At 37.0% G+C, this 114436-nt stretch overlaps 1 protein-coding gene across 1 annotated transcript; it reads left to right on the top strand.

Moving 5' to 3' along the window:
• The first annotated feature begins 1379 nt into the window (after positions 1-1379).
• On the top strand, positions 1380-59039 carry otog (otogelin). Its single transcript, XM_069181869.1, has 53 exons — positions 1380-1491; positions 1705-1862; positions 3857-3978; positions 4273-4481; positions 4848-4978; positions 5215-5321; positions 5913-6028; positions 6431-6556; positions 6657-6765; positions 7114-7160; positions 7575-7720; positions 9538-9670; positions 10188-10365; positions 11077-11201; positions 11784-11996; positions 13071-13236; positions 15148-15222; positions 15348-15391; positions 15527-15692; positions 25250-25357; positions 26718-26856; positions 27263-27397; positions 27824-27970; positions 28783-28902; positions 29395-29511; positions 30704-30860; positions 31338-31364; positions 32030-32197; positions 33309-33593; positions 37503-37605; positions 37839-37918; positions 38520-41659; positions 43052-43229; positions 44064-44209; positions 44895-44984; positions 45442-45628; positions 46019-46239; positions 46426-46564; positions 46675-46863; positions 48038-48247; positions 48805-48909; positions 49139-49243; positions 49722-49823; positions 50281-50379; positions 50467-50507; positions 50592-50667; positions 51006-51184; positions 52462-52566; positions 52998-53117; positions 53453-53498; positions 55257-55328; positions 58033-58112; positions 58756-59039. The coding sequence occupies exons 1-53, from the start codon at positions 1380-1382 to the stop codon at positions 58954-58956; spliced, it is 9900 nt and encodes a 3299-aa protein (XP_069037970.1). The 3' UTR covers positions 58957-59039.
• The last annotated feature ends 55397 nt before the right edge of the window (positions 59040-114436 follow it).

Here is a 114436-nt window from a genome sequence, read left to right as displayed (position 1 = left end):
TTCATTCTGTATACAGTATGTTCAATTCTAAGTGTCAGTAAATAATACATGTTGATTATCTTTTTGGGTTAGATATTCAATGTTGTTTTTTTTCTCAAATGCAGAAGAATATATATCTTTGAACAAAGTCATATAAAATGGTAATAGTTTGATAAAATCAGACTAGACCAAAAATTGTAAAAGTTATAATTCCTTAAAATAGAAAATTCACATCTACATTAAATCTGTGAGAACTGATAAAAGAAAGGAAGGTAGGAAAGAGGTTCAATTTCTCATTTTTAATCAGCTGCTTTATTAATCTGTTACTTGAGATCTCAGGTTGGTTTTCTAGTTGGTGAAGGCATTCTACAGTTTGATTAAAGGGCAGAAGCTTTAACATAATTAATTAAATGTTACAGGTACAGTTACAAGAGCTTAGTTTTGGTTGGATAAAATGACAATTCTTCCTTTTCCCAGACATTATCCTGGCATTTACCATAATTCTGATGACCTCAATTAAAACATACATAAACATTTTTGAGTCTGAATAAAATTAGAAAGTAATTTGGTTTTGAATGTGTGAGTGGGGTTATTTTGTGGTGGGGTTGGTGGGGTGGGGATTTGGGATTTTTGAGTTTTGAATTGGAGAGGTGCCAGAAGTAAATACAAATGCTCTCTCGGTCTTTGCTTCAGGGATCACCAGTAACTGCTACCACATTATCTACTACAGCAGTACATTTAATTGAAGGGCTGAAGCCACTACGGACCAGAGCTTCAGGTGAGTCTGTGGTGATTTTCTGCTTTTGCCTGTTTACCATATGTTGAGGCCATTAGATAAGAGCTGACCAGCTGTCTGTGGGAAGGCTGTAACTACTCAAGCTTTACTTTACCCTTGGGAATCTATCAGTACCTACTCAGGGCTGAGAGGCAAGAAAGGAGGGATAATTAAGAGGGACCACATTCACTAACAGCAACTAATACTCTACATCATGGCTCCCACTCACTTCTGTGCTGACCTTCAAAGGTGAGGCCTAAAGAAGCACGCCGTGCCAAAACAGCTTTATTTAAAGATAGTTCAGGTAGGTAGCTGCGTCAGCATGCGTAGGCTGCAAAGGAACAAGTAATAGGTTTATTCCATGCTGAAAAAAAGTAGAAGGCTCCCTTGCCGAAACGTTGTGTTATCTCTCTTCTTTTTTTCAGCATGGAATAAACCTATTACTTGTTCCTTTATTTAAAGATGCAGCTTTATTCAAAAATCCTTCAGTTCCATCTTGTGACATGCGAATTAAGATAGTGCTTATAAAGTGAAACCCATGGGATGTGTACAGTAAATTTTATGAGGTTCTATAAAACATTCAGGAGTTATTATTAAAACAGTACCATGCATGGTTAAATTCCTAATGTCTTTTCCAGAACCCTGTACATTTCCCTGTCTCAATGGAGGAGAATGTGTACATCCAGCATCATGCAATTGCAGCCAATATGAAGCAACAGGAGTACGGTGTCAAACAGGTTACACACCTTAAATCCTCATGGACGTAAACATATTCAGTGTTTCCTTTCACTGTGTCAGTCAAGTATTCTTTGTTTTTTAAAATAGAAGCATTTCCATCATATTAAATGAGGAAAGCCCGCATCAGGAGGAGGAGTCGCAGCAGAACAGACTTTTGGAATGAATTCTGATTTTATCCCCTTGATTTTAAGACTCTTATTCTCTTCCCTTAGTTCCAAACAAAGGGTTTGAAAGAGAATTGATCTGCCGGACGTGGGGACAATATAATTATGAGACATTTGATGGGCTTTATTATTACTTCCCTGGAAAGTGCACTTATACTCTAGTGCGAGAATGTGACGATGCAGTGCAGCCAAGCTTTATGATACAGGTAACAGCATCTTCATTTATTATACTTTTAAACCAAAGCTGTTCTGTCAAGAGCTGTCTTTAAAAAAAAGTTCTGATCTGCTCACACACTGAGTATGCAGACTTGTTGGCAAGATCTTTTAACTCTGCTGTTCAAAAACAGCACTCATTTTAATAATAATACTAAATATTTTTAATAATATCATTCATAGATTTGAGTACAAATCTGTGTTTTTCCATTTTAAAATTCACAAAAGGCTTACTACAGTACATTTTCTAGAAAATAAAACATGCGGAATGAAAATACCGAGTCCAAAAAAATATTGCTAGCTGAGGAGGTTTTTTTAAACTACAGTATACGATAATTTATATCATTTTATTAGTTAATTTATGTAGTAAGTACAGTAGGTGCAAAAACATTTTTTAATTATCACTATTTCATACTTTATGTGTATGAAATAGTAGATTTCATCTATGAAATAGTAGATAAAATATAGTAGATTTTATCTACTATATGTCAGAAGGTGGCACTACATAAATAAAATGACAGAAAACCTGCAGGAAACTTTAAAGGTTACATTAGACCGGCCATAACCATTGTGCCAAAGTGCCTTGCAAAATCTGGTCACATCACAAATTTACCAGTTGGGGGACAAAGGTTTCTGTAACAAAATAGTACTATTTACATCAAGCTGTTCAAAAATAGAAATGCTTGTTCGTATAGTATGTTTCCCCACGTTTTCTGCAAATATGTAGTCTTAAAGCGAATCACCTGATTTGAAGATTAGTTCATAATCACTACCAAGCAACATCTGCAAACAATAATGCTAAAAAGAATCTGCTTTGATTTTAATGCAAAATCCTGCAAATGACCATATTTTAGAAACAAATGGTAGAATGATTTGTTTGTGCTTTTAAATAGAAACACAAAAGTAATAATTTTAGATTATATTTTTTCTGGAAATGTATGTACAGAATGCAATTTGACCTCAACATATATGGTTGTGTGAGAAACACTTCTTACTTAATTTAGTAGCCACTAAAAGAAACAACAAGAAATAAACTAGAGAGATTTATTTAAAAATTGTCTAAACTTAATATATGCTTTTTTGGACTGTTCACCTTGCTTGTTACAGCTTATCCCAATGAGCAAGGTAGAATCTTGTATTCAGCATTGTATATACTCTTGGATTGTTTTTAAATTGCTAACAAAGTAACATGCCTTAAAGGGAAATTAAAAACAATATTATTGCAGTTTTGTTTTTCGCAAGCAAGGATGAACAAATTGCTCCACCCTGAATGAGAAAATCCCAGGAAGATTAATTTTGTATGGGAAAACTTTCTGTTACTTCCTTCCGTAGTTTAGATGGTATTTGATATCTCACCATTATGGCCTTTTTATTCTCTAGTTTAAATGTTTTATACATAAGATCTCTTTTTATCCTGGCTGTTTTCTCAGGCAACCTATCTAATGGGAATTATATTGCCTGAGCCCAAGGAAAATATTTCCTCTGCAGATTAGTGAAAGTGATCTCATTATTAGAGTCATTTATGTCAATTACAGTTTAATTCCATAATTATCTGCTTAGTCTGGTACAAATCTAAAACAAAATTTACTTTGTTCAGGGAACCATTAAAAGCACTTGGTTCTAAAGAGCAACAAAGAAGAATCGGTTGTATTAACAATTTATTGTTTTTTATGGAAATGGCAATTGAATTTGTCTCCATAAAGACACTGCTCCTATAGAGTGTTTATCATTCTGGGTCAGGCACGCTTTTTTTTCTGACATGCAGAGTCTTTAAGTTTGTTAACTGAGTTGCGAGCTTCAGTGAAAGAATTTCATAAAAATAGCAACATATTGTGCATAACTGAAATGAAAGGATACAGTAAACCTATTCTGAAAATAACTGATACAATATTACAAAGTACATGTTCTGTGCTGAGTTTACCACATGGTCTTCAAAACTCCTGATCCCATAACATGCAGATCTTTTGTGATATGGTTGATCATACAGGTCCACAATGATCCAACATGCCATTCATCTACATACCAATGTGCTCGATCGGTCAGCCTGTTTCTTCCAGGGGACGGAGAGCTCAGATTACAGAAATACAATATTACTTTCAGAGGACAAAGGTAACTTCCAAAATCCATTTGTTTCCAGCTAATGAACCATGTTTGTTTTGTAAACTCCCTCACACCATTGTATCACATTAAAGGCAACTATTCTATTTAGAAGATAAACTACTATCAAAAATAATAATTTTAAAGAGCTATTGTATATGAAATAAAAGACAATACAAATAAAAAAAGCAGCCAGAATTCACTGTACTGTATGGAAAATATGTGTCAAACTATCTATAACTAAACTATCACTATGTTTGGTGATTTGCATAAGGTCTGTTAACCAGCAGTGTTTTATTTTTTCAGCATTCAGCCTCCACACAGTGTGCATGATGTAGAGATAGAGAGGATATCTCAGTACATCTTGGTAACCCAACAGCATGGATTTACACTGGCCTGGGATGGCATCAAGGCATCAGTGTACCTCAAAATGAGCCCAGAATATGTGGGCAGAACATGTGGATTGTGTGGAAATTTCAATGCAGATGTGCAAGATGATCTGAAAACCAGCTTTGGTGGGTGGATTGAGATCCTGCATTGCTGACAGATAAAAATAGACCACAGAGATCTTTTCTTAGTACAGAAACGTGTAGCTGTTGAGACATATTGGACCAACTTTATCTCTTATATACTGTAGTATTTCCAACAGCAAAATGGTAAACGCTAATAGTTAAAATCTTTAGAAGGTTAAGTGCAAAATAGTCTTTTTTTTCCTAAAATATCAAGAAAAATACATTATCCTTCATTGGTGGTCTCTAGTAGTTTTGGCATGCCTTAGTGTAGTACAGAGTCTATGAACATACCCAGTTATCTGACAAAGAGCAGTGAAGGAGTTTTGGCACTATGCTTCTAATTTACAGCTGAAACCTCCCTTTCCACAGGTTTGCTCACACATGATGTTGCTCTGTTCGGAAACAGCTGGATGGAGACGGAGCCCCTTCAGCAGATGTGCTCCACTGTGCCTGCAGACTATACCTCTCCGTGTTCATCACATGACCCCAGAGCACAACAGGTACTGTATGAATGCAGTCAAGTCTGTCAGGTGAAGCACGAATACAGCACTCATGTCTCTAAATGATGCTGTCACCAAGTCTTCTAAAACACAGTCTTAAAGAAACAAAATATAGTTTAGCATTTTGTTTTTAAGATTGTTTTACAGTACATGACTGTCCATTGTCCACTTATTTTGATGTTAAAGGCTACGGTGTTAAAATAGGATCTGATACTATGTTTTCCCTTAAATTTAAGAACATGCATGAGTGGTGTGGCTTGCTCCTCAAACCTCCGTTTAAATACTGCCATGAGTTTGTCAGCCCATTCCCTTTCATGGCCAGCTGTTTCAATGATCTGTGCATGTAAGTACTTTGTTTCTGTTTTTAACCTTGTTGTGAGTCATGAAAATGTATAACTGGCAAAAGACATGATGTGTTCAATGCCTCACAATGTCAGAAAATGAGAAATAAGTATACTGTACATACCATAATAATTTTCAGTTGTTATGTGTCTCTCTCACACACACCCACATCTGCACCCTGGCAGCAGCTCCCTGACTCAGTCCTTGCAATAGTGAGGAGGGGCGAACAGCCTGTCCGGCCTCAGACAGGCTGCCATCCTCTCAGCTAGGCAAGGCAAACTAAATATAGTATGCGTAATCGTCTCTCTCTCCCATTTGTTAGGACCTAACCAAACTACTGAAGGTGTTATACTGTTGTTTAAAAACTTGACTTTTTTTTAATCCTTTCCTGAGTATAGTCTATAGTACATGCTTCTCTACAGCTCCACGTAAAACCCTGGCAGGTTTCTTCACAGTTATGTAGTTTACAGAAGTACGTCTGCTGCAGTAAGAGAAGAACAGTACGGTATTTTGTTTATCGGATTACCTCAGCAGATGATAATTGATCTCCTTTCTCATTACTGTAATTTCCCTTCCTTGTTTCTCTTGTCAGTACTGGACCTAATGCTAACGATGAGGTACTGTGCCAAACGCTGGCAGAATATGCCCGGGCCTGTGCTCACTCTGACCACCCCCTGCATGACTGGAGAGCACAGATTCCACAGTGTGGTACAGTTCAAACCTTTTTACTTTAGTTACTACAGTATATCCTGAAGTGAAATGAGGTCATTGAATCCAACTCCCTCACTGGGTCAATTTCTTGAAGTACCAGGAGTTTGTCTGCTTAATGCAGAAGACCCCAAATCAATTTTCCATTCCATTTGGTATGGGATAACAACAGATATTATCAATGCTGCAATGGCCTGAAGGAAAGTTATAATAACTCTGTTGTTCTGAACTTCACAACTGATCAGAACTGCCATCAAGACTTCCTTTGAACAGTATGTAAAGTGAAATAATGGGCAAAGCAGAAATGTAATGCAGATACAATGAGCAACTTTCCAGGTACTTTAATAAGGCTGCATCCAGTTAAAGAACCACCATCTAAGATGTTGTTTCTCTTTGTTGCAGCAGTGGAATGTGATGACAAATTCGTATACAGAGAATGTATCACCTGCTGTCCTGTCTCCTGTAGTATTGACAAGATGTGTATTGATAGCAAACTTCAGTGTCTGGATGGATGCTACTGCCCTGAAGGTTAGAAATTACTTCACTAAGTAACACTTTCATATGAAAGCACTAAAGGATGTCTAACGTGGAAGGCTGTGTTCTTTGCATTGCTGCTGTGCTCTTACAGATCTGATCTACGACAACGGGAGCTGTGTGCAGCCGTCGGAGTGCCCATGTGACTATCATGGGATGGTTTTCTCCCCTGGACATATAGTCCAAGAAGAATGCAATAACTGGTCAGCCTCTTTCACTCTCAGCTGGGGTTGGGGCAGTATATGTTGTAGAAATGACTGTAGCATTGTTCTATTAAGGTTATTGGGTAGGTGACAAGGTTACAAAAAAGTAATCTGGAAGCTGTCATGTCTCACAAGATATATTATTTGTGTAAATTTATGATTTACTTACAGCAACCAAGTTTATATCATCTTTGGCAAATCATAGGTGTATTTGTGGTAATCTGGTTCATACCAGATAAACCAAAAGAAATGCAGCATTTATGTTTTACAAATATTTACATGTTTGTATTATGTTAAGAATATGCATTCTTCAATCTCTGACATGAGTGTTATGTGTCATGGTTTCAGCACCTGCGTGGGTGGATACTGGAACTGCACAGACCACCGCTGTCCAGGTAAACCTTAGGAAACAATCTGTCAGTATTTCAGTGCACAGTGGGCTTCAAGTGAAACACATCTTTTTCTCCCCACTTCTTCTTGATTACATTGGCATGAGGATGCAAGTTAAAAAGAAACAGTTGTGACACTAGAATTTTAGGACATAGTGTCCCTAGATGATTGAATATTGAAAATGTTTATTTCAGCTATACTGTATTCTAAAATATTCTAAAAGATATTAAATGCATTATGACTTTAATTATGAACATGTTTTACATAGATATATGTTAAAACAATAGCATATTGTAACTTATTTGCTCCCTAAATTCCTTAATCTTAAATTGGAAAAGTTGGACAGTTACAATTGCCCAGTTTGAAAGCAATGTCAGGCTTAATAATATATGTTGTTTAATGTTCCTATTTTCTATCAGGAGAGTGTTCTGTTACCGGAGATATTCACTTTCAGACCTTGGATGGACAGGTGTACACATTTCAAGCCACATGTCAGTATGTTCTGGCAAAAAGCCGCACTTCTGGAAAGTTCACGGTCACAATACAAAACGCCCCATGTGGAGTGGTAGGTGTCTCTTTATTGTGTGACAACATAGAATGGACAGAACTCTGGGGCCCAATTGATCAGACACTGCAGAATGTCTCTTAATGATAAGTGATTAGGAATGATCAGGGAGGTCTGGGCTGACCACGACCCTAACGAGGAAAAGCGGAGTGAAAATGGGTGGGTGGGTGGGTGGATTAATGATTAGTACATAACAAATCATGTTGCAAAATTGGCTGTGTAACTTTTGAAAACTGGAATCTGAGTGTGTTTATGCGCCTAATTTCTCTTATATACAAAGTCTTTTTTCCTCTGCACCTCCATTTATGCTTCATTCAAATGTCACACAATGGGCTCTAGAATATGGTGCATTGACAATTGCAGTACAGTATAACACAGAATTGATGACTGAGTAATAGTATACTGTATATGAAAACATTTTGTATCAGTAATTAATGCAATTACATCAAATAGCTAGCATTTAGTGATTCAGACCTATAACATGATTGACTTTTGAAGATAAAAGACTTTCTGAACTGCATTTATGTAGTGATCAAACTGGCTAGTACTGTGACAGATAAACCATGAAAAGCTACAAAGCCTGAGATCTCTTCTACCACAAAGCCAGCAATCTCCCTGCGCCACAGAGTCGATGATACGAAAACTCATCATACAGCATGTGGATCTGGTATAAAATGTCAGACATATTCCAGACAAGGAATCAAACAGGCAATTGCCTTGGATTACCTTATCTCAGTCCTGAGTGACAGGCTGAATGTCTTTGTAGTTGCAGATGAAGAGAGTAGTGGCAGATAAAAAAGAGTTCTGTAAAACGGCTGGTGAAAGAAACAGCAACTTGTATGAGAGCACCTGCTGAATGTTGGGCAAAGCAGTAATGAAAGGAGCAATTCACCAGAGCAGAGAGTTACTGTTCAGTTAGATTTGTCCTGCTTAAGATACGTCTTGTGGAGGGGACAAGTCTCCTTTAACAATCTCTTCATATGATATGCAGTTTCAGAGGAAATTATAACTTAGAGGGATGGGCTGTAAGATACAGTACTGTTGAGAGGAACTTCAGTAATGTAAAACTCCACACTAAACATCTGATTCCACTGCACGCATACACAAATGCAGTACAACACTTTATTACTCTTATAAGTACACTCTAATATAAAATAAAAACTTAAAACAATAAATCTAAATGTGAAAAAAACTTAAGGGAGGCAGATCCTTACTTAGTGGGAAAAGTAAATAAAACTTACGCAGATCTATTCAATTTTGTAAGATTTGGATTATTATTGTTCCATTAAATATTAAATGTGTTTGGTCATCTGCAATGACTACCCATTTCAATGTGCTGTAGCACATGCTTTAACATCATCTAAAAAAGTTGTACTTAAATACACTTAAAGATTTAATTAAAATTCCTTTGACTTTTTTCTAACTTATGTAATTTAACAGAACACATGTATGAAAACTTCCCTAAAATGTTTACAGTATTTACTAACAGAATTACAGCAATGATATGCATAATGTAGCTTTAGACCAATTTCTATCTTCACCCTTAGTTATTTTTGCTATGCTGACAGATTAACATGTTTGGGTATGGTATTATGAAAAGGTACGACATGCCTGTAAAACATTTTACAACTTAAACTTTTTATTACCTCATAAAAATGTGGGCAAATGTTTGACAGTAAGGAATGTGTGTCTGTGTATATGGACTTGAAAAGGTATCAGATATCTTAACACATTATTATTGTTTTTATTAGTTTTAGTTCTTTGTGGTCTACTGGTAATGTCTTTGTATTTACACAAAATGCTCTTTGTGTCCACAGAACCTAGATGGAGCCTGTATCCAATCAGTTAGCCTGGTTGTTGATGAAGATCCAAGGAAGGAGATTACAGTGACTCACAATGGGGAGGTGTATGTGTTCAGCCAGTACAGAATCGCACTGCCATTTACAGATGGTAATGACAGCAGAAAAACATTGCATTGTTCTGACATATTCATTACCATCCAGTAACCACTTGTGTGTGACAAAAGTCAAATGTACTGTATATATTTTATGGTACTAGGAGTGGAAGACTGCATGTACCATGGTACACTTTAAACTTTAAAGTGTAGAATCTAGAAATATTGTGTCATGCAGCAAGGAACTGCAATTCTTGATTGCATTTGGATGTGTCTTTCAACCAATCATGTCTGCATGTGCTTTTCTTTCAGAAAATTGGTATCTGAAGTCTATCTCAAACCTGAGATCCCAAATCTGGGATCTCAGTCACAAACTTTATATTGTGAAATTCACAGGGAATAGGTGAGGACATATGGAATAGTCCATGAATACATTGTAATTTAAAGTATATTTCATATTAACTTCCTAGGAAGTTATTTATTACTTCATATAAACTACAGAAATAAGGGTTATAAATCTGCATGTTTACAATCCAGTGAAGCAGATCATAACACTAAATATTTTTTTTCTAGATACATTTCTCATCCAAGAGCTCTCTTCAATGTTTATACAAATTAAAACAATGGATGGCTTGCGTCTGCAGTATAATTGGAAAGAGGCCAGACTGTACCTGCAGCTGGATGAAGTTTGGAAAGAAGATACTATTGGTCTCTGTGGAACATTTAATGGAAACATTCTAGACGACTTCCTGTGAGATTTTCTCTCAGACCTGTTTCTTACCATTTTATGATACATTAACTATGTAACCTAACATTTCATTTGCCTTTTTATTGCCTGTTTCTCACAGTTCTTACACATATAGTTTTTAATACCTGTACATAATACTCTGCATTTGTCTTCATCATCTGCCAGGTGTCTAACCAGTCTAAGTGTTCTTGAATTTCCTTTGCAGCTTGTACAATGTTTAGTAATCCTCCTATATTTTAATCATCTACAAAAGTGACAAACTTATTAACCATACTAACATCCAGATAATTTATTTAGATTAGGAAGCACAATTTAAAAAAAACAATCTTTTAACAAATGAATTCTTAAAATCTAAATAAACACACTATGTTTTATTTGTATCTATTAGTGCTGTTGCTAGTTCATCCTTTACTGCTGTTTGCTCTTATAATACTGAACAGACCTGTGTTTGTAAGCACATTACAAAGTTGCTTTATTTCTCATTATATTGTCTTAATTGATTTTTTTTAAACATTTGCACCTCTGCTTTCTTACTCTTGATTTACTTACTGCAGAACCGTATCTTACTTGTTAGTCTTATTGCTATTTCCATGTACAACTGTTACTCTCTTATACTGTATGTAAGCTTGGTGTGAATGACTACATCTGCCAGCCTTTCCCCAGCAATGCTTATAATAACCACTAACTGTTGCCTGCCTGGCTTGTCTCCTTCAGGTCTCCAGCAGGGATGATTGAAAGCACTCCTCAGCTCTTTGGTAATTCCTGGAAGCTTTCCTCTGCCTGTGTTCCAGGACATAGCATCCCCCAGCTTGACCCATGTGACATTCACCAGCAGGCAGGTGAGCCTCCGCAACCTGCACCCTGCTAGAGTTACCCCAGGCTCTTCAAGCGAATGTAGAAGCACAATTAGCATCCCTTAGGTTGGCCAAACAGTTTGTAGAGAACAAGAAGCCATCTGTTGTTCAGCGGCTCTGATGAAGTCTCCAGTGCTCGTTTGGTTAGGGTTGCGTGTACTTCAGTAATAAGGTACGTTCAACATCAGGTACATAAATAAACATTTGGCCAAGCTACCATGTCATTTTGTACATTATTAAACACCACACCAGTTAAATCATTTCCTTTGCAACGACGCACTGTATTCAGCTGAGATGTGTTTTTGGAAGTCACTCATTTACTTTATTAAATACACTTGTTTTATTTACATGTGGAGGAATGTACACTCCAGTTGAAGACTTCTATTAAAATGGACATAAATTATATAAATGTACTTAATGTAAATAAGAGTTTTGAACTGTTGACATCTAAGCCTACAGTGGTATTCTAATAACTCTGTGACGTGTGAATTTGAGACAGACTACAGTATGTTAACCTACTATACTGGTGACAATCTACTATTCTTCTCTCTTGGCATATCATGTCAGCCTCCTATGCAGTGGAGAAGTGTGAGATCCTGAACCAGGAGCTGTTTTCCCGCTGTCATGAGTACCTGAGTCCTGTGCCCTTTCACCAGCAGTGCAAGTCAGACACCTGCAAATGTGGGAAGATGTGTCTGTGTGGTGTTCTGGCTCATTACGCTCGGCAGTGCAGAAAATATGGAGTCATTATAGACTTCAGAGCCCACATCTCTGAGTGCAGTGAGTCATTTGAGTTCATGCAGTTATCTGTGATGGTATGGCTGCAAACCAAGAAATGTGTTTTTTTTTTCTTTTTAAAGTGTGATTGAAAGTTGCATCTGTATTTCATAGCCTTTACATTCTTTAAATATGAAATAATTAGAAAGCTGGATTAAGGCCTTAAAATTCTTCCCTTCAAAAATACCATTTGCTGCCATTTGCATGTTGCAGTATGTCCAAAAAGTCAACCTTTTACTTTTTAATTTACTGTATATAAAAGTAGTACAATGATTAAGCAATAGAAGCTGGCCATATTGGCAATATCTTAGCTTCGTATAAGTAGAGTATGTTTTATTCTTCTGTAGAAAAAAAATGTTTTCTGTTCCAAACCGTAAGCAGTATTGCCAAATCCTGTAAAGATATATCATGGAAATTATTGTATAATATTTGGAAACTTCAGATATTTCCTTGTCATAATTTGGAATCACCGGTGGCTAATCAGTTTGGATAACTGCTACAAACTGCTTTCTCATAAAAGAATGAGAAAGACAAAGAATGTGCATAGCTTCCTCGACATATCAGTTATTGCGGGTGTTTATAGCAAGTGCACAGGAGAGTTTGCTTCATTTGCGGGAATGATGAAGCTCTCACTGACTTCACAAGGTGACAAGTCTGAGCCGTTGCTGTTGTGTGCAATTCACATAGCCTCAGTGACTCTGGCCCTGTAGTGCACACCTGCTTGGAGAATCCTAGAAACAGCTGACCAATTATATAGCCGACACCGAAACAGGTGTTTTCTGGGCTTTAGAGCAAAATCTGAGCACTGAACAAGCAATTCCAGTAAAAGAACAAATAAACAGCAGTTCCTTAAAAAACACCATCTGGGTTGTTTAGCTGTGTCTGTTCAAATTACATTTCGATATTAGCTTTTATCTGAAAAATATTTGACACGTCAAATGTTGTGCTATTCAGGAGGGAATACTGATAGTGATCAAGCACACCGAAGAAAAAACTATTTTTTTACAACCCATGATCTTCTTTTGATCCTTTATTTAAATGCAGAAATGACTCATTTTGTTTTTGTGTCCTTTGTAGCTGTTCAGTGCCCAGAGACAATGGTATATGGGTCATGTGTGTCCTCCTGCCCTCAGCGCTGCCCATCCTTGGTTACACCAGAGCATTGTGGGGAGGAGTGTGAGGAGGGCTGTGCCTGCCCACCAGGGACATATTACAGCAGCAAAGCCCTGCGGTGTGTGCAGAAGTAAGTGATGTCTGGTCTGGAAGGTTCGATAATACGAATGGCTATTTAATTTTACCACACCGCCTTTCCTCGGCTTTTTAACAGACTTGTGTTGTTGGCGCTATTTAATCTGAGTATTTGTGCTTGACTTGCTTTTCCAACTTAGCCTCCACTGCTGCACTTTTTATATTTCATATATAAATGAACTAAAACACAAATTAAGGCACACAGTAAACAGGGAATGACTTTTGAAACTCACAATACAGCAACAATAACCTTACACATTCAGTCAGAATGACCTTTCATTCATAGGCCTCACTGTTGTAACATCAAGGGAACTGACAGTACTGTATGTGTGAGGATTATTTAGACCTTTACATGTCTACATGTTATCTATAAATATTGGGCATTCATAATGTTTACTAGTGTTTTCACTAGAGAAAGCAGAAATTTAACTGACCTCGTAGATAGTTTCTTAATGAGGAACTAGAACTCCCCGAAGACATTCTGAATTTCTCCAGTATTTCACTGCTGCTTCAGTCACATACAGTTCCTTTTGACCAAACATTTTACCTCGGTGTAGTGTTACATAACGACTGTCAACTCTCCACTTTCTTAAGAAGTAGTAACAAAAAAGGACTTGCTTAAGTATGATAAAAAATGTTTCAGTGTGCTGGATTTGAAATTGAAAATACAGTAGATACTGTTGCATTCCATGTAAATATGGATGTGGAGAAATATTAATAGTTCAATATACAGTATATAGTAAACTATTTTAGGGTACTTTAAGACGGAAACTGAATTATTTATTTAGTGTGCTTTATGAAATATTGTAATGTTCTTTCATTTGTTAATTTCCTTTTTTATAGAATGAGAACACACTCAAGTGAACAAAACTATTTGTTATATTTAAAGAAAAGTGTCCTATGCATTTGAAGACTCAATGGGAACCTCTGAACATGTGAAATTTAAACTTTCTAAAAGAATTCTGAAACATCTGCACATTACGATTTTTTTTTTCACATTCTTACATCTTGGAGGAGTTTTGTGTTCCTTTGCGCTAGAGTTTCTAGAAGGAATTTGTGATGAAACCATCCATTCATTCTCTAGGAACCCCTGAATACAGATACAGATATCCGATAACCAGTACGAAAGAATTTGTAATACAGAGACTGATGTGTTGCAGTAGGCTATACGTTACAAAGCCTTTCTACCTTCAGAGAAATGGGTTTAGCACTGGAACTTCATTTTTACACAGCCAATTTCAAATAGGCATGAAAGAGGATTTAAAATGCACTGATGACAAATGTAAAAGGGAAAACCTATGACATAGCTTAATGAAATGGAAAAAAAACAAGTGTTGTTTCCTGGCAATCATAAATCAGACCTCAGTAGCTCAAAGTCACTGAGTTTCCTTAGCTTTTTTAAGTTCTCCAATGAACAAGAGAAGCCAGATATTTCAGTGTACAGTGTATGTTCCCATATGGGGCTTACTACTGTTTTTACTGCTACAGTATATGGCTTTTGCCTATTTAAAAAGATTGTCACTTCTGTCATGTGATTATTGTTGTGTTAGTGTTAAACTAAAGTTATAATAAGTTGTGGTGAGTACTGAGATATGTTTGGGAACAGAAGTATTGATACAGTATATGGGCATTTTAGTATTTTGAACAAGAGTGACAATCGCTCAGATTGGGTCAGAAATCAAGTCCTCATCCAGTCAATTCATTCTAAATTGGCTACATTCTGTGCACTGCCACTACTATACTGTAGATTCACCTACTGTAGCAAGTGGCATTATGCAATACATTATTGTAAGGTATATATTTAATAAATAAAAGTCCAATTCTCAAATATACAATTTACTGATGTATTGTTTCTAAAGACTTATAGCTTCCTGGATGCTGAATTATTTTTTACTGTTCTTTGTAGAAATGAATGCTCCTGCAGTTTCCTTGGTGTTGAATATGCGCCTGGAGATATTATAATGACTTCTTCAGGAATGCAGTGAGTTGCTTTTGATTCTACTGTATTGCACAACCTTGCAGTGTGTCAAAGTCATGTCAATGGAAGATTAGCCACTGTATACAGTATGTTTGTAATGCACTCACATATTTTCTTAACCATTCTAGGGTTTGTAAAGATGGGAGAATGATCTCCCAAAGTTCCAGTACCGGTGAGTATTCTCTGTTAAATATTTTGAAAGATCAACCTGATTATTTTTTGCAGCCTTTACGATCGTACAGTCATAGTGTATTTGTTATTTCAATGCTCGACAGCTCACTCAAGGTAATTTTATCTCATTCGTCAGAAAAAAGTTGCCCATCTGGCCAGCTCTATGTTGGGTGTAGAGATTCTCTGGATGGCACAGCCCTGAGTGAAGGAACAGCCTGCGAGCAGACCTGTGAGAGCTACCTGCTGAACCTCACCTGCTCAGGACATGAACCCTGTGTTTCAGGCTGCGTTTGCCCTCCAGGGTAAGCAATTGAATGTCTACTTTTGATTATACTGTACAGTCACTAACAGCTCCATTTTGAAATATGATTTTGGCTGACTGTCATTAAATATGTACATTGCACAGATCTTTTTTCTAATTAGCTAAGACTTTTTGCAGTTTTACATTGGTCATTGTTGCTATCAGTAGGCAAAACAAACAGCTTTGAAAACGGGCTTAGCTGGGCTACAGGGCTGTAGGGTCCAGCACAAGTGTGAAAACCCCGAGACTTGAATTACTACAGTATGTGTTCGGATTGATGAAATAAGTATCTGTAATTGAAAGTTGCACTTATAAAAAACAGTATCAGAAAGGAGGGCTGATTTTGGTTTGCCTTTTAACTTTACTGCCCTGGCTTCCAAAGCCACTTGACTTGTTGGGCTTCGGTATATATTTCTATCCCCATGTACGTGCAGCCTCTCCTGATACACTTCAAGGGGCTACTGAGACAAAAACTATTCTCTCAGGTTCAGAAGAGCTTCTAGAGGCAGTGTAGGCATTTCTCTCCTGAGTGTGGGGGAAGATCAAAGCTGGTTTGAGACAGGGATGCTGAGTATAGAGGGACCATTGATGTGAGCTCATTGAAAAAATGGGGCTGTCAGTTCAAGTACCAGCGATCCATGAACAACGCTTGTCTGGGAAGGTCAGTAGCTACGTTGGCTGATCTTGTGTGGAAATGCCTGAATACTGTCAAACCAACCATGGTTAATCCTTTCTTCTCAATTTTTTCAAACTCTATGAAACACATTACGTGCTATACTTGGACATCGGTTTGCTCCCTTAACTACACAAGATCTGACCTTATACAGTATGTGTACAGAGTGCTCTTTTATTAATGGTAGCATGGTTAACTGGATTTTTGCTTTATTTTACTTTAGAAAGTCTTGTATTTCGTTGTCATGACTTTTTACATTTCTACACATATACTTACAGTAATCATTTTACTATACAGTACTTTCTACAGATCGTGATCCTGATTTGGAAATGTCCTTGTTTCTTTACATGGACAGTTTAAAATTAAAAGATTTTCAGCTGATCTAATTTTCAACTGTACAGTAAGTAATATGAATACTTTACTGTGTTATCTGTTACTGTGGTATCTTTTTCATTGAATGAAGGATTCTTTCACTAAAGTAAAGGCTTAATAAAGAAATGAATCTGAGGGCAGATCATAACTCATTGCGTTTTTATGCACGGTTTTCCCCTTTCTTCAGTTCTTCCAGACAGAATGTCTCTTGTTCGGGAAAGCAAACAGGGAACGTGACCTATTTTAGTGAGTTATTTTTGCATTCCCAATGAGCAACAGTGTAGTAAACCAAGGGGGATGGGCAATATGGCTTTAGTTTCTCTACTGACCAAGGTACTGTTGCTCTTGAGGGCTTTCAATGCTTTCTGGATGAAAATGGACAATAACACACAATTATTGTATCTCGGGTTAATATAATCTTTTTGAAGACCCATCAAGTGCTCATACATAGTTGATTGCGGTCACTTCTACACCAAATTGAATCTTTTAAAATAAAATAAAACACACAGGCTCAGAAGCTGTATTTACTTGGCAAATCTTAAAATAGTTTTATGTTATATGTTACAGATTTTTATACTGGTGATAATTTATCATTTACACAGATGTAGCTTCTTACAGTCGATGATTTTATGAATAGTACTGAACACAAAGTTAGAAAATGTTAAATAAGAAGTATACTATCATTGTATATCATTGTATATCAGACCAGATGCAATTATTTCCCTTTATTGTAATATTCTATTTCCTATTTTTCTGTCATTTCTTAACCCATATGCATACATTACTTTGGAAACTTGCAATTTTAAACTTAAGACATTTGATTTAGAAAATACTTTTCGGATATATACATTTGCTTTGTTGTAAGCTTTGCTTGAATGTTTTGCTACTGTTACTTTATTAATCCATGCTCTTATAGTTATATGTTATATGTTATATATATTTAAAAAAATGGTTAGTTTTAGCTCCCAACACAATTATAAACATTGTACAGTATCGCCTTTCCAATGTTCATCCATAAAAGTGATGTGTCTTTTTTCTTGGTGAATTTGTTCCAAGTATTTAAAGAGCTGGACTTAGACACTTACTGTATTTGATTGATGATGCACAGTGCTACAGCTTCCAAATATAGGATGCACTCCACTTATATAAACATATAACAATTTTTGTTTTTACTAAAATAAAAAGCCATAAAAAGAGGCAAGAGATTTTATTTAGAAACTTGAAGCATTTAACTCTATCCTACAAAGTATCAAAGGAATACTTTCCAAAGTGAGATAGTACTTCCAAAACTAATACTGAAATAAAAATTTGAGGATTTTGGTGGCCTCCTTGAATTAACCTTCGGTTTTATGACTCCGTGGTCTCTTAAATAGAAAGGTATCATCCATAGAAAAAGCATTATACTCTTGACAATCAGGAAAGAGAAGTCACATTTCAAATATGCTGTCATGAACAGTTAATAAATTCTGCAACTTGATAGTTTGGCATCTAGCGTGGTGTAAATATGGGTACAAAGACCTCTTATGCTACAGGCAGAGACAAAGAGATGAGAATATTGATAAATCGGGTGCCATGGCATTCTGCTGATATGATAAATAATGTCATTGAGAGCGGGTTTCTGGGCCTCAGCACCATTCAGGCTTCTTGACCATCCATTCATCCACTTTCAGTAAGTACCTTATCGTTAGAGAGCAGGGTAAACAGATCCTAAGCCTGCAACCACTTCATAGTGGATGAGACGTAAAACCGAGGTCCTGACTCTCTGTGGTCATTACAAATCCCAGGGTGTTTCTCGTAAAGAGTAGGGGTGTAACCCCGGCGTCCTGGCCAAAATTTCACATTGGCCCTTATCAATCATGGCCTCCTAATAATCCCTGTCTATGAATTGGCTTCATTACTCTGCTCTCCTCCCCACTAATAGCTGATGTGTGGTGAGTGTTCTGGCTCACCACCTGGATGATGTAGCATCATCCAGGTGGGGCTGCACAATGGTGGTGGTGGAGGGGATCCCCATTACCTGTAAAGTGCTTTGAGTGGAGTGTCCAGGAAAGCCCTATATAAGTGTAGCAATTATTATTATTATTATTATAGTTAAATGCTTTCACAAATGTCATGCCAATATGGAGCCTCCTTGCCTGAGTAATTAATGAGGTGTTTGATAATCTTCCTCTTAGAGTCATAAACTTGTTTGGCATCCTCTATTTCTGCTGACCACAAAGAAATGGCGCTCCAGAGGAGCATGCTTTATTCATTTCCAGTAGTGAAAAGATGAAAAGAAAGCAACTTGAGACCCACCTGTTGTAAAAAAATAAATTAAAGAATCCGTTAGGTTAGTGCATACAAGCTTTATTTATCTATTTTAAATCTCTTGTACAGTATGCATCCTAATAGATTTTCAATACTGTACATTGCAATAGAGACAACAGTGTTAGACTGAGAACAAAGAACAGGTGCCTTATAATATTAATTCTCAAACAAAAGATTGTATGCCTGTGGCAATTTAATCACCAGTGGTAAATTAATGTTTCAAAGATTATGGCAATAAAATTGAAATGCTGGGAGCTACTGTACAGGTTTTCATTTTTCATTTGAAAATTAAAAATCTTCAAAAATGTTTTTTTCATCACATGTACAGTAACAAATTCATTGGACTTGTTGACATCAGTCAATAATCACCTCATCTGTAGCATTTTAGAAGTAATGACAGAAGGGTTAATGTTATTTTTATGAAGAGGGACTTTGTTGTGGCTTTTTGATCAAACATTTTCAACATCTTTAGTGTGATATTTATTTCATGGGTATTTATGAGCTCAAGTATGCAGGTGCTGTTGTCGAATACGGAAGGAGGGAAATAGCATAAATACCAGGCAAATTCACCCTTGACTTGAAACCTTAGAACAGGGCTGTCCAGTTGTGGTCCAGGAGGGCCAGTGTGTCTGTTTTCATTCCAACTCAATGCTTAATGGTTTGTAGTACCTCATTACTGACTTCACTTTCCAGCTCTTCAGTTGTTCAAGATACCTAGAAAAACTGCAATCACACTGGCCATCCAGGACTAGAATTGGACACCCCTTCCCCCTCCCCTAAAGCAGTGTTTCCCCACTTTGGCCCTGGAGAAGCACTATGTCTGCTGGTTTTCAATCTAGCTGAGCTCTTAATCCTCAGTGCTACTGTAATTGGTGACCTAAATGATATTTTTGCTTGTTTAATCTTTTATCTAATTTGTTTATTCATTTAGTTTTGTGTTCAACAATTGCCTTATTTCAAGGTCTCTGTTTCCAACAATTTACTTAGCATACATACAGTACTTTTACATAGCCTTTCCTCAAGCTGCTTGCCACTATTTTAACTAAACAGCTCCAGTTAATTACATTTCAGGCAACACCCATGAATAAGGGCATTCCATACTGGGACACAATTCGACTGGAGTTTGCAAGCTCTCCTTGAGCTCATGAGGGTTTTTTCTAAGTGTTCCAATTTTCCAAAGTCATGTCAATCAGGTTAATTTCTTTCTTTGGCTTGTGTGTGTGTACTTAGAGATGTGAGTCTCATTCAGAGAGTAGTGCCCCTTCTACCACATACATTCATTTCTAAGAATGAATGGATATAAGTAGTTATCATAAAACTAAATTAAAGAAATACAGTAGATTTAAAATCTAGACCAACATACCAGAAAATACCAAACACATCAACAAACAGAAAAAAATGTTTGATATTTCTCTTGTAGTACTTTGTAATTTGAATATCAAATTACTACTGTACAGTATAGGCCAGCTGGAAAATTCCTCAATATGTCAACTTGGCACAAAACAATCAGTGACTGAATAAAAGAAGACTCAGATTTAATAATTTCAAAACAAGAATCTTAGTTCTTGTAAGAAATTTGATTTACAATAAAGCTTTCATAAGGTATATCAGTATTAAAAAACAAACATCCTTTTCAAAATATAAAAAATTGTACATTGTTTTAATCTCTCACATCTAGAACAACTTATTAGAATTTTAAATTGTAACTAATAATAATTGATGTGCTGTACTTACAATAATGTTACTTGTTTAAGTCCAAAAATTAGTCTTTGCCAAAAGACAATCTTACTAGTAGGATGGAATAATGCTCATAGTTTGTTTGACACATTTATTCCTATAATAAGTATTGAAAAATGATGTTAATACAGTTTTATTTCCAAATATATTCATTTGAATTTGCTTTTTATCCATCTGTCAAATTGGGACTTGTGATTAGTTACAGGGTTATTTAGAATGATGCATAAACACACTAAATATTGTCATAAGACAACTTAAAAGTTGTTTTTTGGAAAGGAATGCAAGCTTGTTTCAGACTGTTCTTATTAAATTTAATCTGTAGATGTTTTTTTTTAGTAGTACACATACAGAAGGTTCTCTTTTCCCTTTACAAAACAGAATAATACATTTCACTACTTTTCCTTTGAGAAAGTCTGGCATAGAACTGTTCTTATTAGCAAAGCATTCCAATCATAATGAACTTATTTTACTCATCCAGGTCTAATACTTCTGTTTTTTTCCTCATTCTATAAATTGCACCTTTTCTTATTTATGCGATAAACAGGTGGCTGATTGGATCAGGTGGCAGGTAAGCTGCTTAAAGAATTCCTGCACCTTTTTAGAACATCAGCACATTTTAATTTCATCAAGAGCAAAGGTGTGCATTTAATTCAAAGAACTACAGTATGAATTGCATTTTACCCTTTCACCACATCCTCCAGACAAATCATATAACATGTACAGGTTCACAGATTGGATATTATATTATAATAGATGTATTTTTGGGAGGCATGAGATATTCATCTTTATTTGCATATGAAAACCAGATCCTGAAGCTTGTATCAAATAGCTGAGTAGTTCCAGTACAGATTAGACCTTAAACTGCGTTAATTATTGTTATTTCGTGACACTGATCTTACAGTGTTTTTACAATATCTACTCCAATAAGCTACAGTAGGCATACTCTTCTCAAGAACACAAAAGGCAAATATAGCTCTTACAATGCCCATCCATCATTTGAATGCTGTTGATGTTGGCAGATATGCAAAAAGCATTTTCTGAAAATCTATTCCGTGAAATATTTTTCTGGGGGGAGCTGGTAGTACAGTACTGTATATGCATGAATCTCTGCTTTAGCTTTTCAAGCTCCTCTGTTAACATAATGCATATGTGATAAATCAGCTTTACAGAATTTTAGTAATACGTACATTTCACATACTAAAAATGCAACTCTATGAAAAAATACTGTTAAATATGCAAAAAGCCACAGAATTCTAAAAAGAATTCATATCAAATGGAGGATTGATGTGGCTCTCAGTGTTACCATGTCAAGATCAATGGTACCTGGGACGTCTGAAGTGTCACTGACTAAAATTTCTACTAGCTCACCCTGTGCTGAAGCTAATTGTGGTCCATTGCTTTGGAAACCTGGGACAATCTCAGTTTCACAATCTCAGATGATATTGCTCTGATTCAAGTTAGCAACGTTTGACCCATAGAGCTCAGCTTGCACTCTGAATGAGTGTTTTTTTACTATTTATTGTACGTTGGAGGCACTAAAAATTATCATTATTCCATTTAATTTTAAGTGTGACTTAAATGTATGCAGTATACAGGGCCCATAGGCACTGGAATGGCTTGTTCAATTAGATAACTCAATACATTACACTGTGGGTCCTCAAGACACAACACTATAGCATTTTTAGGATAATGTAATGAAATCAGAATTTTGGGAAGATATATACTGTATCATGCAGTACTATGCAGTTTTGTCCATGTGTTTGCAAATGTAGAGCAACTCTACAGTAAGTACTGAGGAGACAAAATTAAGCCAAGTGCACTAGGTTTCTAATATTTATCTAGTATAAAAAGCTTGTCCTGTCTTGGGAGTGCTATGCCCAGGCAGAAACCTTTTTACAAGCTCATTTGGCTCAACTTTTTTCACGTTTCCAGCAAATGCTAGTCCTGTACTATCTTTTCTGCACTTCTACATTGTGACATTCCATGCAGAGTGATGAGCTGCCAAAAAAAAGAGATTTTAAACAAGGATATACAGTATGGTTAATTTTATTGCTCATTTAAAAACTCCTCAAGCGTGTGATTAAATGTGCCGTTTTAGCTAAATTAATTTCTAATTGTGGCAGCGTGCCCCAACATAGAAAAGAGGGTATTTTCTTTTCAGCTTATGAAATCACTTGCCGTAAGGCTTTATTATGCATGTTTCTTACAGGGTAATGAAACTTTAGCTAAATCCTTGTGTATATTCATGCTTCTTTTTTTAAAAGATGATCACCTGTGACTGAGCTGCTTGGTGGATGTGTGGGTGTGTGTTGGGGGGGCTTTAAAATGTCACTCTGGTGAAGAAAATACCTGCAAGTTATTAGATATGATACCCGTTTTCCTACAGACAGCTCTCTTATTGTTGTAGCTTATGCATCATTTTCTCATGGCATTAAATGTGATGATGCACTTACAGTAGGTACATTTTATTTCCGTTTTCCTATATTTTTAGCCATAATATAATAGATTCACCTGTTTTAACCTTTTATGCTTTTTAATAATACCAACTGGAAAGTTAACCTCAATTTAAATTGAATCAAGTTTATATACAATAAACTGCTTTTTTCTGCTCTCTTGAAATTGACATGCTTCAGAAGATCTTTGCAGTAATATGTGTAAAGGAATAAATGCCAATTTAATTATTTAGATTAATTATCTATTATGGTGCTTTCAAACACAGAAGTACAGTATAACAACTTGAACTGAATCTTTCTCATTCACAGGTATTGCTGCTAACCCCCAAATTAAACTGTACTGTATATCATTTTGTTTTTGTTTTTAGCAGATTTACTGAACAGAACTTTAATTAAAAAATAGAAAAATGTCAATACGATTTTACTCATGAGTTGTGCATGAAGGCTGAAGGATGAATTGTTATATATTCTTTGATCATAGTAATTGATACAGTTTCTTGGCCTCCAAATAAAGAAACCTGTTAACACCACTTTATCTGGGGTGTAACATTACGCAGATGAACCCTCAGTTTGTTCTGAGCCCTGTGAATGTGTCGCTTTATTGTGTGTGAACACTGCAGTGGGAATATTTCACTCCTGAATATTACAAGATTCTTATCTGACATGTCTTTAACAGTCAGGGAAACAAAACTGAATATCAGACAAAGGCTATTTATTTCATAGACTGTGCTTTCTCAGGTATTTTATTCCATGTTTTGGATTTTTTATGTGCCATATGCATCCAAAAATGTTGCCTGCTTAAGTTTCTCTTAACCTTGTATGAATAATACAAATAACTACAAATAATAAAACATCACAAGTTTTCAGACACATTCAGATTCCTGGCAGAATGATAGAATGGAAATAAATTCCAGTGATTTTTTGTTCAATTTGTACATTTTTTCACCCTGAATCAACTGTAAAGCTCTGCTCTTTAATGTCTTAGTTGTAGTTAGCAGTAATAGCAGAAGAAAAATTAAAACATTATGGAGATGACAAGCAAAATCCTGGCTTGGAAGCATTTTAGACAAAGTATTTTATTTTTAAATACCATTTAGTAAATAGAGTTACAGTAACTAAAGTGGAAAATACTGAGGTGCAAATGTGCAAAAAAAAATCCCCTTTAAAATATGGAGCAATAAGTCTGTCTCCTGGGGTTGTAAAATAAATGTATGTCCATTGAACTCATCCCTGCTGCACTTAACACACCAGTGACACCCAGGCAATTCATTATCAATTCACTTGCGTCCAGCACGTTCCTTTTTTCCTTTTTATGGAAATCTCTTTCTGCCTTTATGTTTTTAATTCATCATATGTAAAGAGTCACACACTGTTTCTTAATGTGTTTGAACTTAAGTGTAAGTTCACATCCACAGGGGAGAGACACTGATGCAGACAAATTAAGATGAATACACAGTCAGCAAACAAAATCTGTATTCAAGCAAATGGTTGGCAAAAATGCCTGCACAAGTCCACTCTTAATATTAATTAATAATAATATTATTGATACTGTTACTGTTCATTACTGTTCAACTTTAAAAATATACAAAAGGCCACGGGCAAAAATTAACAAGCAGCCAATGTATGTATTCAATATATTATATATGTAAGATATCTTGTATCAATGTATGTGTGTGAAGCAGGGGGTGGGAGAAAAAAAGTATGTTAAATGGCTTTCTGCACTGCAGAAGGTAGTGTCCTGATCAGGAGGTGGTGATGTTGTTGTGCCCTTGAGAAAAGTGCTTCACTCAGATTGCTCCACTAAATGCTTTGCAGTATAAATGTGTCTCCAAGTAGTCAGTGCAAATGAGAATTTTCTCTCAATTAACGTACCTGGTAAAGGAGAATAATGAAAAACTTAAGCTCTTAAGCTCTGCACAATGTCTAATTTATTCCTGATTTGTAATCTCATTCGGCATGTGTTTTGCTTCAAAACGCAGCAGATGAAAAGCTGACTTGTGTGTGGTCACTTCTCAGGCTTCTGAAACATGGGGACGAGTGTTTTGAGCCTGCTGCCTGCCCATGTTTATGGAAAGGAAAGGAATATTATCCTGGAGATAAAGTAATGTCTCCATGTCATAGCTGGTAAGTTTGTCACTAACACAGCTGCTCATTTGTAACAAATGTTTCAAAAAGAAAGTGGATTTGATTATATACTGTAAAGAGAAGTCTTGGTGGCTCCTTATACTGAAGGAGAAGTGCTTCTTACCGGGTGCTACCCTTGTAAAGGCTTTTAGGAGTATGGAACAAACTCACTCATCTTGATGCTGAAGCTGATACAATGGCTTCTTTCAGAAAACAGATGATCAGTGGTGACTGATTCTTTGATCAATTAGCAACTAACAACCAGACATGCCAAATAGCTCTTGGTTGCAACTATCCTTATGTTCTTATCTTCCCTTGCACCAACGCACTGTATAATAAGTCACCCAATGCCCTTCTGCTCCAGTTCTTGGAATAATATATACTGTACTGTACTATATACCCAGTCTTAAAGTACTTAGTACTAGGATCAATCACTGTTCAAAAATCCTTAAAAATATATTATTGATAAATAATAATTCAAGACAAATACATACATTGAACAAAATGAATGGATTTTGTCTGTATCTGTTAATATACACTGTTTTACACTGTATGTTATACACTGTTAGTATCTGTTGCACATACAAAATAGCTTCTAGAGGCATGATGCCTATTCTTCTGGTATTCAGGTTTCATAAACTGAAAATGTATCTTTACATATCCTTGTTTTCCAGCTGTTAACCAAAAATCCTAAATCCCTTCAAGGTAACCAACATTGTTTCTCAAAACAGAATAAAATATTTATAAAACCCCATTACATTTTACTGCTAATGTTAAATAGAATGCTGCTATGGAATTCAGTGCACAACTAAATCTCAAATGCCATTCGATAAATAATTTCAATCTTTAAATTAAGGGAAATGTTTAACAGCAATTTAAAATTAAAATGTATTCCCTGTTTGAGAAGACAGTAGATTGCTCACACAGTGAGCCTGGTTACCTGATCCCTTTACTTGGATTGTTTCCTTTGTGGGGGAGAAGATTCTAGCCTCACTTAGTTTATAGAAACAGTCATTATATTATCCTGTTATACCAGGGATTTCACTTTTGCTCCTGAGATAAATGGTTTCATAGTGAGTACTGTCAAAGAGAAGGCAATCTTCTTTCCATTCATCTTAGAGATTCTTCCACCAGTAGCAAAAGAGGATAAGGATGACAGCTTAATGATGTATGAAGTGGTGATTCAACATTTGGCAATCATCTAGGCACTTTTTTGTGGATAATTGCATCCTCACTATAAAAGAGGGTCTTTACTGATCCATTAGAAAGGACAGGAGTTCTAGCATTAGTTGGTTAAAGGCTGAGCTTCTGTATCAGATAATACTGGCAAAGGTTTAAAGCATAATAATGCATCTTTTAGTGTCTGCCAGCACGGATCATTTCAATGCGACTTCCACCCCTGTCCGTCCATGTGCACAGCTTATGGAGACCGCCACTACAGGACCTTTGATGGACTACTCTTTGATTACGTTGGTGCTTGTAAAGTCTATTTATTAAAGGTAAGTGTAGCAAACAAAACCCCCCAACACATTCTGCTCCTAAGGTTTTACATTAATTAAAGCAGCCCCCCACTCTCCACACCACCCAGTGATGTGATTAATTGAACCTAACACTAAAGCTTTGTTTTACTTACTTTACTTACTTACTGTGTGAAACAAAAGAAAACTTCATTTATAGGGTTTCTAAGATGAGTGCTTTGCATGTTATTATCCCTCTATTTGGTAACGAGTCATTATTTCCTTATGTTACACACTACAGAACTGATTTGCATTCATTTAGAATCCTAAACCTCCCAAAGAACCAGAGTATAGTAACCCTCTTTAATTTTATCTTATTCAGTTTCATACTTAACTTATAAAGTGCATAAGTTAGTAAATTAATTGATTTTTTTTCTCTCTGTTACAGAGTGGTATAGACTTAACTATGACTATAACAGCAGAAAATGTGGACTGCTATGACAGTGGAGTCATTTGTAGGAAATCCTTATTAATCAACGTAGGAAAATCTTTCATTGTGTTTGACAATGACAGTGGAAAACCGGTAAGTTGCAATGGCTATCAGATACAGTATATAGACAATGACTTTTCACAACTTATGTACTGTATGCAGCATTATTGCTACATTAATACATTTTATTGTCTATTTTTCTTTGAATGTTCAACTGTTGATAAAGACAACGGCTTGCTTTTGAAGCAATAACCACCCAGCAGCAATAGTAATAATCTTGAAATCATTGTTTTTTCTGCATTAATTGCTCTTTGGCACACCATGCTTGTTACTTACATTTTTATACCAGATTTGAATTTAAGATGCAAAACTGCCTTTGTGCAAAAGTTAAAATTATACTTTCAAATAAATCAGCACATATGCTTCATGTTATTATTTGGATGGAACTAATGAGTTTAAGAAGTTGAACTCATGCATGCTTAGAGCAATGACCTGTGTTGCAATTTTTTTCCTGCAAAGAACCCTTCAAGTTTGATTGACAAGCATCAAAATGTGTTCATATGGCAAGCTGGATATTTCACAATTGTGCACGCCCCTGATGAAGATATCACTGTTCTCTGGGATAGAAGAACAACCATCCACATTCAGGCTGGTCCGCGCTGGCAGGTGAGGCCTGCAGTTTTACAGCTTTTCCAAAACAGAACATACTGTACTATCCCATGGGGAAAATGGCTGTGATCCTTAATTTTCATACATTAACTAGAACAAAAAAAGAAATGAAAATGATTATCAAAATATGTTTTTCCCTTCGACAGGGCAGGGAATTTAATTATTCTAAATGAATATGTTAATAGCATTAGCACTAGCACTAACTCACTTCAGTAATACAATGGGCACAACAGTGAACTATACACTTGTAGTACCTTGCTGTAGGTTTTTCCATCGATTCTTCCATTGATTTACTCTTTCTTCGTGATGCCATAAGAAATTGTTGGAATTCAGGAATGTTGAGTGAGGTCATGTGATTTTCCCATTTTCACAAAAATCTCATTCACCTGTGAGATCGAGACTGAAACGGAATGGAATTGCATTTTCAGCACTTCTGGGGATTATTAGTACATAGTAGCATCACATCTGGAGTTTATGGGAACCTAAAAGTCTTGGAAATGTCAGTGTTTTATGTTCTTTTATTCTGATAAGGTACTAGTGTGTTATAGCATTTTCTGTATCTGAACTTTAATGAAAATGTATTTTTATGTATTTGATTATGACTCATGTTTCATACTAATATTTATATACAGTATACTATATATATATAAGATTTCAAATTATATTGTGTCAAGGTAGCAATCATTTGCATTTGTTGTGTCCTTGTGATTAGACCTCAATTTCCTATTAGTAATAGAAATGGCCTAAAATGGCTCTTGCTTTAAAGCATACAGTACAGTACATTGTAACGGAAATGAATTATCTGAAAGGGCAAACTGTCGGGTTTGTGTGGGAATTTCGACATGAAGACAGTGAATGAAATGAGGACTCCAGAGAACATTGATTCTGCAACCCCGCAGGAGTTTGGGAACAGCTGGACAGCTGCAGAGGTAAGGACAGCAGTGGCTTAAACTTTGTCCAGAGCTGCTCTCATCTTTTCCCAATCATATACTTTATGCAGTACCACTGTTTTTCTCTTCTGGACGAAATATTGCATAATATTGTCGGCATATTGTTTATGAGATAAAAATCCATAAAGATTTTACAATATATATTGCCGATGAATTATAAAAATTGACTTTAGTGCAACATTTAAACCATACAGTTGGTTATACAGGGCCTATTATGCAGGGTTGCACAACTGTTGCACTAGTCAGATGCACACTTTAAACATAATTACCACACATGTAAAGAAACAATTTATAAATATATTAATGATACACATATGTATAATGAAATCAACCACATTCTTTTCCCTCAGAAAATGTGACTGTAGTTTTGAATCATGGTGCTCTCTTTACCTTTCTGTGGAAGTGTCCTCATTGTTTAAAAAAAAAATGAAGCCCTTGCACTGCTGAGAGAGTGTTGTGTTGTGCCCCCAGTGTGTGAACAGCCCGGATATCAGACATCCCTGCAGTCTGAGTCCTCTCAGGGAGCCCTTTGCCAAGAGAGAGTGTGGGATATTACTGAGCGAGGTTTTCCAAGTGTGCCACCATGTGGTGAGTCCAGACATACCTGCTAGCAGCAATAGCTACTGTAGCACCATCTATTGTCTTCAAAGCTTTGGCAGAAAATGAGCAGTTCTACAGCACATATTTATGCATATTTGTGAAGGTTTCAGTTATGAACTGGGCATAATACCAAACAATAGCACTCAACAGTAATTGTATTGCCCTCTTTATAAGACATTTTCACTCCACTAAGCTCTGACAGATAACTAATTAATAGAACAAGTATTAACTATATTGTTTTTAAAATTATGTGCAGAATTTATTTAGAATCGAATTAAAAAATATAATTAAATTATTTTGCTTTCTTCACAGTATGCTGCCATAATATACATGATAATGTATTTTCAATTAAAATGAGGGAACTAACTCATTTTCAAAATATTTAGCATAAAATATGTAAGGCTAAATGGTAAATAAGTCACCATTCCTCCACCAATCCTCCCCAGCTGGACAATCCAGCAGATGAGCCACATTAGATCTGCTTACGATCCACAGAAGTTCACGTACTGGGCGTACAAAAGGTCACCAGTGTTTTAACCTTACATTTTTTTTTACATTGCTACACAGACAATAAATGTAATTGCATTGTAGCTAGATTTTTGCAGCTCTTTTTTGGGGTGTCTGGATAATACAGAACTTGCAGGAGTTCAGTAAATAACTATCATATACGTATGGATTTATTAACCAATCACTTAATTAGGGAAACCTTTTTACAACAGCTCCATTGCAATATCTGTACTGCTATTTCTGACAAACCTCAGTTCTGATCCAAGAGACCACCCACTTATAAAACAAGTGTGTCTGCGTGTGGGGGTAGGGTTTGCCCTGCTGGTTCAGCTGTTAAGGATGTTGGATTTTTCAGGAGGGCACACATTTGAGCTAAAGCCAAACTTAAACACATCTGATTAGTGTCCAAAATAATACTGGGATAACAAGCAAAGAATAAGGATTAATGTCAATGTAACACCATTTTCTCAGCTTGGCTCTAAAACATGCATAACATTCTTCAAAAGGAACATTTATTAATTATAAATATTAGTTGCATGCTACTCAGTTCCATGCATTATTATGTTATGACCTCCAAAACAAATTAAGAAAAAATATTTTTCCCCACTATGGCTTGAAAAAATATCCTGAAATGATACATCAGGTGATACCTGCTCTCCATTACGCCCTGCAGGTTGATGTCACCTGGTTTTATATGAACTGTCTGACTGATACTTGCAGCTGTAATCGTGGGGGAGACTGTGAGTGCTTCTGCACCAGTGTGTCTGCGTATGCACATCGCTGCTGTCAACAGGGAATCAGTGTGGACTGGCGTTCACCAAATCTCTGCCGTAAGAATTGATCCCAAAATGCGCTTCTTCAAATTATAGCGTAAACTGCACAGCTGGTCGTTGCGTAAGAAATACTCCAGGATTATGGAATGCATTGTTTTTCTTCATTTCAAACAAGGTTAATTCGTGTATGGGGAAAAAAATGTTTCTCTCCTTTTATTTGTAGTGTAAATATCTTATTTCCTCTTCTATGTTTTAGGGGTGTTGCTTAATTAGAACAGTGTGTGTAAAAAGAAATTCAGGAAACTGTAGATTTAACTATTGTAATTTAAGTGATCAATACTGAGCCTAATATATTTCAGGTCAAGTCTATTATAAAGAGTACAAGTGTGTTTAACATATTCTAAAAAAGGTTTTAGAGTATATTGTTTAAAGCTAATCAAATTTTATTAAAAGTATGTTTAATCGATATTTCTAACAACTGTAAAAATTGCTTAAAGATGATCTTTGTTTATTATATTCACCTTTGTTTTACAGCTTATGACTGTGAATTCTACAACAAAGGTAAGTGTATCAAAAGCTGTAGTGATTTCCACATTCAAAATGATTTGTGTGTTGCATGTTTTAGAAAAGAGTTGTATCATTAATAGTGACATAAACTGACAATAATAACAAACTCTAGAGGGCGCAAGACATTTATTTTTAAAATACTAGGAATGTCTTGTGCCACAGTGAACTGTCCTAAACTGCTGTGATGCCGTTAAAACTCAGTCATTCCAATTTTTTATAAATCTGTTGTTGGCCAAGTGAGATGCGTTCTTATTGGAAAACACAACATGTCTATTTGATTATGTTCGAACTGACAGCAAAGCTTGTTTAATAAATTGCCGTTCAATGTACGGAAATACTGAAAAGGCAGGCGTATAAAATGCCATTTTAAAAAGGATTCACAATGTACATGGATGAACGATATAATATATATTTTTCCAAACGTTTCAGCAATGATGTTATATTCCAGCAGTTTAAACTGTTGCATGTTAATCTATAGAACGTAATATTTTTTTTTAAAAAAGCAAAATATATTTAAAAATGAAATCTATCCTACTGTACTGCATTCACCAATTTATGTGAAATATACTATACTGCACTAAATCTGAGCAGTATACCATAGTAGAAAGGTATGAACAGAAGCATGTTAAATACTAATGACTGACTAATTTCCTCTGCAGTTCTGGGAAAAGGCCCATTTACGTTAGTCACGTATAAGGAGAAGGATACAGTGCTGGCAGCCAATCTGTCAGGCGGTTCTGTTTTCCCGGAAAAGGGTGTGACTACTGTCCCAGGACTGACCAGATATTTTATGATGACCCCAGGTCTGTCCAGGGCCAGACCGCATGGTAAGCATATCTTCCCATTCCAGCTACCAGTAAATTACACACACTACTGTACATCCTGTTGTAGCTGGCCACTTATTAATGTTCAGCACATCACTGATGCAAAATATCATTTAGAAAAAAGGCTATTCAAAATGTATTACACAAAATGCCCATAGTTGTACTGTGTATACAGTATTATATATTATAGGGCAGAACTCAAAGTTCAGCACTTTGCGACATGCCCAGGCATGTCATGAATTACCCAGCATGTTAAATATCCGCACAGGACTGACTTTAAGCTGTCAATGGCAGAGCTTAGACACTGCTGTAACTTCAGACAAAATTCCTCTTTCAGTTGCAATGCCGTTGTCGACATCTTCATTCATACCAAACACAAATGTTACTGAGGACAGTAGAGGCGTACTCACTGTGCCCTCACTTTCACTCAACCTGTGTGATTTTTTAAATGTGGTTCCACACTCTGATGCTTTAGTTAAGGCAGCACTAGTTTGACTAGTGTGGGCACTTCTTGATCTACAAAGACAGAAATTTAAGTGAATAGATTATTAACAAAGTATGACTAACTTTGGCATCTGACTTATTTGTACTCACACAGAAGGTTTATATATTTACAAACCAAGAATAAACTCGGTACATGTGGTAAATATTTGCTATTGGTTCCAATACCAAATTTGTCATTTTAATCCCTCTATGGTGTGTACAGTATATATACTGTATATGGAACAGATATTAACTCCAATGTTGATAATACAGAGTTATTATTCTAACATTTATTATATAACATTTAAAAAAACACTGAAGTGAACCTCCCCTTTTTGTGGTATTTTTAAAATTTCTTAATGTTTACAAGATTATACCATTTCTAGTTTTCTTATATTAATTCTGTAAACATGGGTGATGTTAGAAAGCAATTAAAGATACAATGAATACTTAGATATTAAGGGATTAATCCCTGAATTACCCCTTAATTGTATTAAGACATTTAAGGTATTGTATTATTTTTGCCAATGGAAAATAGTTCAAACACTCCAGAGGAGACATGCATAATTTTTAGTTTATATTTATTTCTTAATATCAAGATTTATATACATTACTTCTTATTTCTTTTCAGACACATCTCTAGTTTCATTTGAAGCAGCAGAAAGGCCAAATTATTTTCTGCGATTGGACCCCAGTGGACACCTGCACTTGACCAAGTGGGAAGAGAGCGACCGATTTCAGGATGAGACAACGTTTGTCATTCACAGAAATACCTGGATTAGTGGATACGATTCTCTGGAGTCCTACATCAAGCCTGGTTTCTTTCTTCACTACATGTTGTCCTGGTTTCACCTAATGAAGTACAACCATTCTGCAGGCTTCCGAGAGGCAACTCTGTTTAAACTCACAGGTCAGTGTGATAGCAGACAGCGCATATTCCACTGTGAGGTGGCTGATATTTCAAGTAATGGGTTCAATAGGAAATTAAATGGTGCTTTTATTAAAATAACTAAATGTTGGTACAATTGTATTAAACTAAGACAGGAATCCTTTATATTAAAATATATAAATTTACATATATATTTAAGCAGTGTATTGTCCTCAGTAGACAAAGGAACAGAAGAATTTTACTAAAAATGTTATCTCATCAAAATAACTTATCTTATTAGATACCAGGCTTGTGAATTGCTTGGTCTTTCTGAAGAGTGTACTTTTCTATCACTGATTACTTTTATCACGCTATCAAGCTAATCATTTAGAATGGTGACCCCTTAGCAAATTGTTGACTGATCCTAAACTGTTTAAATAAGAAAGAAAATAATAGGTATACAGTATACTGTACATTAATGTGCCATTAAGTCCAGTCCTTGTCCTTAACCTCGCCAAACCTTTTTTGAATGAAGACTGAAAAAGATTGCATGCAGATCAAGATCCAACTACAAGAGTTATGGCAGACAGTTGAAATCATTAACAATTGCAATGTGACCTCTGAAATTCTAAACAGACCTATTCAACAATCGGACTGTATAGGTCCTGGGCTTCTCTTCCCAGTTTCATATATGAACAGCCTTAAGTTGCTACTACAGGGACTGTCTTCTATAAATAATTCTATAATAATTCTTCTATAAATGGAAAATAAAGAATTGGAATAAAAATGAGTTCTTGAAATTAAAATATGAAATGTTTTATTAATGCATTTACATTACTATGTTTATATCCATTTTCTTCTCTTTTTATAGTATGTATTAGAGGCCTTTTTCACATTTAATGCTTTACAGTTATTTAGCAATCTTTGAAAGAAAATAGATCAAGAGTCACTAATACATACAGTACTTTGGAAATGGAGAGAAATGCATATTATTTCATATACAGTTGTAACAATAAATGAGAAGATATATTTCCCTCAAGTTACATTACAGTAAACCCCTTTGACATTTAAGACACAGAACAACGACTGCATTGAGGTCAAGTCACCACTGCTGTTCCTTTCATAGTCATTCTGTTAACAAAACAATCAATGAGTGGGTTAATGGCTGCATTGTGAGGGTGGATATGTTTTGCATTACGCTGTTCTGGCAGACTGATGCAGCTGTTGACTGGCACACTCCAACTTACAAAAAAATGACAGATTTTGTCAATGGCAAGTGCCTGATGTCCACTGGAAAATGTCTTTAATCATAGGGAAGTTGAGATCTCAAGAGGCAGCATGCAGTGGCAGCAGCTACAGCCTGGGTGTTCAGTAACAAAGCTGGGCCCCCCTTTGTCCAGCATGACACCGAGAAGAATTCTGTCCTGTCTTTTATCTGTGCAGGGGCAGGGCTAAAGACTGGCTTAAAAATGGTTTATGGACTGAAGTGATATGGCATCAACACAATCCATTTAAAGTGTAAAGTCTTCGCTCTCCAGACTTTTTATGCCAATAATCTTATCTATGTGAGTGGAAAACTGAAACAATTTACCTCAGCAAGTGGGATCAGATCAGATGATCATGAGGCATTTCATTAATCACCACATCCGAGGGCTCGGGTTTCTGAGGTTCATAAGCAAGGCAACACTGGACTCAAATCTTTCCCCAACACACTCCTGCAGGCCAGCCTGCTGAGGCAGGGTAATTACACAGTCTAAAAATATAGCAGCATTTGTTTTAGTTAATGGAAAAGTTATACCAGCTTCAGAGTGCAGAGGCAAAAGCAGATTGGATTTCCTGCTGACTGTTGTAAATGCCTGGCATATTAGATCAGAGAAGGTCTAAGAGGGGAAAAACTGTCCCAAAGGCCAGATGAGAGATTGTAGCACAATAACAGCATCTTCAGCAATCCCTGTCACTCTTACTAAACTGTAGGTCAAGACAGTGGCACTTCCATGATAGTCTGGACAGTAGGCATGAAGTGCTTCATTGTGGCAATTCATTGGATCCCAAAAGAAACATGTGACCACATCACAAGCCAGACGCACAGTCATTCTCCAATAAGACTTACAAATTCCATTCTCTCCCTCTGTTATTTCAGTGTTCATTTTTAATTTATAAAACATCTCAGTTTCTCAAACACAGTGCATAATACTGTACATATTTACTACTATATAATGTATTATATACAGTAATGACGATGATTATATCATTAAAATGTAAATCTTGTGTCTTATGTTTAGCCTTTCAGATCTAAGTGTATAACTACAGTTTTATAAATATAGACATACCCACATTCTACTTCCAATATTATACTGAAATATAGCTGCAGTAGAAGTATATATATTGCAAAGGAAAAGGTAAAGATTCCCTCCATGCTGAAAGGAACAGAATGTTTCGGCTGAGGAGCCTTCTTCAGATCTGCAGAAAGCTCCACAGCCAAAATGTTTCTTTACCTTACAACATGGAATGAACCTTTACCTTTTCCTTTCCACAGTGATGGAGCTCCCTTTATATACTGTTTGAAAAAAGTGACAATTTCTCTTTTAATGTTAAAAACCTTGAAACCTCACACCACTGAGCACATTGTACCACAGCGTTTAGGTACTGTAGCTCATATGAGCAGAATCGGAATGTAGTGTATATTTTCGCAGATACAGTATACAGTACAATACAGTACTTAAAGGACTGCTTCTGAATCTTAGAACTGAAGCAGCTCAGAAATAATCATGTTACTTTATCATCTCCTACTGTCATTTTTCACTATCTTCTTCTGAAGAAATTCTGTATATGTGGTATTAACCAGCTGCATTTTAAAAAGTCACGTAGTAACTTGGTTATGCAAGATACCACACATCAATACGTGTTTTTCCCAATGTATTTATTTTTTCATTGTTCAACCTCAACATATTTTAAGGGTAAAAAAAAAACATCCACACATTAAGTCATCTGCAACACTGATGATAAGAACGGCTTAATCAGAAGATGACTTGCAGAGATTCTATTTTTGTACATAGAAATCCGTTCATTGCCAAAAACTGTATATACCACTGTATATACCAGATGTGCAGTATCTGCAAATGAAAGTCTGCAGTTAATGATACTGTTGTCCACGTTTATGTTAGTGTTCATTACTTCAAAAAATACACAGCAAAAGACGATCGAACCCTTATTTGAGCATTTGTAACTTTAAGACAACAATGCAATGGGCACAAGGCAGGATACATCTTGAATGGGGCACCAGATCATAGCAGGGCACAGACACAGACCTACTCACATTAGAGGTGGAAGCTAATTAACCTACCAGCATGTTGTTGGATAGTTGGAGGAAACCCACATGAAAGCCTGGAAGGTCTGGAACTGAACCCAGGGCCCCTGCATTGCAATACAGCAATGCTAACCACTGAGCTACCATGCTGCCCATGTACATGAGCAGTATAATCGATTTAATCGATAGCCAAGGAAATAAAATTGAATTTCCATTAAAAAAGGCATCTTGTCATTTACACATCATGGTGTCAATGTACCAGCAGAGGGCAATGTATACTATTGTTGGTTTACTGCATTCTGTACTACACAATTCTGTACATCTCATCTGCACAGCTTTACAGTCCAGGGCCTGTCATGCTTTTGCCACTTCAAAGTGAATGTTTGGTATGTATGCGCTGTAGCTATTTACTGTAAATATCAATGATATTGATAAAATATATTGTATAAATATGGACTTATACTACAATTAATGCGAATCCTTCCAAAATCTCTCCAAGCCCCAAATGCTATAGTTTGGAACTATGTGAAGCTGTAAAAACATATGATATCCAAGGATGAACAAGTGTACATTTGTAAGCCACAATTTACGTCATCTGTTGGAAAACAGATTTTTAAAACTTCTTGTTTTTTTAGAGAACGAATATGGAGCTTCTTCTCATTCCCCTTGCCAGTGGAGATATGAGTCGTGTGCCAGTGCCTGCTTTAAGACCTGCAGTGACCCCACAGGGCAGACCTGTGCCTCCATACCAAAGTAAGGCCACATGAAATGTGACATTGGCTTGGGAAACTTGCTTTATCTTTGGTATAGGTTTCTAAACTACAGACTTTAGATCTAAACAGAGATTTTTTGTCATGAAAGTGGAATATGTTATGTAGGTTTTCAGAAGTGTAGTTTATTTTACCATGGAAGCTTAATCTGATACTAAAACTCCAGTGTGCATCCTGTACAAGTTGGTTCTCAGAGCTGTTTGGCTTTCTCTGTAGAGTGGAAGGATGCCTCCCTCAGTGTCCACACGACATGGTTTTAGATGAAGTCACCCAAAGATGCGTGCATTTGGTAGATTGTAAGTTACCAGCTTTAGCTTGCTTCCCTTGCTTTTGTTTGCTGAAAAAGATTGTTAAAATGCTTTAGCTTATACAAATCTGCATTCTAACAGTATATAAATTGAATACATCTTTTGGTAAAACAGTTAAAGCAAAAAAAATGAAGTATTAAAATTCGGTCAAGATTTAATGTGGTGAGTTCTATTCAAAACTTTATAAACCAGACATAATGCAAATTAATTATTAGTCTAGCCCACAATACTTGATTTTTATGTTTTAAAAAGAAAACATGAAGAGCTTAATGAATGCTCTATTCTGTTTCTAAGGGGGGTTAAAGATCAACATGACACTGATACACCAAAAGCACCCTTTGCACGTGCTCTTAGGCTTATTTTCTGATCCTATGGCATATTGCATCACCACTGTAAAATATCATGTTTCTTAAAAGTTGAAATATTCATTCCAACATCTGTTTAATTAAGCTTTAAGCAATAATCCTAGATTCCAAAGCACGGGTGCTAGGATTTTAATTCTGTCACAAGTAATGCGTTTAGTCCCCCCTTTTTTCTTTTTCTTAAATAACAGAACTTATCTAACAGTTGTTTTATTATTTATCCTCAGGCATTAAGCCAACAGTTGCCATTGAGCCAATTACTCCCTATAGTACTGTATCACCACCTGCAGCTGTCACTTCTGCGTCCATTAATGCTACTGGTTCTCCGGGTTCAAGCCTGTCTACAGCACATTCAGTATCCCACACGGACACTCTCACTCAGCTCTCCACAGCTGAAACAAAGAGCACCCTTCGAACCCCAGGCATAACTTCCCAAACAGCTCTCCCAAGTGCTACAGCCACCGCACTAAACTTTACGGGACATGAAGCTGAGCTGACTTCTTCATCAGCAGTTTTTAACCTGACAACTACAGCAACTGAGCTATCAGTGTCCACAGCTGGTCCTGCAGTCCTGGAATCTGTAACAACTGAAAAAACATCCGAGATCTCAACTATGAGGCTAATTAGCACAAGTATCTTCAAAACAAGGCCAAGCTCCTTGTATACTAAAAGCACAGAGCGCACAAGTACTGAATCTACAATGGCACCATTTTGGCTTTCCACTACCAGTACAGCACCGGCAACTTCTAAAAGGACAACAGCCTCCTTTACAGCACTCACTGATTCCAAATTGCCTGCTACAGTAGCCTGGTCATCAGGTCCTAAAGAAACCATCAGCTTGCCTACAACATTATCCCTACCTTCCAAGGCGACAGACTTAACATTAGCAACAAGTAAAGTTACAGTGCCTCCCATGTACACAACTACAACTATCCAAGCAGACACATCTAATGTTACAGAGGCAACTACTGTGACTACAGGACCTATGACCATGAGCAATGAAACTACTACAAGACTAGTGGAAGTAACATCTTCTCCCCATGCAACTCAACCAAAGACCCCAGAAAGCACTGTTCATTCCTCTCCAGCAGAAACTGTAAAAACAACAGAAGCTCCAACCCCAGAAGTCAAATCTCCAATTACTCCTGGAACCACTTCACTAAGTCCTGAAACAGATACCAGACTCACATCTTCAAGTACAGCACATGCTTCTCCCCTCACAACTCTAAAAATAATTTCCCCTATAACACAAAAAACAAAGCAGCCACATACTCCTATGATAACATCCAAAGTTACTGAACACCCCTTAACTACAGAAATGAAAACATCTAAAACACATGGAGCTCTATATACATCCTCAACTGCCCCAGTGTCCACGTTGTCTTGGGGAACAACATCATTGGGTGCAATTCAACACAGCAGTGTATCCCCATTTTCTACTGTCACAGGGGAAACAACATCAGTATTCTTTACAGCACCTGGTGCCTCAACAAAAACAACAGCTCATCCCCTGGCAGGCCTGACAACATCTGCTACAGCTAAAATGTCAACTCCTAAATTAGAAGGTACAACACAAATGGATCAACCAACAACAATTGCTTCAACTGAAAAAACTACATCATTTACTGGTGCACCAACCACAAAAAGTACCACCCCAGTGCTTACAAAGGAAAGTTTAAGAACATCCACAAAAACAATGCATACTGAGCTGCAGAAAACAACTTTACAAACATATCCAACAGATAAAATAGACACTACATCACAGACTTCAGTTTTCCCACCATCCTCAATTGAAGTCACTCATACCACCTTACAACCTATCAAAACAGCAATGACATTTACGCCTCTGACAACTAGAATCACCACACCAATTCACAGAACACACACAAGCTCAGCAACTCCATCATATTCATCTTCAGCAGAATACACTTTAAAAACAACAACAACTCAACCATCACTCTCAGCCATTTCACATCTCAGCACTATACAAACCACAACATATCTTGAATCTACAGTAACTCCTGGATCTTTATCTCAACTGACAACATTAAGGACAACAGTACTGTACCAATCACCTTCAACGACAACATCATCAAAACCTCCTTTCAGCACGACTGTAAGTGCAATGTCTCCAGCTACTTCAGTGAAGCCATCCGTCTTCACCTTACAAACAACAAGCCTCCCTACTTCCCAACCACTTTTGCAGCCTACAAGTGAAACCTCAGCACTCCCCTATACTTCACAAAGTACAGTTCATAAAACACCTCTTCCAGAAAGTAAACCTTATTCATATTCATCAGCCACAACTGAAACCAAAGCACCTTTGATATTTACAACAACTCAGAAAGCTTCCACTACTCCTTTCACAAGTCAAAGGACAACAGTTCAGCTTTTTGGAAAATCTACCACATCCCGATTTTTGGAAACTACTAGTACACTTGTGGGTACCCCAAGTGTAGTTGTATCATCTGCAACAAGCATGGTATCCACATCACCAAGTGTATCTTCTCTATCGCAAGTGGCACCAAGTACCACTGGAAGGACTACAGTATCTACAGAGAAGATGCCCACAATGACCAGAGCTACCAAAACTACATTTCCCACCCAGAGGTCTACTTTGGGAACAACACTGGCTGAAACCACACAGTTCAGCATGTCTACAGGAGCCTTACAGGAAACATCTAGTGAGACAACAACTATGAAAATATTCACAGAGAGGGTCACAGAATCATCATCAATAGCACCATTGTCTTGGGGGACTGCTACCACATCACTTAGATCTTCTGCCATTCCGACTGCTGTTTCCACTCCAGCACAGCCAACAGAAAAATTGACACAAGCCACTACTCCAACACAAACCTTAACAACAGTAGCCAGTTCAGAACCATCTCATCCCTCAGCTATTGTTACACCTAAGTCAACCGAGCAGCCCTTGGTTTCGGTCACAAGTGAAAGCCAAACAACGCAGCAAGCTGTTTCGACTTCGATGAGCAAGTCTACCGAGGCTCTGATGACTGAAAAAACGTCTGCAGTCGCGAATCTTACTGGAACAGCTGAAAGCTTAAAAACAACATCTTATGCACACCTGCTTACCTCGAAAGGATTTCTGGGTACAGGCATCCCCACTAGTGGTATGTTAATAACATCATCTCCACAGGTCACAACAACAGGACAAACAACGGCTTCAATAATAGCTTCAACCTCCAAGCTGTCCTTAACCAGTACAGCACCAAGCACCAATAAAACTGAGTACTGGTCAACTCAAACAAGAGAACCAGGGACCACCACAGAAGACACAGGGACACCATCAGTGTTACCACAAACTACTGACCACACAACTGTAGCTGTTTCTACGAAGATGTGCACAGTGAGTTTACAATCTTTTACATACAGTATAATAACAACCCAGTGATAGCTGTGTACAGTATTTGACAATGTGTGTTATGCCAAGCCTTGTTTTGTCATTCTTTCACTGACTATTAGAAAACTGCTACATTATTATGTTTGTAACAAAATAGATTCTGAGTGTTTATAATCAATATTTCCATCCTCACATTTTCTAACTGCTTCCTCCAATTCAGGTTTGCTGGGGAGCCAGAGCCAATCTTAACAAGCAAGCAAGAGGTGCAAGGCAGGATAGACCCTAGACAGGACACCAGTCCATCACAGGGCAGATAGACACAAATACACTCACATGAGGGCCAGTTTTCCCAGAAGCCATGTATGTCTGTGGACTGTAGAAGGAAACAGGAGCATCTGGAGGAAACCTCAAACCCAGGGAGAACATTCAAGATCTCTACAGATAGCAGCCCAGGTCCAGAGCTGAACCCAGGGACCCAGGGCCATAAGCCAGCAATGGTAGCCACTGCACCACCAGGCTGACCCCTGCTAAGAAAATCAAGTTTTAAAAAAATATCTGTATTAAAAAACTGACTTAGTTAATTGAATCACCTCATTGCAAAGAAGAATATAGGTAGTGAAAAAAGGACAGTTGGGATAACAACAGCTTAAATGACAAATGCTGTGTTTTCAAATTTCACAAGTGTGATACAGTAGGCTCTGGCATTATTTTGGTGGTTCAAAGGTTCTGAGGACATTAAGAAAGCTCATGAATCCTTGAGAAGAATTGTGAAGGCTTCTGCATTGCCGGGCCACTCCACCAACTAACACATCCGTACTAAACTCAGCCACCCCTAGAACTGTGTACTCCTTTTATATAACGATTGAAACATTAACTAGATCCATTTGAGAATGTTCACAAACACCCTCACTTATAATTAAATTAAAAATTGAAATAAAAAAATTATTCATTAGTAATCATCACCCACTGAGACTATTTACAGATAACTTAATCGACCTCTATTGGCAGGTCAGGTAAAATATGGTCTGGCCTGCCATAATAAGAAAGGATACAATGAGATGAGGCCATTCAGATTATTTAGGTCATTTTGTTGCAAGAAGCAAATTGATCCAAGGATTCCCATTCAACGATTTAATGAAAGAAGCCAGAGTATCAGCTTTGACAACATAGCTGAGTACCTTGTTCCAGATTTCTTTGTTTAAAAAAGGGCATCTGGTTCTCAGTTTCAAATGCACTTTTCGGATGTTTCCACACATTCAGATGACCATCTCTCAAAAGAAGCAGTATAAAGCCAAATATATTAACAAATGCTATTTATTTATTGCATTGGTCTGTATTTGCTGAATAGTTCAATATACTAACACAATTGTTGATATTTACTCTTTAACTGGTTCTCAGCCTCCCTATTCTGAGATTATTGATGAATGCACAAAATACGTCTGCATGAATGGACAACTGATGTTGTTCAACAAGTCGCAGAACTGCCCAAACAACGCCATCCCTCCTAACTGTGGTCTGTTGGGTTTCGCCGTCCTGGTAAATGGTGACAAGTGCTGTCCACAGTGGGACTGTCCATGTAAGTTTACAGACACACCAATGACCTCCACAGCCGATTTAGTACTTTTTACCTACAGACTCTAAAGCAGCAAAATACACAAGCAAAGACTACACATTTAGCTGTTTTAATGATTAAACAAGTGGGAATGTATCTGCACAAACGTCCAAGATAGCATCTAAAAAATTATTGTACTTTAAATGTGAATTCAAAAATGGTAATTTTTAAAATACACACCAAAGGCTTATTGAAAACAACAGACTTTACAAAGGTGTCTGACTCTGTGAATCACCCTCTGAAAGATCCACTTGAAGTATGGATATCCTCCAGAATTCACTACTATTTTACAGCTCTTTCATGATATTCATTCATATGAGTCATTAATTTGAGTGCACTTGATGTCTGCACAGTAGTCAAACAAGGGTGTGTCATCACCTCAACTCTGAGATGAAAAAAATAATAACTGCAAAGTATCCCAGCACACTGAGACCCAGATGTGTCAGAACAAAAAGTCAAAGTGACAGCATGGAAGATATCTCATCATGATAAAACTGCACAAAACACAACCTGCGATTTCCCAAGACCAGACCAGCTCACACTGCCAGAAAGCGTGCAGATCTCACTTTTGCCTTATCAGTCTTACCTTTCCTGGCTCATGGAAGACAATCAATCTTGACCATAAAGCCAGTAAATGAATGCAGGGCCACAAATCCTGGTATTTCTAATGTCAGCCTTCAAAAACACAAACACGTGTCAGTACAATTCAATTAATATTCATCCTGTAAAACAAAGACAGCTAACCAAGGATGTTATTTTTGAACAGACTGCCTTCACTCTCAACTGTTTTTTTCCTAGGTCGATGTTCTGTCTTTCCTGACCTAAATGTTATTACCTTTGACGGCAACAGTGTGGCAATCTATAAAGCAGCCTCCTACATTGTGACGCAACTTCCCAATGAAACTGTGAGCATTCAAGTTCAGGAGTGTCAAAGCTCAGACACGGTGAGTCTTCATCTTCCATTTCCAATCACAATTATTTTTCCTTCCTGAATACAGGGGTCTAGTACTCCACTAGTGCAGGGCTACCATATTTTCATTCCACATGAGCTCTCAGTTGATTATTTTTACTGGTTTAATGGTGTGATGGATTGGGTAAGGTACCTGGAATGAATTGGTTGTTTTACCTTATAGAAATATGTTAAAAAAATATATGTTCTTATAAGTGAAAAATAATTAGTTAAAGATGAATTAAACATTTATCTAAAAACCAGAAGGCACTGAAGCACTGAAGGTACTAAGTCTGAACGGTAAGTTTTTGAAGAATGATTCTTAACCTTTATCCCTATCATGGGTAACAACTGGCAGGTTTTCTATGTCATAATAATTCATCAACAGATTGAGAATTGTGTTGAAGAACTGATTTTCAAAACTATCTTGATAATTTAAAGCTGCAAATATTCTAGTTCTTTGTGACCAGGATTGGACATTGCTGACTAAGACCATGTCTCTCATGACAGTGTTCATGACAGGTTAATAATGTTGTTTTTCAACATATCGATGTTAGGTAGAATTTTGTACTTACAATAAATGAATAGGTCCTTTTTTGTTTATTTCAGGAAAACATTAAACAACAGCATACATCTCAGCAATAAAACTATTTACTTGTTTTCTTGTTTTTTAATCAAAGGTACTTTGGAATTTCACCAATTTATGTTTGGTAGCTCTAAACATAACACATAAATCTCACCAAGTTCTGATTAACCGACTACAGAGAAGGGTAAGTATGTACAGTATATGTGTTAATGCTGTTAAATACAGAATACAGAACATTAGTGGTAAAATATGGATGTAATATAAATTATTATTATTATTATTATTATTATTATTATTATTATTATTATTATTATGTTTCTGTTAATACCAGTTGTGTAATTCAGGAATTAGTTTAAGCCATATTGCTACAGTAATTGCTGGCTAAATATATTAAATGAATAACAATCAATCATTAAGACAGAACCCAATTAATAACACTTTAGTAAAAATAAAAGTAATTAAAAGGCTAAAAAAATACCTTATAATAATAATACCAAGTGGATGAAATTGCATTGCTGTTTTTCAAATACTATACGTACTGTATTTTAAAAGAGTTAAATGGCTTCCATGCATTTGTAATCTTTCTTAAATTCTTAGAAGTGCTATTCCATTGTCATTTTAATGTATGTGTTATCCTCCAGCTGTATGTCAACTCAAGATATGCAAGACCTCGATTTAAAAAGCATGGATTTGAAGTTCTAGACACTGGAAACATGTACTTAATTAGGACACCCACAGGACTAAAAATACAGTGGTTCCACAGCACTGGAATGATGATCATCGAGACTGAAACCTCCAGTAACAAACTGAGCACCATGGGATTGTGTGGTGTGTATCAGAATGTTAACACTCTCACTGAACCGCTCTTTGAGTTGGATGACAAAACTGTTAAAATACAGTATTATGCTGTTCTTTTCATTCTGATCAGCATTCTTCTTTTTTTTCTGTCCTAGTTCTGCTTAATCTCTTTAAATAATCCTTTTAAGTGGCAGATAATAATCATTGATAACAATGCCTTACAAGTTAGATTGCATCAGACAATTAGAATGTATTCATCTAAGCTTTACTTTAATTTTATTATTTTTTTCAATAAGAATCCTTAAACTTTCTATATTATCTCAAAAGGCTAATTGTCTGCCACCGATGAGAGCCATTAAAATCATTCTTTTCTCCTCACACAATCTGTTCTATGAAATCTTGTTTTCAATGTTTCCACAGGCTGTTGTGATGGCGACCCTACAAACGACCTAACAATGTCCAATGGCACCGCTGTGGCTGAGAGCGAGGACCCGACTTTGTTCATCGACAGCTGGCAGGTGCCGAACACGACCAGCTTCATGGGTCAGAACCGGCGGCGGGAAGTCAACTGCTCCACCAGCGACTGCTCTGCCTGCCTGGCCATGCTCAGCAACCACACCTTCAGCGTCTGCCACTCCTTCGTACGTTTAACCCGTGAGGCATCCGCTCCGATCCGCCATACAGTACATTCGAGTCTCCATGCTCTTCAATGTACAGTATACCATCGCAAATGCAGACTAATATGACTTATAAGACCATCAGAAGGACAGCAGCTGCTCAGTAACGTTTCGTGCGTCTGTGGGTAATCCCCTTCTGCTTTGTTTCAGGTTCCTCCTTCAGTATTTTGCGAAGTGTGGGTGCGTGATGCCGAGTACGTGAAGAGCCCATGCATAGCTCTGGCAGCTTACGTGGCTGCCTGCCACAAGTACAATATCTGCATAGAATGGAGGAGCCCAGACTACTGCTGTGAGTCATCCACTTTATCGACAGCAAGGCAAAAGAACAAGGCTAGCAAGATCCAAGATATGGATTACGGTTTTTAAATGACTACAATCATTGTGTTTTTGAACATCTAGCTTTCATGTGCCCCCCGGAGCTGCGATACCAGGCCTGCTTGCCTGCCTGTACTGCACAGACGTGTCCAAGCCATGAGTCTGACTCTGACCCAGAGGAATGCTCGGGACTCACGGAGGGCTGTGTGTGTCCAGACGAGACCGTCCTCCACCGGCCTTACTCCGCCCTCTGCATTCCCAGTGAGAAGTGTGGTAAGAGCTCAGGACCCCAGTGTGCTTACTAACTGGTCCAAATCCTGCCCAAACACAACACACAACACAACAGTTTTGGGCCTCATTGGCATAGCCTTTTGTCATATCGTTATAGTACCCAGGTAACCTGTAAGCATTGGGCCGACAATAGCAGGTAGTCAGTTAGACTGGAAATGGGTTAGTGTTGGCGAGCTCCAGTTCAGTCAATTATAGAAAAATCTTGTGTTACATTGGCTGACCTTAGGAATGACCTGTATGTAGTAAAAAGGACAATTATGTTAGACTCTCTTCTATATACATTTATATAATTGCCTGTAAGAACAAAGAATTTTACAACTTAAGAAAAATGGATTGACAGCACTGCCTATGGATTTATAGGTAACCAAGCACTGAATAGGCTGGTCCACTTCCCAACACAACACTGAAGTAGCCAATAAACTGTCACCTCATATGGACACTATACTGTACTCCATACCTGTCTCCCTCAAAAGGCAGAATGCTTTTGATCTGAAAGTACATCTACCAGGTGACATCCTAGATGATTATTTAACAAATACCGTACTTCTCCTCTGCTGATACTGGGTATCATTAATCTTAATGCAATACTTTAGTATTCAGTCCCACAATTTTTGATGTTCTGATAACAAACGAAACCAGACATCATTTTAATCTAATTTTTGCCAAAGATAATGCTATTTTAATATGCATTATCATCACCATCACAAACAAAGCAAATAAACCCGCAAACTCTACCATAGCAGTGAGACGTAACCGGGGCCGGATTTTGGTGTGCGTAGGCCCTAGGCACTTTGACTCCGAATTGTGCAAATAGAGGGGTAAACGCCAATTGAATTACGTCAATTGACATGATGCACTTTAAACTATTCCAATGCCAAATGACGTAATTGATGAAGCGAGTCGAGTGGCCCTCACTTCGGTACTTCCAGTTTCTAGAACAGCTGCTAGACAGCGTATGATTATTGATTTGGAGCAACTAAAGTCGACCAGAAGCATGTTGATTCAGTCTGTGTGACCCTCCTTCGTAGGCCCTAAAGATTTCGTAGGCTCTAGGCACCGTGCCAGCGGTACCTCAGGGGAACTCCGGCGCCGGATGTAACAATTGTAACGAGAGTAAAGGTGTTGTTCCCTCCTCCATGCACGTGCCTGGTCCCAGCCTGCACGGACAGTTTCGGCACGCCCCGGGCCTCGGGAGAGGTGTGGAGGGCCTCAAAGGATGGCTGCTGCATGTACAAGTGTGATAACGACTCCATCATCCCAGTGGAGTACGACTGCACTGACATCCCAGGGCCCGTCTGCAAGAAGACAGGGGAGGTCATTGTCAGCCTGGCGGATGACAAAAGCTGCTGTCCCCAGAAAGCCTGTGGTAGGTACAGTACATGCCCAAAATCACTGGGATAGAGGGGGACAGAAAACTCCCTGGACAGGATATACGGGATGAGTCTGTAAGTGTCCTTGCTCTTAGGCAGTCCTCTAGTTGAAGTCTGTGCACGTGGTGAAAGTGACTTTGTTGCAGTGTTTCCAGAACGTTCAGAAAAACCATGGTTCTTTTTATTCACAGTGTTAGCATTAAATGAATGCTTCCTTGCTTCAGTAGTGTTGCCGTTCTTAAAAATGTGAGCCAATGCATGTTTTAGAGGATTTGTGGGTAAAAACAACGCTAATGCTTAATAAGATAATGTAAGCACAAATGATTTTACTTGATTTTACTGTGACTGGGGAAACTGCCTTCATCTGTTCACTCAATTCAGTACAAAACACACTTTCACATCCTTTGTACAACATTTCCTACTGAAAATCCAGAGGAGAAACACATATCTAACACTTGAAAATGAGTTTCATATCTGAATTCTAGGGACCAACCGTAAGGATATATTGTATATAAAGTACATAAAAATGTCTGAAACATTTTTCTCTTTTTAGTTTGCAATCACACCCTGTGTAGCCATGACACTCCTGGATGTAAATATGGTGAAAGACTAGTGTCCTACTACAGGGAGGACTCCTGTTGTCCAGAATATACATGTGGTAAGATGCATTGTAATATGACTTAAAGATTGCAGTTCTGCTTTATGGGGATTTAACTGCCCTCTAAAGATAATGGAAGTGCCCTTTCCTAGAAAATGTGTACCCAGAAATACTGCAATTACATTTGATGGAGTTTTTAAATGAAGAGGTTGAATGATCTGGTCTTCAATCTCTCTCTAGTTGCCACTGTTGTTGTTGTTTACTACTTTCTGCTCTGTTTCTGAGTCAGAATGTGACCCTGATCGGTGTGAATCTGACATTCCAACGTGCAGAGAGGACCAGACCCTGATCGCCACGCGTGCAGACGGTAGCTGCTGTATGGCTTACATTTGCAGTGAGTCACAGTTACAGTCACCCCCTTTTAGTCAGTTGTTATTTCTGTCCAGCTGATACACTTGGTCTGTTCCATAAACTTTAATGCTTGATTAACAACAGGATGGAAATAGCAAATGCTAGCCTAAAAGCCTTTTAAAATTAAAAACAATTTTAATTAAGCTCTAATACACTCTTGTCATATATTAGCAAAAATAGATCAGCAGTACTACAGTATATTAAAACATTGGTGAGCATGATAAAGGATAATGGACTGGCAAACAGCAGGTAGAGTGTCTTCAGTAGAATATAAGTTACTGCCTGAAATCAGAGAAAACAATACACAAAATATAAAGCAGTGGATATTTGTAAATAATAATCTTGGTGGCTTCCTCAGAGTAACCATTCTGGTGTTGTCTTGTTTCAAGCTCACTCTGTGATTTATAAAATGGTAGCACAGTTTGAAGTGAAGGGGTTTGTGTGTTTGTGCTTTTGAACAGTGTGTGGCACCTGCACAGACACCATCCCGGCCTGCCAGCAGGGAGAGGTGTTCACTGTGGATGCCAACAGCACGGACAGATGCTGCCCTGAGTACCAGTGCAGTGAGTGAACCTCTGCTTCACAACCAGGGCTAGAAGAAGAGTATCAGGAGGGCCTCTTCATTCTGGAATTGCTGAGAACGCAACATGTACCCCCACCACCTCTTTTGTTAAACTCCATTGAATCAATCATGTCCATCATGTCCTAAACGTGTGCACCAACAGTAAATACCATAATGGAAGGCAGAATGTTTGAAAAAGTGGAAACAAGGTGGAAGTGCATTGAAGGATGAGAACAGGAGGGTTCTGGGAGTTTGGGACCAGCCATGTTGCTGAAGTCAAAACCCCAAGATCCTTGTTATATCCTCAGATAGATTAGCTACTGGCAGTCAAGAAAGAAAGCCAGATCTGTCAAAAGGCTTTCTCCTGTTTTAATTCTTTCTTGTCTTTTTCATTTATGACTGAAAAAAAGAGTATATGAACCCGCCAACAAGAGGAGTGTGTTTTTTTTTATTTTCAGTGTGTGAGCCCTATCGATGCCCACCATTCACATGCCCATTGGGGATGTCAGTGGTTACTGTTTGGACTCCAGAGAGGTGCTGCCCACTGAACACATGTGGTAAAGCTGCTATGAACTGTTTTTATTTTTAGTGTGTGTGTGTGTGAAAACTAAACTCATCACTGATCGTCTCTCTGTATCTTCCAGAATGTGCATGCGACACAATCCCTAAACCGAAATGTGCCCTGGTACGTATATTTCAAAGTAATCAAAGTATTTCCAGTTCATTCTTTCTCAACTGTCGTCTTAATTTTCTGTGTTTATTTCAAAAGGGAGAAACAATGCAAATTGACACCCAGTTTCTCGCAGATCCTGAGAACCAGTGTGGGTGCACTGAATATAAGTGTGGTAAGTACACAAGCTGGAATCCCTGGGCACATAAAGATGATTTTTTCAGTTTAGTTTTCCAATATAATTTCATTGATCATTCTCATTATAATGCACTGTTTAATTAATTTACCCCGAATGATTTCCTCAACTGAAGTAACTGTTTTCGTGATTTAAACATAAACAAATACTAAAGACAAGAAAACTGAGGGTATTACTGGTTTTTCCTTTACATCGTCCTTCACAATGGCACGGCAGGCTATCCTTCCACTTGGCTGTTTATGTGTGACTCTGTGTGGCCGCTGTGCTGTCCCCGGCTTGTGTTTCCTTACCTGTTTTTGTACTGTGTATGTGTCCAGAGAGGGAGTCCGTGTGTGTGGACGGGGAGCGGGGAGTCATGAGGCCTGGGCAGACTCTGGTGGAGCACACGAGCGAAGGCATCTGCTACACCACACAGTGCACCTACAGCCTGGATCCCCTGACACAGTACTATAGGATCAGAGCCAGCAGCACCAACTGCTCAGCCCAGTGTCAACCAGTAAGACCCAATCACACAAAAATTACTCAAACAATACAATACTGCAGTAGATTCCAGTCAGAAGAGCTTTCATCAGTGTGCTTTTTAGGTATTTTTTTATTCTTTTCTGCTTTGATAACATTAAAGTGTACTATACTGTTATACTGTACGATGCTATAGTATAGTTATAGGTTATACTATAGTATAATTATAGATTATACTATAGTATAATTATAGATTATACTATAGTATAACGAGTATACCAATAATAAAAATATTAAAGTGTTTTTCATTGTCTGGGGGTGCAATAAAGCCTCTAATACAAGATATGGAAGGCAATACTCTGGTATATTCATATATATTACATACAGTATATATGTTCTGGGTAGATGCCAAGCTCAAGCTCTTGTTGAAATGCCCAGACACTTTGAGAAGCTACTGTGGATAGAATTCAAAGTATAATCCTGTGGTTTTCTTCGGGTAGTTTCAGAAGTGTTCAAAGCATATTGGACACATCCCAAAGAAACACACTGCGTGTTCAACTGCATCACATTGGTCCAGAAGCAGTTTTAAAAGAGAACCATTCACTTCTAGTCAGTTTTTCACAACTAAGTTTGCAGTACTGAACATGGATTTAGCATTGTCGGGTCATTTTTTATCCTGTTGTGGTTGAAGATGTTGACAGAAGGATCCTGACACCAAAGAGAAATTTATTAATCAATTACATCCATAGCTAAGTCCTGTCTCACCATATACCTTTCTTTATGGAAAATTTGGTCAAACACTGAAGGCAGACAAGGCAGTTCACAAAGTGCCTGACTTTGGCATCAGCCCACAAGCCACTTATATAGCCCATATATACACATACACAGTCCTTAGCAGTTAAATCAGAACATACCCCGATCTGTGCAGTGCTAAGAAGACCTAGAGTTGAAGATCTTTTCTGGATAAGACACAGCTATATCACACCTACAAGTGCATTCATTTATAACTGGCTGGATCAACCATTAAACCTAGAATAGAAACCTGCATATTCTAACCAGTGAATTAGTTAAGAATACACCCCTGTGTTTAGGAGTTACAGGAGTTCTTGGAAAATCCCCATTCAAAAAGAAAAAAAGTACATGGCAAAACTCTTTTTTTTAATCAGTCCACAGCTGCCCAACTGTACACATGATGGCTGCACACACAGACCACTGGTTAAGGTGCAGAGCTTTAACCATATCTCCATGTTCAGTCTGTGTCCCAATAATACTATGAGACAACAATGTTTTTGTCTGATTGTCTTTTTTATACAGAATCAAGTTTACTTGCCACCTAAAGACTTAACGACATGCTGTGGGGTTTGTAAGAATATCTCCTGTATTTATCACATGGATAATGGCTCTGTTGCACTGTACAAGGTAAGGAAGAGGAACATTTTTTTTTTATTTCAATGAAACCTATACCAAAAAGTTGGAACAACCCAAAACATAACGGACTTTCCATTTAATATAAGTATCCTAACATGTCTTTAATATTTTATTTAAAAATGACGCATTTTCAAAGGTGAGTCAACAGCCAGTGACTGATTAATTTTACTTAACTACTTTACTAGTCGTGGCTTCAACGTGGCTTTAACATGATGCTACTGCTTACAACACCATACTGCACTGCTGAGCAGCACAAAAAAGGCAAAAAGTGTTGCAGTTATTCCTAAGGGAAGCATTAAGTCATGCATTGTATAAAATTGTATTCAGCATCTAGTAATATGAACTATGTGTCCTTTAGAGTTTGTTTGTGATCAACAGATCTAGTGATATTATCAGTAAACCACCTTCCTTATTTCTTTCAGCCTGGGAAGACATGGGTGTCCAATTGCATGAAGTATGACTGCTCAGACACATTATCAGGACCTACCCTCATCACTTATTCCATCAGCTGTCCTCCTTTTAACGAGACAGAGTGTATGAAGGTCAGTGTAAAGCTATCCCAAACAAGCCTGCTGGGAAGAAGCTCGAGACACTCACTTTGAAATGAATCATCAGTATTCTAAAAGCAACATTTTACATCTAAAACTACAATGGCGGCATAAAGGCAAATTATACCTACATACATAAGTGATGTGTTATCTGCTGTAATAGCATGCAAAAAAGAATGCTTCTTTTTATTATCTGAATATTTCAATCTTAGGATCGTACAGAATATTATTTCCCTCTGTTTTTATTTTTATGTTGTTTAGTTTGTATTGGTATGGTGACATGCTTTGTATTAACCTATGAAATGACACTTACTGCCATCTCATCCTAGATTGGTGGAACAGTTGTAAGTTACATGGATGGCTGCTGTAAGAGCTGTGAGTACACAAGAAAAACACCTTCCTGCTAAACATAGTAGAGATCATGTCGTAGTGCAGACTTGTAGCCTTCCTGCTTCCTGTACACTGAATTGTGCGACAAAGTGTTTTAACCTGTTTCCAAGAATGTTTGAGCAATGTTTATTTTATGGTACAGTCCCTGTAATAGTAATTGGAAAACACAAGGCATCTGCATTATGGGGTAAAAGATATTAAAGCCTCATTTTCAAGAGACATCTGAGATGAACTTGAAGGTTTCCTGCTCTTTTATTTAACAAAAAGTTGTTTTTGTAAGTCAGTCTTTTTCCCAAAATGTTTACTACTTTCTTTAAATTAATACTTTCTTTGATTTTCAGTTTCATTCTTTATAAATGCCATTATGCACCTTTTAAATGCTCCATCTCTTTTATAACTTTTAAACATGATCAAATTTTTCTCTTAATATACGTTTAACATTTAAGCATTTGGGCATTCTAAACATGCTTTTATGTATGTGATGCAATAATTAAAGAAAGAAAGGCAATTAACTCCAGAACTACATAAATTCCAAGCAATTCTCCGATTACACTACTGGTAATTATAACTTGACAAAAGGATCAACATTTATGGATGGAGTAGAATAAAAGGTTTGTTAGAAATAGCTATTTTTCAGAAATATAAGGCCTGGCCAAATCACAGGTATTCATGTCATGAATGTTTCTGCAAAGGTTTATACTGTATCAAACAATGGCAAGCAAACATTTAAAACATCATGGTATTAAAAGAAGCACTCTTGGCTCAATTCAAGACTCTCTCACAGGTTCTTAAGTACTGTGCAGTGAAATGAAAGAGGCTTCAAATCAGTGTGTTAAAATAGCAAAACACCATATAAAATGATTTGCCAAACCTTTCACAAATTAATAAAACTTTAAACGTGTCATATACTACTGTAAATTAATAATCATGCCAAGTAGAACTCCACAAACAGCATTCAGACACCGTAATTTATAGAAATTAAATCAATAACATATAGCCAATAATAATAGCAAAATATATGCCATTCCTCCAAATATATGAAGTCCAAATAAGGAAAGAACTTATATGAATTAATATTGCAAGTGAAACATTGTTAAGTTTCAGGTAGTTTAGTTTTATTATTAAATTAAATCTCTCACTCTCATAATAAAAGAGCTGAGCATAGATAATCACAATCTCCAACACTTGCTGCAGAGCCTGAATCTAATAAAACAATTATTCATGAGGTTTCCTTGACTCTTATCCATGTGCAGTATACTGTATGTTGTTTTTTCAAGTGATCTGTACATCTGCTTATTTTAACCTGCTAAAGAGGTAAAACTTAAACTGTCCCAAAGTCTTTTAAAATTTATGATTTGATGACTACATTTGAAACCTGCTGGACTAGGGCTCTTCAGGAGTGGGGTTTGGAGAGCCCTTTTTCGATAACAAACATAACAAGCTAAAAACAATTACAGTCCAGTTTCAAGATCCAGCAGCCCACTCTTCTGTGTGTGGTCATTAACACCTTCAAAGACCAATTGTGTTTTCTCTTCCTTGTAAGTAAACATTCCGTCTTCATCGAGTGTTGCTTTATGAATTTCTAGCTCCTTGTAATCTATGCATCAGCTCCAAGAAATAAAAAAGAAACTGATTTCTTTCTGTTTTTGTTACTGTTGAGTAGCATAAAAGTGCCTTTACTTAATGTTACACTGAATTATTGTGTAAAGCTGCAACCTGACCAATATGTAACAATCTCACCAGGTACTGGATTTTCCCTGTTTCCATTCCCTGTTAGGCCAGTGCCTCCTACAGTTAGCACTAACTGTGACAAAGGTACCAGTTTACTGGAACAAACCAGTGACCGTAAGGCTAGCCAGCATCATTGTTGATTTCCAACAATGTACTCCCGAAAAGATAATTCAGGACTCAAACAGCTTAAATGATGTTTTGGCTTTTTGGTAAATTATTTTTCTTCTTTAAATCTGTGCTGGTAACATACATGACACAGCTGAATGTTTCCCCACTTTGCACTGTCAGGGCAGTGCATTGTTGTTTGCCAACAATGTACTGTTGGTAGTGGCCAGTTAGTAAGCACCTAGTTTTTGCTGCATGTTTATGTCACATGTTTAACTAGTGTTTGTGTGTCTTCAAGTTCATTAGAAACTAATCTTGTAGTCTTGTGTTAAAGTTAGTGGGTTACCTCTGGAAAGTCTTTGGGTGATATGGCACAAGTTCCTTAATAACTGAAAAATTCAAATAATTCAATCCTTAAAGCATGTCTCTAATACACCAAAATCAGGTTTTAATTAAGTGAAAGAATATATTGTAAGGAACACATTTATTGATGAGATCTTAGTTCCATGTTATAAATAACAGGACATCTTCATGCCAGATTACCCAAACATTTTCTAAAACAATATTAGAATATTTCCCTTCTTGTGTTTATGAATTGAGTGTTGCTTTGAAAATGATCTTTTTCTTCTTTTGTTATTTACCTTCCAACTATTTTAAATATAAGGACAAATGTAGAAACATAAACATTTCTAAGCAGGACATTACACAGTATTTAGTTCAACTAAAAATCAGAGATTAAGAGATTAAGTAAAGAGTTACAAGATACAGGCTAAATTTCAAGCATTTATGAGGTCAGTATTCTTTCTGCTATATGATGTATTTGAGGCATTTGATGCCTCCCAAGTATTCCTGCACCTCCTTCACCTTTAACATTCAGTTCTTCATTATTAAAATAATTATTTAAAAAGTAAAATAATAAATCAGTTTTGTAACTTTTTCAAATTCTTTTTTTTACCTCTTTTGTGTTTATTTTTAATGAAATTTGAAGTTTGTTTAAAATAATAACTTAAAATATATTAAGCATTTAAAATAAAATGTTTAAAGTCAATTTCTTCCCTGAAATTCCTGCAGATAATTTAGGGATATTTTAAATAATTGCCTTTCTTTTCTCAAATGGAATTTGGCATTCAAGTGTGGCATTCAGAGCTCACAGCATGCTTACTGTAATGAAACAGGAATGTTTTGTTGCTTAGTGAAATGAGTTGTTTTATTGGGCTACACATACAACTCTGGAGACATTCAGGGAGTGGTCACTGGTGGCTCAAAGGGTTATAAAAACACCAGCTGGAGCTTTGTTGCCAATGCTGTATTCTTGCATGACTGTACAAGTGACTAGGCAAAGATTAAACATTTAATTATCAAACAATGCCAATATTATTTAATCCAGAAGTTAATATTGTAGAATCCAAATACAGAGATGCTGGTTGTATGAATGATTAATAAATTACTGGTTGTGAAATAATTTCCGGCACACATGAAGATTTTAACCTCACGGGTTGTGTGTCACATTATTATAGTGAAAACATAATGTCCTGAGAGTCCAGCACTGTTCCCAAGGTACATACTGTAAGTGGCAGGATGCAATGAGGAGAAATATATTCTCAGACAGAAATCTTGGTAGCATCAGTATTCTTCAGTAATGAAAAATGTTTCAAGATGTCTAAACACTCATCCAAAGGTACCATTTTGAAAGGAAAACTAATACCAATGTTCTGTCAAAAGAGCAATGTAACATGTACATCAGTGTCCAGTAACCAGAAAGACACTTGCTGTTGTGCAGGGTACAGCCACTGGCTACTGTACTACTACATTAAACGTATGCTCAAACCAGGCAATATCCCATTTCAAAGAAATCAAATCACCTCTACGATGAGTTAACTCATTATCAGTGAGAACAATGTGAGACTGCTACAAAAAACTCTCTTGGATTGCTCCAACTTCCAGTTTATCTTGACTGGTTTGAACATGAGCCATTGTTGCCATGCTACCACTTACTCTGTAGGTGGTCACACATTACAGACTGGCTGATGCTGTCTCTGTGGATTCAACAGCTTGCCAAATAAACCAGTAAAGAGAAAAATATCCCAAGATTATTGTGGGCAGTTTTGTTGGGAGGCTAAAATAAATAATATTACCAATAATTGTACAAATTATTAAACTGAAGGCACCTGTTGAACTTTTTCATTAACACTTCAGTATAAATTTCAATAGAGGAGTTGTCAATCTTGGTGCTTGAGAGACCACTCTGCGATACTGTGCTAATACTTCTATCTATCCCCACATTACATTCTTCTAAAGGAAAAATTAGTCCAGATCAGCCAATGTAGCAGTACTCATTAGTAATTGGCTATGTATTTCAGCACAGAGGAATTCTCCAGTGTCTGGGGATCACTGTAATTAACTGCAGTCAGAAGTTCCTTTCAATGACTGTGATTGAATCTGTGTGAAGCAGAGCTGCACTGATTATCAAGCATTTGAATTAAAAGTTTCCTGTTTCTCAGCAAAATATTATCTCAAACAAAAAAACAACAACACATGCATTAGGACCAAGATCGCAAATCCCTTGAACAGGGGATACATACAAAAGGGATTTTATTTTTAGAGAAATGTAGTGCAATGCTTAATTTTTAGATGTGTTTTTTAAAGCTGGCTTTGACATTTTTTTATGCTTTCACTACCCCAGGTAAAGAAGATGGGAAATCGTGCCAAAAGGTGACAGTCAGAATGACAATTAGAAAAAATGACTGTAGAAGCAACAGGCCTGTAAGTATATAAAATCATTTATAGAAGTGCAATCATTTTTTTGCTTTGTAATTAAATGGCTAAAATGGTTGATAAATAAACCTGTTCCAGTAACTATTAATTACGGCATGTATCGTAATATTCCCAAATAGCACCTTTGACAATGTTGTATAGGCAGGATCTTCAGTTATTACACCATAATGTACAGTTCTTGACCGTAAGTCATTCTTTGAGTCATTCAAATCACTACTGACCTCTTTTTTGTTTTGTTTTTATGTGTTGATTTGCTTTTAAATAGATGTTCTTAAAGCAGCTATGTGTATTTTTAATAACCAAAATCTAACATAAAATTATGTTTTCTAATTATTTTTATGCATAACTGCTAATCATTCTGTATACTGTAATAAAAAAACATATTTCTGGTGGTGTTATACAATATTGCGACATAGCAAAACAGTATCTTTACAGTATCTTATTGGGAGTTGTGCATAATCATTGTATTTAATGAAATAGTATTTTAGTATTGTACAATATGATTAACAAAAGTTACAGACTAAACGTTGAATAAATTAGATCACCTGACATGTTTTTTCTAATTCATGTGGGTTTTCCACTTTTTACACTGTTACAGTTTTTGTGATGCATCAACACTCCCCTTTTCTAGGTTAACATAGTGTCCTGTGATGGGAAATGTCCCTCAGCCAGCATATACAACTACAATATCAACACCTATGCCAGATTCTGCAAGTGCTGCCGAGAGATTGGGCTACAGCGCCGTTCAGTGCAGCTGTACTGCAGTGGGAACTCCACCTGGGTCTACTACTCCATTCAGGAGCCCACGGACTGCTCCTGCCAGTGGTCCTAAAGGCCAGCCAACAACCAGATACACAGACTGACTTGGTCTCTGAACATCATGCTGCTTTCAAGGGACAAACAAATAGAAAAAGAGGGAGAAGGAGGATGGGAGGGGTCGGGGGGGGGGAACCATGTACGTGTCCTACAAAAGGAAATACTTTACTTTTCCCACCAGAGATGGATAATCAAAAATAGAGTTTTCTGCATATAAAACATAAACAAGCACTGGATCATGATCTCTGATTTTGAAACTGACTATATTTTCAAGACAAATAAAAAAACACATATCATGACCGTCCCATTTCTTGACTTTGTCTAATCTGTTTGCCATCTGAGCACATGCTTTATCGTGTAGTCTTTCCAATGCACTTCCAGTAACAAGAACATGACAACATATACTGTATAAATAAGCAGCCTGTAGCACAGATCACGGCATGCATACAGGCTTGTGCTATTTATACTGTAAGTAATCTATAGATTGTGTGGGAAGCTGAAATGTGAACAAGATGAAGATACTGAAAAGCAGTCATTAAAAAGAGAAGAAAAAATACTCCATGTGACTTCTGAAACTGTACATAAACAGAATATATATATATGATATATATATATATGATTTTTAAATGTATCATAGATTGAGCAATCTAGTCACTCTGAATGCTGGGAAAATGACCAGAGCAGTTGGTATAGTTCTGAAGGCTATTTTCTAAGAGATGTGTTTTAATGCCAGAGATCTATTTTAGAAAACTGCAGTGCTGACATGTCAAGTAGCTCCTTAAAATATTTTCAATATAAATATTCTAATGATAAAATAGTTTGTAAAGCGAACCGGTTGGTTTGATTTACTAAAAGACTCTGCTGGACATTCCATTTGAAAAAGATATCTTTGGACTTCTGTGATGTTTTACTTATTATTCCTATTAACCTGTGGAAAATGAATTTCATAAGGGGAAATCAATAGATACTGTATAGATGTGTATTCTGCTGCCCTCTAATTTGCACTACATTAATGATATGTACATAAGCAAAGCAGGGCATTAAATACTGACAATTACCATAATCTAGTCACAGAGCTCTGACACGTTTTTAACATTTAATGTGATTAACAAGTATGATTATACAGTCAAATACAGAAATTCAAAATTTGTGTTGTGTGATGCTAGAAGAAATGATAAAAGTAAAATAAAAAGTGCTCTGAATATCAAGAAAAAACACAATTATTTCTGTGGATGCTAAAATGTTCTTTTCTATCAGTCTCTCACTGTCCATGCTCACAGCTTTAAGGCATATTTATGTATTATGTATTGCCAGCATCCATATTACTGTGCTGTGTTTGCATGCTAATTTTTATTTTTTTTAAAGCTAATTAGTTTTCTAAATAGCACATTAGACTCCATCTAAATTATGTGAGCAACACCTACCTTGTACTGCTTTATTTAGATTAGAGCTGTTTAGTAAATCGTATCATTATTGTGGATATTCATTCATACAAGTACTTGGATATACATTAACTTCATTAGTAAAAATATGGAGACATATTGCTTTTTGTTTGTATATAAGTGAATTCATATCCATCTCTTGTTTCTATTGAATATACTATATATATTTTAATTTTAAAAACTTTACGTTGAATTCAACCCCTCAAACAGGCCTGTACTGTTTGTTCTTTAAGATAATGCAAGACATCCAATTGAGGCAGAAATGGTCTCTGGAGAACTGTAGATTAAATACAGAACATCCATGAAGAGTTTGTGCTTTATCACTTCACTATGCATCATAGAAATGCATCAGTATACGTCAAATTGTATTCAATATTACTTATTTTGAGCAGTTTATTAAGCTATTCCATTACATCTACACAAAATATAACATATTTGTTCAAATTTAACAATATCTATTTTCTTCTTGTTTCAATGTCTGCCCATTTTAAAATATTAAAATGTTTGGGAAAATGAAACTGAATTTTTAATTCAATGGTGTGTAAAAAGTTGTGCATATATTTAAAAAATCGCAAGCAATATTAATCTGACGTTTCTGTTCCTAAAAGAGTTTATGTATTCACAATTTCTTAATTTAATTAAAACATTCCGTGTCAAATGATTTCCAAAATAACCCTAAATTTTAAACAATGTTCTTAACCTTAAATTTTAAACATATCTTCACTGTCTGACTCCACAGAGCATGGATATCAACTATACAATTTTAATAAATAAAAAAATGATTATTACTTATCCTAAGCAAGCAACATCGCTTACTTTTGAGAGTTAAACTTAAAGATGGTTTATTACTTGAACTTCTCTGTAAGATACAGTATAAAGCTTACAGTGATGTACAATTCAGTAACAACGAACTATGGTAATTGTGTACCATACTCATGTATACAGTATATACTTTTCAATAAATACTTCCTTAGAAAATCATGGCAGGTCTTTTCTCTATGAAACAATTATGTCTCCTCTTCATTCCTGGAAACTTCTTGTGGTCTATTTATCAAGCCCCTCATTTTTAGATGTATTTTTTTAATATTTATTTGTTTTGATAATTTATCTTTAAAGATAACATCAGCCTAATATGAAAAGGTGAGGTTGCCATTTTTGACATTTGAGTGGTTTTATGACGTTTCAGAGGTTAAAGAAATGTATTATTCAGTAATTCATTCTTTGCTGTCACGCCCTCTACATCTACATCGACAGCCTTCTCTGTCTTGTTCCTAGTTTCCCTGTGCTTTTCTTGTCCTTCCGGTGTATACTTGTGTGGGGCTATATATTTCCGGGTCTCCCTTTGCTTCTCGCTCAGCATTGAGGGTTCTTCCATGGCCTAAGGGCATAGGTTTCTACCCGACATCGTCTGACCCCCTTGAGCCCGGGCTAACCTCCGTATTGCCCCCTTTGCCACTACGCATAGGGTCTCTTCTGCTCTCTTTGTCATTCCACGGCATGCCCCTCCGACATCCATGACATTTGAAAAAGTTAAATACTGTACATTTCATTTATAAAAGTACAAGGAGGAAGCGGGGCATAAAGAATTAGCAAGAAACCACTGAAATTTGATTAACATTTCAGTTAATGTCAGTCTACTTTATGCTAACATACTGTACAGTGCATATTTCCACACAGCTGGAGTAAGTGAGGTCAGAATATGTGGCTGCAATCCATTTAGATAGGCAAACAAATGAAATGTTTTAATTCTCTCACTCTCTTTGCATTCACTTTCATTGAGAATTCTTTACCAGCCTACAGTAGAAAAAAAAAATCAACTACTAATTTTAGGAATTTTGTTATGTTTACTGTGTAGCTTTAGTCGGTCACTTATTTAAGTTATCCCTGCTTTTAAAGTGTGTATTTTTTGTGGAAAAGTTTCCTCAAAATATTTTCCTGAATACATAAGCAATATATACTTATAAAATATAGAATATATAGTTCCTGGGAATGGAACAAATTGAGGATTTTTTCAAACTGATTTTAGTGTTTTTGGTGGTAGACCCTTTTTCTCTCAGCCTTGCAGCTGTTTGCCAGCCCTTATTCACTAATTAATCATTATGAAACTTCCAGCTTTCCTTGATACAGTATGACCACCAACTACCCTCGAAATAGGTTAGTCACAGGCCCTAACAGGACAGATGTCATAATGGGATGGGATAAAACTGATAAGTGTAGTGCACTTGTAAATCAGATCTCAGACCTGTAATATTAGACAGCTTGATCGCATCTTGCACAGCAGAACCTGTGGCATGCCTAAATGGAATCCTATTCACTCTTAGGATTTGTATTTAAAGAGCCACAGTAGGCACCTGTATCACATCTTTTCATCAGCCAAGTGATTATGCACTTCAAAATATCAAGTTCGTTTACTTCACTGTACAATTTTCCACTTCATGTCTGTGCACATAAATCAAAGAGAGTCAGTGTAAAATTAAAAACATTTAAAGGCAAAAATTGTGCAAACCAAGGTCAACATCCAAATCTAAGACTAACTTCTGTCTCACATGGACTGTGGAATGCATTAAAACACCAAACAAATTCAAACAAATTACTCTGACTTTCAATCATTCTAGATTTACCAGGTATGTAGAGTATGAAAATCATACTCAGGATTCCCTCACTGTTCTCTCACAGCTGTTGTATCATTTTGGACATGCTTTGTGCTCACGGATCTTCGAAATGTCCTTACTTTGTTTATGTTTAAAAGGGCATTTCTGTTCTTCTTATACCTAGTGAATCATAGTAACAGCTGAAAAATACATACATAGCCCAAGCCTGAAACTATGACATCTGGAGCGCTGGGCTCATTCTACACACCAAGCAAACATTTGTAATGTATGAGCAGCTTCAGAGCTCCCAATATAATTACTCAAATATTTTCTCTTATTGTGCACTGAGAAATATAAGTGTCGTTACCAGAACTGAAAAAACAAATATACTTTCTTAACCGGCAGTATCAAACAATTACATTACTTAATAAACAAAAGGCAAATAAATGTGTCTACCATCAACATATTTTTTGAACATCAAAGTACAGTATGTTTGGCTGATGACTCACAATGGGCTGAAAACAGTACTCATGGTTAAAATATGTAATATATATGATCCTTTTTGATCCTATTAGTATTTGAGACGTAATACATTTTAGCTTCCTTTAGCTCCTCCAGGTCAGTAACGTGTTTGATATGACCTGACAATTTAAAAAATATATACACGAACACGTTTACAAAGCAATAAAAGAGATCTACAAAAATGAAAGAACCATTAACCAAAGCAAAGCCTGTGTGGGCTCTCGTAAATCTGCCATGTCAGCACCAACGTGTCATCCATTTACATAAAATATTGTAAAGAACACTGTTAAACAGTAAACCTGGCCAATATGCTCACCGCTGGGACTGGAAGTAATATGTTCATCCAGGTGGTTTTTCAATCTGGTGTGCCTTGCATTAAAACACAAATGTCTGGCATAAATACTGGAGAAGCAGCAGACACTTGTCCTAACATTGATGTGGTCTTCTAAACAGGTGTCATTTCACATTTAACAATGCACAGTAAGATATTTAATTGTCAGCCTCCTGTAGCTTGCTGAATGACAGTACTGTATTTACCTACCGCCTTTAGACTGACCTTCAAAATTCTTGCTTGCTAATTATATGAATATCTTCCTAATATGCATGTACAGTTCTAATCCTAATGTTAATACATTGACTCAGTCCTGAATGGCAAAGTATCTGTTCTTCACAACCCACCACAGAAATCCTGTAGGTGCACAAGAAAATAATTGACTGTAAGGACTGGTACAGCATTTACAATATTTCCTCCCTATCAAAGTCAAACTTGAGTTCTTCTGTTAAAACACTTTGCTGAATGTAGGCTAAACTGTTCTCAAGAAAGAAAATAACATTTTTAAGTGTTAACCAACCCTACAATCATGTAGTCCTCGTAAAACTGTTTTCTTGGTGCAGTATATTGGCAGTAGAACGTTCGCACCACAGAACACATGCTGTGGATCTGTTAAAATATATAAAATGAATTCTAAATTTCACAATGCACGAGCAACCAATATTTTTAACCTTAGGCTGAAACAGCAATATAACCTTTCAACAAGACTGAATAAAAATTCAACAAAAACCTACATATTTGTTGATAAATCTTTCCAGGTCTTTAAAATAGTGATTAAATAGTTAACTATAAACCCTGTGGGGTTTACAGTATAAACTAAGCTAATCTTTTAGCTATCTTCAATTCACATTGATGGAAGCCTTCAAAAATGTGATCACCAAAACATATGGTAACCTATACATCTGCAGCCAATATAAAGCATTCTACGGGATCACCGTGTGGTATGGCAACACCTCTTCGCGAGAAAGAAAGGCACTGCAGAGAATGGTCAATATGGCCCAGAAGATCATCGGATGCGGTCTCACCGAGATTAAACAGCTCTATGAGGACCGCTGCCGTGGTAGAATTCTGGCCATCACAGAGGACAGTCACCACCCCGGGCATGAGCTCTTCACCCCACTGCCCTCAGGCAAGAGATATAAGAGCATATGGACACTTACCACTAGATTCTTCAATAGCTTCCATCCACAAGCAGTGAGATTGGCGAACACATTTAGCCATCCCCCTCGGACCACACCTACACCATCACCATCTACCTCTTTATGATTTCTTATCTATTGCACATCTCCAGTCATTGTTTACACGTCTGTATTGTTTACATTCAAACTGTCTACATGTTTACTTGCACATTGTCTACTGTTTGTTTGTATATTGTCTTGATGCACTGTTTGCACTTTGTTTAGTTTTTTACACTTGTTTTACAATCGAAAGACTTTCTGTAAGTAAGAATTCCATTGTACCAGTACCGGTTACATATGGCAATAAAGTTCAAGTTCAAGTTCTAGCATCTAAATCCCCACATTTAACAATAATAATCTTCAGGTTCTCTTCATTATTAACATTTGTGAATTTCCACACATCCATTAAGCTAAAAGGTTTCTCTTTACACTACAAAGTATTGATCTATCAAGGTAAACAATGAATTTAAAACAAAATATCTAAATATTCAGAAGAAAATCACCTTAAAATTGTTTTTTCCATAAAAAGAGTAGAAAAGCACACAATATTGAAGATGGCTGCAAAACATGGTACTGTATGTAGACATTATATTGAACTGGAATCAGTCAAAACAACATCCTTCCAGCCTGAAATGACCCTGAACAACAGGTTTTAATACTTTATATAGTATCTTTTTTTTTACTACAACAGACTGGCATCCTGCCTGAGACTAGTCCAGCCTTGTGTCCTGTATCTAGACATAGACTCCCTATGACCCTCTAATGGTGAAGCAGACACTGGAAAAGGATGAAAGGATCCTATTTTTTTTGTCATTTGTACGGTATACAGCATGTAGTAAAGTAAGCGTAAGGATGTAAATTGGATTACAGAAAAACTACCCTTTATAAGCACTACGGCTGCATCGTCACTTTGTAAGCGGAACTATTAAAACGAGATTCCGAGTTGGCAGGATTCACAGATCCTGCAGACTGAATGGATATTATTGCATACAAGAGCTTCTCAGTGCTTTAGAAATCCCTTTTTCTATAGCAAAGTTTCAAGTTCCTTAAGACAATTTTCTGGGTTTAACCTCCTTCCTGTTGAAAATAATAAGTACATCGTAACGAAATGATTCATGCTCAAGGTTTCTTCACAGCAAATCCTGGCCTCCATGCTGAGCCTGCTGCCATTGTTGAAAGACGATACTTCAAAGTGCAGAACAACCAGTCTGCTTATGGACCCTTTCACTGCCAGGAACAGGTCCCGGACAGAAAGAATTGCACTCTTCTGTGCTCATTAACACCAGGAAAGATTTAAGTCTCTCAACGTGCAAAAAGAGCAAAAGCAAATGCAGTTAAGAAGAAACCTATAACTTAAGGTGCTAAAATTGAAAAAAAATTATATTCAGAATAACTGACATGACTGACCACCATCCACATTTTAGAGGTAAAAGGAATTCATATAATGCTTGTTCTAAAGTGTACTAAAAAACACTATGGAACAAGTAATAGGTTTATTCCATGCTGAAAAGAGAAGAGAGAAAACACAACGTTTTGGCTCTGAAGCCTTCTCACACCTGAAGAGGGTTTCACAGCTGTAACATTGTGTTTTCTCTCTGCTCTTTTCAGCAGGAATAAATCCAATTACTTGTTCCTTTGCAGACTATGCATGCTGACGCAGCCACCCACCTAAAATATACTATGTACAGCATCCAATACACGCTATAAATACACACGGGTGTATTAGTAACCTTTCCAATGTTCTTTGAATGATTTATTTAAACAAATAGGATGTTATGTTAGAGCACATTGTATTAGTTCAGGATAACTAATCTTCCTTTAACCCAGCAAAAACTACCAATTATATTTAAGGCTTTGTTGACTGCACTTATCTCAGTTTAAAAGGAAACCTTTTACAAAAAGTATCCCATATATTTCCTTTTCAAGAATGTTTCCTTTGTACTTTAACAATACATGTCTAATACTGAAATTGTGAATATTTAGATTTTAGAGTGTAATTTTGTATAAGACATAGGAGAACACTATGATTATGAATATGTACCAAAGCATAACCCATTAAAACGTTATAATGCTGGGAATGAGTCAGACATTGATAGGGCACTTCTTCAGGACCACACACAAGCAGGATAAAGTGTGTTCTATCCTATCAATCTATCATACTAACTTCTTTCACCATCTAACTCAAAAGTGAATGAAAACAGCATACTACGTTTTCCCTTAAAACTAATACAAAAAGTAGCCAGTTACCTGCATAACAATTTGCATCATCTACTCCAAATTAAAAAGACCAATGTTGAATAGTAGTCTTGGAGATGTTTTCTGATTATGCCACTGTTTTCTAATTTTGCCACAGCTGATCACCCTTACAGCTGCAAAAGTACTGCACATTCTCATGGGTGACCATCACCTGATATACAGTGAATTGTGACACTCCTGCTGCTCAAAACATGTTTGCTTGTTTGTGTTTTTGCATATCTAATACTAACAGTATCAAATTCAATAATAATTACCTTTTAATTTTGAAGCTAACTAGCCTTCAGAAACCACAGGACGGTGTAATTTATAAGAGAAATAGTGAAAAATGTGAAAATACGCATACAAGCTTAAAGAGGTGGTTGAAATACATTCCCTTCAGTATAAACATTTAATTTGGTGAGTTGCTTGATTCTTTACTGTGTGATAATCTCACATTTCTGTAAATGTTCTGCTCCTTTGCAACTGTAGCAGTGAAAAAATAGGCAATGTGTTCAGAAAATTACCCAAATTTTACAGGGATGTAAAGGTTCTTCGAGACCTTTGGACATTCAGGGTTAACACGACCCTCCTGTTTATAAGTAACGATGAACCCCTGCCCACACTTACACACTCTTTACTGTACGGTACTAATCCCTAAAGCAATGGCTTTAGTGTAATTTGTGCTGCAGCTGTCTGCTCCTGGAACATTGGGAAATTGTCCTGCACATGTTCAGCTGCAAGAACAAATGTCTTGAGCAAATGAAAAAACAAGATGTCTAACCGCAGAGTCTGTGGCACGAGGAGCCACGTGAGTATTGCGTGCATTGTCTAAGTCAAACAACCTGGCATGAGGGATTACAGCCAAGCAAAGGCACCGTGTCAGTGGTAAGGAACGAACGCCGCTCACTGATCTACGTGCAAGAGTTTATCAAAGATAGAGTCCCTATTGTTCAGTGGAAAGCAGACAAGATTAAGAAGCCTTAAACTTCTTAACTTGAGGCACATGTCCCGTGGCTGCTCAGAAAGTTTAAAATTCACACTTACACCGAATATAGCAAAGTTGTAATGGAAGTTGTCATTCCAGAACTGCAACTGGTCAAGGATTTCTGGCAGACATAAGTGTTAAATGCCATTCAGACTTAATAACATGATGATACTATTTTTTTCCCAATGCTATTTATTCTCAAATAAGCCAGATACATTCACATTGAAATCGTACTAAAAACATTCAATTTATTTATCATGGTAATTGGTGCCTTATTTAATCTTATTCTTCTCTGTTGAACTTTACAAGCGTGGGGTATTGTATGCTTTGAGCAGTATGTATCATTCATACACGTCTTTTAAATGTCTTCTATTTGCCACAAATCACAAATTGTAAATCTAAAATAATAAAAAATAGTTTGTTAGCTCTTGGCCAGCAAAGAATAGCTAAAGCTTTTACCAACTTCCAAGTCCACATTAAGTACAGTAGGTAGCAACAAAACCTACCAGTATCCTGCCTCTATCAACTCCCCATAACCTAAAACCGTATCAGTTTCTGCCATCTGTTGGCAGAGACCTTTGCAGGATCAGAGCCAGCAATGGGGGATTAGAGGCAGAGAGGCAGCAATGACAAAGTAATTCTGTATTGCTCAACCTGGAAAGTGTGAGCAGCCCCCTCTTAGTTTCTTATACAGTTATCAACAGCTGCAAAGAATTAAGAAGAAACATAAACTGTGAAGGCAGTTTCAAAGCTGTGGTGATTTTTATAATACAGCTTTGAGAGACTGGCCATCCATATTTTAAATATACAAGAAAAAAACTTGATAGAGCATTCTGGATATTCAGCAAGCTAATATACCTGTGAGTACGGTCCCTAGTGATAAATACATACATCATACAGTACCTTGATACTGTACGGATGTACAAAACCTAGATATGCATCTACGAAACATCAAATTGTGACACTAAAATATTGATCGTTTTATCGGTATTATATAATTTATTGAGTGTCATTTTGTTGATTTGCACACAATCACAATCTACAATCTATATCACGTTTCAGTTTGTGGACACCAAATCCATTATTATTACCTATGTAAAGACTGATGCACATTAGAATTTGCTAGATATTGCCTATATGAACCAGTCAATAAAAAGGTGGCCGCCCATTTACCCATTTTTCAACTAAACTGTAATTTCACTGATAGACTAACATGGTCGTCGCCGGAGCTGCCATTTTGTGGCCAGGTCTCCGCAGCGAGGTCGGGTCTGGTCAAGATGTGGATGGAAGGTCTCCACGACAAACCACGTTCCTTCGCCAAGCGGTGTTAGTGGACCAGTAAGTGGTGCTCTTCCGCCTAAACAGGAACCTCCAGTTAGGGCTTAAGCCTCAGCTGGGGTTTACAGATTAAAATAACTGCAGGAAGCCTTATCTCTCCATTATATATTTAACATCCAACAGATGGGAAAACGCTGCTGGTAAATAAAATAATTATCTCTAGCAGCTGTTCATGATAACAGCAAATTATGTTCACCTGTCATGCTCACAAATTCCACTGGTGTGCACAACCGTATTACCTCTGTCTCCAGGCAACAACCTTTTCAGGTCGACAATCCATCATTTACCATAGTAATGAGATTGGAGTGGAGATTTATACGACTGCAACGCACTGTAATTAATATATTACTTGCCTTATCCAGCATATTGGATATTTAATCCTTGTGAAGATCGTACCCCTTACTCTGCCATACAGCTCCACTCAAGTCTTTGCGTGTTTTCCATTCTCACCTGGTTTTTGGCTTCTTGCTTTGAACTTTCAGGTCTTGATTCTTTCTTGAATTGTCCCTTAATTCCCGATTGCTTCTCTATGCCTGACCTTGCTTGCCTCACTGCAGTTTTGGACTGTTGTTTTGTGTACTGAACTTGGCTAGGTACTTGGACGACTCTTGGAATCTCCCCATGTTTGGTTCTGCTGTAATTCAGTGGCTCTAACCTTAGCCCGTTTAATGTTCTCCTCGATTATGTTTTTCTTTAAGTTTGTCTTGTCTGCCTGAGCACCACTTGCTCAGCTCCACCAGCTATTGGATTGTCTTGAGGCCATTGCTACTCTACTGGAGGAGCAGCTAAACAGTCATTTATCTAATTCCTTTAGTTGGATTTGTTCTAAACAGTCAAATATCAGTCTTACCTTTTCATTAATCTGAATGTCAACTGTCAGGATAATGTCAGGTTCATCCCCAGGGGAGTGCTATGGAACAAGCTAACGTAACCATACCAACCGGCCTCACCTCTACTCACTTGTCTGGCAGTCGGTTGCCTTGGTCATATAATCAGACAGGAAGTCTGTTCCAGATGTATCTACTCCTGCCTTGTTGGGAACAGAAGTCCCGTCAGAACTGTCTGTAAGAACAGATAGTTCTGTCAGGAACAGGACTTACGATTCTGGACTATTTTTGTCTGTGCTTTCAATAAGTCTATTTGCTGCCTGACTACAAACCCTGTTACATTCTTGGACCACGACACTAAACTGAAACTGTCTGTATCCTGCTACCTGCTCAGCTGCTTATTTTGCCCCGCACACAATTGTCTCCTCCTGAACCTCAGACCGCTGCTTATTTCGATGAACAGTGACCACTACAGTATAACGGAGAAGTAAATACCTTGGCAGGCTTGAATAAACGTCACCGCATGCTTGCCTATCATGACACTGTTATCGGATCGAATCAGGCAAGTTTGATTAATAGGACAAGTATCGTACTGAACTTGTCTCTCACCATGGTGCATCTACAGCAGGCAAAACTTCACCTAAGCATAGCTGCTTCTGTATCTGCTCTTGCACCTCCATTCTTTCCACTCTCCCCCCTGGTCCCAGGGTTTCTCTGCTCTCTGGCTGGAGCTTCACAACACTCACTCTGACCGCAGTCTTGAAAATCTCAGCAGCCACGAAGACCACAGTTCTAGACCACATACAGAAGCCACAACTGAGTTTACCCCTGACCAACAGCCAGATAATAATGTGGAGTCCTTTAATGCCTTCATTACAGAAAAGACTCAGGACCGGTCTATCCATTGACTTTCTGATTTCTCTTCTTAGCTGCCGCCTGAAATTCCGCCTCTGAGGAAATCACCCTCTTGCCCCCCACTGATGAAAACCCCCTCACAATTGATGCCACTGATGCACTTACTCAGGGTTCTGAGCCTATTGTCCCACCCCCTTTTATTGTTGGAGTTCAATACTACCAATGAAGGACGCTGTGACAGTGTCCATTTCATACTGTATATCTACTCTGCAGGCCAGAAAGTAAACATTACTAAAACTTATGAGAGAAGCAATAATTAAGTGCATTTAGCAAAATAATAATTAGCAACATATTTAACTTCTGTCTACAGAATTTTCCTCAGTGTACACATTTTAATTCTCTGTAACAATTTCTGCAGCAAATAAAAAACATTATCCAAATAAACTGTAATTTAAATTAAAACATTCTATATTGGAATATTTTCTATTCTTTTTATCACCTAAATGAAGTTTAGAAATCCAGAACTATTCTATCCTATGCAGGACTTGGATACTATGACAAACCACTCAGTTATTATTTCTAACAGTATATAAGAAAAAATACAATACCCACAAGGTTTAAAAGCAACTGATTAGACATTTAATAATGTGTTTTCATTAATGTAAAACTGAATTTATAGACACAGCATGTTATAGTTTTTTTAGTATTATTTCTGCAATATTATTCTTGGCATTATACTGTACATTTTCTCCAAACTATAAAAATTCTCAATTCCTAGCATCTCTAATATCCTACCTTGTTGCCTTAAATAATTCACTAGTCCGAACACTCAGTTAATCTCAGGGTTTATCCACTTGGCATGAGGAGACAAGAAAAATGACACATGACTCCTCGCCATGAAGATCTGGGTTCTGTAACCTTATAGCAGGCAGAGGCATGGAGCACCAGTTATAGCACGCACAGCTTGCCAGCTTTAACAGAATCACACAAAGCTTACTCATAATCCATTAGCATACATGCTCAAGAGAAAGAAAACTAGACACATTGAACATCATAGTGCGAACACCACAGTTTGTGATATATGTCACCCACACATATCCTGTTTTAATAACCATTATTCTGGGAAACTCTGAGAATGCTAACATTTCAAATATACTGTATAGTATATCCAGGCTGATTGCCGAGAATCGGCAAACAGAATAGAAAACATTGGAAAACAGATTTCATTTCTGTATGACCATGTTGCTTTGTTTTAACTGTAAAAACAGGTTCTATTTTTCCTTACTTATTAGTTTATAGATTTAACTCTCTTTCCCATCATGTGGAAAGAATATGAAAGCATTTTGTTGAAACAGTTTATGGCAGTGAATTCAGACAGTTCTCTGAACTGGCTTATGTGCCAGACAGTCTGACAACAAAATAACAAGTCCTCCAAAGTTTCACAGACATAAAATTATGTTTTAATTTTATGGTTTATACCCAGCATCCTCTGCATGTTTGGGCTTTTTTGTAGATACCATATGAAATGTATTACACAGCTTTCTACTGTAATGGAAAAGCAATAGGAAAACATCTTTAGGACGTTGTGATTCACTGTGTGATCATTTTGGGAGCATGTAGCATACAATGCAAAATTCACTTCTCTCTTCTTCCACCTGCTGACACATTTTCTTTCAATTAATTCTAATGCCTTAGCTATTTCCACTTTGAGATGTTCTTATAAAAAGCGCTTTAAAATATTTCACTAAAAATGTTTTTTAATTGAAACACCCAGTAAATATATATCTACTGTAGTTTATGTCATCCTCCTGTGATATTTCCCTTTCCATTTTAAATGCTGTTGCCCTTTTAAAAATGAATACTCTGCAAGATGAATCTTGTGACAGAGAAAGCTTTGCCAGTTGTGCCAAATTGGTTCAACATGACTGTGTAGCCTATTTTTATTTTATTTTTTGTGTAAATATACTGTACAGTATATGGACTACACAGTAGGTGATTATTAATGTATGGATAGAAATCCCTGATAAAACAATGGAATATTTATAAAACAAACATTACAATCTCTGTAGGTATTTTGCTGTTATTTCCTGGTCGACAGTTTCTGATTCACAGAATGGTACCCACTTTGGAGAGCAGAGGTGATCTAAGATGCGGTATTCTGCCATAAATTCTTGAAATGACGATAGCCTCAGTCAGTATTATCGGGTTTCTGAGCACGAATTCCAGGAGGCCTGGCAATCTCAGTCCCATAGCTCAAGTGAAAAGGCAGTGCAAAGACATGTGTCACCCAGATTTTCTGTGTAAGTCTACTTCATGACAAACCTGAGACAAAACTAGGGTACTTATAAATATATACATTAGCTTGTACTCTCAGCCATTTCAAATTCCTGAAATGTTTTTACACTATACAATAATATCATTCAATATTATAATGAACCGTTAAAAGTGTTAATCAGATTATAGTTTTTTATCAATGGGAATGTATTTTCCCACTTAGGAAAGCTGGGAATTATTTCAATGCCTATCAGTTCAAAACAACAATAAATACATCTTACTTCCTACCTATAAGTGTATGGTATTTATTATATTATTTAGTTGTGATATGCAAAATGTTTTTAAATATGCTTATAACTGTGATCAGGCCAGAATCAAATCAATACAGATGGAACTGATTTATATACAGATCTACAAGATATGAAGATTTTTAGATATACTGTAGCTTGCATGGTCTCAGTAGCTGCTGTAGACAGCATTATTTCTGCCTTCCAACATCAAACTTCTCCCTCTGCTGGGCAATCAGAAAATAGCTGTCTGGCTAATGTTAGCAAGTACTGTACTGTACATCTCAGGGTGTTACTAAATAACCCCAGAATTTAATTGAAGGTATTATAAAATAGCCCCAGAAACACATCAGTGTCTACTTAAATTTATTTGTGCCATTTGTAGAGTAAAGACGCAGGATGAGTTTCCAGATCCAGTAACACATACAGCAGATGGGAATCAGTGGGTCCCGTTATTTCTTAACTAATAGGTGTGATCCTTCTTGTGACAGGCTACAGTATTACGTGTTAGGGACTGGTGGGCACAATAAATAAAATTTGGAAAATCTGATTGCTATCAGAAATTTAGCAGGTTTACCTAATAGAACTCCTTCCTTTTGTTAACTGGATTTCAGTCACCAAATGTCATCTTTTGCTTAAGCTTCACCCTAAATGTATTTTGTTTACAAGTTATATCCTGCAGACATGGTGTGCAGCCATAAGAATGATGAAAGAATTGATCATATTATATTATGTGTGTATTAATATTGAAGATTGGGGGCAACACAGTGCAATGGGCAAGTCTCTGGATTCATACCTGCTGGGTTGCAAGTTCAAGTCCCTGCTGTGCCTTTCTTGAGTGAGGTAATAGAAGTTGTGTGCCCTTTTGTCCTCTTAATGCCACTTAAACCAAGATGAACTCTGGCCCAATGAGTCAGTGTGGCTCAGATTTGGAAATTACCTGTTAATACCAAAGCAGGTAGTGAATGCCATGCAGTTGACAACACTATATTCATGCTATTTTAATTTAGTCCAGCATTATTAGTCAACTTAGTGTGACTCGTCAGGATCTAATACCAAACTCCAAAGCCAGACCAGCCAGGCCACATACACAGTATCTATGTAAATGTCTACCGCTGAGCACTGGAAGAAACCTTGAGAAGAAAAAAAGAAAGAAAAAAAAACAAAAGAAACAAAAAAAAATATTTTTCTCAAGAAAACAAAGCAAACTATGGCAAGACATAATGTATGCCAGATCTACCACCTATTTGACTTTATCTCAATGTTCATTACATTTTCATTCTTTTGCCATTCTAGCTATATGAGATGCAGCAAGAGAAAGGTCACATAGCTATCTGGGCACAGATCTCTGTGTTGAAGCACACCCTCTGATGCAAGGGACAGAAATAGAGTCATAAAGTCATACATCAAGTGAAGTGGGTCAAAGGTTAGTAGCTGTGAGTGATGTCACTGAGGGGTAACCATAGACCAAAAAAGATCAATCATCTCAGTTAGCTGTCCTATACAGAAATAAAGCTCTTCAGAAATGGTTTAAAAATAAACATTATACTGTCATAAAAAAATGTACTGATGAACTATTTATTTCATCTACGAGAATCTAACAACTCAATTATGTTGAACCTTTACTTACAGTCTTGCTTCAACAGGTGCCTACATACTGTACTGTATTTTTCAAATAGGAAGAAAGGAAAATGTTTGGACATGAGAAGAAGAGGGAGGAGAGGAAACTAAACCAAAAAGGATGAAACAAGGTTTTCTACTACATGGTCAATGATACTGACACGATGCCTATCTGTACAGTACATCACTGCTCTTGAAAGAACGTGAACCCCTGTCCTCGCATGAAGGCTGCTCTAAAGATCGATTCCGGATAGACGCTTACAGAGTATTGACACAGAGGAGCTTGACATCAGATTTGGACAGTGACTGGGTCTTCTTCCTCAGCCTCTTCCATTACCAATGTTTTCACAACCCTTTCATCAAACTATCAAATTATTTATTGAACTCTGAGAGTGTATTTACAAAAATGGATCAAAATTAAGGTAAAAATATCTTGCAAATATTATATTATACTGTATGTATTTGAAACAATAGAGAAGCTTTGTTCATCCATTTTACCACTGTGAAGCTACAAAACATTATTACTGAAGGCAGCACTAGCAAAAACAGGTGTAGTATATCCACTGGAAAAAAAAACAATAAAATATATTGAACTCACACAGATTTGTGTATCAAATTAAGATTGTCATAAAAATATATCAATATGAAGTGCAGCACAAACTGTTGAAGGACTATCATTTCAATTGCAGGAAAAAATATCCCACAAACATGGCAAATTAAGTGAATTCCTGTAGCTGAAGAAAATCTGATATGTAGGAATAAAACACATGCTTTTCTTTGAGCTTAAGGAATCTTTTCAGTTCCCTTGATAATTCAGTACATTTCCTGTAGGTGTAAGAAAACAGTTCAAATGAAACTGATAGCAGGGCTGAACAAAGAGCCAGAATGAAACCAAAACAAATCAATCTCCATTCATATTCCACTCATGTGGAATAACAAACCAATTAGAACTGATAATCAACTTTAAATATCAAACAATCGTTGGTCCCAGATGGAGAGGCTTATCTGCCTTAAAGTCATTATAAGTCACATCCTTTCCCTAATCTTCCAATTCCCTCTCATCGTTCTATCATAACTCCACGCAAGGATCATTTTCAGTGCTGAGATCACAGTTTGTCCATAGCTTTATTAACATTTTTTATTTCCAAGTGCCAAAATAAACACTGCTAATTGGAGATAAGAGATTAAAGTAGCAGCAGGATTAAAACTATGACTTTTGTGTTTTAATATGTAAGGAAACATCTTAGGTGGTTACAAATTCATATTTTGATGTTCACCGTCTTTGAAGTGAGGACATTGCTTTTGGTATCTTGGACCTTACATTTGGTATCAATGTCCCCTGGTTTTATAATGGTTGTAACTGGAGATTTCAAGAAAGGTTAGGAATCCTTACTAGAGGTTTGATATCAATTAAATTTGAGTACCTTATATGAAGACCTACAGAAAACATCTGCTCAAAATAAAAACTAAGGCCATGAAGACAGCGGTCTGAATCTTTTGCACCACCTTACAATGGGCTTTCCCCTCCTCTGCTGATGATCATGCAGCGTACACAAGAAAGGAACTGGCTAGTACATTGCACTGAAACATGGCGGCTGGTGGCAAGCAGGTTAAACTGGATACTCAGTAAATATCCTTGTGAAAGTGCTCATCCTTCAGAAGCCAGACGCACTTGAATGTTGTGGGTGCTTAGTTGCTCTGAGTGTTTTTATCTCTGCATTTTGTAACTAAAGTGAGACAGCAGCTGAGAAAGTGTCTAGGGACCCTGCTCATTCAGAAAATGCAAGTCACGTTAATCAAATTGTACTCATTCGAGGACATTGGTTGGACAATCATGATATATATATTTAGTAAATTCTTTTTTTTTAGTAAATAGTAAATTTAGTAAATTCTTAAATCTACCATAATTATATATTCTTTCTACGGGCTCCTGTCACGATCGGGATCCCTCCTCTTCAGGGCGCTCCCTTTCGTATTTTAGTTGATTTTGTGCACCTGCCACCTGTTTTGTCTCTCATTATTTAAGCCTGTTGCTCCTGCTATTCCTGGCTCAGCACTGGGAGATGGACACCGGGAAGCCTGCCTACCAGCAGGTCCAGGAGAGACCCAACGGCACAGGCTTCATCACGGCGTCCTGACCGTCTGTGTCAAAAGATGGTGAAAAATGCTGTGTTCAAGATACTTTGGCTTAAGATGCTCGGCTCTAAATTTACTGGTTTTATTTCAATTTACTATAATCATATACCATTAGAATTGAAGATTATTTTCTGATGCTGATTTCTTGCTATGAAATGCCCTTCGTCCGATTCTTCGGGAGACATAATCTTTGAGTCTTTTCAAATCTAAACTTAAAACTCAGTAAACTTTATCCTGTTTCCTTGTATTATTTTTTAAATAATATGGACACTGGACTCAGGTTCCATACTGTAAATCAGTTCAAGAAAAACTTTACTCTGTTTTTTTCCTCTTTTCACAGAAGGAACCTAGACCAGTCAATACACAGTTTGAATACACAGTGGGATGTTAAGTGTGATTTGGTGATGACTCTGCCTAATGAAGCTGTTAATAGGCTAGTGTGAAGTAATTAGAGGTCACTTTACAACTTTTAAGTGGCCCACACAATGAGAGGAACCAGCACCGTAATGAGAGGATACGCCACACAATTCTGGAAGGTCCTGCTGCTGGAAAGGAAGAGTCCTGCCTGGCCAGGTGAGGCAGGAACTTGGGAATGACAGAGAACCAGACTACAAAGCAACTACCTTGGAAAGAAATCCTTACTTTTAGTGCTGTTTCAAAGAAACCACTACATCCATGGTCCTGCTTTACTATGGTCTTCTGGAAGGGTACCGTTTCAAACAGGGGGCATTTGGTTCATGTCATCCAGGTTCTATCCATCACGGTAGATGTGCTTATGACCTCACACCCAAGCTGTGAAATAGAATAGACACAGCGCTGTGGCCATACTCTGAGCAGCTGTCTGCTCCATGCGTCATTAGCATACCCTCTGTCATTGCTCTCCAGTAACTGTTTTGCGTGACAGGAAGACATCATTAAGACTCAAAGAAGTATAAACAGTAGCTGACAGGATGACACTTCACTTTAGAATCCATTTGTCACAAAGTAAGAAAGCTTCCTACCTTTTTGACTGCCAGGGCATTACACACAGGAGGCCAGTATGAGAATAAAATACAATGGCACAATATGATGGACAACATATTATAACTAAATCAAAAGAGGACATCTAATGAGGGCTGCATTTTCAGTATTAAAGCTTATCAATCTGTGCATTAAAAATGATTTTAACTTAGCGTCTCTTAGTTAAATATTACTTTTGGCATCTCTTCTATCTTTACTACTACAGTAGGTCTTGTCAATTCCACATTAAGGCCCAGACATTTTTGGAAGAAACCTATTGACTGAATTATTTTTATGTTACAAAAGCGGGATTGTGTTACATTTTACTAATGAACATCCACTTTGTTGCTCCAGTCCATCTGCACTATAGCCAAGAAACAAACTGCAAACTGATAAAAACAATCCTGGTGTCAACAATATAAGGACTGGAAAAAAGTAACTTTCATTTACTTTTTTTGTAGCACCGACACTCAAAAGCTGTTTGCAACTTGCAAGACAAAACAAAGATTGCTTATGGGATAATGTCATCATTTTACAAGATATATAGGCTGACTTTAGAGGTTTGGAGGCTGTTTGGCACGTGTAGACTGTACCCAGATCAAAAAACCTGCAGCCAATTATTTGTCACTTTAAAAGTTTCTTTAAAATGTTTAGAAAAGCAAAAGGGAAAGATGAAATAGCGCCCCGGTCTCGCTGGTGCTCAGGGACCGAACAGGCTGTTCATTAATTAACGCTGTCCCTCCAAACACTAGCTGCTTGCAACTGGCATGCAAACATCTCTGCAGAAAGCTCAGATTTCAAAGCCAGTCCTGAGGACCAGCTGTATATGAAGAAACTTGGGCATTTTTTGAAGATATAATGCTGGGGGCTTTTGAAATGAAAGCTCCACAGGACTAGCAGAGATCAGGTCTTGAAGCAGAAAAAAACTGCCTTGTTTGATAAGCAACAGATGTTCCCCTTTGGATTTGCTGGGGATGTTGACAGTTTTCTGATATGTGACAGCTTGCGTGTGCATTTTGTGTTTTTTCTGGTAACGTTCACCTTCAAGCAAAAGTTTTAAGAAGAGTTTTTTTTTACCTTAGAGGATAAAATACATCTAAAAGGTTTACACAAATGGAGCAAATTCAGCCCTTTCAATGCTCCTCCCCCAATGGGAAAAGGGACACATTTACTGTATGTGATTGCCTCCATTTAGGACTTTCTTTTTCTCACCCCCCAGTCTTGCTCTGTGACCCCCCCAGACACACACCCTGATGCCAACCTGAATTTACATTCTTCCAAAATCCTTTAATCTCAGCAGGGAAAGCATTAGCATCCCCTAGAGATAACAGCCTTGTTGACAGTTTCACAAAATCAAAATAAGTGAACAATTATTTCCATGGTTGTGTCAGCTTAAGGCCATTTGGAAAAAAATATGAATTTCAAAATCATTTGCAAAAGGCTCAGAAAAAAAAAGTCGAAAGTAAGGACCTTGTTTTTTTTTTGTGTTATTTTCTAAACCGGCACTCAGTGTACAAACTTGGTTGTGTCTTTCTCTGTGAATCATCACATTTTTCAGTGTACATTTATTTGCTTAAGATTTTAAAGGAAGGAGTCAAGACCCTCACTAAAAAAAAGTCAAATAAAAGGTAATAGAATGGAACATGTTTCTTGTGGTAAAGATAAGGAGCTCACTGCTGCTGCTATTGTCTCCTGACCCAGTGTAGACAGTCCACTTATTTTCAGTCACCTGTCATCAGCACAGACACAGCCTACCCTTCCCTCTCGATTGGATTAAGATGCTTCCCTTTTGGAAAGCCAGGGTTTATGTAGCGTGAGGAAGCTCTATGTTAAACATGTACGGAATTCCATGTAGACTCACTTTAATTAGGGTCTTTCCTTTCAACAGAAGTGGTCCATGATCTCCAAGAATATATCTTATTTTTGCTAGTGATTTGCAGATAACCTTAAAAATACACAATAATCAATGGCTTTGACGTTTTTTAGGAATGTGGAAAAGTTACTAATAGATGGACTCGGTCATACCCCCCCCCCACCTACTAACATCATATACAAAATTTGTCTCAACAATGAATTAAAAAAGGACTCACAGCTTATTAAAAAGGTGACCTTCAGGGCTTTTTCTTAGCAATCTAAGTTATTGAAGCATTGCACGCACCTGCAAAACAAATTAGCTTAGATTTTTGCCTACCACAAAACCAAATCACATTCCTTTTAATTGTTACATTTGGACCATAAAGCATGTCAGATCCTTTAGAATCTATAGCATCTGTGGTTGAGGGGATCTGCGCTTCAAGAAAGTCATTGTACTGCCTGGCTAAGCCTTTGCCACAATCACCTCAAAATGTGAACATACAAACCACTTTCAATGTTGAGAGGACTTCCTCTATTCTCATGTGACTCATCACTTCAAAGGGGGGCTTAAGTGCGAAAGCAATCATTCTCAACACACAGTCATGCTTTAGACCTACAAGACACGGTGTCAAAACACACGTCTTTATCCCTTTGGGGACATCACATCTACAACACCTCTCAGAAGCTTTAACAATAACAAACAAGCTAGGACACCAGGCTTTGTTTAATGCAAGTTCATTTGAAAGAGGTTACATAAAAGCCAAAGCTCAGAATATCTAGAAATATCACAGAGGAGTTTTAAGTACTGAAATTGTTTGATTTTGATTTTCCAGGTTAATCAATATAGCTTGCTTTATTGATGTGAAAATCACAACTGTTTAGCCAGATCACCTGCATTGTGTGTAACTGAATATAAAGGACTGATATCCAGCAACACTCTGAATTACATTACTAGGAAATGAATTTTTAAACAATAACATAACAGATTTTCAAACAGAAAAGAACATTTATAAATCATACCTGAATGGCAACAATAAAATAGTCAAAAGGCCAATTTCCTGAATAAGTGGTGGTGGGTTTAATTTAAGGTGTTAGTCTTATTTCCAATGTTTTCACTTTCCACAGCAAAGGAAAGAAATAAAGCTGTGAATTTTCCCACCATCTGGTCTAGCAATCCCACTCAATGCCACTGAAACCTAAACAGATTCAATCAGTGGAAATGATGTGTGGTCCTTTGAAAATTCAAGATAGACCTTCTCTGCTGGAAAAACAGGAGAGAGATCAAAACAATCCAGTGATATCACAAATGCTGTACTGAACTATAGGACCTCGTCACTAAAGACAAAATTGATGATGTTGAGAGATCAGCTTACCTCTAAATGAGTAGGACTGTACATCTGCAGTTTATGATCAGGACATACTTTTTAATTTGAATATGAGGAAGACCCTTTGACCGGTATTTTAAACTCTGATAAAGAATATGACATTAATAGCGAGAGGCTTTAATATCAAAATCAGTCTTTAAAGTTATCAAGGTGATGCTGACCATATCACCTCCACTTCCTGTGTCAGATGGTCAAGAGAAATGGTGGCCTTGCCCCCCATTCCACCTGGGCCTTGATGGCCTGAAAAAGGGACCGTCCTAAAGTTATCAAGTCTAATTTTCCAGAAACAATAATATAAGGCATTTCAGAAAGTAAGAAGTAATAAAGTTAATCTTATTAAAGATATCTGCAAATTGTGCAAACAACACTTAAATAGGACACTAGACTTTATACTTGTGTTTCCATAGAGCAATAAAATATCCTTCCACCCCAACAAAAAAATGAAAGCACATTAATTTCAAATTTAAAATAGAATTTGTATGTTCCAGTGTTTTTCCACAAGGACAGCATGCAAACTAACATATCAGCTGTGCAGCTTCCAAAGAAACAGGCTTGGCAGAGATTGTGCTAAACAGGAATTTTCCAACTTTGGCTGTTGACTCAAGATTCCTTGTTTGGGATCATGTTGCTGGCAGATTGTAAAATTGGGCTCAGAAAAGACGCTCTACTGAAATGACAGATCCAACCAACCTGTGCTGTGACACAGGAAACCACTCCATGCTTCTTAAACCACAGCTAATATTTTCCATCTGTAAAAGTATACAATCCTAAATATAAAACAAAGCTACAGTCGACAGTGAGTCGTGAGATGCACAGGCAATGCATCAAAAATTCATCTAACACTAAAACATACTGTAATTAATTCATTTATCTGAACCAACAATATCTGTTTATGAACCTCTTAGTAGGTCTGTGGGACACTGTTAATGAAGTGCATCTACTGTACATTATATTATAATATATGATGGTACATTGAGGTAGGGCAGCGCTGTGGTTTGTAGTGGTTCACACTGCTGTCTTGCAGCTCTTGCATTCTGGGTTTCAATCCAGACTGGGATGCCTTTTGTGTGGAATCTGCATGTTCTCCCTGAGTACATGGGTACATTCTCTCCAGGTGCTTCAGTTTCCTCCCACCTTATGAGGACACAGGCAAGGTTACAAGGAGTCTCCAGGTTGTCCCTGTGTGCTTCCCATCCAGAATGGAGTCCTGTGTAGCACGCCATGCTTTCAGGTTGCCAAGGTACAAGGCACGGGAGTAAGGGGTTGTCTGAAAATGGATGGATATACTAAGTTATATTACAGTATATACTGCTGATTGCTTTGAGTGACCATTAAATGTCTGAATTGCATTAAATGTTATAATTTTTTAGGCCTTTTGACTCAAGACAAAGGCCAGTACTTGTGTCAACCAGCTTATCTAAAACCATATACTCAACAGAATCCTGATATGTACAGTAATGCTTTTAGTTTTGAAAGGATTCAGTTTTTTAGCCGTAAGGATACGAGTAGTCTATAAAAACTGAGTTTATTTCCCAGAATTTTGACATTTTTGTACTGTATATTGATATTTATTCAACAAATATGTATTCAGTTCAAAGACATTTTGATCACGACTGTACTTTTAAGGTTGACCTTCCGAACACAGGTTTGAAAAATTGCAGTTATGAATTCTTTATAATCTCTGATATAACTTTTACTGTATATTGAGTGTCGATGGAGCTACTTTCAAATGCTATTTCACAATATTGTATAATTGGAATACATTAAAAAACATTATTAGAATAACGTAGAACGTCATAGTGGTTAATCACTATTGGAGATTAATTAGTTACAAAACCGTAATCCCGAAATGTGCTTTTTCCGTAACAGTTTATCGGTATATTAGCAGCTGGTTTATTATTCCTAAAAAGTGTGATTGATTTTAAATCTCTTAAATAGAAATGTGTTCACATCAATAACCTGGTAACACCTGGTAACCTAGTAAGAATGGACCTGTGGTGATGAGTAGTTACAAATGTCAAAATGATGTAAAGGAACAGGACAAGTTTATTCCATGATGAGAGGAAAAAACGACCATGTTTAAGGTGAGGAGGTGAGGAGAAGGCCATACAGCCAAAATGTTGTGTTGGTTTTCCTTTCAGCACAGAATAAACCTTTTCCTTTGTAGCCTATGCATGCGGATGCTGCTACTTAAACTTTGACAAAACAATGTTGTATATAAATATGTCATTTGCACCCATTATTACCAGTAATTCTCATTTTAGAGTTTCACAACTTTTGACATGCTTTTTTCTTTTGTCTGTACCAATTTCACACAGTTTTACTCACTGGCCAGATAATCCCTTCTGCTGGATTTTTGTACGATAACTAATAAACAGCGTTTCAATCCCGCTGAGTCACAGCCTACATTCAGTGCCCTGGTGAGTAACAGTGAGCACACTGGATCTCTGCAGCATGACCTCATCTACAGTATTTTTTACAATGTTTGTGAATGGTGGTGTAAAGTAAAAAAAGATGAAGACATTTTTTTCCCTCATTCTGTCATTTTTATGCATGGTAATATGGTACCATTCAAAATTAAGCACTGGTGCACACATGGGAGAAATAGCTTGAAAAACATTTTCAATACCATTTGAAATTGCAAGATCATAATTTCTTTTGTGTAAAGAACCTAATTCCATGTTTAGAGGAATTTGATATTGTTCTAAAAGGAAAGGCTGAGAAAAGAATCTCTTTCATACTTGAACCTAAATGTAAATGAATTCAAATCACACTAAGTAATTCTAAATCTTTGGAAAAACGTTTTTTTTGTGAAATACTTTTTCCTCCTTCGGCTTACTTTCCATCTTAAAGCCTCTATTTTGTTTGAAACTGCACATCTCCTGCAACCTGAAGAAAATTGTACTTAAATCACACATCCTCATTTTCATCAGGTTGAGGTGCTTGTAATCACACCAATGGAAGGGTATTTCCACAGTGTATGTTAAGAACATCAGAGAAAGTATCACACAAGAGGAGGCAGCATATCTAGTTTGTTTGGTAAATGCTTTCAGTCTATATAAAGAGCTCCTCCATTTAATCACAGCAATCCATGCACCTTTTTCCTACTGCACGGCTTAATGGACAACTTTATGATTAGTTCATGTTCGGTCCTCACAAGGAAGCTACATGCCACACCACAACTGAACAAAGTGCTGGGATTTATTGCTGGAATTGTTTAGCCATGACTAGGGTGTTCTACACCAAATACAGGCTCTTCAAAAGATGGAGTTCTCTACTTTTTTAAATGGCTTGTTTTTTTTGTAAACTGAGCTGTGAATCCCTTGATTTAATGCCCACCACTGGAACTTTCAATCCAAACACAGTCTGCTGTCTCGGATTGAAAAGAGTTAAGAAAATGAGTGGATATCTCATTTTTATTTGCATTAATTATGACATCTTTCCATATTTTGGGAATAGTGTCATAGCTTGTTAATAAGGGGATTACTTCACCCAATTTTGCACAGTAAAAAATTGGCTTGTTTTACATAAACATTCTTTCCAGTATAGCTCTAAAAATGATAATTAGCCCCAAGAATCAGAACGTTCTGTAACAAATGAAGGAACTCCAAATGGTAACATGTTCTTCACACATGCGTTTTTTCCTCTTCAGCTTCCAGATGACACCAGTGTTAAAACGTGCCCTAGTACCCTTCAATGAGAACTTAAAATGCTCCATTTTGTAATTAGAGAACAATGCATCTCCTCTGGAATTCTCAACGCAGGATAAAGTGTCAAGTTGTAAATAAAACTGTGGTCAGCAACTGGATGTCAGCCAAGAAGGTAATAGCTCAAAGAGATGATCCTCTGTCCTCACACAACAAACTATTTTTTTCCTATTCATTTATTAAGTTAAAAAAATGTTTCTGTTCCATACTGAGAAAGGCATTTTAACATTTCTAGTCTCAAAACAGAAAACAAACTAAGCTGGAGACCTCTTTTAAAAATATTATTTTTTAACCAGTGTTCAAACTGGTCCTTTTCCAATAGTGTATGTGGAACAGTAGGGTGGCAATATACTCTGTAATAATGTCCATAATCTAATGAATGTCAATCTTTGTGAAAATAAGAAAGAAAGAAACAAGAAAGGAAGAAACATGCCTTGCTTTTTCAGAGAACACCTTAGCCAGGGCCGATTGCCATTGATATGTTGGAACAACACCTCAGGTGGACTCTCAAGCACTGCAACACTAATGCTGTTTGCAAAGAACAATCTATGACAAAGTCAAGCGTGATGGTCAGTGCAGGAGTGTCTATTTACTTCAGAACTGTACTTGAAGTGAATGATGGACACTGATTGCCCTTCACCCCAAAGATTAAGACCTGGGACTTCACTTGAAACCCTTCCTGTGGGCTCATTCTGACGTGACAACATTCTAACAGGAAAAAGCATGTCCTGATGCAGCAAACGTAACACTAACTTCCTTGTGAGATCATTATCGAGTTCAGAATGAGATCATTATCTATTCTAATGGATGCCCTGCCTGCCCGGCTTGAGCCTCACTGAACATATGAGGGCTGAGTTGGGGCAACTTGTAGCATCTAGGGTTCGGAAACCAGGGAAACGGGCACACACTTCTCCAGGCTCTAAGGGAGGAATGGGACAGAATCCCACAAGACATAAATGCAACATGGTGAAAAACATGCTTTGGCACATGTACAGCTTGTACTTGCTTCCAGAAATGACTTTGCACTACTAGCCTGTGACTTTCACAGTAAAGCCCCTGTTGTTGTCAAACGTGAATTAGTGTATTGAATAGATATGGCATAGTGTTGGTAAATTCAATAAACTGCTCTTTACACCTGTTACAATATATTAGTCATTTTTCTGGCAACGTATGAATACTTTGTTGTAGTTCCAGCAACTGTATAGTTGTAGTTATTAGTGATAAGTGGTTGATGGTCTGTTGATGGTCATTATAATCTCCAATCTCCAATTATAATTTAATCAGTGGTATTAGTACATTGTAGTCTGCTGTAGACTTCAGTCATTTGGTTAAAAAAGAGTCTAGTGCTCATTTTCCACTCTAGCATTTCTAGGATATTTTATTTTTTTAGATTTCCCAAAATGGATACATCTAGTGCAAAGCAGATGGTTTAAAATGTGTGCATCTAGGTGTAATTATTGAGTGACTGTATTGGTTGCTTTTCTTCATCTTTTCTGTCTACAAGCCTTACTATTTTGATCGCTACAGCTCTGCCCACACTGGGATTAGATAAAGGCCACTCATGGGCAAAACCAGCTTACAAGCCACACAGCACCACTCTCCTGAGGCAATTTTGTCCCACCAAAAATTTGAATGTGCTTATTTCAGATCTGTCTAGGTCCTCAGGGTGAGACATCATCTTCTGCAATTTAGTATTAGGCTCGATGTGGTGCTGTTACACTACATTGCAGTTGTTTCTGCTCTTCCTGACTTTCACCTTACAGCAATGATTAATTTCTTGTGAGCCAATGACCGACAGCTGCCCTTTGAAAAACATGCTATGATGGTAGAAGAGTTTCATTGTAACAAAAAAGTATTTACTGTACCTTCAAATGTCAAACTTAAAAAAAAGTTAAAAGATGACCCTTCCTTACTGGTTCAAGATTTAAAAAAAATAAGCAAAACTAAAATTAAAAAAACAAATATTTTCTTTTGTTCTAAGGTTTACAGAACTGCTATTTGAAATTGTCATAATCTCATCTGGTCAGGGTGCTTTTTGAACATCTAGAGTGGCCTGTATGTTAAGCAGTTGTACAGTAGTGAAGTGGCAGAGCTGGGGTCAGGTAGGGGCTGGTTCTTTGGGATTATTTATGAATGCCAGCCGCTCTATAGCCCACAGTTGCTGGGTTTCCCTGGTCTATGCAATGCCCTGGGGGATAGGAAGTTGGTCATCAGGTCAAAGACTGATGGCACTGATCAGCAAACAGGTGGGCAATATAAGGCATTTAGAAACAAACCCAGGCTACCCACACCTGCCTTTACTGTCAATCAGCATTTACGTCTGCCTGCATTGTGTGGGGAAGCACTGCTACAACTTGCACACATCTACAGATCACAATTCGCATCCGCATCCGTCTGTGAGGTTATAAATAAATGGATAATACATGGTATCGATCTGTACCTCAGCTCCCTTATCAGGGCTATTTCCATTTTGAGTTTGATTGGTGATTTTAATCACAGTTTGGGTTTCATGAAATCTGATCCTTAAGACTTTTTTTACATACATTCACACTGGTTACAGGATCCATGTTGTTCCACTGGGAACAATTTCAGCAACACAGTGTGGAATATAGAGAAATACAATAGGCAACACTTAATCTCCTGTAAATAAAGGTAACTTCAGTCCTCATATCAATAGCCACTAAAGTTGGTCCACACACTATGATAGATGCTATTAAATATTAGATTTGTCTTGCAAATCGGTACTAAAAAATGAGTTAATAATGACCTTCTAAAATCAGCCCTTACTTTGTATTTTTGTAACATGTTGCAACTTTAAGATCATAATTTTTAAAATGTAATGAATAATTTTTGTGTTAAAGTTAAAAGGAAATCGGTTTTAAATTTAGGGTGATATAACACCAGTTTTAACCATCCATGTATCTTCTAACCACTTCATCCAGTTCAGGGCTGTGAGAGAGCTGGAGCCTATCCTGGCAAGCAATGAGTACAAGATGCACTCTGGGCGGAATGCCATTCCATCACAGGGTCGAGACACAGGCACCATCATAGACGTGCACACACTCACACCAGGGCCAGTCTTCCCAGAAGCCTTGATCTGTGGGAGGAAACTGGAGCACCCATTTAAAAATCACACACACAGGGAGAACATGTCTCCACCGAAATGGATACCCAGATACACAGGGCTCCAGTACTGGGAAGCAGCAGTGCTAATCATTGCACCATTGTACTGTTTATCAGCGCATTATGTTTTAAACATATTTACTGTTAAGAAACTATAAGGAATTATAGTTTTATATATAGTTTATAGCTGAACTATATTTTCCTTATAGTTAATAGGTTTCTGGTGATTTCCAGATTTACTGATTGGATGGATCATGGATTGGAGACTAGTATCTCCCTATTGTCCTGATGTCTCCAGTGAGTATGACCACATTATAGTATTAAACCTAACAACACCACTGAACTATCGTGACTGTGAAACTCTTTGAAATACGAATTATATTATAAATGTCTTCTATAGACTTTATTTTTGTATGGTGGCATAACACATTGGTTTTCAGCATTTCAGCATCTAATGAAGTAAGTGCATACAGTACATCTGTAATTTCTCTCATGGGATCCATAAAGTATCTATCTAAAGGCACAAGATTATGAATGCTTAAGTCCTTAATATCTGAACTGTGGTTTTAATAAACCTTAAGATGGTCCCCTTACTAATCCGTAACTCCTTTATTTCATATTTAACATTTTAATTTTTATAATTTTATAATTAAAAATGTACATCTCATTTTTTACATTGATTTATTTCACCTTTTCTGTTTTTTAGTTAGGTACCAGATTTATGGAATTGCTGTTTCCAATGTATCCAGAAGTTTTTTAAAAGCACATTTATCCAAAAACATTTGTCACTACAGTGCCATGGCCTACAGTAGCCCAGGGCAGGGCAATCTTTCACCAATTGCACCACCATCGCTGTAAACTTTAAAATCACCAGCACTAATTCCCTGGGTGAAGCTCAAGATTAATTTCTGTGCCACCTGGCAACAGTTTGTGGATTAGGCCCGAAAGTTCTAATGTGGTCCTAATGTTCTGTGAACACAATACTCGTGTCCCTAAACAACTGGCCTCTTGTTGAAACAATGAACTTATTGGTTGCTTTCGACAACCCTCTTAAATTTTCCTTTTTCTCGGTATGCAGGCCTGCGTGCGAAGGGGTGAATCGCTGCTGACTGAGAGGAGGGGTGAGTGAGTGCTATCCCATTCAACAGAGGCGAGGTTTCAACCCAGCTGTCAGGCCTGACGAATACCACTGGCTCCAGGAAAAGTAAATATCCCTGGCAGAACACAGCAGGCACGTTCGGACACTGGAACAGACACAGGCCTTTAACACTTCTAAAAAAAGGCTTTTGTCTATTCTTATTTATTGAGAAAGAAATCATACGTTGAACACAATTAGTTTCAATGTCAAGGTACTTAAAGCTTAATTTTACACCTTTTTCTTAACTATAGAGCTCATTATAGTCGTGTCCTCATGCAGTTATGGACTGGTTAAAGCCTTTTGCATTTTTCAGATAATAGGTTTAATCAGAAATGTAAGACCTGCACTAGTTCTTTCATTTATTTCATTTATTATACCAGAATTCCCAACTATACTGGAATCCATTTAGGAATGGTGAAATTGGGTTAAAGTACCTCCTTCAAGAATACTATTGTATTGCCTACAACAGTTACTTGAACCCCAATATTAAAGTAATACATTCAGAGTCTGATATTTATTCCATGCAGCCAAAAAATAAATGGAAAGTTTTGATCACTTCAGTAACTAATAGTAATAGTACATTCTTATTGCATACTTAGCATCTAACACTTCTGTAACAACAAAAAAAAGTTTTTCTTTAAATAATATTAAATATATAATTCTTTACCGGGTTTTAGGTTTTACCAGAGAAATTATTCCAGTAGAATCCGGTAGAGTTGAGCATTACACACAGGAAGATTTTTATTCAAAAGTTTTAAGTAGTCTAAGATGTTTTAAGTGGTCACATACAATTTCATTCTGAAATCACACCCAGGTGGTAACCATATCAAACTGACATGCCAAAAGAAAGTTTTGTTTCAGAATCCAGACTGAAATCTCCCAAGAGTTCAGAACTTGCCTTGTACATTTAACAGTTTGAGGTGCGCAGTTGTTATTCAGCTTGTCCAAGGCAACGCCAGCATTGTTCCAACGCAGGTTGTCTAGTCACTCAGATAGTGGTAAACCCCACTTTCTTGCAGTTTAGGTCAAAGTTCAGCTGCAATGCTCTGTTAGGTGGCGATATTAGTCCAGTGAGCCTGCTACCGTTTGAAAACTGTTCAAGTAAACTTCATTGGCTTTTTTAGGTCCTTCCAGTCTAAACTTCCAGTGTATTGCAGAATCTTTCAACTCTATGTTTTATTGCTAAACAGCGATTGAACAGGCACATATTCAGAACTACCTAGGAGCAAGACTTGCGGTACTACTGTCACGATGACTTTGGCCTTTAAAATGATCCAAGAATCCATCTGCTCTGCAACTGTTCAACAGGTGCGATGGGATCCTCTGCTTTTGCCATAGGACACACCATCGCAGAAACATGTGTGTCTTGTATCAGACAAATCAGAAATGTTATTTTTATTAAAAGCAGACAATGCATTTTTCCGATTGAGAAATATTTTCATAGTAATTGCAAGGTTTTATCAGAAATTTTCCTTTTGTCAAGCCAACAAACCAATAACTGAGCAAAATATGTCAAAATTAAGACATCTGTTTCGAAACATGTCTATCCATATCCATCTGTCTAGCTTATATATATATATTTTACCGAGTAAAACTATTTCAGCAAATACCAAACTTATTTCCCTTGTCAAAACATTATAAAGTTTTTAGCACACAATTTGAATGGAACTTTAAATGCATTATAATGTTTCATAAGATAAATTGCTTATTATTTCAAATGTCCACCCTTTTTGCTTCTATATGTTTAATCACCTTTCCAGTGGTAGTATTGTAGTATAGGTAGTATTGCAGGAATTTTATTGCAGATGACTTGATTAATTTTTCTTATTTTTCTATGATCATGTCTCATTTTGCCTGTATCTATTTATGTCAGTACTCTATAATACTGATTGAAAAAATTCAAACATTTTTTAGGATATCTGGTTCCACATTGGTTCTACATGCTTTAACTAGATAAAAGGCAGTACTTATTGGATTGTGATATTTCACCAAAAATCTGATAAAATTAATAAAATTAAATTTTATTTCATGAAAACTATATATTAAACCAAACCTGGTATTTGTCTAAACATTTAAGAGAATGAGATAAAACTAAAAATGTGTTTTACTCCATACTCTCAGACTTATTTGCTAACATTTAGTTATAATTTCCACTTCTGACATTTCAGTAAATCTAGTTGTTGATCTATAAAATGTAACACTTGCTTAAATAAATATATATTCTCACTACAGCAACAAGAGTAACTTTGTTTTATTTCATGTCTATGGCTATCAATTAACTCTAAACTTTATTAGCAAACTTATTCTATATTTCCTCTTTATGTTTTGACCTTCCATTCCTTTCTATTAAAACATATTTACGATACAGCAGAATGAAAACCTAACCAGATGCCTGTTTCTAAACTATGGCCTATAGAGGGCAGTATTTCTACTTTATATAAAATTATAAAGAGAGCGTTATGTGTTTTGAAGGCCATGAGGGACTCTGGGTTTCTCTAGTTGCAGGCAGTCAGACTGGCTGGCACCCTGAAAGTAGCTTCTTCATCCCAGAGACAGCTGTTGTCTCCGTGACGACACTCTCTGCCAATCGGGAGAGAGCTGCGGCGAGGGAGCAAGACAAGCCGGGTGCACTCAGATGGCAGAGTCTGGAGGGCCAGTTGGCTGTTGACTGTAAACACCATTCCAGGACCCTGAGGGTCAGGGTAGGGCAAATCTGCCCATTCACACATACACAATAACACGACACGCCGTCACTGCCGGACTCATAAAGCGGTCAGGGAGTGATCATCGGGCTTCACAGTTATGGGTTACCTGTCAATTTAGCCCATAGAGGCCCAGGCAGAAGATGCATTTCAATGGGACCATTTAACACATGCCACACTGAGCCCCCCATACATAAGATATTTCTTCTTTGCTTAGGCAGGTATAAGAGGTCATGAGTACTTATTATACAGACTGCGTTACAGGCCACAGATACTTCTCCACACCACAGATAAGCCTACTGTTAGTAGGTCAGCATGACAATATCTTAGTTTGTACCTATTTTACCTGCTTTCCTATTTCTTTAAATGTTTATTAGATGAGCTACATACTTCAAAAGCAAATTCCCACGTTAAGCCAAAACTCTAAAACACAACGATTTAAAGAAAGAGTGGGTTACTGTACCCTGCCCTGCACACTCAAGGGACTGGGAGACTCTGAAGACATCCTAGCTCTTTAAAACAGGTGTTCTTAATGGTCAGTCTGTTTACTGTAATATATTTATATGCAAACAGTAGCAAAAGTGCCACCAGAGACAGGTGGCCTTTATTAGGAGATGTTGCCAAGCAAAGAATGTATTACAATTGTTACTGAAATCCAAGGAGTTCATTGAGACAGACTTCAAAGACCACCAAATTGTTAAGAGTATAGTCCCTGTGACTCAAATAGGTGGGGATGACACCCATCACAAGTGAAAGCATGATTTCTGTAGCAGAAATAAGGCAAAATAAATGCATAATCTACACAAAAAATCGAAAACACACGTTAATAATGAGAAATCAAAAATGTTGATCTAGGCCAGAGGTTCCCAAACGGGGGTTCGCGACCCCCTAGGGGTTCGTTACGGTACTGCAGGGGGTTCGTGAGAAACGTCAATGTCAAATTAAATTCAATTTTAAAAACATATATATATATTGTTTTGAGTTGTTAAATGGCCCTATTAATAAATAACAATGTAATAATAAGAATAAGAAAAACAATAATAATAATATTCATATTTTACCATTGAAAAGAATGAATAAGATGTTAAGAGGTTTGCTGTAGCATTTATCTACATTTATTGAAAGGTTTGATTTAGTTAAAATCTCAAGGGGGTACTTAAGGCAAATAATTTAGGTTGAAGGGCGTCAGCTGACAAAAAAGGTTGGGAACCCCTGATCTAGAAAATTATTTTCCTAATAACTCTTTCTATTGTGATCTGAATGTGTAATGAGGAATAATTATTTTTTTAATTATTTACTAGGAATGGCACTTAGATGTTTTGTTGTACTTGTCTGTATTACTTCTCACTCAGAGTCATCCGCTCATCCACTATGATAAAGCTTATTCTTGGAAAGGGCTATGGCGATTCAAAGGCAATCCCAGATACACGGGAAACATGGTGAGCCTGCACCCTGGACTTAACCCTGGTACATCACAGTACCCATTCACGCACACAGACACACAGACACACAGACACACAGACACACAGACACACAGACACACAGACACACAGACACACAGACACACAGACACACAGGGCAGAAGGCACCCCTCTCTAGATCCCATGCCCTAAGAGCTGTGAGGCGTCTTCACTATCAGCAATGCCGTCAGGTCCTCTACTCTTGGACATGTTATGTTAAATTTCAGGCATTAACTAGATCATGAATGTCATGAGATCCTGAAACTGTGACACAAGTACAAGTTTTGTATTATTGATGTTGCCTGCTTGTGATAGGTCTGATGGCAGCATTTCATGGCTGAAACACAGGTGTCTATGAAGCTGCTGGATTTATTTCATGGTTTAAACAGCACAAAGAAGCCAATTCATTCAAATTGGCATAAGCAAGATATTCATGCCAAATGTATTCATAATACAGGGCAATAGAAATTAATTTAACTTCAAAACTCTTTTAATTTTGTAAAGAAATGCAAACTCTTCTGCAGGTAAATGGTTGCATCTCTCCACCCTTAAATGTCACTTAAAATTAAAATCCGAATTGAAATCGAATAGCATAAGCAATTTCCCCTTCTAGAACAAAAGAAACACTGAAGTTTGGGAACAGACTGGGCACGATCCCATGTGTAGGAGCACCTAATGCTGCTTCCAAATGTGTTATAGTTTGGGAGTGAGAAGTAAGAGTAAGCAGGGTGCTTGCTGTGCTCTCTTTTAACACACATCATGCGGTAGGGCAGCAATTGATCTGTTAACCAGAAGAGCAGCAGCAGCCACAGCCATCTCCCAGCTGTAAACAATGCAGGACGCTGACCTTGAAAAAGCAACAGCAGGTGCCTGGAGGGCTTCAGCAGGAGAGCAACTGGAGATGAAATCAGATTCAGATTCAGATTCACATTCGATGATGGTGTCAAAAATGACTGAAATTATTGGGCAGCACAGGAATGGCACCAATGTAAGCATAGGAAGAGAAAGCTTTCACTGAACAATTTAATTGCACTGCTAATATTTCTCTGAATGTTCAAAAGTATTTATTACAGACCAGGTCAGCCTGAACAGTGGAGACTTCGCTTCTCAGGCAGACTATTTTACATACGAGACATGCACATACACATGATGATGGAGATGTGGCAGTCAGTGAGCTCGGACTCATGACAGTAACCTGAAGAACTCATAACCTCAAAAGTCAAATCTATTTCAGAACTGGTGAAGAAAGAAGCTACAAGTCTTAATGAAATGTTTATATCATTATGTTAATAATTGAAAGCATTATCTGAAACAATTCAGCAAAATATTATACATTAGAAATATATATTATATTTAATTCATAGTTACTGTACATTTAAGAAAATACGCACACAGTAAGAAATAATTTTCGATTTGTTCTGGTTCACCATCTGATCAACATTGTTTGTGATTTACATGACGTATTTGATGTATTCAGAAATTATGTCATAGTATTTAGTGAGTAATAATTTGTGGCCGTTGTTTGCATTAATTCATAAAAGAAGGATCCTACAAGAGTATCTGCATGTTTCAAACCCAAACATGTGGATTCTATTTTGTGGTACTTTTAAAAATATATTATCATGAAAAATGAACAAAGTGATAGAAATCTGATAAGTAGGCATTGGCTGTTGGAATAGGGCACAAGAAACCTTTGAAGAATTGAGGAGTTTTATTGATGCTAGTTCTCTTTGTTCTGTAGATGCATTGTTGTAGATGCAAAACGCAGCACACCACAAAAAGCTTCCACATAAGCAACCATTCATTTCTAAAACTCTTTAATCTTTTCATCACAGACTCTTCTGTTCCCACCCCTTTGTCATTACCTCATTTACAAGCTGAAAAGAGCTGATTGGTGTAATCTGTTTGCAATGGGTGGTGTGGGAAAACACAGAATGTGTTTGTAATGTTAGAATCATATGAGGCAGTGGCCTTTAATGACTTAGACATCCCAAACTCAGGGAGGATGACAGAAGTGTCTGGAGGGAGTGGTAAAGTGATTGACCCAGCGACAACAGTGAGAAAGTGCATGACATTTGTCCTCAGACACCTCTTTCAGGAAGTGACCTGACACCTTCTTACATGCAGAGACAGATCAGGACTAATTACTTTGGCCAGCTATCATAATTTTCCTCTTTGTAACCTGGACCGGGGCTCAGGTATTAGTAAGGACACAGTCACATTTTCCCTGCTATCAATACAAACATATTACCTAACAAATATGAACTCAAAATCTCCTTGAATTTATTCCCATAGTTTGTATATTCTGGTAATACAGTATCTAAAATCTGCCATTTTTGCAGGCCTTGAAAGCTATTTTTTGAGCTAATTAACATCTGTCCTGGATTGGGAATGCATTAGAGATCAGCTGTTTCTCACTTCAGTGGTCGTAACAACAGGTTCCTCACAGCAGGAGGGAGTTGTTAACTATGAAAATATGGTCTGAGTCTAATGAAGTTGAGAAGGGGTGAATCAACCATTTGCATTCTTTAAAATAAAAATGCTAATTGGGAATTAATCATTTTGCTTTTTTCTGGTAGATGAAACTGTCCTTATAAAAAGTAAACTTCAGTCCCAGAATTAAAAAAATAAAATAAAATGAAGTACCAAGAAGAGAACCAAAAATATAGAGAATCATATACTAAATAAAATACATTCCTTGCAAAAACAAAAACATTTTTGTTTAGGGAAGCCTGACTGACTCAATAACTAAATGACTGTTTGAACCACACATTGAGCCCTTTAACTCTGGAGTTGCTGGTTCAGTTTTGGGCTGTAACCCAGTTTGAAGCATCATATAAAAAATAAATTTAAATAAAAAGAAAATCCCCAACAATGAAGTTGCGAATCTCATGTGACTTTCCAAGGCATATAATTGTAGTTCCATGATTTGATCATTGCGGAGACATGCAATATTTGAATTTAAAAACAGAAACCTACAGTACACACTCTGAAAAGTATGCGGGTGGCACTGTACAATGGTGCATTGCTGCTTTGCAACACTGAAGCCCTTGGTTCAGTTCCTGGTTTGCGTTCTGCGTGGGGTATGTACGTTCTCCATATGTTCACATGGGTTTCCTCCAGATGCTCCAGTTTCCTCCCACAGTCTTAAAACGTACTGGTAATTTAATTGGCTTCTGGGAAAATTGGTCCTGGTGTTGCAAAGTGTGAGTGTGGGCATGTCTGTGTCTGTGTTAGATGCAAAAGACTGACGTCCTGTCCAGGGTGTACCCTGCCCTGTGCCCATTGCTTGCTGGAGTAGGCTCCGGCTCCTACACTACCCTGTATTGGAAAATAAGTCAGAAGATGGATGGATGTAATACTTAGCAGTTCATTAGTTCACTTCATGTGGAAGCTCTGAGCTTGTTCAGTCCACCTGAATTTCAAGATTTCAAGCCTGGCCTGACAGGCCTATTAAAGACTCTGTCAAAGTGAATAGGATGCGGATGTGCTAGAAAAGAAAGCATAGCCTGTGTTTTCAGCTAACTCATCTGGCTGACTAGAAGATCAACCCCTCTGACATGCATCTGAGTTCCATTAAGGATTTACAGTCAAACACAGAAACATTATACTAATGGCTACAGCCAGTTTCAAAAACCACAGTCTGTGTTTGAAATTGTAAGCAGTAAATGGTAAACCACAAAAGGATTTCTTAACCAATGCATAAACCACTGGAGTAATTCGATAAAAACATGTGATCAAACTGAACAGCTAACAGACAAAGTTGGGGGTTATCAATGTTGCAGAAAAACCGATAACACATTGCAGTGACTGTAGCCTAAAACAAAGAATGGAATCTAACGTCTGCTTTTTGTGTTACATTTTACCAAAGGAATCTCATGAAAGGTTTATGCTTAAAGCTCTTCTTGGAACATAAACAGTGTGTCATCATTTTTTAAAACATATGTGAACACATGTTCACATCTCATTGCTTTTTCTTTTTAGAAAATTTCACATTAACATACAGTTAATACATATTGTATTGCAACATACTGCAGATTGAATTACATTTTGATACGCTCACTAGCAAACCATTAAAATGCGTGAATGCTACAGTATCTCAGTATTGCAATATTTCAGAATCAGTTTAATTTCAAGGAATTCTCATGTATGATTATCATCCTATATAATGAACATTCTCTTTAAATATTTGTAAAATTGGTATAAATATGTGATGAAAGCAACTGTGAGTATCCTAAGGAAAGCTTCATCATGTGTCACCTTTAGCCTTAACTAGCTGCTGTCATCCAGTGTCCCATAAATTCATGACTTTAACGACCTTCGACAAGCTCAGAGGTCTTCTACCACCCAGCAGAACAACAGGCATCACACTAAGAAGTAACTGCAATCAGAGATAGTGTTACTGTGCAAGCTTCATTTATGTATCCAGACCCACCCTGGACTCTGTCTGCAACCCAACCTTTCTCCACCTGTGCAAAAATCACCCTAATGCAATAAATCCACTTGAACAAGGAATGCAATGGGAGACTTTCACATGGAAACTCAGACTTTATATGAGACTTCAATGAAAATTGACACTACATAGACATGGAGATCATGGAACCATGTCTCCAGGAGTGGAGCTGCACGCTGTTTCTTTGGATGAAAATAGTTTCACAGATCCAATAACAAAACTGCAAATACTAACCGCCTAATCAGAGACATATATTTAATACTACTGATGGGTTGCTTTTTGTTGTTAAAAGATAAGGACCACAAAGATGATTTCCAAGACTATTTCAGTATATCAGTATAACAGTACAGAAAAGACAATCTGGTTTTGAAAATATCCTGTACATATTATATGATTGCAAGGCTAAATGCAGTCTTATATATTCTGAATATATATTCATTCTTATACGTACATATATATCTGCCAAGCTTGAATAATATTGAGAGTGAATATGTTAATTATTTTTTATCACATATTTTGCATACACCTTACAGAAACACCTTTATTACAACAGAGTTATACTCAGCACAGGTTTTGGAATAAATGTACTACAGCTATTTCATGACTGAACAAAAATAATGTGTATTTTAACTACTGAGGGCCACAAGAGTCTATTAGGATAACAACAAAATTATATTTAACTATCACTCAAGTGATGAGAGTTGCACTGTGAAGTCAGAAGAACACACTCCTTATTTCCTGTGTTTGCAGAGAGGAAATTCTAAAAATAATGTCGCACAGAGGTTGTTAGCTTTCACAACCATGTTTGAGAGCCACCATGAAAACAGCAACTCTTAAACTTGAAAGACATGGAATTATTTTGAATTAGATTAATCTAATGATACCCTGTTACATAGGATGTACATATACGCTGCCAAATAGGGGAATATCAAAACAAGCACTTGTCCCCAAGCAGAACCACAGGACAGTGTGCTTTTCTGCTTTCACACCAGATATTAACTCCTCTACAATGGCTGTAGTTGGCCTCTCTCCACATGTACAATACTGTCAGCAGCCACTCCTAACTGGCTGCCTGACATCAGAGGAGGCTCTTTGAAACACACTGCTCTCCTGGCACGTCTTCCTTGCATGCAGTCAACGTGTACACTTACTGGATTTCCTCCGAGATAAGTTTAATAAACTCGATGACAGACAAGAGTGCAAATAATTGGGCTGAGATGTGCCACCTTTCCCTTCGCCGAGGGTTTTTATATCTAATTAAGATTCCTTTTGATTTCTTTTGGGAAGTTAGGGATACCAGATCCATTCCATGCCCACTTTGATCTTTAATGGAATAATTGGACTAAGAATTAGGGAATGTGAAACATGTTTGATACTGCCAGTGCAGCATTTTGGAAAAGCGATCTCTTTAGGCACTTTTAACAACTGCAAAGCCAGTCCTTTACTTATAAAAGAAGAACACACCTACATTATGTCCCCATAGTGCAATGAAAACTGCCTCACAGGATTAATGAGTAATATTGGTGAAGCTGTGGCTAAGCTAACCTCCAGTTCAAACCTTTACTTGGTATGTTTTCCTACAATACCCAAAAAAGACACATGCCTGTACACACAGGTCTGCCATGTAACCACCACTGGTTATTCTGAACTAAAGACTATTATCTTCCTCTGAAATGGTTCTGTTTAAGAACTGTTTTCGGAAAATGTCTGCACCATGAAAAATATTACCAGAAGTGATCTCACATGATTTTCTGTATGTAAATAATGCCCAGATGAACTTTGTATTTTGTGATTTCAAAAAAAGATCAAGTGTTTTACAGTGTAGGCTGCTTTAAATGCACCCTTTGTTTTTTGAAGGGTTTATAATAGATAGCAAAAAGTTTTCTGAAGAAAATCCAAGTAAAACTATTCGATTCATTATAGAAAGAGAAAAAAGAAAATTGGGATATTCAGAAAAATATGAGAATATTGCCTCCTCTGAGACGCTAGTATTGATTTAGTAGAATAACCTATTAATAAGGAAGCTTTTAAGGATGTTTTCAATCCTGTATAAGAGACACATAAGACTTGACCAAGGCTTGACATTTTTCCAAGGTTTTTGCTTGCTACGATTGTACAAGAGATGGAATAGTCTGTTACACTCCTAAAGGAGCTGGTAGAGATGGAAATGTGTTGGAGGACGTCCATGGGCTGTACCACAAATACTTACACAGGCACTGGCACTGGAAGATGCACACGACACCCCAGTATACTTTATTCTGTGATGAATATACTATTTCTTCTTATTTTTTGAGACAAGTTAACATTTATTGAGTTGGTAGAAAGTTATTGGCATCATTCTGGCGAACACCTGTCATTGAAGCGGGCTTACTATAATGCTATAATAAGTAATATTGACCAGCTTTATATTTTCAGAATAGATCCATCCCAACCTTTAATAAAACCTACTCTGGCGATGGACTGTACGCTAAAGTAGAATTCTGCTCAGTAACTTTAAAATCAATCTTTTCAGCCACATTAAAGAAATACAAAACAGAACGAGGGCAGAAATCATAAAAATGGAAAAGAAATTAAAGCTTCTTGAAACTGCTTGTCATAACAACTCTTAAATTCACATTTGTTTTCTTTGTGTTGGAACTCTTTCAGATAAGGTTTCTTGAGAAAAAAAAACGTATCCTGCAAAAATCCATTTGTAGAGTCATAACCCAGCTAAAGCACAAACATAGCCATAGCCATAATGACCCATGTTTTAATGATATCTACTTTTTTGGCAGAAAAGGACCTCACACCATATCAGGATTCTTGTTTTTCACCAGCTTTAATTAGACAGCACTGAAATGCAAAAAGCATCCTATACTTGCCATTCTTTGAAACAGAATCTGATTTTTCCTGATACGAAGCTGGACAAGATTTTCAAAGTAGCTATTAAGATGTATTCAAGGTGGATCAACGAAACCATGAAAAATCATGTCAGTGTTATTTGGTGAAATGTGTTTGTGACAAACTGCTGAAACCCAATTAATGCTCTGAGGCAGGTATTAAGAATTATCGAGGAATAATTAAAATATATCATTCCGAAGTACAATAAAGGTAACTATGTCTTGCTTGTTTTATGTTATTATGTCTATTTTACCAGCCTTTAAAGAGTTTTGAAATATGACCTTTATGATGAGATGCAGGGTCTGTGCTCTACTGTTCTTTTATATCACCTTTCCACCAGGTCAGGCTAGAGACAAAGACCTTTTCATGATACAATTACACTCATAGTATGCCTCCTGTTGTTTTCCGACTTCCTGGTTTTAAACTCATTTATCAGTATTAACATGGATCATGCAAAAAAAAATACCTATTGGCATAAGTTTTAACCAGAGCAGTTGAGTAAATAAAGAACACGACTTGTCTTAGGTATCCATTACTGCGTACCGGCCATGGAGCTACTGTGTTTATCTCAGAATAAGCATATGTCACCCTGAAATGCCATTTCTCAGACATTTTAAGATATAATTAAAAAAAAAACTAATACGTTTTTCTACATTATTACAAAGGAATTATATAAAGCCACATGCCAGAAAAAATATCAATATGAATATGCCCTTGGCATATTAATAAGTATTTAAATGTACACATCATCTTAATTTGCAATGTCATAAATAGCTTTCTTTGTCCTATTTACTCTTCATAGGTGCTTCTATAAATGTAAGTAAATACAAAAATACTATACACGTAAGTAAATTAAGAAATGCAACAACAATTCCATGGTATATATATATAGGCAAGACAAAAATCCAATTTAAAAACAAATTCATCACTCCAATGTGCCCTGCTTGAACTCCAAATGATGGACCCTATTCACTTTCATTACAGAACACTTACACATTCTTTACCTGACCTTGTACAAACTATAGGCAATGCTTTTCTACTTATCTACAGATTACCAGGATTGTCTCCCTTCATCCCTGTCTGCTGTCTGACTGACAGTCTGACCTCTCTGTGGATCTCTGAACCTGCCCTTCACCACTTCCACAGCGAATTATATCTGTATTATGTGGAAATGGCTGGAGTCATTTTTGTTCTAGTAGATTGCAATTAATCAAACGACTTCATGAAGTGAATGACCTGATCCGAGTACGTACAGCTTTCTAGGTAATCTGAAGCCAGGATAGGCTCATCTCTACCCCACTGGAAACATATTCTTCTAAATAACCATGACCTGCAAGTTACAATGAATTATGAAACCAAGATTCTGAAGCCTAAAAAGCTCTTCTTCGTTCTACGACAACTACCACATAAACACACATATATAATAATCAACTTGCAGCATAAAATCTTTTTAACCCTTTTATTTGGATGAAATTTTCAATTTGCATTTACAATTTAAAGCCATTTCTACATGGGCGTTTTACTGGACTGATCTGAGTAAGATACCTTGCTTTAGGATACAACAGCAGTGCTCCCACCAGGATCTGGGTCCACAATATTATGAGTCCAAAGCCCTAAGCAGTACTCCACACTGCTGCCCAAAAACATTTATGGTAATAAGTTTGTTCTTATATTCATGACTCACACCCTGAGACTTGGTCAGACTTGGACTTCTTGGGTTTTCATGATGGGGATGTTCAAAGTTATAAAAAAACAAACTGAGGGATATATCTCAATATATTATATAAAGTGGCACAATATTATCTACTGATGCATTTATTTGAATTTGTTTAATAATAAAAGCCCACAATGATCTGCCTCATTTATGCTTCATTGAGGAACAGAAATAACAGGTAACAGTAACAGTATCACGATACCTTCTGTTGTACAACCCCCCATTATATATTTAAACATAAATATAATCACTGCAGAGACACAGATTTTAGTCTTGAATTTACTTCAAATTTGCTTCCAACAAAGAGCATTTCACTATACAAGACCTGCTGGGCTCTTAGTAGTTTTCCCAACAGTAGACGTCTACAACTGAGTATTCTGCCAAGAACAAGTTGCTTCTGCACCTCTTGAGATTTTCTGCTCATGACAAGATTCAGGCTTTGTCTGAAATCTAAGGCACATTAACAGCAGAAAGACAGAGAAAGTGAAGTGAGTACCACCACCACCTAGATTCCATTCAGTTCATTTAATTAACAAGTTTAGCCCAAATGATCACTTAATGAACATTCAAAATGAGAGTCACTATCCATCAAAGACTGACAGAATTAATGAAGGAGCCTTTGCAACCTGCAGTTGATCATAGTTAGTTAGTGGTTGACCACTAACATATACTATTTCTTAAACAACTCTAAACTGCAGATGTTGATGAAATGTTCAATAATGATTCAGTTACACGAGTGGGCTCGAATCTGACAAAGCCTGTATCCTATAGCTCACACTTTGGCCCTGTGTGTTTCTTACATTGAGACCCAGACCACAAGGGAATAGACGCTTGGACTTTATCACTCCAGAATACACCCCCGGGAGCTATTTATATAATGTTCCCTACCTCAGAAAGTACTTTTTTTACCACTTTTCTTCCAAGTGTTAAAAGAATACGGTTTAGAAATGAAGTAGCCATATGTACAAACCCACATGTTTTCATCAGCTTCCAGTGGGTTTTTGGTTCTTTAAAAGAACACCTTCCAAAGCAGGCAGCTCCAATGTTGACAGCTGGGAAGATCTTTCAGGTTTTGTTGTGAGCAGAAACTACTCAGGTCAATGTTCCTGGAAAAAGTCGCTGGCTAATTAGAGCATGGTGTGTGTAATGTCATGGCTCCGAGAGTGCCAAACTGGGATTTTATTGAAACCGAATGTGAAAAGGGTCAAATCAGTAATGGCAACAGACCTACATTGAATAAAAGTTTAAAGTGAGTGCAGTACTGTACCTTTAAGCACGCACTGACCTTGCTGGACATGGCTTAGTTAACAGAAGAGTTTGGCTAGTGTGTATACTTGGTTTAGAAACCTTCAGTTTCAGAAGCTCTGAGACAAGCTTGGATAGCCCAGAAAGAGATAAACAAACCACTCTGCAAAACAGAAGATAATTTGTTCTCATATTCCGGGGATATGACTGTGAAACTGAAATTGAGTTCTGAATTGCATCTGGGCAAGGGATAATAAATTAATTATACAGTTATAGAAGTTATACAATGCCTCGTGCTATGGAAACATAGCAATGTGCTCAAACTATGCAACCATTAAATGTTCTGAATGAACGGTACGTTCTACAAATCATGAATATTTTCCGTTAAAGAGATATGGTATCTCTTATATTTTTCAGTTTAGGGGTAGCAAATAACATTTTATTATCGCATAATCAAAAATGCCTCCAGCAATCATGTTCTAATAAGATCACATCTTTGTAAAGAAATGTAATTGAGCATTAATAGAGGCTAATACATACAAGATTACTCTACCAACTTGTGCTGTTAATCATTTCCAAGTTACAGTATATGAAATGTCTAAATGAAATTGTAAACTCTGTAATCCAAAGGTTCACACAATTTCTGTAACTTAGAGAACTATTTTTAAGAATTCCTGATGCCTAATAAGGGGGGGAACAAAGACACAGAGAGTGGCACTGTTGGTTCTAGATCCACCATCCTGGATTTGGATATCTCTGTCTGTGTGGAGTCTGCACATTCTTCTGTGCTTTCTTGGACTTTTCCGCCCACAATCCCAAGATTTTTGTCCATTTTAGCTCTGTCTCTATATTAACCCACCCTACGTGTGAGTGATGTGCCCTGTGATGGATAAAATGGCATTGCTTCATGAACTAAAAACGTCTTTACAACTCTTACTTCACTTTAGATAGTTCACTTTTAGGAAGTACAAGTCATATGTTTTTTTTAATCTTTTCATGTTCTTCTAAAGCTAGGTGATTAAAAGCACTGCATTGCCCTCTCTAATGACTCTGTGCATTGCTTTCTATATTTGGCTGGCTGTTAGAAATACAATAGTCAAACAAGATTCCAGCACTCTGTATTCTACATGATAAAATAAGTAAGCTTCATGCCATCTTGAAACTTAATACTGATGTCTCCTCTGACATGTTTATTATGGTTCTTCATGTTTAAAAACTGTAGGGCAGCACCATATTTACTGTAAGTTAAACAAAACGGGTTGTTTAAATGTAGAAAACGACAAATTGCCTACTGGCAACGAATCGCCATAACCTTAATGACAATTTTACACTTAAAATAATATGAGATACTTTTTAAAACTGATTTTCAAAAGCATGTATTTACAGAGTGCTAGTGACCGATTCAGTTTCTTTTACAGACATGAAGTTTCAGATCCCACTGAAGGACAGTTCCACATAGATAATTAACTACTATTTACTGTAGGTTACGATTCAGTATAAATAACAGAAACATGTATTGTTGCTACCAAAAGAGGCTTGTATTACTGTTGTTACCAACTTTTAGGAAAATAAATATGCAGCCTTCACACTATACCATTAAGCAGTAAACAAACTATTACATATTACATATTATTACGTATAGGAATATTAAATAAGAATACAAGACTAATCACAAAGGAGAAGAAGCTGTTTGGGCCACCCTGCCCTTTGGCTGAAATAACAATCATCACTGATTTCACAAGATATATTGAGAGGACAGATTTATGACAAATTTTCACTATTTTGGAAATCAATGAGAATGTATTTATGTCTTCGTTAAAGAGATGTGACCGCAGTGAGATGAGAGGGGTGTATTGTGTTCTTATTGTTAATGTACAAAGGCAGCGTATGGATTTTTTTCACAGCCCTGCGAAAAGTACACTATTTTAATGAGCTCTGTCGTAGCTGCTGTTGTTTATAAAGGAATGTTCGAATGAATGATTTGATATTGCATTCCCGGTTTCAGCTACAGTGCTGAAGAATCATGGTTCGCAACTTCCCAAGGCACACGTTTCCCTTCTGAAGCTGCAAACATTTTGCAGGTCAACACTAACACACAATTCCTTGTCTCTGCTAATTCTCTCTTGTTCTTACTGCACTTCTCGCCTCCTGTCAGCAGATTAGTTACTCCTCGTCTTCACACTGCAGCCTTTTACAGCCTTTTGCCACGGCAGTGGAGCCCGATAAACAGGTGCATCAGAGCTGCCCTGTCTCTGGCCACCCTCAGATCTCTTCAGATCCTGCCTGCCTGCCCTGTAAGAGCCCTCAGTACCACTGCAATGCCAATTCATGCTACCCTCTTTGGATAATCAGATCTCAAAGATCTTTCATTTGACCTTTAACCCTTCCACATGCGTAATATTCAGAAGTGTTGATTTTTTTAATCGTTCCTTTCAATGTCATTCACTTTTCCATCTACCTTATGCTTTACATACTCGGTATGGTCTGCAGTAAATATTTTGTTATTTCATTCAATACTCTGCGACTTGTGAACTATGGATAACTAAATGTAACTCACATTGATTAAGGATGGTAGCCACAGTAAATAGGCAAAACACCCTGTGTCACCCAGAAGGGATGAAGTCTTTACCAAAAGGCCCTACTGGAAGTAGTAATGGAAGTATGCACCACACCCCCCTCCACAGCACGGCCATCTACTGGAAGAACTTGAAGTTTACAGGTTAAGACACTTAGGATTCCGCGCTTCCACTCCTCCTGATCACTTTATCGCAAGACCTTGCTACAGTATAGTATGTTATAAATATATCACAAGAAACAAAATATTTTAGATTAATTTTCAGCTTGGTCTAATTCAGACCTTTCATTTAAGCAAATAAATGGCTTGGAACAAGAACAATGAAGCACAAACTAGCAAGGCCACAAGCAAAGTACAGCAAAAATAGCCCTGGGTAACTTTACCCCAGGAGACATACAGTAACTTGAAAATCCCTGCTACGAGTGTGTCTTACCAGCAGCACACACCATCATCCAGATTCCGGCTAATAATATCCCACATAGAGGCCTAATACAGAAAGAATATCCAGTAAGAGGGTGATTCATGGGACAAAAAAGGCGTCTGTGGTACTGTAGCAGGATGGTGTTCTGGCCTGATTCACTGATGAAATTACTGTGGGAACCACCAGTGAACACTGCACAAGAAGCCAAGCCTCGCCACTGAGATGATGACATGGACACTCCAAGAAAGCGAGCAGATGCTCCAGATTACCACTTCACAGCCTTTCAGCGGAATGCAGTTTCACAGTATGTTGCATAATATAAAGGGAAAGGATTCATCTAAATTCCTGGGCGCCTACAATCACGATAGCCTTTACCTCAGTTTGAGGCAGGATCCACAGAGAAAGCGTTGGAGACAGAAAGAAAACAGCACCGTCCCTGAGGCACACAGTAGGCCTTCTGTGCCACCAAACACTGCAGGTTTACTGCGACAAGGTCCCTCGATCTCTTATTTTCCAGGTTGACACACTTCTTCCTAGGAGTAAGCAGCCTCCAGGAAATGGACATACAAGAGCTTGGTTTCACCTTTTCAGCAGCGTATTTCCTTATGTCGAAGGAAACGATGTGTATCAAGAGTTTAGATCCTTTAACAAAATTAAGAATATGTTTATTTCTTCATACTGACATAACTATACACTGTGACAGGTATACACAGTAGTGAAAGATTATTAAACATTAAACTGTATTTCTTTGCTAATAATACTTTTCAAAATATATATATATATTGCAATATTACCAAGATAAACCTGTAATACTCTCTTTTTTAGTATTAAAAATGAAAAAAATATATATTTAAGCTGTGTAAACTGTATAGATGTTTGCTGTAACGGAAGCATTAAAAGTCTTTCCTGAGTGACAGAAGTAAGGGCAGCAGAGAAGGTTGCCAAACTCTTATGAAAGACAGGGCTGGGCCGCCTACTGACAGTTTTGGATTCAGTACTAAAAAGTATTGCTGGGAAAGGAAACAGGATTTCAGCTCTGATTTACTTGTTTTGGGCTTCATTTCAATGAGAAGCACTTTCTCACCATTTCAAATACACTACAAGAAGCTTGAATACAAGCTAAATCTAAACTAGTAATGTTTATAGTTCATCCTTTTGAATGTTTCCAAAATGTTTTAAGTCTTGATATATACTAAAATAGGTAATATATTGGACCTGCCATGGAGTATATCAATCAATGGCTGTTAAAAATATTTTAGCCTGATTTGAAGCTAATACTTAGTTTTTGTTTTAAAATCACTTTAATTTAATATGGCCTTCTCCCCTGTACTACCTTCACAGAAAGTGATGATAACCATAAACAAATCAAAATGAGAGAAAAATGAAGATAAGAGACCAGGAATTATATAGAGAAATGAAAACCATGATTGTGAAAAACAAATGCCTTAATTGAAACATGAATTCTCCATTAAACAAGGAAGAGTGTGGTGACCTTCTCATTTTTTTGGTTACTAGTAATAATAAGAGGGAGTAGGAGATGAGGGGAGGTTTGATTTTTGAGGATTTTTTTCGGTGAGGTGGAGTCCCATCTTGACTGAGTCACAATATCAGGGTTAGTGTCCAGAAGGGTACTCTTGCCAAAGTCAGCATAAAAATATGTCCTATATGGGTTTGTCAACACCTCTTCAAGTCTCACATTTAAGATAGAGAAGTTTATGGATTTGGAATAATAGAAGATTGCTTGCTATATTGTCTTTCATGTGTATACCAGCCGACATTTCATTAAATAGGAAAGCTGTGATGTACCTTAAGTACACACTAAGAAAGAAGGTAGCTTTAGAGAGGCATGAAGGGAGAAGTGTGAAGAGTTGGACTGGAAATGAAAAAAACTTGGCTGTAGCTCCCTGGTAACTAAACTTGTAGTGCAGTGGGAGAACAAAGCGTGATAATTGGGGAATTACAGCTGTTAGTCACACAAAACACATTGCAGTTGTGGGTCAGAGACCTAGGGTCATGGCACAGGAAGAAAACTTGTAATTCAGAGGCTGCCAGTGCAATTTCAAGCTATTTCTGAAAATGAGGAGAGCTCTCCACCTGTTAACAGTCCCTGGGCCAAGTGCAGACTAAACACAATCAAAATCTAATTTATATCAATTATTTTCTTTACTTCTAAAGCTCTCTCCATCCTTAAATGAAGATGAATATTCACAAATTTGTGATTTGCATCAGAGTTCAAAAGCCCCTTGCATTTCCTTCACAAATTCATGTTTTTTATGTATCTATGTGGGAATCTAAATTTCAATTTAGTTTGAAGAAATTTTCATTTATAAATATTTCCTTTTAATCTGAAATATTGTTATGTTTCATAAGCACTGACTGTATACAGTCTTGCAAAGCTATAACTGATGTAAGGTTTAGTTGTATGACAAGCCTGTCGGAGCCTGTAGAGTTCTGAATCTAGAAAGTAGAACATGTTAGCAATGCTGAACATGTACTACTCCTATCAACAGTATCTGTATTAGTACAGTTTCATATGAAGTGAAAATTCACATAAGTGCAAAATATAAAGAAAGCATGCTTCACGCAATGTGCTGGAGTCTGGAGTTCTTGGAATCTCACTGACACAACATTACTCTAGATGTTAGTGGATGTTCTTCTCTTCCAGGTTTTGTCCTGAAATATAATTGTTTTTCATTGGTTGATTGGGACCTTATAAACTAGCTCAGTCTGTATCTTAAAGATACAATGCTTGTGCAAAACATGAGCAAGCACAATGCAAAGCAGAGATTAGGCCTCACCTCATTAAGGCAGGAACATCTGAGGATAGCAGTAATAATCTGTCATACTGTATGTACACCACGCACAGATTCATTTTGGAGGAAAAAACAGAATCTAAAAAATGTCAAACCCAAGCTAGGACTGCTTTATTTTGTGCAGTACGTTTGGAAATACAGTATGTGTGGCATTGTGGTGTTCATTTTGGCAATTAATGAAAACAACCGCAGAGCTTAAATAAGTAAATACGCAAATACTACATTCTCCAGCTCATGCATAACCTCTTAAACATAATGTAAATTAATAAACTATTTGATGAGTTTTAATGGAATATGAAATATCCCTCAAATTAAAAAATACTCCATGGACGTCAGTGTAATTCTGATAAGGAAGATAAGAAATTAAGTCTTCTACCTACCAAATCAATGCAGTTAGTTTATCCTGGATTAAAGAAGCTCATACATTTTCAAGGGCTTGTTCCACAGCCAGATTCAAAACATGAGCCAAAAGAATCTTAAAGTCTAGAAAAAATTTGTCTGAATACTGGTCCCATGTTTTCACAGATAAAAATGAAGGAGTAGAAATTATTTCAATATATTATAAAATATATTTTAAATAAGTTATCAATACAGAATGATTGGTCAGATTTAAACATTTTGGAAAATATGTAGTATACAGAGCAAAGTTATTAAATAGACATGTTTCAGCCCTCTATTGTAAGTGTATGAGGCACTAATCTAGTAGGTACAGAAAACTGACAATAATATTTAAGTGTATTGAACAATCGATCTATAGCGTATAGTCTGCAATGAATTTGCAGAAATAAATTTTCACCTCTTAGCCAATATATTCATTTGAATGAATAAGTGTTTAATAAGTATAATTTAAAAAAATAAAAATATTTATTTATTAGACTTATAAACTAGATAGTAATGTATTGTGGATTGGGGTGCAAAATACCTGTGTCTGTGACTGTACTGATATATTACAGAAATCTGCATTATACTTACCAGTTATAATGAAGTTGTTTTATTTTTGATAATACATCAGGAATACTGACACTGAGCTCCCATGACAATTGAACAGGATAAGAGCTGTTCTCGAGAGAAATACAATACATTTACAATAGCATCAACAGCCTGAAATAGTATTAAAGGTCCAGCCTGATTTTTCCCACAAAGCACAGGATGAAAAAAGATGTGCTAGTAAGTATCACCAAAGCAAGGTTGTAAAGCAATTGAGCTGTCCTGGGAAAATTCTGCCAACATGCAGAACTCGACACCCAACAATCATCTATTCAGGGGAGACTTCAGTGTAGTATGAGCCAGCCTGAAATGTCTTTTGCAAATGGGTTTATCCTTTTCCTGAACAGCCTTTCAGGGCGAACAAACAGCTGGTTCCTGTGGAAGTAATGAATTACCGTAGGCATTACAATACAACCTGAGTGACAGGGGTGAAGCGTATCTGTAGCCAATGAACAAGCTCTACAAACCCTGGTCAAATATACCTGGATATGGGGCAATTATTCACAGGCACTCAGGTTCCGTCTGAGCTGGGAATCATCCAGAGTACTAAACCCCTTAGGTGCAATGAAAGAACAATTCTGCAGTTTAATACTAAACCTGATACTGTACGAATGGCACAGCACTGTTTATACAGCATGACATAGCAATCTAGTGCTGAAAAATGCACTCTGGTTGCATTAACTCTTTTGTTAAACTGTAGCTCCTTGCTAAGTCATTTATTTATGTAAATATATCTGTGTTTTTTCCTGCACATACTGAAACCACATTTTAATAACATTCTTTCAAAAAGCTATAGAAACGTGCAGCACTTCTTTTGTCATGCGGTTTATTTAAGCTTTCTAAACACTTACAAGTAGGATTTGTTTCATGAAATATGGACATCTAGTAAAAACATATTGGTTACTTTCATTAGCTAAGTGAAGACAGCACTATCAAAACCCTGGACTCCCTCCTGTGAGGTATTACATTCCCACCTAGCTGTCGATATCAGCAAGCTGTTGTAACACTCCTAATGCAGTGGAAAATGATTTGATTGTTAGAGTTAATGGGGAGTGTGAAAGTAGCATGACAGATGAGATTGGACATGGAGAATGAGCCTCTTAGGAGTCCCACTGTTAATGCTTTAGAACTCACTTTCCAAGACTAAGGCTGATAGTCCATAGCTTGTAGAGTTTACTCCAGCTTTGGGATAACTGTAGTTTCACTCAGAACAAAGACTGCAAGTTTACAAGGACATTACCTCATACTGGTTTTTCTGTAATGGATTACCATAACATTGTATACTTTGATATCAAGCAGTTGATGTCATTTAACAAACAGGACTGGAGATTATAATGAGATCTCATTATGTAATCTCATACACTGCTACAGAATAATGACTCTTTCACCAGAATTGTGCCAGGATAAGTGGATCAAAGGAAATCAGAGAAAAACAAAGAGGGACGCAATAAATTAACAGTGATGCAGGATTGCTGAACAGTGCCATGTAGCTGTGCTTTCTCCATGCATGTTAAAGCCAAGGAGATAGGTATAGCAACTGTATGCTATACAGTGATGATGCAAGTCATTATAATAAATATTTCCTGAGTGTTTTCTGTGCCCTCTATGTCACCCATCTCATTAAGATTAGCTTTAGAATTAGAATTATGCATGTCATTCCTTTTTTGCTAAGTTAAATCATTTTATTGTAGAAACAGAGAAGATGCAATTTCAATAAGCCTATGAATCAATATAAAATGCATAACGTTTCACTGATCTTGCTGCAAAGGCTGTTTGCAATTACAATTGCAATTGGTCCATCACAGTTGCTCAAGGAGAACACGGACAAAAGACTTGATAATTCTACTGTTAAGTAGAGCCACTGCAGAGAGTGTTATTATTCCAATAGCCAAGACATTAGTGAAGGTCCTACACTAAGGCTACAGATGGGCAGGACATCACAGCTTCCTTGTGTCTTTCATCATTTCTGCCTTATTGTCCCAGCTCTGCTTTGTTCCCTCCGAGTGAGCATGCCCTGTTTCCGAAGCTGATGCCAATAAATGCACTGGCATGATGCCCACACTAAGTACCGTGTAGGCAGGACGGCGCCTTCCATACTTAAAACAATATTTAATGTTTTACATCATTGTGGGACCGTGGATTATTTGCTCAAGTTCTCTAAATCCGGGGAGCAGGAAAGGATCAGCATGTGGTTTTTCAATACTGCACCAGGAAACAACGCATAAGCGGAGCCGATTAGAGAGCGAAACTGAGGATTACATCTGGCATTACAGAGTGGACGGCATAAAACTACACCTGATATAGGCTGGAAGTAAACAGTAAAGCCATCAGAATTGTTTAGTATGCTCTTATAAGAAATTACTGTGAAGCAGTCAACTTTATTCTTTATCTGGTTTCAAGATTTAAGAAAAAAACGATTTTATGGTTTAACTACTGCTACTACTTTCTGTTATGATACAGTAGGTTCCATTTAAAATAGAAAAGAAGAATTCATTGTGGAATGAATTGTTTGAGACAGAATGCATAGTGTTATTAACTAATTTACTGCAGAAATTGTATTTCAGAATTCCACTGATTAAATGCATTTTCTTTACCTGCAAGGCTCCTGTAAAATCACATAGATGTTTCAAAGGTTTGGTGATTCAGCGAGTTACCTCTTCCCTGCCATCAAGTATAACTTACTTCTTAAATATTTCCATTTTTAAATAAACATAATAAATTAACATTCATGGCCATAGTTTGAGAAAGAAAGGGGCCTGTAAAGTCTTGAAGCCGTGAAGTAAAGATCAGGAGATGACAAGGCTTGTATCTCCAAAATAAATGTTTGTTTTTGTTTGAGGTGAATAAAAATTCAGAGAACCCATTTACATATTATGTGTGCTAAGGTGTACCGTGGTAAGAAATAAGGAATAGATTACTTGTGCTTCCCCACACAAAAAGGAATTATAATGAATATTTCCTGAGGCTTGTCTGTGTCCTCAATGTCATCTCATCTGCTTTCCTTCTACAATTAAGTTATGCACATCATTCCTTTTTTTTGCTAAGTAGTTTTGTTATGGGAAAATAACAGTTCATCTTTCAATTCATCAGCTAGTGCCAATGATTTTTAATGCAGTACATTTTCTCATTTTCTTTTATGTGCCAGTAGAATTTTTAAACTACTGTTTCTTAAAAACCTGAGTTTGACTGCAGACATTTGGGAGAGATTTGGCAGCATTTGCAGGTGCTGATTGGGACAAACTCCATAATGTTATTCACTCACGCCAAACTGTTTGCTAATGGCAATTAAAAAAAGACCAATTCTCATCTACATGTGAATTAAAAAAAACTTTCTTTAAAACCCCAACTACAGAGGAATGCAGTACCCAACACTGAGACATAATGAGCCACTTTCACATAAGAAACTGCTACATTCAGAA

Source organism: Lepisosteus oculatus, chromosome 21 (assembly GCF_040954835.1).
Source record: "Lepisosteus oculatus isolate fLepOcu1 chromosome 21, fLepOcu1.hap2, whole genome shotgun sequence".
NCBI lineage: Eukaryota > Metazoa > Chordata > Actinopteri > Semionotiformes > Lepisosteidae > Lepisosteus > Lepisosteus oculatus.
The sequence above is the reverse complement of the archived record's forward strand: the minus strand, read 5'-3'. Positions and strand labels throughout refer to the sequence as shown.

Excerpts from the sequence above, each read along its gene's own strand:
- otog (XM_069181869.1), top strand. The coding sequence starts at position 1,380 with ATGTCTTTTCCAGAACCCTGTACATTTCCCTGTCTCAATGGAGGAGAA. Across the intron at positions 6,029-6,430 it reads AGCACAGATTCCACAGTGTG|CAGTGGAATGTGATGACAAA; the intron begins GTACAGTTCAAA and ends TCTTTGTTGCAG. Across the intron at positions 48,248-48,804 it reads CTGTCCCCAGAAAGCCTGTG|TTTGCAATCACACCCTGTGT; the intron begins GTAGGTACAGTA and ends TTCTCTTTTTAG.